General features: G+C 41.3%; 1 protein-coding gene and 1 long non-coding RNA gene across 4 annotated transcripts; both read right to left on the minus strand.

Moving 5' to 3' along the window:
- Positions 1-10,924: 10,924 nt before the first annotated feature.
- Positions 10,925-20,818, minus strand: LOC132648979 (uncharacterized). Its single transcript, XR_009587370.1, has 2 exons — positions 19,747-20,818; positions 10,925-11,686 (listed from the first exon to the last, which is right to left on the minus strand). It is a non-coding gene; the product is annotated as an uncharacterized LOC132648979 (long non-coding RNA).
- A 12,106-nt stretch (positions 20,819-32,924) lies between these two features.
- On the minus strand, positions 32,925-110,630 carry Spred1 (sprouty related EVH1 domain containing 1). 3 transcript variants are annotated; one of them, XM_021645662.2, is made up of 7 exons: positions 110,428-110,630; positions 72,055-72,223; positions 55,331-55,499; positions 53,978-54,027; positions 47,719-47,877; positions 39,915-40,016; positions 32,925-37,984 (listed from the first exon to the last, which is right to left on the minus strand). In XM_021645662.2, the coding sequence occupies exons 1-7, from the start codon at positions 110,457-110,459 to the stop codon at positions 37,337-37,339; spliced, it is 1,329 nt and encodes a 442-aa protein (XP_021501337.1). In that variant the 5' UTR covers positions 110,460-110,630; the 3' UTR covers positions 32,925-37,336. The 3 variants fall into 3 exon arrangements, with proteins under 3 accessions (XP_021501337.1, XP_060227533.1, XP_060227534.1); XM_060371550.1 differs by lacking the exon at positions 110,428-110,630 and adding an exon at positions 102,427-102,815; XM_060371551.1 differs by lacking the exon at positions 110,428-110,630 and adding an exon at positions 91,321-91,338.
- Between the last annotated feature and the right edge of the window lie 25,943 nt (positions 110,631-136,573).

The following is a 136,573-nucleotide window of genomic DNA, read 5'->3' on the forward strand; positions in this document are numbered from 1 at the left end:
AATGTTAGCTATAATTAATTTGCCCAATAATAGTGGCCTGTTCTTTTCTCTTAAGTTAAGAATGCAGCTTCTTTGTAGATACTTTTTCTAGCTCTTCTTAAAACCAGAGTTGGTAAATGATGGGTTTGGTTCGGGAAGGTGTTGGTTTAGGGGCAGTTCATGCATCTCATCTAAATTATTTTAATTAGTTGCCAGCAAAAAGTATAATATCCTCTTGACTTTTTAACTTACGAGTAGGGCTGTGCCCATTTTCCTATTGCTACTGGCATCTATCTTTTTTTTTTGTTCATCTTGCCAAAGAACTGTCTGATTTTTTTGAAGTCACAGTGTTCATTTTTTTAGATGTATTCGTATATACTGGTAGTATTTTCATCTATAAAAGAATAGCATTCTTATATAAATCTATCCCTTTCTTCTTGAAATTATTTTCTTTGAATGTTCCCCCTCTCAAATCAGAAAAAATATTTATCTATTTTTTTAGTTGCCTCTCATTTGTTTTTCATTGTTAATATATTAAAATTTCCAAATAAAAAACAAATATGCATGTATTGAAAAAAATACACCAGATAATTCAGATAATTATCAGATAATTCAGATAAGTGTTGTGGGAAACAAAAAATTCTCTCCTCACCCAATTTCCCCTTTTCTTCTCAATAATCCTAGAACCAGATCCTCTGCTGAAGTTCCAAAATGTCTTTTTTGTGTGGACTGGCACATCTCTGTGTGTCTCCAATAGAAAATATATTTTACCACATTTTGGTTCATATGGTTCTAAACCTTATACACATGTTTGCATGTTACTCATTAGACAGTCGATTGCGAGCATGATTTTGTTCTTCTAAGCTAGATCTTATCAGACTAGAACATGCCTCCCAGACACTTGAGGTTCCTAAGCAAACAGACGCTGTTGTCCTCACTTCACCCTTAGATTTCTTAACCCACTGGGTCAAAGGACGGGCAGCTCTGCAAATTTGCCCTGGTGACAAATCCCTTGCTTGCTGCTGGTTCCAGATCACAGTTTGAGAATCTCAGTCACAGATGAGACAGATACGGAATGCCCCATTCCTGTGCGTTTGACAAAGAGAAGTCGAACTGCAGCCGTTCCCCGATGTGTCGTGAGAACTCAGGAATTCCCTCCGTTCTGACTGTAGCCAGTTCCCTCCCAGCACACACACCACTTTCAAACAGCATCATTGCAGAGAGTCTCCCACATCTTTTCCGATAATACAACCCTGATGTACAATCAAGCGGTGCTGTGTTAGTGAAGAGCCATGAATTGAAGGCACTATTATCTGCAACCATGTGGCCATGTTTCACAGGACTGGCAATTTCTTGTGTTTGCAGAGAAGCAGGTGTGAGGAACCATTCTTTGTGAAGTTTGATCCCGAGGGCTACGGATGTTACTCAGCAACAGGGACAGAGCAAGAATGAGCTTCAGGTTTGAAGCTGTTATCTCCAGTAACACAATGATAACAGAAAGAACAGGAACAAGTGCAGGCAGGCTTCAGCATTACCAGAAACGCCCTCTGACCTGCAGGTCCCTACACCATCACCCTACAACTCAGAAGATTGAAAGTGCGGGCCGTGGGACTGGGGACTTTAAAAAAATCATCCCAGGTAATCATCCTGTCCCCTCGCATTGTGCTACTCTCGGTAGCGAAAACATTGTGAGCAATATTAAAGTTATTTTTATAAACTGTGTTTGTTTCTCAGTTTCTCTCTTAACCCAGCTACCACACAAATAATTGAGCCTCTTTTATATTTGTTTAATAATAAGCTTCACAACATAATAACTGAGCAGTTATTACTGTATTCTTAGACTGATCTGGTTTCCTCTCAGAATATAACCCAGAGATACTTGCATTTTGTACGTTCCTACTTCAATTCCTTCTCCTGATGTCTCTCTCAACCTCTCTCATGGCCGAATCCCCTACTCCTCCTCTAACTCCCTGGCTGGCAGGAAGTCCAGCCCTATTCTCTCCCCTGCTCAGTGATTGGCTATAAGATGCTTTATTGGCATATCAGGAGACAACTGGGGAGGAGTTAGTCCACAAAAATAAAAGAAAAAGAAAAAGAAAGAAGAAAGGAAGGCAGGAAGGAAGGGAGAGAGGGAGAGGAGAGGAGAGGAGAGAGAGAGAGAGAGAGAGAGAGAGAGAGAGAGAGAGAGAGAGAGAGAGAGAGAGAGAGAGAGAGAGAGAGAGAGAAAGAGAAATTGAAATGAAGGTCTGATTACCATTAACAACTCCAGCACCTAAGCAACTCCTGGGTACCTGCTCTCTTTGGATTATTTTATGTATTTCACTCTTACTATTCTCATGAGGTGTTTTTGTTTGTTTGTTTGTTTATGATGGCTGGGGAGATGGCTCAGCAGTTACAGCACTTGATACATAAGCAAGAGGCCCAGTATTTGGATCACCAGAAAGCATCCGCCAGTGGGGGTGGGAACTGCTTGTAATTCCATCCTTTTTGGTGAGCTCTGAGTTTGGTTGCCAGACTCACCCTCCAAGAACAAGGTTGGAAGAGCTGTGGAGGAAGATGTCAGATAACATCACCAAGCCTCCTCACACATGAACACATGGGTGCACCTACGCGCACGTAAGCACAACTGCTCACCCACCCACATACCACAGTCGCACTGAGGGCAGCGAGATTTGAACCCACGTTTGACTGTAGTGCCTCTGCGATTTCCTGGATGATACTCCCTTTCCCGTCCCACCTTGCGCGCGGCTCTTTGGGTGGGCTGTGCTGATGTGGCTGGGACTGCTCGTGCTTGTCTTGACGATATTCCAAACGACAGTGTGAGTCGGAACGGTTAGGTCCCTGCTAAACTGGCGATACGGAGACCCAGCCTGAATAATTCCATCTCAGATGAGGTTTTGAAGGGTGAGATGCCCGACTCAGCTCCTTGGGAAAGCTACATTTCTCAGGGATCAGTGAGTCACCCCTGAGTCACCTTTACAAAAAAAAAAAAAAAAAAAAACAACAAAAAAAAAACGGGGTCTGATTCTGGAAACCCACCATGCCCTGGGAACAGAAGAGCACGTGGAGTCTCCGAAAGCTCAAAACTAACATTACCGAGATCTTCCTTCTGATTTTTAAATCCATGTGTGTGCTTCTTGGAAAATTTAATCCACATGTTTTAAGATCATTTACACTTAACCCATCAAACTGCAGCTTGAAAGAGCCATTTAATGTGTAAGAAGCCTGACATGATTTAAAAACAAAACGAAAAGCTCAGGCTCCGTTTGTTCCTCGCCATCCCGCCCTCCAGCTTCTGCGGCTGGAACTCGTATTTGTCCATAAGAATCAACTGTAGAACCTGAAAACAGGCCACGTGGGCCCTAACCTACAAGCCTGTGAAAAGTGACAGGTTTGAAGTCTGGACAAATAAGTTCTCTCATTTCCCAGAAGAGTCAGCTCGCAGCTGTGGGAAGCGAGCCCACCACGCCGCAGACCCTGCCTCCTCCGCAGACAGCCTTCTGCCTTGGGAGGGGACATGACTTGTGTATTCCAGACCCTTCTGGTTTGCATTTTAATTCAAAGAGCTCGGCCCACTTTTCTCAGGGTAACATTATAGAAGCCAAACCTAGTGATTCACTCTAGTCGAGTCTACAGGGCATCCGACAGGGCTGAGCAGGCTCCCAACTGTGTGTCTGCCTCGCTCCTGGGAAATCTCTCTGGAGAGAGCACCCCGGGCTCTGCCATCACCCGGAGCCTCTTCAAGGACTGTGGAATACCAGGGCTTTGGGAGGATGCCCATAGCCTTTATCCACGCAGGGAAAGAGAACTTACTTCCCAGTCTTGCATGCATTATCTATTTGTGTATTCTGCTCCCCCATTCTGATAGATGGGGCTGCTCTTACTTGCCACTGTTGCTCCTGTGTTTTCAAGTCTTTCAAAATCAGTCTCAAATCCTAGGTAAATCCTGAGTAGCATTTTTAAGCTGACCCACCATACCCCCCCCCAAAAAAAAGTAGTGTGATGGCTCAGGAAGTAGAGGCACTTGCTTCCAAACTTGACAACCTAAGTTTGATTCCTGGAAGCCAAATGGTAGAATGAAAGAACTGACTCCCACAAGTTATCCTCTGACCTCCATTGGCTCACCACAGCATGCGCACCCACCGACACGCACAAGAAATAAATGCAATTAAATACAAGCAGTGTGAGCAGTGTCCCTCAATAAATTAGAATTGCCGTATGCTCCAGCAGTTCTTCTTCTGGACATACACCCTTAAGAATAGAAAGCAGGACCTCAACCAGACACTCACACACCAATATCCAAAGCAGCTTTGCTCGTACTAGCCAGGAGATGGGAGCACCCCACTTGCCTGTTTATAAAATAAATGCATAACCAAATGTGGCTTATGCACACAATTTAAATGCTCCTCATCGTTTAAAAAGTAGGGAATTCTGACACGTGCTGTAACATGAACAGACCTTGAAAGTTTAAGGCTAAGTGAAAGAATGTAGTCTCAAGGGGATAAATACTGTATGGTTCCTTTTGTATAACATGTCTAGAGATATCAACTTCATAAAGACAGAAAATAGGTTGACGGTTGCCAAGGTGTGTGTGTTGGGGGGCGGGGGGAGTTTGGAGTTACTGTGTAACGGTTGGGATTTCAGTTTGCACAGTAAAAACTGCTCTGGAGAGGGTGGGTGGTGACACTTGCCCAGCACTATGAATGCAGTTAATATACACGTTAAAATTAAACATAATTAAGACGTAGAGAAAAAATAATGAGGAAGAAGGTAAATTGCATGTTCCTGTACTTTACAATTTTAAAAAAAGAAATAGAAGAAGAGGATCAAACTCAAGTGGGTAAAAACAGGAACAGGTTACTCTGAAAATTAATATCCCGGCTAGAGGGACAGCTCAGCAGTTGACAGCACTGGTTGCTCTTCTGGAGGACTCGGGTTTGGTTCCTAACACCCACGTGGTGGCTCACAACCATCCTGACTCTGGTTTCAGGGGATTGGAAGCCCTCTTTTGGCCTCTTTCAGTACTGCACGCAAAGGGCTCACAGATACACAGACAAGTAAAGCACTGATGTACATGAAATAAAATGGATAAAAAAAAAAAACACAACATTTTTTAAAATATGAAATTAGTACCCTACTTGGAAATGTTAATTTTGTTTCATCTTACATTCTGGGAAGGTTTTGAGTAGGTAAGAACTGTAAGTTGTCCATGGACTTTACTGCCTCTTTTTTGTTACTGTAGCTGTTCCTTAGCTACCATGTTATTACAGAATTGGTAGAGTCTTCTTGAAAAATGTGCTGGAAGTCATCAGTCATCTAGTCCATGTGCCCCTAAAGCTTGCAGAAGGAAAGCTGGAGGAAGGGGACCTTGTTCTCATACCTTATTGTTCCACCAAAAGCCTCCAACACAGCTAGTAAAAACAAACAAACAAACAACAACAAAAAAAAACCAACCTTGAATCAAAGAATTGAAGGCATATTTTTACTTCATGTGTATTAAGACAATGAAGGGAAATCGACTCTTGACCCCTGGGCTTGGGTTTGGGTTTCAAACCTTCACCCAAGACTTTTGTTTATTTGTTTGTTTTTTTGAGACTTTTGTTTATTTGTTTGGTTTTTGTTCTCCGTGTAGACTTGGCTATCCTGCCTGGACCAGGCTGGCTTAAACTCACATAGATCTGCCTGCCTCTGCCTCCCGGAGTACTGGGATTACAGGTGTGAGCCACAGCATCCATATCAGGATTTTTTGAACGAGGCAAAGGTGTGACTAGCTCTTGTCAAAAGGGAAAGTCATGCACGGGGCTGGCAGAGCGTCCAGTCATTCCCAAACAGAGTATAGGGAAGGATGAACCACAAGGCATGGCAGCTGAAGTGGCTGTACTCAAAGTAAAACATGGTAACAAAAAAAGACGGACGAAGAAAGTAGCCAGCCTGTGTGAAGGAATCCAAGAACTGCTGAAAAGGAGGGGAGCATACAAGAAAATGGTAGGAAGGGTTTTTTTTAAAAGATTTATTTTATTTTTAATTAGGTTTAAATGCATGTGTGGTATGTGTACATGAGTTCAGGTGCCCAAAGAGGCCAGAAGAGGCATATCCCATGGAGCTGGGGTTACAAGCAGTTGTGAGCTGTCCAATACGGTTGGTGGGATTGAACTCATGTCCTCTAGAAGGGCATGACAAGCTTCTGGTCACTACTGAGTCATTGCTCCAATTTACAGAAGAGATTTGTTGTTGTTGTTTTGTTTTTATCAGAAACCGAATGTGAGAAGAAAATCATGCAGAATCGCTGCACTCACCTTGTCTATGTGTTTGGACCACTAAGGCAGAAAGCCGAGCTGCGCTGCAAGGCTCACCAGGGGAAAGCTGGGAAAGGGAGGACCTGGCTCTCCACCATCAGGGAGTTCCCAGAGGATGACTGAAGGGATTCCTGAGTCCTTGTCCGTCACCCACACGGGGAGCACCTCGACTCTCCCACAGCGAGTTCCATGCTGCATACCATGCCCGGAGAGAGGCAAACCACACTCTTCATTTGATTCTTCGCCACAGGCTGACCAAACAGGAAGCTTGTCCTAATGTCTCCAGAATTCAAACTGTTTGTGGAAGGTGGAAGTCTTGCCAGCACGCAATGACTCAGCCACTGTTACCCAGAGGGGAGTGCTGGGCTGACCACTTTGGACAACATTTTGTTTTGGAAGTGGGGATTTCTTCTACAAAATTTGAGCTTGGGAACACAGTGTGCTTTATATAAATCAGAAAGTAAATAAATGATTTCAAGGCATTCCTCTCCCACATGACCAATTCAAAACCCGAAGCCATCAAACCCAAGTACCAAATGGATTCAATGAGCACTCATTTTCTCCAACCTTAAAAATATAATACACATGAAACTATTTTAGAACTTTTTTTTTCCTCCTCCTAAAAATGGAACTCACTGAAATAGAGACACACTGGCCACAATAATTTAGTTTTCATCGAGTGTAGGTTTTCAAATTTCACCAAAAGGGCCCCAGAAAAAAGATACCTTTTTGGTAGAAGGAGCAAGGCATGGCAGTTGTTGTAATGCTGGGGGGAAAGGTCAGGTCTATCTAAAATAATTCTTAACAGCTTACCATATGCTAATAATCCAAATAAAGCTGCCTTTGTATTTTCTTTCTGTTTGCAATGCTGGGGACTGAGCCCAGGGCCTTGTACATGCTAGGTAAGGGCTCTATCCCTGAAGGACAGCCTCAACCAAGTCCCTTGTTTGTAACCTGAGAAGTGATTTTCCATTGTTTCGTGCTTGCTGATACTTATTTGTAGGTGATATTATTCATTGGATAATTATGTGATCAGTTGTCTTCTGATGCCTGCATTTTTCTCCTTCCATAGTAACAAAACTCTTAATTTTTTAACTGACCTTCTGGTTGCATGAACTAAAGATATTTCTTGTTCTCCTTTACAGCTAGGTGGTGTATATGACTGATTCTGACAAATGCAAAGGGAAAATGGTATATGAACCTTCCAAGTGTACTTTTAAAAAGAGAGGACAGATATGGGTATGATGGCACATGCCTTTAATCCCATCACTTGGGAGGTAGAGGCAGTTGATGTAGGATCTCTGAGTTCAAAGCTAGCCTGGTCTACAGAGTGAGTTCCAGGACAGACAGGTCTACACAGAGACATCTTGTAAATAAGGTAAGTAAATAAGTAAAAATTAATAAGTAAATAAGGTCAAGGAAAAACAAATAAAGATATGAAAGACTTTCTAAAATTCAATGAATTCACAACATAACCAAACTTACAGGACACAATGAAAGCAGTGCTAAGAGGAAAGTTCATAGCACTAAGTGTCCTCATAAAGAAACTAGTGAGATCTCATACTAGTGATTTAACTACCTAAAAACTGTAGAAAAAAAAGAAGGAAAACGCACACAAGAGGAGTAGACAGCCGGAAATGATCAAACACGAGGCTGAAATAAATAAAATTGAAACAAAGAGAACAATACAAAGAATCAACGAAATAATTTTCTTTGAGAAAATTAACAAGATAGACAAAACCTCAGCCAAGTTGTTTTTAGAGCAGCACAAAAAATGGTTTTCCCCATCCTTCTATGCTCTTTAGCTGAGCTGTGAACTCAACTGATGAGAGGGAAATTAATAGGAGAAAACCTATATTGAAATATGCATGTATGCATGACAGTGCCGCCAATTATGCAGCTAGAAGGTTGAGGCTTATTTAGTACCTTGAGCTGCAGGAAGGAATAGGGGTTGTGGGCTCCTGGAGTGTGGGGAGAACACAAGTTATGGGAGGGTGAAGAGAGAAAACACGTGGTGAATAAGAACACCCTTGATGAAGTCTTGTGGGCGATTAAAGTTGCCTTTGAGCAGCCTTGAAGAGCCAGTGACTGTGTGGGTAGATCAACGACCTCCCTTGAAACGTCTCTCTCATTAACATTCCAGATGTATGACAATGAGATTCCTTCTGGAGGATCCATATTTTAGCAGATAAAGAAGCTCAGAGAAAGCCTTACCCTGTATCCGCTGTTCCCCAGGTGTGTTCAGTGAAAAGTATTTGTCACACCAAAGTGACACGCTTTAGAATAGCGTTTCCTGAACGCCTCAGGCAGTTTTAGTTAAACAGCGAAACTGTGAGGAAAATGCAGAGAGGCCTCAGGTTCACTCCCCTGATCCCTGCATAGCTTCTCCCATTATCAGCATCCAGCAGAGTGAGTGGTTCCTTTACATAACTGATGAACTCACATTGGTTGTCACCACAGTCCAAGTCTACACTGGGGTTCGTTATTGGGGTTGTGCCTTCCGCGTGTTTGCAGAAGCAAGGAACAAGGCAGCACAGCAGGGCCACTCAGGTGATTTTTCTCCGCTCCATGCATAGCAGAGATGCATTGCATGAGATTAGGGAATGTACGGTACTATCTCTTTCTCACAAGTTTGCTTTAAAATACTCATTTAAACTTAAAAAGAAAGAAAGAAAGAAAGAAAGAAAGAAAGAAAGAAAGAAAGAAAGAAAGAAAGAAAGAAAGAAAGAATGTGCTCTGTGCTCTGCCTTTCAGGCATTTGGTCTTTTTACCGCCTTTTCGAAGTCGCACATTTTCCCCGAATGTCATGTTGCCAGGATCATACGGAGTGTGGTCTCTGAAGAGGTGGCTTCTGCCATTCAGTAGCATGCCCGCAAGTCTCCTCTCTACATCTTTCCCTGACTTCAGGGATCATCTATATCTAGCCTTCATTAATATTCCACTGTGCCAATGCTTCACACTTAACCCATCCACTTCATCTACTTGAAATGCTTCCATGTTTCAGTGACAAGAACCACAGCTAATGAAATAGCCAAGTACAGGAGTTTCTGTGGACATTTGATGGCTCTTTTGGATTGTTCTCTCTCTCTTTCTGTGTATGTGTTTGTGTGTTTAATTTTGTAATAAGCTATCAGACTGCCTTTCTAAGTGGTTATTCTATTGTGTATCCCACTAGCAATGAAAAAAAGAGTTCAGTTGTCCAGGTCCTCACAAGCATCTGTTATCATCACTGGTCTGGATTTTGCCATCCTACCATGTATGTATTGAATCTCTGCGCCATTTGAATTTCCATTGCTCTAATAGCAGATGATGAGCCTTACCGTTGAGCTCCAAGACTCCTTGTTTTTAAAAGGTTTACTTTTATTTTAGGTATATGAGTGTTCGCCTACAGGTATGCATGTGCACCGTGTGTGTACCTGGTGTTTGCAGAGGCCAGAAGAGAGTGGAAATGGAATTACGGAAGGTTGTGATCCAACACATGAGTGCTGGGAATCAAACCTAGGTCTCCGCAAGAGCAGGAAGGCCCAGGTTTCTTTCGTATGTTTTGAATAACAGTTTTCTCTCAGGTATGCGTTCTGCAAACATTTTCTCCAAGTCAGTGGCATCAACTCCTGCTTTTTATTCCAGAGCAGAAGTTTTTGAAATTTAATGAAGTTTGGCTCATCAGTCCCTTCCTTTATTGACCTCAACTTTGGCATTTTATCAAGGGGGAAAAAAAAGTCATAAGCAAACAGAAGATCACCTAACTGCTCTCCCATGATGCTACTTAGGACTTTTATAATTTTGCATGTACCTGCTGAGGCTTATTTGTGGAGCACAATGGGGTTTGTGGTTTTGTGGAGAACAGTGTTTAGGAATGGGTTAAGGTTTTCAGACTTCAGTATTCCATTGATTTGTTGCTTTGCTCCTGTATAATAAAAACGGTTGGATTTGTTCCGTGGGCCTGTTTCTGAACTGTATCTACTGTGTATGTTGTTCTACACAGTCTTGATTACTGTTGCTTTCCCGTCCTTGGGCAATGTCAACCCTACCTCAGTCTGGCATTGTTCTGCTTCAGGGCTCTGTTGCTTGCTTTTAAGTCTTTTCTTTCTCCACACCAACTTTATGACTATTTGTTGATATTACATAATGACTTATTAGGGTTTAATTGAGATCTCACTTACTCAATAAATCAAATTTGGAATCTCTCACATCCTACAATGATTTTTTTTTCTTCCTAGCCATGAAATATCTCTTCATGGATTATGTTTTTATTTAGTTATCTGATTTGTTTCATTTGATTTTAGAGTTTTCCCATATAGAGCTTTTATGTCTTTCATGAGGTACATTTTTTAAAGACAGGGTACCAGTCCAAATGGTATTTTGTTTTTGAATCTCTAATTCCACTTGTTCATTGTTGTAATACAGGAAAATGACAGTCTTTCGTGTGTCACTCTTACATCTTTCAACATTAGTTCTATCAGTTATTGATTCCAGGATGGTTTTTGTTATTGCTGATTATTTTAGATTTTCTACAACTATGTTTTCTCTAAATAGTCATATACAAATTTTAGTTTTCTTGGCCCAGTTGTGGTTGCAACTAGTAAACTATGCTGCTATAGCTGGAGAACAGCCATATGCAATGTGTTCTTTTAAAAAAGAAGCATGCCTTTGTTTCAGGAAAATTTTATTTAACTTTATATTTATTACATTACTATTTTCCATATCCAAGATAATATCCAAGAAGATATTATCTAATATTTCATGATCTTTCTGCTTCTCTCTGGCACAAGGATTCAACATCACAGTGAGTCTTTGCAAAGGATCAGGAGAGTTTCGCACTTGATGCTACTATAGATCTTAGTTAGAGTGCAACGGGCTACAGAGGATCGGGATGTAAAGAACAGAGGGCAGCCAGAAGAAGAATTTTAAAATCAGGTACCATTAAATTGCAGTGCTTTTCTTTTTGTTTGTTTGTTTGTTTGTTTTGCTTTTTTTTTTCCTGGTACTTCCCAAGCTGAACTTAACAAAGGCCTGACCGTTTCCGGACTGGACAGTATGTGACCAGAGAGAGCTCCAGGCAAAGCTGAGCATAGAAGCAGAAAAGGGGCCGCCAACACCCAGACAGGATGCTGTCTCCTGCTTCCTCCCGTTCTCCATTTTCTCACACCTGCAATACGACGACAGCAATTATGGAGGCTCCGAGACCACAGAGTTCAATCTTCTTTTTCAGTCCATGGAGATGGGGTCCTGTCTCAGCAACAGTTGCTGTTGCCGCGAAGAGACACCATGGCCACAGCAACTCTTATAGAGGAAAACATTTAATCAGAGCTTGCTTGCAGTTCACAGGGTTGATCTATTGTCATCATAGCAGGAAGCATAGCAGCCTGCAGGCAGCCGTGGTGCTGGAGAAGGAGCCACAACTTCTACACCTGGATCAGCAGGCATCAGGAAGAGAGAATGACACGGGGCCTGGCGTGAGCATCTGAAACCTCAAAGCCCACCCCAAGTTGCACACTTTCTCCATCAATATCACCCCTACTTCAGTAAGGCCATACCTCCTAATAGCGCCCCTCCCTACGGGGCTGTGAGGGCTATTTTTAGTCAAGTTACCACAGGTCCCCCAAGATGGTGGGATAATCAATACCCCCTCCATCCTTGTCTCTTTCTGCTCCTCGCTGGTCCCATGGCCAGTAGATTCAGGTGACTAAAGCCTCAGCGTCCCCGCAGAGGATAACCTAAGTAGAGTTCAGGAAAATGGCTCCCCGTCCCCACGTTGTGTTTGAACCACCGGAGTTAACTGCCTAGCTGCACGTGCGTGGAGCTGATGGTATCAGCCTTCCAAAGACATGGAGGACTGATGGGGTGGTGTGGCCACCTAGGTTACAGATCCGCCACAAGGTGAGACCCATGCAGGAGAGCCCACAGACTGACTGCAAAGGGATCACAGAAGGGAAGTGGCCAACCACCCGACCATTCTGCCCGCAGACAGAGCGTGCGGACATCCAGTCAGGTCGTAAAACCCTTCAACAAGATGTGCTCCAAAAGTACTCAATATTTTCTGTTTAATCATTCTAAAACAACAAGAAAAAACAAAACAAACAAACAAAAAAAAACAACACAGAATTGCAGTGAGCCAATTTGGGTGTGAGCATCAGAGTGACGCCGGATCACTTAGACAGAAAAACATTTGGTCTGAAGGACTATTGAATGGTTCGGAGTATTTACAAGAACAGCAGAGAACAAGAACCGCGAAGTGATGAAAAGCCCTGGCAAGGACCTCTCACTGGCCTTGTCATCAGGGCCACTCGGTTCCACCAGGGCTGCTCAGCTTTGGTTCCCAGGGTGAGGAGCGGGTGGGTGTTTGGGTTTTCACGGAGACATCCAGAAGGGCTAGGGGACAAGTGAGCACAAACCAGAGAGATGTTCAGTTGTCGACTGTCAGAAAGGAAGTCAAATACGGCCGTCACCCCCTCCCACAGATGAGAAAAGCAGAGTGTAAAACACCTACAACTTGTGTTCCCAACTGCCAAAGAATGGCGGCAAGAAGTTCTTGCCTCCGGGGAGCTTTGTGCAAACCCCAATGCCTTCCTGAAAACAAAAAAGAGAAGGCCTTTGAAGCAGAGGCTCCGATTTCTGCCAGACTCTGCAGTTCAAATGAAAGCTAACTCTTTTTGAAAAGAATAGTTTGGGGTTTATTTTGTCTTGAAAAAAAAAAAAAATATGTGTATAGATGTGTGTGTGTGTGTGTGTGTGTGTGTGTGTGTTTCAGTATATACTGCCTCAGATATATCCCTAGAGAAGCAGGATTTTGATCACATACCCATCAGCAAGAACTTTTGAGGATTGGTCCTTGTGTATTGGCATGTTTTTGTTTTGTTTTGCTTTGTTTTTTAATATGTCTACTACAATATTCAATTATGCGTGTTCTCAGTCACATGTTACAAAGAAAATGTTCCAAAACATTCATACAGCACAAAAATCTCTGTTTATCTTCTTAGCAAACTTTTAATGACTAAGTGGCTGAATGCACTTCAAATATTTAGTCCTACATTCAATTTATTTTTATACTTGATCACAATAGTTGCTATAATTAGAAAAAATTAAAAAAAAGATATGTAAACCCAAATGCACAAGCTTCTTTGCTTGTGTCCATTAAACTACAACTATGGGTCATATCTTTGCAAATCCCAACTACGCGAATGGCAGGGGCATCAGGAGTAGGCCTGTAGTGGAGAACTGAATTAAGTTTCCATTTCTGCTGCTGTTAGGCAATGGAGGAGGTGTTACATTGTTTTATTTTTAGCAAATAGCTTCAAGGTTCCTGTAATTTTTTTTTCCAGCTAGAAAACTTAAATCAATTAGAAAGCTCTAAATCCTACTGTCTAATAGTTGTGCAGATAAGAGATTTCTTAGGAGCTAGCCTGGCATGGGAAAGCTCATAGGAGCTAGCCCAGTACAGGAGGATTTATAGGAGCTAGGTAGGCATGGGGGTGTTTGTAGGCGCTTGCTCAGCATAAGAGGGTCCCATGGAACTAGCCTGGCATGTTTGGAGAAGCTAGCCTGGGAAAGGCCCATCCTGGAAGGTTCCATGGGAGCTAGAGCAGCATCTTCTGCAGCAGTGGAACCATGGAAGGATGGAACTGCTTTCGATGGAATGTCTTTGCAGGTTGGGAGATACCTCAGCAGGGGAAAGTAGTGGCTTCACGAGCATGAGGACCCAGGCTGGAATTCCCAGGATCTGCTTAAAAGCTATGCAGGGTTGTCCCCACATCTGTACCCCAGCACAGGACAGGAAGAGACAGAAAGATTCTAGAGCTCACTGGCTAGACATTCAACCAATGGTAAGCTTCAGCCTCTCACGAAGATCATCTCAAATAAGTAAATAAATAAAGGAGGGGAGAAGACTCAGGAAGAAAAGACATCTTTAATCTTCGGCCTTCATGTATATATGATGTACATCTACATGGGCACAGGAATACACACAGACATGTATACATACATACAACATTTATATATATATATATATATATATATATATACACACACACACACATGCTGCTCCTTTGCAAGTTTCTCTCTCCATTGCACTTATAAAAAATAAATGGCTCCTATCTCTGTTAGACTTCACCTTCACCTTAAAACCGTAGTTCAGCTCAAGAATGTTCTGTACCAATGTACCATCCATACCTATATGGCAGAGAAAACAGCAACAGTAGTAGGCGTATTTGATATTAAATAAAAATGTTCACACTTTATCCTTTCAGTGAAGTTTTCCTTCCAGCTTTGTTGGACTAGGTTGTATCAGAAGTATTTTCCTATGTCACCGTTTAAGGGGAAAAAAAAGCGAAATACATTTCAATCTAAAAGTCTGAGGAAGCTCACTGAGTGCAGGTTGGGGGATCAAGCACTGCAGAAAGACCTGCTTCTCCCTCTAAAAAGAACAGGCGAAAAGGATTAAACAAAATTAAACAAGCCCTCAGCTCTGCTGGCCATCGGCCATCGGCCATCGTACTTGAGACAGTAGAGTCTAGGGGTAAGCCAGTGGCTTAGTTACTGTAATGGTTATTCTTGGTTGTCAACTTGATCACATCTGCAATGAAGTGAAATCCAGGTCATTGGGTACAGATGTGAAGAAATGTTTCTTAATTAAATCATTTGAAATGGGAAGACCTACTTTACTCCAGATGGTTTGAAGTGGACAGATACACCTCTGATCCAGAATTTTTGATATGGGATGGTCCACCTTCAATCTGGGCCACATCTTCTGCTGGAGGCTTATATAGAGGACGTGGAAGAAGGAAGCTCTCTCTCTCTCTCTCTCTCTCTCTCTCTCTCTCTCTCTCTTTGCATGTTTGCTGTTGATCTCACTCTCAATGGCAAGTCCATTCCTCCACCGGCATTGGAGCCTACTTCTTCGGGATTCCAACGCATACTGAAGACCAGTTGAGACATCCGGCCTTGTAGGCTGAACAACTACTGTGTTCTTGGACCTTCTGTTGGATAGATGGCTATAGTTGGATTAGGTGGATACCTGTAAGCCATGCTAATCAACCCCCTATATATACATGGTCATTTATTCTGTAAGTCCAGTTACTTTTGTGTTGGTGTGATAAGATATTTAACAAAGGCAGCTTAAAGAAACAGGGTTTATTTTGGCTCACATAGTGAGGAAGGCATGGTAATGGAGCTCAAAGCCCCTCTCACATCACACCTACAGTCAGGAATCACAGACGGTGACTGTGAGCTGCGGCCCACCTCCCCTTTTTCATCTGTACCATCCAGGACCACAGTGGATGGGTCTTCCTACATCAATTAACTTATTCAATGTATTCCCCCACAGGCCTGTTTTGAGGCTCATCTGCCTAGTGGTTCTCCCTTCCATCACACAGACAAGAATCATCATAGCTGGGTAGGTCTTCTTAATAACTAAAGCCCAGCTCCTAATCTCTTCAATCCCCATTTGAGTCAATGTGACCTCTAACTACTACCCCTCATTGCTTGCACCCCTTCTTAAGCAAAAGGCTACCTTGTTAAAAGAGGAGAACATAAGGCAGAGACTGAGGTCTGTTCAATGTCAGAGTCTCATGGAAGAATTACTGTGCCTTCAAGAACAGAAGATAGGTATAAATGCACAAGGGATCCAGATAATGGGGTTATTAGCTACGAACTTAAAATCCATACGACTAATACACTCAAGTAATTAAAAGACAACTCTGAGAATATTAGCAGAGAATTAGGAGGCATAAAATAATCAGGGCAAACCTCAAGTAAGACTTCAAGGAAGGGACTGAACGTCAAATTAGGCACGGCTTCAAAAACGGTGTAAGCTCGATGTAGATCAGAGGGAAATGTTTAGACTGCAGCTTAAAGAGACAGACAGAGAGTGCTACGGAGAAGGCGAGAGAAGACGGGCAGAAGAAGAAACATCTGTGAACAGAATGACCATTCTCCATGCTGGTACCAGACACAAAGCTTCAAGTTCAAGTTCTTTGACATGGGCTGCCTAAGACATCCTGTGAAGCATAATGTGTATTTAATCAGGCTTCCCTCGTACAAAATTCACCTCACTGATGACAGCTGGTGGCCCTGTATAGATGTGTGCCTCACCCGTCCTTGGAGCAGCCTGGGAGTGATGTGTGGAATGTGCCTCAAACGCAGCACTGTGCTGGCAATTCCAGCAACCTTTCTCTCGTTGTCTGGGTCATAGCAGCCAACCCCTTTCTGAGGCTGCTTTGTGGTCACACAGGTTTCTTTTGACTTTAAAACACTCACTATTGAAATATTATTTCGTCTAAGCAGCTACGCATAAAGATTCACACAAATAGATTTTGTACATGGCATTACTAAAGCATTCCAGAACAAATAATGGATACACTTGCATCTGCTAACTCAGAGAACTCACAGCAAACCTTTCTTTCTTTTTTTTTTCTTTTTGCAAACCTTTCTATAAAATGACAGAGAGTAAATATTTAAGCCTTCTGGGATGCTTTTACTTTCTGTCATACATATAAAGCCATGCCGTCATGGCACAAAGTAACCTCAGACAGCCCATAAGGAAACAGGCACGCATGGCTGCCTCCTAACTAAGCTTTCCCAGGAACAAGTAGAGGGCCAGTTTTACAAACGGGCCACAGTTTACCTGCCCCTGACTGAACCGAATAGCAACTTCCCACTCTACATAATTTGTTCTTTTAAATCTTCACTGCAGTGGTTCATTCTGACGGTCGATCGCATGCGTGTGGAATCACCCAGAGAAGGAGTCTCAGTGACGAGTCATCTGGGTTGGCTTGGCAGCAGGTCTGTGAGGGCTTGTTCTCAACTGGGTTGACTGAAGTGGGAAGGCCCACCCTGAGGGGCACCACTTTGTAAGCCGGGCTCCCGGGTGCTTGAATGGGACAGACTCAGCTGAGGACAGACCAGCAGGCAATCGGTCCATTGCTCGCTGCCCTCGATTGTGGACAGGATGTGACTGGCTGCTTCAAGTTCCTGCCAATTTGACAATAAATATTTTTACTGATGGATTGTAATCTGGAATTGTGAGCCCTTCCTTCCTTGGAGGGGGTGTGTGTGTGTGTCATTTTATCACGGCAACAGAAAGGAAGCTAAGACATTCATATTGCCAGCACTATCTTCTAATATCACAACCCAGATTAGGTCATTGCCACGCCAGTCTCTATGAATCACTTCAGACATTAATGTAGCAAAGGATTGCCAAATGCTAATTTTTGAAATATTCTATTAATAACAAAGCATCTTCTATATACTCTTGGGGCTTAGAGAAATTGAATGTGCTGCTGAATTGACAATTTTAGAATATAAATTCAAACAGCTGGAAAGAATGTAAAGGTTTCTCGTTACGTTTGGATTGCTGGTTTTTATAGCTTAATCATGTTGGCAATATTTGAAATAGCAATGCAGGGTGGAGGCTTACGGAGGATGGAGAAATGAGTTTGAGTCTTTAGTTCTTTGGGTTGATTTTAAGGTACTGCCATAACATTTCGTGAATGAAAACATGGACTCCTATCTTAAACTTCTTTAGAGGAGCCTGCGAACTTCTTTTGCCCATTCCACAAAGGCTTAGTTTTTTTTTAAAGCTGAAGAATACTATTTGTTAGCCTGGTTTATATATGGTAATGTTGCCAATCCTCACTGAACAATAAATAATTGAAACACACAATTTTTCCGATTTTCTATTAAAAACAAAAGTACCAAAATGGTGTGTTATTTTCTTCTCCTCTCCTAGCCAGTCACTGTTTACTGCGTGGATGGTCCACAGTCCTTTAGAGCAACAGTACCTGCTCTTTACAGACAGTCCCTAACTTACATAATTAAAATAGTAATTATGTCCCATATCAATAGCCGTAATCAAGATACCCCCCATCCCCGCCACACACACAGAGGCATGGCAGAGTTCCACCTCGCAGGTAATTTTAGAGTGTCAAGCTAACAACACTTACTATGGAAATGACCATACTGGTTTTCATGTCAACACACATATCTCATGAGATATTCAACGTTTATTCTAAAGCATGCTTTATGTTCGGTACAGTTTGCTGACTCTAGGCTAGCAGAAGTGTTCTGAGTGAGTCGAGGTAGGCTGGTTTACATCACGATGACGTTCATAGGCTGCGTGTATTTTCAACAGCACAGTTTCAGTGTATAATGGATCCATCAGGACATAATCCCATCTAAAGTCAAAGAGCATTTGTAGCAACTGCAAGTTCAAAAGCATTTGGATCTATCCTTGCGAACTCCAGAAGTGATAGGCTAAAGCCCTCTCCAGACCTGGATTACTAGAGAATAATTATTTCTGTGGAATTCTTTTTCTAAAGGAATGTAAAGCCCCTCACTCTCTCCTTTCCTTTTCCTCTCATCTCCTCTGACTCCCCTTCTCCCACCTTTTTTTCCCTGACCTCTCCTAGTTCAATCCAAAGACTTTCAAAGGCTGGGGAACAGGAAGCGGGAAGCGTAAGATGTACCTGGTATCCCTCAGTGCCAGAGGAACGGGTCTGAAAACGATGTCACTGAGAACAGCATGCTAGCGGGCAGAGGGCCAAAGGATGCTGAGTGGAATGGAGGAAGACTGAGCACAGGCCAGTGGGCTATAAACCTCTCTCCGTGAATGAACGGGCATAAACATAGTGGCAGACTGCACAGAATGAGCTTGTTTCAGGTTGGCGAGTGGCTCAGCAGGTAACGGCCCTTGCTGGGCGAGTCAGATGACCTGAGTTCAATTATCAGCCCTCATGGTGCAGAGGGGATGGATTCCAGAAAGCTGTCCTCTGATCTCCACTTGTTCTCTGTGGCATTCACACATCTGTACACACACACACACACACACACACACACACACACACACACACACCACACAACAGTAATAATGAAATGATAAACAAACCTAAATTAAATAAAAAAGAATGAGCTTGTGTTTTGTGTGTGTTTTTAAAAAATTGGTAGACAACTGGATCTTAAGATAGTAGACGGTCAGCCAAACGGAACGACAGACAGACGAGACGGAAGACAGACGTATGAGCACGGTGCGAATGCACGTGTGTACACCTGTCCCTGAGAAGGCAGGGACACACAACCACTGATGGGCCTGTGATGGAAGCTAATGGAATGGGCTCATGCAGACTAAATTTGGGTTAAAAGAACAAACTATGATGGTGGTGATAACAAAGGGTATGTTAAGACCTGGGAGGAACCATGAGTCTACACTTCCAGCATGAAATGATTAGTAAGTGAATACGGAAAGGAGAAGCTTCTGGCTCATAGAATGACGACAAACACACGTAGACAAAAGCATGAAAAGAAGCAGGGGAATGTCTGACGATCGAATGAAGAACTGACAGGACAGCGGTAGCAATCTGGCAGAGATGTCTGGGCAAACCAGACTGTTATCGGCCAACCAAAGGCAGGGTACTGTGAGCATCAGCCAAGCCAATTTGTGGTAGATTTAAAGGCATCAAGTGTGAGTGCATTCACTTACTTGCTTCAAGCTTTGCTAACGGCTTTGGGGAGCTTGTGAGAAATCACCCCACTCGTTGGAGGTTGTCACCCAAAGGAGAGGAGTCAAGTGCTTCACAGAGATTTGAACTCTCCCATTGTAGAACACTTTCCTGGAGCTAGGAAACAGCTCAGTCGGCAGAGCATTCACTTTGCACACGTTGGGCCCTGGTTTGGATCTTCAGGACTACATAACAACTGACTTTCAGGGTGTAAGCCTATAATTCTAGCACTTGGAAAGTGGAGGCTGGGTGACGGAGTGTCCTTCACAGTTTCACACAAGGTGGTCTGCAGTGCCTCCAGGCAACAGTGGCCTTGGAGGACTAGGCTCCCTGATGCCAACTCCTCAGATGTGGAGAGCTGTAGAAAGGATGACAGGGACACCCGCAGGGAAGCCTGGGACAGCCCGAGAGAGAATGCATGAGCTGGTCCTCCAAGGGAAATGGTACAATGGCAAAAGGAAAGTTACAGCCACTAGGAGGGGTGTTAGACTCACCATGGCCTCACAGAAATGAGTGGGTGGAAAGTCCTGTTTCCAGTAAATGCTTCCAGTGTGGCTCATTGTCTGTCTTAGAACTGTACTATACTTTTGGCCCCCAAAGCGACTGAGACACAGTGACCGCACACTGTCCTGCTTCCATTCACAAATCCTCCACACCCTCAGGATGCTAACTAACCTCTTGTGGTGGCCATTTGCTGCTGCTAGCTACACTGGATCCTGGCCATTTAGAAGCCAAGTGAATGTTTTAGAGGCAAACAGACCTTAGGAGGCTAGTGTTCTGTGGATGAATTTCAAAATGGTGACTGATGTTTTCTCAAAGTACACATATACTTGTTGTATTTAAGTTACTGCTGAGGTGCGCTGGGCAGACTGTCATTTGATGAAGGCAGCCTTGTCACTCACGGTACCGTTCTTGCAGCCCTGGCTTCCACACGCAAGCGCAGATGCATGGCCCTCCCACACATTCCCACGATGCAGGGGTACAGACTTAGAAGAAGACGTTCTCAGACATCGCACGGGGAGTCTGACTTCTCGGCTTCCTCCCTGGTGACTTCCCGACTTGGCTTCTGTAGGAAGAAGATCTGTTTTTCTCCCAGAGGAGGCCAAATGTCATGGCAGAAAAAAAAAAAAAAAAAGGCAGGGGGCTGTGTGCTGCTAGCAACAAGAGGCCCCAACAGAAAGAGCAAGGGGTAGGTTGGACCCAAGATCCTGAATAGATCTTTTTACTGGAATGGAGAGGGAAAAACAAAGGCTGACTCACTCGCCCAAGGCGCTTCTCATTCCAGTACCTCTGGGTGTCTTCCTGGGTTCTGTTCCTCCTCCCTGTGCACCCCCTTGCTGCTAGTTCTGAAAGTCAGTGAGTGATGGGTTAGCGTGGTGCTCGTCCCGTGGTGTCACCTAGCAACGTGCTGTTCATAAATAGCCACAATCATCTCTTCTCCAAAAATGGCTAAAACTTCTTTTAAAGACAGCAGGAAAAATGCTTAGCTCTTTGGAGCTGGTGTGAAATATTCCCCTGTCTCAGCCCTATTCCCAGCCTTCCTCTTCCTCTGCTCAAATTGACCTCCCAGTGAGTTCACTGTTTATACTTCGCCTTTTTTTTAAAAAAATGCATATTTCCTTCCAGGGGTCACATAACAGCTGTTCATGTAAGTTTCCCAGTCCTTTTGCAAAAAGCTCAAAAACAACCCAAAGGCCGAAAACAGTCCTTTCTAATCCCCACCTTTTGTACTTTAGAAGAAATCACACCAAAAGTTACAGAATTAGAATACCGAGAGCTGTTTCTAGGCAAGCTAAAAGTGTAATCAATGTACAGCACTATCAGGTGAGAGATCTACTCTTCCTATTAAAACTTTAAATTGATGAGAACACAAAGGGTCCACTGCCAAGCACAGCAGCACATGCTTGTAGACTCAGGGTTCAGGGGGCTAAGAAAAAAGAATTACACCATTGAGTCTAGCCTGGTCTACAAAGTAGGCCTGCTTAAAAAAAATAGTCATGATGGGTTGCTTTATCAACACATTTTAACTAACTCATAAACCCAATACACCTTTTGGGGTTGCCTACTATTTTGCAAATACTGACCTCTGTACCAATACAAAAACACATGAATCCATGCTGTTGAGAAGTGAGAATTATGTAGAGAAATGTGGGGGATTTCTCATTGCAGCTGTAATGGTACTTGAGACAAATTCTGTTCTTAACAATTACACATTGTCATTATTTCAGCTGGAGAATTGCAGATGAGCTAATGGCATAAAACCTGAGGACCGGGGGGCGGGGGGGACAGTATCATAAAGAAATTGGGTCTTACATTTCTGGCTTGAACAAGGTGGTACACGTGGGTGCTACATATTGCAAAAAGGAGGAATAGGAGGTGGAATGATGGGAGTCTTTGTGCCACACTGGATTTGAGGGTTCCTGGAGATGTCTGTATAAATCAGGATGAGACAGGAAACAGATGTACATGTAACTAGGTAACTGAGCAAAGTGGGCAAGAGAACCACACAGAGTGGCCCTAGGACAAGCCAGAGCAGAGACAGGTCCCACTTCCAGCTCCTAGGGACAATGCACTCGAGGAGGAGTGGGCTGATTTTCTCAAAGTCTGAATAAGTAACTGCTGCTGCTGGGGAGCACTGACCTCAGTCAAGAAAACCATGTCCCCTACCAAAGGGATGCAAAGCCAGTGAGTAGTCTTGATCCTCAACTTCCCATTTCTTAGGTAGGCATTCCAGCAGGCAGGGTTGGGGGTCAGGGGTGGGGATCAGGGTGGTAGGGGGTTTTCATGACAGACAGAAAGGGCTGGGAATGATCTGGAGCTGAAAATGGAAAAGATCAGGACACAGCCAGTGTAGATGGGAGAAGGGGGAGCGGCTTTGGTTAGGCAAGCCTGCAAGTCAAGGGTGAGGTCGAAAGCTCAGAGACCCCAGAATTCTTCAGTTAATGATGGTAAGTAAAAGCCACGTTTCCAGATGAACTCATTCTGAGACAATGAAACCAGCGACACGTGTTAGCCAGCACCTTAGAGAGCATGTGCTAGCAAAGGACGGGCAGGAGGATTGGCCAGTGAGTTTGAACCACCACAGAGCTCCATCCTTCGCGTTAAGAGACTTGCAGAAAGAAAGGATTTGCACCGTTGCCCTGAGTGATGGAGGAGTGAGCACACTGGCTCATCTCCTATCAACGTGATTCAACACAGGTTTATCTGAGAAGAGGAACCTCAGTTGAGAAAATGCCTCGGTCACACCGGCCGACCTGTGGGACCATTTTCTTGAAAGACTGGAGTTTGGATGCTCAGAACCCATGTACAAGTCACACAGTCATGTGACTCACCTGTTAGGCCAGCACATGGGAGGCAAAAACAGTTGATCTGAGGTAAGCTGGCTACCTAGACTATCCAGGGTTGGTCATCTCCATGCACATCCAGAAGCTCTGCCTAAGTAAATAAAATGGACAGCCACTAAGGGGACAATTACTACTAACTTGAGGCCTTTGTATAAAAGTGCACATCCATGTGTACATAGGTACAAACACACACACATACACATGACCAGAGACAAAAATCACATACCTTTAAAAATATGTCTTAATTATCAATCCCTTTCTCACAGTTGTAGTGAGCTTATTTGGCCCAGGCTCATGATTTTTCTAGTCATTCTCAAGTAATTATTCCCTGACTACTTATTTTCTCTCTTTTGGTTTTTACGTATAGGACTCCATGCCAGCCTAATGACTACTGGGAAGATGCCCTGTTTCCAAGCAGGATCTCCAAATAGGTAATGAACATGCAGAAAACCAGCCCCCATTCTGAAGAAGCAGCTGGGTCCTGCAGTCTGGAGGCATGCCCTTTCCTCAACTCTCTCACCCACAATACCATCCATTCCAGTGCCGCTATTGCCTGCTAAGTGGGCACTGCCACTGATGAAAACCAGAAGCTGAGTGACCTGCATATTGGAGAGACTGCCAGTGTCTAGAAGCTTCAGCCATTTCCTGCCTGTCAGGACCTACCTCCGTGGTTTCCTGATCCAGGCCTGAGACCTCAGAAACATAACTATCTCTCCTCCCTCTGCAACGTGATAGAAATACCTCCCACAGGACCTCCCTTAAGCCACTTGCTCAGATGTGTAGCATAGCCTGCGGTCTCAGTTGCGAGCTTCTTGCAAGGCATGATGGTAGTCTCCTCACCTAGAGCTTGTCTGGGCGGAGGATGTTACCAGGGTACAAATGACGACCCAGGGCACCCTCATAGTTTTGGTGCAAATGTGGCCCACGTTGGCAGGCCCTGGTACTAGTCATTCCTTTAAACATATGCATTGAGCTTAGGAACTAGGGGGATAAACCTGAAGTTGGTCTCAGAGCTTAATTTATGACTATGAAGTAGTCACATTCTTTAGTAAGAATCAAGAACACACACAGTGCTGCGTGCAGACATGGTTGCTAGCCGGAGCATCCCGGGAAGGCTTTCGTAGGAAGGTGACGTGGTAACTACCTGAAAGGCTCATGGCAGGTCAGGAACAGCCAGGAGTGGCAGTTGTCAGGCATGGCGAGCTCATGAGCAGTGGCCAGAGGGACAAGGTGTGGGAATGAAGGCCGAGAAGGGCGCTGTGTCCAGGCAGCCCCAACACAAGGTTGTGATTTTGCCCTATGGACAATGAGAAACCACTGGAGCAGATGTGGAGGTCCAGGGAACAGATTAAGGGGGTAGTCCGGGCACCCAGGATGCAGGAGGAACAGACGAATGTGGAAGTCTATCCCTAGCTGAAGTCTCAGACCAGCGGGCGGGGCTGATTGTTCTATTCTTACGCACTCTCTGGAGAGAACATTTTCTCAGTGCTTGTTCTCCTCTTTGAGCAAGCATGGCTACAAAATACTCATTTCTGTTTAGGAAAGAGGGAGCTGTTGAAAACGGTATTTCACTCTTCTATCTAGGCAGGGCTTCACATTCAAAGCATATTCACATCCAGCTTTTCATTCTGTCCTCAACAAGATTTTCATCATTTCTAGTCATCCCGCATTTAAAGATTCTTGCATTCAAAATCTTGATCCAATTGCTATGTGTATTTCTGGGCACATCCTCAAAAACCTGCAGCTGCTAAGCCCATTATGAAACCCTAAACTCTCTGAGGTTTGAGAGAACATTGGCTCTCAGTTTCTAGCAAGGCACTTATTTTGCTGAGGCCGGAAGAGCAAGCTGGAGGGAGAGCCAGGGTTCCAGTCGAGTAAAACAAGCACCAATCCAATAGATACTCAGGCTCCCTAGTAATTACTATATTATTTTCAAGTTTTGTTTTATTTTTTGTTTTTTTTTTTTTTTCAATGCTAGGGATCAAATGCTTGTTTGATCTAGAAAGTTCTATTCCACTAACTTTATCTCAAGCCTCCGAAAGGACTATTTATTATTATTATGTGTGTGTGTGAGGCTAGTACCACAAATACAAGTGGAGGTCAGCAATCAACTTCTATCTTTGCATGGGTTTCAGGGATCAAACTCAGGATGCGACACTTGCACGTCAAGTGTTTTGACCCAGTAAGCCATCCTGTCAGCCCTCATTAAAAAAAAAAAAAAATGTTAAATGACAATTGTGTGTAGTACATGTATGCATGTGTGTGTGAACGCATGTGAAGAGACCAGAAAAAGTCTGCAGGGTGTACTCCTCGATCGCTCCCGAGAGTCTCTCCCTGAACTTGGAGCTCAGTAGGTTTTTGTTTCGGTTTTGTGCTTTGGTTGCGTCACCCAGGACCCCACAGAGGTACACATGGCTACCCCTGGCCTTTTATACCGGGGCTGAGTATCCACTCTCGGGTCCTTACCTTACGCTTACGGCCGATGCTGAGCTCTATCCGCAGCCCCCGAATGGCCATATGAAGGCTTGCCGAACGCTGTTGCTCAGCGTGTCCCCACTGTGCTAACGTGACAGTCTGGTTCTGCAGACAAGCACATCACCTCAACCTCAGAGGCCCCTTGGCTCAAGGAAAACGTGCAAGGACAGTTTCACGATGAAAATGGCCCAGTCCCCTCATGCTCCCTCTCCAAGAGGGAACGAAGCCACACCAGGCACCCTCCTCAGCTGCCCTCCCTCCACACTCAATTCTGGGCATTGAAACCGAAAGGGGTGGAGTGAGAGGTTGAGTCAGAAATGTCTACTCTAGCAGGGACCCAGGGCAGCTCTTCAGAGAGGGACTAGAAAGTTGCACATTGAGCTACTGCCTGGAATTTAACAAATACCAGAAGTTCAACAGAGAGAAGATGGTGGGCTGTGCTACTCAGACGAGCATGCCAAACTTGACTCCATGTCACCCCGGTCTGCTCAGTTCCTAAGCTGTGCAGGTTAACAGCAGAACACTCCTTTAAAAATCTGCACTGGGGAACAGGAACAGATTACTGGAGGTGGATTCTGGAAGCTCCCTGGCCAGGAAGCCTACCAGGATCTCTGAGCTTCAGGGTCACCGAATGATCCTGTCTAAACAAACAAATAAATGCAGAAATGAATATATAAAAAAAAAGACACATGTCAACTCTGAGCATGTACATGCATACCCCCCCCCAAGGAACATATATTACACACACACACACACACACAACTTTAAAATGAAATCTCTAAAAGTCCGGAGAGTGCTTCGTGGGCTGTAGAGCGTCTGTGATTTACACCCAGTACTACTCCACGGTGAATGCCTAATTCAACACATCCAGTCAACACAATCGCACATCCGGCAATGCCAGCTCTGAATGAAGTGAAATTTCATTCAAAAAGGCAACGAAATTTGAATTTTAAGTCCTTTTCACATCACAAACTCATTGTTGCCAACCACAATAAAACATAGAAACCTTAGACTGCAGGTAGAACGAGAGTGGAAGAGTTAGCCTTGGTTGTAGGGAAAGGGGGATGGTCTGGTTGTCTGCTGGGAACTGGAAACTGGGTCTGTGCTCATGAAAGATGTGAGCCACCACTGCAAAGATGGCGTCACCTACGTTCAGTGGGTGGGTGAAACTCCCCAACCCACTGGCCTTCCCTGCAGAGAGGCGCTTGTGTGAACAGGGACCTAGGTTTGACCTTCATATTCCATGGATCTGTTGTTTATTAAGTGTGTGCTGGAATGTCTTTTTCCATGGTAACCTGCGTAGCCTACCTGTCCTGTTCCAGATGGGAGACCTTGTCCCCTCCCCCAAAAAATTTTTTGGATGATTGGAAGCACCTCATATGAGCATGTGTTCATAGGCAATGTATGTCAATGTGCCCAGCCCATCTGCTTTCTCCTCTGGTTCTCAATCTCCTTGTCTGTGCTTACTTTCTCTGGTCTCCACCCCGCCCCCTTAATAAGCCTCCCACCTTTGCATTGTTTCCAATTATTTGTAGAAAGGTGTGAAATCTGAAAAAAGCACACCCTTTTCTCTTCCATTCATTCACACAAAAACTGTAAGAACTTTTACCAGTGAAATCTTGTTATTTACATATGCAATGGTTTTATTGCATGTTAAAGTTTCTTAGCATAAGCAACAGCCATGTCCTGGAAATGGACCGTGTGGAGAAAGAGACAAGAAACTGGACCCTGTGGACCATTATTTGCAAACAGGATGTCTGCACACAAAGGCAAAGTCAGTTTCTCTATTGACAGCACTAAATAGATGTCTAGAAGGCCCAGTCTCCCACACTGCAAATGTGAAAAATAAAAAGGACAGGACTACTTCTAGGTATGGTGGAGAAGGTTTATTGTACATAGGAGAGAATGAACAGCCAGGGGGAGAGAGAGATCTGGAAAAGTCCAGAGTGGACATGACTAGTAGATTGGGTCAGGCCATGTGAGGAGAGCTGGGAGGGCGGGGACTGGATTGAGAGGCAGGAGGCAAGAGGCCTAAAAGGCCCAAAGACCAGCACAGCCAAAATGTTTGGATTGTATAGGGAAGTGCACCTGGATGAGGGTAGCCTGACCCCTTCGTGAAGAAGTGCAGGGTCAGGAGCTGGGCATACCAGCCAGGAGCACCCTTAATAGGTAGGGACTGAGGGATGCTGGGAGAACATGGCAGCCAGAGTTGCTTTGGTATGCTAATAAGTACCTCAGCCATTTGTCCCAGGTTGAGACCTAACACATTGTATGCTTATTTTCCAGCTTACTAGAGCCCAATCTTACGTTCTCATATGTTAAAGGTCTTTTTAACATTTAAAAGTACGGCTTAAGTACTGTTTTTACTGTATCTAACATGTTTTGGTATTTGGTGTTTTATTAGTTATTCTGGCTTCCTCTTGGATCCTTTAAAAAAATCTTACTGTTGTGTTCGTGTGCATGTGTCTATATGTATGTAGGCGCACGTGCTATGGTGTGTACGTGGAGGTCAGAGACAACCTTGTCCTACCATGTGGGTCACGGGTGCAGAACTCAGATCCTTGGGCTTGGTGGCAATTTAGCTAATCCTTTATCCTTTAACTCCTGAGCCATCTCCCCAGCCCTAATCTTCATTTTTCTGATTATCGATCTTATTATAATTGGCTAATAAAAATTGTTTTGGAATGTTCCTAATGTTTCTTCTGTGTGTGCCTATGTCTTCCTGTGTGGATGCACAAGCAACACCGAGTGAGAACGGAGGTCACAGGACAACCTGAAGTATCTGATCAGATCCACTTTCTACCTTGTTTGAAACAGGATCTCGCTCTCTCTCTTTCCATTGTGTATGCAAGGCTAGCTGGCTCATGAGCTTCCGGGGAGTCCCCTGCCACAGCAGGCCACTCTCCTGCAGGAGTCCTGGAATTATAGGCATATGCTACCATGCCCAGCTTTACAGAGGAAGTGAGTCAGCACCCCGAAGCCCTTTAATGTTTCTTAAATATTTAGCTTCAGAGGGAGAATTATCACCAAGCCTTTTGAAATGTATTTTATTTCCCAACATAGTCATTTTAACAAATTTTTATGTATCAAAATAAAGTATGTTTTGCATTTTTAAAGATTTTTTTTCTTACGTTTTGCCTGCTTATGTAAATATGCGCACGTGTGTGTACAGTGTCTGCAAAGACCAAAACAGGGCGTCGGATCCCCTAAAACAAGTCACAGGCAGTTGTGAGCTGCCAAGGGGGTACTGGGATCTGATCCCAAGTCCTGTGGCCTGTTTTGTAATTTTGATATGCAGTGTGTACTCATTAATGCCAGGTTTATTTTGGCTCAAGAGTTCAAGCATATAGTTCGTCTTGGTGGGGCAGTCACAGCAAGAGCATGTGGCAGCTGACTGAACTTTCTCTGCATCAGGAAGTAGAGGGAGATGAATAAACGCTGGTGCTTAGCTAGCTCTTCCCTTTTATGCAATCTGGGACCCTGGACTATGGCCTGGGGTCTACCACTAGGGTAGGTCTTCCTGTCTCAGTTACTCTAATCTAGGTAATTCTTCACAGATATTTCTGAGGCTTGTTTCCATGGAGACTCCAGATCCTTGTAATCTAGCCGGTAAAACTGACAATCAAGATTAACCATCAGGCAGAGGACAAATTAAAAGCTGAAGAAAAGAGCCATTCACTAGAGGAAAAGGGCTTCAGACATTCAGGAGATACTTCTAAGATAACGCTCGGATAAGACAGCCGGCCGGACCAGGAGACAGATTGCTGGAGTGCCTGCCTATTGTGCCCGGAACAGTGAGCTCATTCTCAGAAACACAAACTTTAACAACCTTCTCCTTCCAAGGGAAATGACTTTAATTGATCACAGCTCAAATTGCAGGAAGTAATGGATGGCTGCCCGTATTTACTAAACACAATAAACTTGAGGCTGCACTATGACCAGGAAGCAAATAGAGTCCTCTTTGTTAGGACCAAAGGAATTGCACAAACATGGCAGAGGCTCAGCCCGTCTTTCTACGGTCACCTTCTAAACATTCAGAGCGTAATTCTTTTAGTGTCATTAATACCCGAGTCAGAATTTAATTTTGTGTATGTGCCTGCATGAATTGATGTGCACCGTGTGTGTGCAGATGCCCAAGAAAGTCTGAAGAGTGTGTCAGATTTTCCGGAACTGGAGTTAGAGCTGTGTGTAGCCTGGTGTGGGTGCTGGGAAACAAACCTAGACTATTTAGTGCACTTAGTGCTCTCAGCTTGAGCCATCTCTCCAGCCCTGCAGACTTCCTTTTGAAACCTTAATATTACTTCAATGTTATTGTGGGAAAGGCAGGAGTGAAGGATGGAAGCAAGAAGCACTTACACAAGTGGAGGGAAAAAAAAAAAAAAGAAATCAAACAACAAACAAGGAAAAACCAAACCAAACCACCTGAACCTTGAAATCGATGGGAACGGTACACACCAGAGGCTGTCCTGATGGGAGCTGGGCACACCTGAGCCTTGTTCTGAGATGGGAGCTGTGGATACCTGAGCCTTACACCACTCCCATCTCAGTGCAAGGCTCAGGGTGATGACTAGGCCAATTGGATGGGTAGTGGTGCAGCGGTCCATCGAGGCAGAGAAGAGCAAGGACAAAGGTCTGAGAGATGAGGGCAACCACTGAGAACTGGAGCATCCTGAACTTTCTGGAAGAGATACACTTGGGCAGTTAAGCATCACGCAGGTTGTTATGATGCAAGTCAACGGCCTTGCACAAAAGGAGCCTCATAGTCCTGTAATCCGAGTGAACCCAATGACTTCCTCAGCATCTCATTAAGTAACTGGTCTGAAAACCCCATTTCTTTCTTGCAAAAAGAACAGCACCTCATTTGTAAGTATGTTGCTTTCATACTTTAACAAGATCTAACTAGCAGGAAGCTCATTAATTTCACTGTTTTTGAATTTTCAAGCAGAGTAAAAACACTGGCTTCCACAAAAAGCCTTCTTGGTATGAACTGACATTCCCTGAAAAGGCCACATCTCTGTTACACATCGACAAACTGACCAGAACTTTGTCATTATGGAGATTTGCAAGGCTGCAGACCAGGAATCAGAATGATCTCGGGCTGTCTTGAATTCCTTTAGTAACTGTTTATCACACCTCCACCACATCTGACACCCTTTTGCCAATCAGGTAACACCTTTGGAATGTACTTAGGAGATCGGATCATTATTGTACCCTAAAGCCAACAAAGCCATCAGGGTAGCATCTGATTTGGCAACGGCTTTCTCCCACTATAACCCATCTGCCTAAGGCCCCACCAGTGTATGAGGAGACTGCATTTATGACTGACTTGTTCTGAGACCATAAAAGCTTATGCCATAACCTTTATGGCAGTATGTGTCATTCAGGGTAACCTGAATCCATGTTCCCAGGTCACATTCCCTAAGATTTGACGAAGAATAAATTTCTCATCTTTCTTTTGGCACAAGAGCTGTTGTGTTTTGCGTTGTTATGGCCTGTCTTAGAAGAACGGGAGGTGTGTGTGTATGTGTGTGTATATATAATCTTCCACTAAGATTCCTTTTTATGAATTCTTCCGCCACAGATTAAGTCGAAGAAGTATTTTTCGAGCAGGGAAGAAAGTATGGAGGACACAAAGACAACAAACCTTTCAAAAAAAAAAAAATCAGATTGATGGCTCCAATCTGACAATGAGTTAAGGAGTGACGGAAAGATTACACAAATCTTCAATTGGTTCCGTCCTTGATTCCAACTCATACATAGCCTCTTAGCTATTAAAAATGATTTCCTTAGTACAACCGGTAACTTTGAGGAAAAAGGGACAGTAATTTTGCCGTGTTTAAGGAGCCCCCACTATAAACAGCTCTGGTTCCAAGGACATGCGACTCAGTTGAGATCACTGCTTTTCTCTGTCTGCCAACTGCTTTAGTTACAAAGAACCTCTCCAGGGAAATGTCACCACTAGACTATGCCTAGCCTTTTACAGTGAGGGTCCAGGCAAAGATGCTAGGCCTCAAGGATGTCCCAAAGCTCCACTGCAACTCACTGCTCCCAGTTTTAAGAGGCTCTCTATGCCTTGTTAAGTTGGCTGAATAGAGATCCACACATGAAGTAAAGAAAAACAAGTTACCACCTTAGAATCTTACTGTAGGGTAAACACCTGGTTTACCGTGACTGTTCTGATCCCGAAGCCGTCGCACACAGCCAAAACTGGAGCAGAACTGTAGGGTCAGATGAAATGTGGTGCAGCCCAGGGTGTTCTCTCACGGGACCTCAGGAGCACTGCTCAGCCTTCCAAGTCTAAACTTCCTTCTCAGGAAAGCAAGGAGCCACACATTCCAGTTAGGTAAGTGGACACTAAAACAAAGTTCTAGCTGTGTGTGTTAGACTCAATACTACAAATGGATTTTGAGTGATCACCTATTTCAAGGATCTAAAATTTCAAATCTCAGAGCAGTTCATTTAAAAGCAACTCACTCCATCTACCATATTCTCAGATTTTTTAAATTATTTATGTGCATTCATGTGCCTGCATGAATGTATGCAGTCCGTGTGTGTGTGTGTGTGTGTGTGTGTGTGTGTCCCCTAAATAACCAGGGAGTCTATCAGATCCTCTGGAATTGAAATTACATGTCATTGTGAGCAGCCTGACATGGGTGCTGGGAACCACTCAGGTCGCCTGGAAGAGTTAGCAAGCGCCCTTAACCATCTCTCCTAACATCTACTTCCTTAGGGAATGTTGCTGCTTATGTCACCATATTGATGACATCACAGAAACCCAATTCAACTTTCCTGCCACAAAACTGTTCTTCAGCTTGGTACTGACTTAATGTGAACAACATAGACAACTTTTTAAAAGCCTGTGAATGAGTACGATTACATGCCATACATGATCAGGGTATAGCTCTTTCTTCAAATGACGACAACTGTAACACAGTAATCTAAGGCCATTACTTTGGTGTCAAGATGTTATCACAATTGACTCTGCCCTAACAGTTCCCCTTGTTTTCGGTGTTATCACAAAGGCCAAGTGGCTAGGGTCCCAAACATGCACACAAAGTTTGCCGTTTGTTAAACATTTGTCAAGACACTTTTAAGGTGGTTAATTCCAGCTGCGGCATGGCATGGGTGCAAACTAGTCATTATGTAAATGAGCAACTAACAATGATCTGGAATCAAGGGTGAGGTCATGAAGTCAAACTGTAGGTGAACTTTCAGTTAGAGAATACACGGCTCTGAGGAATGAAACCACATTTCAGACGAAAGCACCCAGCTCCCCTGCTTTCCTCTCCGGTGATTACGGTCTTAGGAAGCATGTGCTCTGAAGAAGTAAGAGAAAGCCCTTTTAAATTTCATGATTGGTTTAATCAGGTAATTCCAGGGGAGGGGCAATCTCTGAAACAAACTGTCTACCCTCTGGTGCATCCAATTACATGGCATGGTGGAACAAAAGCAGTTACAAACTCATATCTGCATATTTACACTGTATACTCACAACTCTCAAGTTAGTTCACTCTATGTGGGGAGACGCATGAGCAGAGGAGTTGAGCAGGCTTCCAATGCTCACTAGGAAGAATGCAGTCAGGATCCTAGTGGGGTAATACACAAGTGAGGCACTTCTGAGGTCAGGAGAACAGAAAGCAAAACGGACTACACACTGTAAATGTTCACACAAAAACTTGCGCATCTTCAATACAAAGGCTTTCGACTAGATTACTCTTGAAATTTTTCAACAAATTAACAACCTTTGCAATTTTAGCTTTTGGGGTAACAATGGATAACATTACTGCATCAAAGCAACTGAAAGGTTTCTAGTTGCCCAGCTGCTGGGCAACCGGCACTGTAAAGCCCCCTTGTAATTCTCCTTCCCTCCCTGCCTATATTTTGGGTTGTATAAATCACCTCTGCTTGTCTGTGTGAGCATGTTTTAAACTTTTTTTTTTTTAGTTTGACTCACCATAAAACACCCATGGCTCCATTATAATTTATAACAACTTTCTAGTGTTTCCTGTAATATTCAGAAATGTAATTCTGGAAGTAAAATCAAGAGTAAGAGCAACATTTAGTGATGAATTGGTTTTATCGGTTAACTCAAGATCTCCCGAGTTATTTTTTTTAGAAAAAGGTTACACTTGCTCAATGCACTGTTGGATTACAGTTAAAATTACTTTAAAACACATTAATCCGAGTTACATATTGCAAATATGATCAGACGTTCGATGTCAACACAAGAAAGAGCCATACAGTTCCCCACATTGCCCATTTAAAGGAAAGTGCATGTTTTCTGCAATCTGAAGACTGACGTGGCAGTAAGAAACACCTGTGTGCCACTCAGTTAAGGGAGAGGAAAAGCAAGACTCGCCCAAAGAATTAGATGGCACTATACACATCAAAGTGCATTTGTATTATTTCAGAAGCTCATTTTAGGCACTGCTGAATAACCAATGAAAATAGGTAGTTTCAAGTTTTTCCCTTTAAATTTTAAAGCCCTGCCTCATCATCAACATCTACTCAGGAACACACACTCTCTGGAGTTGTCATGATAAAATACAGAAAATTATGTTTATTTTTTTTAAAAAATTCTCCCTGACTAGCACTGGGAAGAAGACAGGAATACCATTTTGGTAATGGCTTCTGAGTTAAAGGAACTGGTTGCACAAATGCTTCAGTACTTATGTAAGTTTGACTGCCAGTTCCGAGTTTCAATAAATATTTTAAAACAGAATAAGTAAGGAAAAAAGTGCTTAAAAATCTTTCAGCAATCAAAAACTGCATTTGAGGAAAGATTTCTTTACATTCCTTTGAGCTGTTCCTTACTGGTTTCTCTGGTGGGCAGTGGCCACCCCTGGACAGCCCTTCCTCAACTGTTAATGGCAGACACCCTCTTCATCTCTCAGCGCGGGTCTAAAATCATCCAGCAGGTGGCACTGGAACTCCACACGCATTCCTGCTCAAGAAAGCAAAGGCTGCTTCTTCCCCTTAAGCCAAGAGGGCCACTTGAGAACTAGAGATTCTGAGCAAACAAGCCCATCAGGCAGAGAATTCTTTTTGGTGGTGCATTCAAATGATTTCGTTTTCAGTATTTACTTTTACTTTACCAGTTTTGTTGAGCCATCTGCTTAAACTTTAGACAAAAGAGAAGGTTTAAAGAAAACCCATCATGGCAGTACCAGATCTATACAGTGAACAAGAAATCTTTCCTGAATCCACCTGCACACACTTGGGGATCAGATTAAACTGTCCACATGATTCACAAAGGGACTCGATAACATTACACCCTCAGATACTTCTCTGGACCGGTTTGAATTCATGTGTGCTAATTACAAAGATCCAAGGTGGAGAAAAAAAAAATAAAAAGAAAATAAAAATAATTTCATTACCATAGTTTTTAATGAAGAGAAATGTTTAAAGTTGTAAAGGAAAAAATGGGAATGGGATGGCAAAATCTTAGCAGCAAAGTGGTTAAACAAACTGAAAATATTAATGCACAAACATTAAAATATTAAAGCATATATACTGCGTATAAAATACAGTACAGAACCAGGAGATGCACTGTAGTGACTAGTGCTTAACAGAAAAGAATGATTAAACTTGTTCCTCCCAGAAGTATATACACAGTTCATTTCCACGGCATTTCCTATGTAGCCAGCAAGTTATTTTCTTCAGTTATTCACACCTTGCTCCAACCTGAATTATAAACCCAGAACTTACAAATATGAATAATCATTCACAAGGAAAACCAGTATTTCTATTTCAACAATAAAAAGGAATTTTGAAAGTTAACAGTCTGCTCTAGGAAACCAAGTTTATCTGAGAACGTCAGGGGTGAAGATCATCTGTGTAGCAGCCTCCAAATATAGAAACAGTAAAAATAAGACTTAAAATTGCTGCTACAGTGTCCGGTTTTGGATTTAGTTCATCCAATTGATTTTTAGTACAAAACTAGAAATAGCCTCTTCTTCATAACATCTATAGTTATCAATATATTTTTCTTCTTTTCAATGTGAAATAATACTTCAAGATGATCTATATACATAATGTTGTCAGTTCAAGCTGTCATATAAATATAAATGCTTTCTTAAAAAAAAAAGTATTTTACAGACAGATAGTGTTATATATATACATTGTTCAGTTTGACCTGGGGCAAAAGAAGAAAGCTAACACAAGCTTAAGTGTGACACACAGAATGAACGCTACAGAAATGACACTGAAAACCTGTAGAATGAATTTCAAATGGTAGTGTGATTTTCATTTTCTATCACATCAGAAACTTTAAGCCGTTTAGAAAAATAAACAAACAAACAACAACAAAAACCCGGCACACTGCTTAACTTTCCTCCCTAAAGAAGTATTTTTGAAAGAATCCCTCACATGTTAGTTTTACTGTAACATTTTTTAAAAAAAAGGCAATTTGACCCCAAAGGACTTTAAAACTGTTTGTTGGAACATATCATGCCACTTTGTAAATCAAACACCTCATAATGCAAATGCTTTGTGACAGGAATGTGGTACACAAGATCTTCCATTCACAATGGCAGATTAAATACTTTCCTGGGAGAGTTCTGCATACGTTTTCACGTAAAGTAACTTTGCTCCTGGCTAGCTGAAAGGACATAAAATGCAACTGAGAAGTGTTATATTGTTATGTGAGTAACAAGCACGGAGGATTAAGCTCAGAGAAATCAGTGAGACAGCTGTGCACATTCTGGCTTAGCAGAATGGGAAACCGAGATCTCAAGAGGAAACTGTCCCACACTAACTATCCAGTTAACGCTTCTGCCTTGTAAAACGTTTATAAATGCAGTTAAGTTTTTTTGAAGGAGGAAACTCTGAAAGAAAACAACTTGCTGGTTGAATACCACAAAACAAAACAACTAAACCCCCTCTCTTTCTTCTATGTTTACTCAGTCTCTTCATATAAAAATAAGTGTTACGTTTCCATCAGAACATTAGACAATTACATCTGTGCTTTAAAAAAAAAAAAAAGGTTGGTCACTCAAGGCTATTATAGAGTATTTTAAGGATTTTTAGATTTCCAGAATGTACAGATATAACTCAATATAAACTGCAGCCAAAGAGAAATGAGGATGAACTTACCAAATCTTTCACATGGATACAAATGTTATTAACTAGATGAGTTAAATACTCAAAATATATGGAATGTGGCGGTAGATATGTGCACATCTACCTTAGAACTAGAAGGGCAAGAAAAGTTTAATATGTCATAGTTCGTACCTTACATTTAGTTAAATATAAACATTTGTTATTTATACATAAAACTGCTTTCAAAAAAACAACTAATGATTTAGTTGCACTTGTTTTATCTCTTTTAGTTTCCCAAGTATTAACTTTTCTGTACTGAAATCACTGTCCTTTAGTGCACTTTTTAGTTAATGTCCTAAAGAATTCAAATCTTTAAAAAGTCCCATCACCTAGTGCATAAATATAAAAATGCCAAAATTAATCCCTTTTAGTTGGATCATATTCTATGTTGACCTTTTGTAGTCAATAACCAGAAATGACTTCCCTCTGTAAATGCTCTATGATCTGTCGCAGAACATGCCATGCACTCAGGGAAGACATCAGGCATGGCTAGCATCTGTAAATCTCAACAACTGACGAGTTCTGCTTCCTCCACGCGTGGCCCCAGTGATACCAGGCAAGATTCCATACTGCTTGCCCACAGCTTCTGCAAATCCAAGTTAGCTAACTCCTGGAGATGAAGATTTTAAGCTCATGCCAGCCCTGCACGGCTTCACCCAGCAGCCTTATGCTTCCCACCGCAGCACCCGCACGCCTCACCACAGCGATGGCACATTCTCAAAGGGACGTAGCAGCACATACATGGTACAATGAAGGACAGAGCTACCAGGGCTAACCACCTTAGGCAGAACTTGTCATCGCTAGTGTCACATGAGCAAGGGTCAGAGAAGTCTCCCTCTGAGTCTGACATACAATGATACAGCATGCTCTCGGCACAGAGCATGCAACTAACTTGATATATGCATCTTTTGACAGGATCTGGGGCATCCTGGCATTTTCCCCTGCCATTTTCTTCATGATTAAACCTTTCCTGGCAGTACACGCAGCGAGAACGTTCCCCATCCTCTTTTCTTCGTTTTGACTTAAATTTTAATGAGGGAGGCTGTGTCTTAAATACCACAGAGTCTTTCAGGGAACTTAACTTAGTCTCATCTCCACAGTGGTAGAGATAGTCTGATTTTTTACAGTCTTGTTTAGAAAATGGAACACTGGAGTCAGTATCCTCTCTCTCCAAGTCATTTTTCCACATGTCTGGATGTCTGTAGTCTGCATACCGACGTATCAAGATATCTCGAGGATTTATTCTGACAATCTCATCCTCATCTTGAAAGCTGACATGTCTGATTGACTTCAAGGGGACCTAGACAAGATAAAAATTGCCGTTAAGGACTACGGTGGTTAATTTTATGTCAATTTGGTGGAGCGATCCTACCTAGGGATCCATTCAAGGAGCTCCTTGACAAAGTTTTGAATGAGAGCAACCCGACAGCTGGCAGATCACATCCAATCAGATGACACCTATAACAAAAACTATTATCTCCCTATGGCAAGATGAAGTTCCGCCAGCAGGGTGCCTTTGGATTCAGGCTCCAGTTTTTCCCTTATTTCCATCCTAATATCTTATCCTGCATATTTCAGACTTTTATTTCTCTCCAGTACTGGAGATTAAACCTAGAACCTTGTGCCTGCTAGGCAAACAGTAAGCTACACTAGCTGTTAGAAAGTTAGCTACACTAACTAGCTCTCTTTGCACTTTGTATTTTGAATACGAGCTCACTGTGCTGTCTAGGCTGGTCTTGTTCTTTCATTCCTCTTGTCTCAGCCTCTTGAGTAGCTGTACTTATAGGTCTGTGCCACAGGACCGGGACCAGATTTTGGATCTGTATCCCATTACTACTACAGAGCCAGTTCCTTAAAACAGAAGCTCTATCTACTTATTCCACTGGCTCTGCTTCATAGATTTTAGTGTCAAGAAACTAGGTGCCATTGTAACATCTTTTAAAATGTATAAATGGGATTTTTGACAAAAAAAAAAAAGTGTTTTATGAGAAATTACTGGTAGAAATATGGCCTATTAGCTCCTCCTGGTAAGGACTCAGACTAAAACAAGAACACACTACTGGACACTGGAAGAAAGAAAATACAAGTGACAAGATCAATCATGTTTGGTACACTTGGAAGATAGAACTTGGAATGCAATGATATTCAGCAGAAGTGCTAAAAGTGTGGCACAGTTTTCTTCTGGCTTATAATACTGTGTGTGTGTGTGTGTGTGTGTGTGTGTGTACATGTACACACATACATAAACTGAAGGGCTAGCTAAGCAAAGTGAAACTAGAAGATCTGGATAATTCCCAGTGTAATTTACTGCCAACAATGGAGAAGTGGAGAGGCTACCAGGCTTAGGGATGGATAAGGCAAAATGCCAACATCCACTAAAGCAGGCAGGGCAGGATGGAGACAAAAGGCTGGCTCTCTGGGTCTCTTCAAAATATGCCAAGAGCACTGTGTGGCTACAGGCACGCCCCCAATCCCCCCAGTAATGAAGCCTGACTCTAAAGCTAGGGCTGAGAGGTCTTCCTGCAGCATTTTAGGAGGGAAGGCTAATCTCTTTCAGCAGACTATGCTGTGGTATTCTAAGACTTGGATGGCAGTGACGTCACATAGGGGTGAAGTAGAAGCATGGAAGAGCGCCAACACAAGAGAACCAAAGGGCCAAATACAAAACCGAAGGTGATTAATTCCACGTCCCAGAACCGAAGGAAATCCTTACTAGGTTCTGCTCTTCCTTAGGACGAACTAGAACATTTCAGTCTCTCACTGCAACGGGACTGTCTGTCTCTACTCCACGCTTTCCTAATGTTGTATTCTGGGAGCTATCTTCTGTCTGCTTCCAGATGTTCCCAGCTACAGAGGAATTTTGTCTCAAGATGAACCCTTCCTCAGGGGTCACCCACACTTTGGTGAGAGGACAGCTCAAGACTTGGGGCTCAGAGTAGATGTTGGAGTGGGACAAGCCTCTGGGACTCCTGGAGGCAGGTACATGTTTTATGAGAACTCTGCGTGTGAGAAGGGCATGTGCAGGCTCGAGGGTAGGGGAAGGACGCATGCACTAAATTAAAACCTGCAGTTTCTGTTTTTTCCTATCTGATGATGCAGATTCAACGGCCACTCAGATTTAATGGAGCTGAGGTATCCAGGTGCAGCAGACACATACTGAATGAGTCTCATGAACATTTCATCCGCAGGGATGCTGAACGAGGACGAGGAGATAAATGAACATTGCTTACCCTATTTTGGGACTTCAGGCTCCCACATTCCTTGGATATTTGCCGCTGAACATATTCCATACTTCGGCTCTGAATGTCTAGGCCTTGCTGACTGAATGGTATCTAAAATTCCAATTTCTTTATTAGGTGACAGCAGTATACATTTCTTACTTTTAACAAAACTAAGTACAACATACATTTCAAGCCTTTGCACCTCATAGGTTTAAAGTTATGTCTAAGCCCCCCACGCCCCCTCCACACATAAATACCAAAGAGCCCTCTTTTAATAAAAGGAGAGCAGGTCAGGGGCTAAGAGAGATGGCTCAGTGGTTAAGGGCACTTGCTATAAGAGTAGCAAGGGTTTGGTTCCTAGCACCCACATGATGGCTCACAACCACCTGTAATTTAGTTCCAGGGGAACCAAGCCCTTTTCTGGCCTCCACAGGCACCAAACACAATGTGCATATAGGCAAAATATTACACATGTAAAATAAAATAAATCTTAAAAACAAAGAAAGGAAAGCCAAATCACACCCTTTCCATTTTACTCATGGAAAGAAGAAATTTGTTGGTGTGGTGGTTGTAAAAATGCTTTTTTTTTTGGGGGGGAAGGGGGAGGTTTCATGACAGGGTTTCTCTGTATAGCCCTGGCTGTCCTAGACTCACTTTGTAGACGAGGCTGTCCTCGAACTCACAGAGCTTCAGGTGACTCTGCCTCCCCAACTGCTAGGATTACAGGTGCGTGCCACCGTACCCAGCTGTCAAAATGCAGTTAAAATCCAATTTAGCAAGTAACACCTTCCAACAAACAAGGGAGAAGCTGGGTATGGTGGCCATATCTGTAACTCCGGCACTTTGGAGGCTACAGAAGGAGGACCCCTGGAACTTCAGGACAACCTGGCCTACAAATGAAAGTTCTAGCCTTGTCTGGGCTTCAAAGTAAAAATCCGGAGAAAACAACAAAAAGGGGGTGGGGTGTAACACAAGCATCTGTCAGCTGCTGACTGTATATACACAACACAGCAATCCAGGAGAAGATCTGTGTGGTGAGTGCTCCTCAGCAGCAAATGTCACAACAGTGGCTGTGAAGGGTGAAGGAGCTGAGAGCGGGATAATAATCCTGACGGTTATCTGGAGTGATGGACATGCTCTGGAAATGTGTAGTGGTGTTGTACAATCTTGTAAATATATTAAAACACTGAAAGTTAAATACCTTAAAAAGAGTAATTTTTCTGGTATATGAATTATTATTATTATTATTTTTTAAATCCTAAGGGCAGTCAATGTCCTGATAGATTTCTTAGCTTGAGTTGTGAAGAACATGTGAGAACAGAAACAGACTATGGTTAAATCTTAATCAGTTTACTTTTTATAATTTTATAGTAAAAATTAAATATACAAAAAAGTAAAGAACATAATGAATTCCCCTATCAATATTTCAGTCACTCTGTTTTCTTTTTACATTCTGATCCAAACCCTGCTATTCTTAATGAAAGTGTAATTTGAAAACTGAACAAAAACTAAAACAACAATAAACAGGGAAGCACTAGAAGGAAGTAAGAGGGAAACTTTTTGGCTTAGTAAAATGGTCTAAAGGTAAACAGTGAGTGTACACTGTTAATGGCTAGGGATACAACTCTGGGATAAAGTATTTGGTTAGCACATACAAAGTGCTGGTTTCAATCCACAGTGCTAGAAGAAAACAAAACCTCAAACTTCCTGTAATATTTATTTTTTTCTATGAATAGACTTTAAAAAGTAAAAATGTCCATTTTCACGTATTATCCTTATTTGACTGTCTCAAAAGTCCCATATACACAGCCCATATAAACACATAAACACTCTATCCAAGTTAATGGATCAATAAAACAGATACTCTTCTCTCATGCTATCTGTAAGTGAAAAGACAAATGAACAAGGTTGGTCTTAAACTCACTTAACAATGGTATTACAGGATACACTCAATTAAGTGCTACTTTTGAAAACACTGGAAATTACATACTATTTCCATAATCTTTAGGATAATTATCAGCTGCAAAAAAGAGAAGATGCTTTTTCAAAGTTAATGACAAGTGAGCCTTCAAAATAATTCCACTCATGATGGCCAACAAAATGCCCAGGGAGTAAATCCAACATACAGTCTCTTTTCGTGAAGAAAACGTAAAGAAAAACATAGGAAGAACTATATATAAGGATTATCACATTCATGAATTGGATCAAAGTCTCCCTAAGCTAATGCACAGAGTCAAAAAGATTCAAATATAAACCACAGAGGCTTTTTTAAAATTAAACTTATCAAACTACTAAGTTAGAACTGTTGTAAGAAATCAACATTTCTTACAGAGACAGGATTCTAAAATAAAGATGACAATGGTACAGGTGAAGGGATAGACAAAGGGGGAAGAGATCACATCACATCAGAGACACTAGAAACAGACCCAGACATACTGGGAAAGTTGGTATGTGACAGATAGAGCCCTGTGCACCAGTTCTCCGTAGGGAATAAGGACAACGGGAGCTCCACTACAGAAGAAAAGCTGTGTTATGGGACCAAAGAAAAGAGAAAAAGAAAACCACGAAACTTTCACAACAGGGAATAAAATGTTGAGTTAAGCACAGAGAGGAATATCTTAATTAATACCAGCAAAAGCAACTCAGGTATTGCATTAAAACTTAACATTCTTATTTATTAAAACACCACAGAGAAAGAGAAAGAGAGAGAGAAGGGAGGGAGGGAAGGAGGAAGGGGGAGAGAGAGAGTCTAGGAACCACACATAAACCTTAGAAGGCTCAGCATTCAGAGCACATAGCGAAACAACACTTAGGTTTATTACTCAGTATGAGGTTTGACCTGATAGCATGTACTTAAATAATTTATCAGCAATAACAGCTATTTCCAATTACTGGAACTTGTATTGACCAATCTACATTCCCTGGGCATAAGGCATGCATCACTTACATAATCTAACTACATCTTCTTTAAACTGAAGTGACCTGATGAGGTCACATATCTGAATGTGAATTTTGCAAGAATAAATAAATAAAATAAAAAAGGTAACAGCTGGAGGTTTGTTTCTGAGGATACAACCAGACCAAAACTCTGGCAGCACCTGCCCTCGTGACCACCTCACTGTTGTCCTGAGTCTAGATACACACTAGCCAACTCTGCATGGTACATGCCTTCGAACCACACACCACCAAGGAACACTGCCTGAAACACTCTGGCTGGGATCCAAGGCTACTATGTGCTATGAATGGCAGTCTTTTTACTGCACACGAAAAGCTCTCTGCATTTACAGAACTGTGATGGTGTAAAATGGGCTTTATTATTCTCGTGCTATCGCCCTCAGCATGTACCAGCAGTCTATCTTTAGACTGTACTGTTAGAATATCTTATTTCAAAAGTTTCTCACAAGTTTCAAAAAAAAAAAAAAAGTTAAATTTTGGTGAAGGGGTAGGATATTTACCTGCAAATTTCTGAAATGGCTCTAAACATGTACTTGTGAGAAGTGGCATTCTCAGCATTGACAGTTACGAATCAAAATATGGAGCAATTCACAAACATTTTAAAAAGATACTCAATGCCCTGTAGTATTAAATACCCAGGCAGGATTTCTTATGTTTATGCATCAGGTATGTGCCTGTTGCCTGTAGAGTCTAGACTGGCACACTGCAGTCACTGGAACTGGAGTTAAAAGCTGTGGGTCCCTACATGGGTTCTGAGACTAGAACCAGGGTCCTCTAGAAGAGCAACCAGTTCTCTTAACCACAGATCATTGGTTTACTTACGTAAAACTGAATAAGTCTTATTACTGCACTGTCTCTAGTAAATGGTAAACTTAAATGTTGCCAAGGAGCTGTTTAAAATAAACTTACAAACTATCGCTTGTATGCCTATTTTATATCCTCATATGCTCATGGTCACACAAAAAGTTCAAGGACTGGACCAACTTGTCACTGAGTCTTTTACAGCACATCAGTCTCAAACACCCACCCATGCACTCCCGGAGAAACTCACACATGCAAATAGCTGGAGAAAAGAACTGTCAGCAATAACAAAAACCTGGCAGAAGAAAAAGAGCAAGTATAGGGGGAAAAAAAAAGGCAGAACACTAAGCACCTAAAAAGCAACATAACACAGGGTAAAGGCAAAGGTCAGGCTGAGATGCTCCTGAATTGTGTGGCGGTTTCTTTGGTGCTCTGTAATTAACATTTCGCAAACCTCTGACCATGCCTCAACCCAAAGACACTATCTTGTTCATGGTGAAATGACTATGCCATGAACTTCAAAGTAAGAAGAGCAGCTATAATGACTTGCATGTCAGTAGGCTCAACTAAGCCCCATTACTACTTTGAAACAATGTACATATCTACACAAACCACTTAAATAGCCCACAGAAGACTAAATGCCAAAGAAAAACAAGGACAGTGTCTGTAAGCATTTCTGGAGGGATGTCTCTGAACTAGCATCAGGGACATTTCTCCACAGGTCTCATTTTTACAACTGTGATCGGCATGTGTACTGCTCACCTTACTTCAGACCTTTTCAAGGACATCTACACAGTGAATCCTCTGAGAGATATAACGTTCTCTCTCTGAGGCAGGCTCGTTTAGTGCCCAGAGAAAGGAATAGGGAAGGAACAGTCAAGCCTGTTACAGTCTTGACTTCCTGAAGCTGAAGGTTCTGTTTTAATTTTTAGAATTTCATATAAACTCCTATACAGATATAGATTGCTTTCTCCTCCCTTCTTCCAAATCCTTCTGTGTCCTCTGCTACCCCTATGAAATTCATGGTCTCTTATTCTTTAATTATTATTTTTACATATTCCATTTAAACTTATGACTACAACCTGCTGAGTCCCTTTTTATATTTATATTTATATTCTTGGGATTAGATAACCCACCAGGGGCTCATTTTTGAATTCTCCTTCTCAGTACTGATTTGATTGCCCACAGCTCGTCAGCTAGGTGCGAGCCCTTGTGAGAACTCCCCTATGCATGCCACCATGCTGATTGGTGTTCAGTTTTCCGGTCTTGCTTAGGCAGACATATTGCTGAGATTTCATAGGTGCAGCACCGTCCTCATATGTAGAAGACCCTCTCACAGTAGGTACCCTGGTTCTCTGGCTCGTTAATCTTTCTTCCATGTTTCCTGAGCCTTAATTATATGGGTTATGTTTGTACTGTAGACGTATCAACTGGAGCTAGGCACCCTATGGTCCAACTGTTCCCACATTTTACCCAGTTGTGGTTTTCTGTCTTGGTCTCTGTCTGCCGCAAAAAGAAGCTTGTTTGAGAAGGGCTGAGAGAGCTACGCTATCTGCGGGTATAAGGGCATTTAGAATTGTTAGAAATTAAACTGATTTAGGACAGTGGCGACTGTTGGATGGCCTCTAGTGTCTATGACCTTAACAGCTACAGGCAGTTGGCTAGGTTTAAAGTACTAGGCACGAATTCTCTCACCTTCATTGGGCCCAATGTCCAACTAGAAAGCTGATGGTTACGCACTGAATGTAAGCACCATTATTGCATCTTTCAGAATATTCTGGTAACTGAGGGTATGTTTCAGCTGGGTAGGTCTACTGGTTGAGCACCATTATTGCATCTTTCAGAATATTCTGGTAATTGTGGGTATGTTTCAGCTGGGTAGATCTACTGGTTGAGCAGCATTATTGCATCTTTCAGAATATTCTGGTAATTGAGGGTATGTTTCAGCTGGGTAGGTCTACTGGTTACTTTTCTCCCTTGGCAGCGTGCACAGCTCCTCTAGATACTATGAAAGCTAGCGCTCATGGAGGAGGAAGCTTTACATCTGTACATCTAACTGGAGAGAGGAAGCGCTCTGAACATTTTCCTGAGCAAACACCAACCTGGCTTTAGAGAATAAGGCAACCAACATGAAAATGAAGCTCAGGCTATTATACTGAAAAATAAGGCTCTTTGTGTGGACAAACAATCTTGTATTATTTGGAGGACTGTACAAACATGGAAGCTAAATTTGGTAACTACAAGTAAGTTAACACTTTAGATTTTATAGTTCAGCCAGGTAATTGTCCAATCCTTTTTAAAAGGTAGCTAAGCTTCTCTGTACAGAAAAGGATCCATTCAGCTAACTCTGTTGCAGACAACTAAATATTCAGAGCTATTAATTCCCCTGTTGAGCATTTTTTACTCACACCAAGAAGTTTTTGGTGGGGGCCCAGTTCATGATTTATTGTATGCAGAATATGTGCTAAGACGAGAATCACTGGTTCTATGATCTTCTTGGTTTAAATTTTGCATTCTGGTTTTTATGTATCATCTCTTTAAAACTCAAGTAGTTGAATCTTGGAAAAGGGACTTTAGTTTTAGTTATTTTAAAAAGCAAAACGAGGCACCTGCTTGCAAACTAAGGGTCAGATATGTGGGAAATTTTCCATGGTGCCTTCCAGATTATATTCAACTATAAATGGTATGGAATCCTAACACCATTATGCTGAATACAAGAGTGTTTTATGTGTATAAACACATCATCACCAAACCATAATTTTGTATATTAAGCCCTAGACAAACACAATAGCCTTAAAGGAAACAAACTCTTAAATGTAGTATCTATTAACTGAGAACTGTCTGTGTTCACTGAGACCTGTCTCAGTTGTCTAAAATCTTGGAGATCAGGAAAACATTGCCGTTTTAAGAGTCTAGAAATAATTTACAGACTACAACACTGAACTATGAAGAGGTTGTAAGGCATTTACCTAACAGAGGGCTTGGTTCCAAAATAATGCAATGAATATTCCTGCAAATCAGTAAGAAAAGGCCAAACAACTGTACATGAGATGCTCTGGGTTCTTTATAATAGAATTCCTAAATGGTGAATAAACACAGGAAAACAGTTTGCTCAACACACTAGCAATCAGGGAAATAAAACTTAAAATCACAATAAAATATTATATATTTCTACCTACTGACTACTTCAGGATAAAAGAAAAGAGATGGACTAATACCAAGCGTTCCAGGGAATGTCAACTACCTGTGGGAATGCAAACTTTGAAGTGTTGTTTCTGAGTAAAACTGGCAATCCTTGTATAACCCAGCACACAAGCGTGTACCCAGGTTTGTGAAGAACACACTAGATAAGACGCCAAGGTGTTTTCCACAGTACAAAATAATGTTATGATCTGGTGCGGTCTCTAGATCTTTTCCTTTGTGTTTAGTCCGTGTGATTTTCTGCCGGATCATAGACACCTTTGCTCACGGTGCTCTCTGTAATGGAAACTGCATGTCTTTTCCTAAAACCAACTGTGTGAGCTCTGGCTTCCCTCTGTTGAATGGTTTTCTGGAAATAGCCTCCGGCTGCTGGGAGAACAGAGCTCCTGATCTGATAGAATTAGTGCACTTGGTGGTTCCCCAACCAAATGGGAACATGGCAAGAAGGCAGCCACTGGCCAAATAGGAAAAAAAGGCCCTTACACAGCCAGCCTCACTCCCTGTAACTCTGGCTTCTAGTGGATAGAGCCTAAGACAAAGCAGGCAAGCAGCCCTGCCGCTTGAGCTGCCAGCTGTGGTGTCTCGTCCGAGCAGCCTGAGCTAAGACCCCTTCCCTGTCCGCAGCGTTCATCCTCCACGTCGCCATGTTCTTTTACCGAGTATCACACTAACTTGTCTGTGGCCGGATCACCCCAGCACACCCAATCTCAACCGTAAATCACATTTTCTTGCTTTAATAGCCTTTCTGGGTTTTGATTGTTTTTAACATAGTAAAGAGCCAAGGGTCTTAGTGGTCTTCTGCGGCACACCTGTTTCTCTACGTGTGCTATACATGTGCACGTATGCATTTTCTCACCTGGCTGACTTGGCTTTGCAAGTAGACTCTTCTGGCATTCAGATCTTCAAAAGGTAACGGTCTCATGTCGGAGCTTCTGTAAGGCTCACTGGTAACAACCGTCTCTTGCTGGAAAAGGTGATCTTTCACTAGGGAACGGGAAGTGTCCTCCTCCGTTGTCTGGTGAGAACAACATCCACAAAGAAAGATGCTTCAGCACAATTAGCAACTCTACGCATTACCCCCACCACGAAAGGCAATTCCCTGAACTCAAAGTACGTGATAAGAAGGATTTAGAACACAAAGTTTATGAACAAAACGGATCTTCAAATTAAAAATAACTCAGAAAAAAAAATGAAAGGCTACTGCTCTGTAGAACTCTAATGATGAAACCTTTAATTATGCTGAAAGTAATGAAAATATATGAAAGATGAATAAATCAGCAGGAAAATGCAAACAAATATAACAACTTACTAATTAAAAATTTTTAAAAAAAAGTACACAGTGATCTATGATCACGCTGAATGGAATATGAGCATGAAGTTGCTGATGGCTTACAGACATTTAAACAATCAATCACCACAAGCTTAGGTAGGGGAATACACTCCATGAGTCATTTAAGACATCATTTCAAAATGTCACAAACAAAAAAGAAGTGAATGAATGTTACATAAGTGAAAGGCAAATCCTAGGTTTTCCCATTTCTTTTCAGTGTGGATTATACTACTTGCTATTGTTTCCACTGGTGTGTGACTACTTGAGAAGAGAATCTGACAGTCAAGTAGAAATAAATGAGTACTTTCACTGGCCCAAAGTATTACCCAAATTATTCTAAATACTAGCAAATTTAAAGGTTCAACATGTAGACTTCATTTCTTAAGTAAGTTTTAAAGAGTGTGTTAACGCTACTTCTAAAATAAATAATTTCAAAAACTAACTAGGATCTTTTAATTTTAGAAATAAATTCTACCTTTTCCTTTGTATCCACACAATCTCCATTAATTTCTCCAGAACTCACTTTTCTGAATTACAAAATAACTGTACTATTGAGTGATGCCATTGAAGTAAAAAGTAGTTATCACAACAGGAATCAAGCAATTAAAGTCTACAACATACAGAAGGACCTACTGCCAAGTAAAGCCAACTACGTCAAAACCAGTTAACTCATATCGAAACCTAATTTTCCTAACAGTTATCCCAAAATATTAAGACAATTAATGCTAAATTGTTGAAAGGAAGTTGGCTAAACACTGTTACTCCATAAATATTTTTTTAAAAAGGGGAAAACAAAAAGGAAAAACAGAAAAGGAGGCATGTTTATCTGTTGGAGACCTTCAAAAATACACCACACAGATCCCCACAAACTGAATATAAGACAAAGTAAAAAACAAATGGTTAACAGAAAGGACCTCAGAGATTCTGATTCACTCTTTAAGAGTATGTAAAATTATACAGTATATAAAATTTACATGATCAACTTTTTACTATAAATTTGTTATAGTATCAACCTTAGATCTAGTTGGGATACTTAGAAGATAAAAAATTGAAATAAGCATGAGTTGTAGCAGCAATAGTAATAAGGTAACTATATCTTTCCTAACAATTTATTTGATTAGGTTGTATTTTACTAAGGTATAGCCTAACGGAGACGTCATATAGGAATTCTACATTGAAGTTGGGTGGGTAGCTCAGGGTACTATCACTTGTATAGCTCAGGTAACACCCTGGGTTCCAACCCCAGCACTGCAAGGAAACATCAAAACATTTCATCCAAAACAATAAGCCTGACTTAAAACGGGCATCTGAGCAAACACAAAATGGTTATATAAACCCATTATTACTGTGATGACTTGGGTAGAATTCTGTATTTCTGTTCTGTGAGTTGAACAATTTTAAGTATACTCTTAAATGGGCCTCAGCCAGTTTATAAATAAATGAATGAATGTGAATGAATGAATGAAGTATCGCTTGGACATAAGAAATGACCAAACAAGTGTTTGAAAAGTGCTATGTATGCAATGTATAATAAAGCACATATTATTTATATGCTATGTAAATCAAACTAACATTTTGGACAATTCTGAACCAGAAGGAAAGTTTGATTATTTTTATGTTGTTAATTTCTTTCTTAAAAAAATGGAAAAAAAAAATGGGATTATGCTTTCCCCTTAGTTTTGACTTATCATCATGTTTAAAAATATAATATGAACATACTCTAAGTGAACCAGTCGCTTTTTACAAAGCGTAATGAGTCGTTTCCCTTTCACCTGACATAATGTACTGCAATACTGTACCGCCGTGGCCTGAGAGTTCCCAACTGAAGCAGAGTAACTCTTTAAGTCTATAAAATGACTCTCTCGACCCGTAAACCTTCCCAGCCACTTTCCAGTCTACTTCCTCATCTCAATATCCACTGTGTGACTGAAAGCACCCTGCATACCTATCTTACTTTACTGTGATTCAAACTGGTCTTACTGCAGACTCTGACCCACCAGTTCTCATGAAGACTTTTTGGTTTCTATCTCAAAGTCCTACTTATAGTTCCAACTACCAAGGCTGTAAGAGACAGGCACACAATAGTGAGAAGAGGGTGAGGAACAGAATCCCCAAAACACCCTGCTAAGGGAAGCAACTGCCGCTCCACAGAAATGCACTGGGGAGGGAGGGGGGAATCAACTGTTCAACAAGGTTCGACTTTATCTTAGACACAAAAGAAATATACTGCACTGTACTTGATTAAGAATTTCACCCTTTAAGTTATCACAAATCAGTTTTAAATGTGTGGCTAGATGTTATCCAACAAAACAAAACCTTAACTTTAAATATATATATATATAACTATATATTATATACGTCATATAGTAGTTAAAAAATCATGTGCTCAGATTTCGTCACCTTATAAAGTACAAAAAATATTGCATAATTCTTTCATCCTGACATAATCACAAACATTCTTGTATAGTGTTTCTAGGTCCAGTTCACTTTAGATTCTTCCACCACAATCAAGTATTCTGGTCAACAGATCTCCTCGGGTGTTTTTTATGATTAAGAATAAACTAATTCCCTCACATACCTCTCGCACCCCACCCCCAATTCCTTTTCTTTTTCCTTTAGACAGGGTCTCACTAAATATGTAGCCCTGGATGTTCTGAAACTCACTATGTCATCTAGGCTAGCCTTAAACTCACGAAGACCTGTCAGCCTCTTGCTGTGTAGGACTCATGTTAAAGGCGCGAGCCACCATGTTTCCCTTAGGTTTTGACTTCTGTACCTTCCTAAGAGTTTTGTTTAGAAGCACCACTGGTATACAGTATTATACTTAAGCAACCTCAAGAAGGTAATTTGGATGAAAGAATAAGGAGGAAACATAAAAATGTCAAGACAGAGTATCTGGCAAAGAAATAGCAGTACAGAAAAATCTGGCTTACATAACAGAACATTCCAATGAAAAGTTAATTTGGCTTAAAGCTACTTTTAAATTTGTAGAGATTACTGGTTATGGACCTATTTTTGAGACATTAAGCAATAACTACACAGTTCTTGCTGGCTACATAACTCTTCATATGACCCTTGTTAAAAAATATTTATTTTATTGGTTGTCTGTTTGTTTGTTTTTACAATTTATTCACATATCCCGATTACAGCCCCCTCCCTCCCTCATCTCCTCCTGGTAAACCTATTTCTAAGATTCTAGCACAAGATTACACTTCACTTTGATCTGATTGAACAAAGGCTGAGAAACTACTCAGCAGTCGAGAGCATGGTTGCTCCCCCGGGTTCAATTCCAGCAACCGGTTCTATGGCAGTTCACAACTATCTGTAAGTACAGTTGTAGCTAAGTCCTCACACACGTGTACGTTCAGGTACACCAATTCACAGGAACAAACCGATCAATCTTGAAAAAAAAAGAACAAAAAACCTTGAACAAAAATGTATGTGAACTATGAATAATAAAATGCAACCTAAAAAGCTTTGGAGAACTTTTAGAGCCCTGTGGCGGCAGTTCTAAACGACGGTGATGGCTGTGTGCAGTGTGTGGAGACACTTCACAGAACTAAAGGCCATACACTCACCGAACTCTCAGAAACAAGAGCCTTATTAAAAGTAAAATCTTTCTAAATCAGTGCATCAACAATTCATCTATCTTCCACAGTCTGAAGATTATTTTAGACTTAAAAAAAAAGAAAAGATTACACTGAGCACTGAGTGCTTCTCAACGGTGAAAAGAGCACTTAAGACTTTTCATTTCTGACCGGCTGGACCTTTTTTCTGCCCAGAAACAAGCCACCTAAAACCTTTTCTTTGTACAATCTCAAGCCTGTTATGAGGCACATTTTGTGGTTATCTCAACTAAGGCTATCTTAATTCAAACTGCCAACGTTCCATCTTATCTGGATTAAAAGGCATTACAACTGACACTGAAACAAATACAAACCGGAAATAAAAAACAAAACAAAAACAAAGCCCCACAAAAACCTTAATTGTTTTACCAGCAAAATCTAAGAAAAGAAACCAAGTAAAAGGATGCAGTGGCTAATTTTTTTTTAAAGTCCCAACTTTAAATTTAGCATCTTTCTTTAAAAATCCTGAAGTAACAACTTTGCTTGTAATCAGGACTGTAATGGACACCAGAAGTAAAACATGAGTAAGATAGGATTTTAAACATGATGAGCCTGTTCTAGAACCATTCAAAGATGGGTGAAAAGAAAGGTAAGTTCTTCCTGGTGCTTCCCAGCAACTGTAAAGACAGCGAACTGCTAAGACAGGAAGCAAACCATCCTGTATCTAACAATAATGGCAGAGATCTTAATATCTGTTGAATAAATTAATTAATATTCAACATGGAGATTTCTGCTCTGACATTTAATCCTTTTAAGAGTTCATTTAAATCTGAGAAGTCTTTACTTCTACTAGGCTGAAGGAATTAAATAACGGGATCTACGTTATGCTTTTAAACTATGCTCTAGTTGTCCTTACAAATCATGGTCCAGAAACAACTTGTAAAAAAAAAGTAAGTAGTGCGTGGGCCAGTAGGACGACGGCTCAGTGGGCAAAGCACTTTCCACCAGGCCTGATGACAAGAGTTCTAGAGTTCAACCCCTGGAATGCACACGGTGGAAGAACTGACTGACTCCCAAAAACTGTCTCCGACTTCTACTTGTGTGCTGTCACACATGTTCCCTCTTGCACACACACCCCTCCCCCAAATCATTCACTCTCTAAAACTCCGGCACATCAGAGATAAAATGTTCAACGTTAGGGTATTTAAGAATTCTCTTTTGCAGTTTTAATCCTGGACACTGACACTTAAAATAAAGCTTTCTTGGGCCTGGCTCAGAGGTTCAGTGGTTCAAAGCACTGATACTGTCTGTCATTCTTCTAGAGGACCTGGTGTGAGGGCACCTTTTCCAAGCACTTACATGGAGGCTCACAACCACCATCTGTGATCCCTCTTCTCCGGCTTCCTCAAGCACGGCATGGATGTGTTGCGCAGACACAGGCTAACACCCACACACATGAACTACAAAGAAGGCCTCCCTTTCTACTCATCTTAAGGAAGCTACCTTCACTGTTCACTATGTAAGAGACCTCCACAGAACTCAGCAGCTCAGAACAGCTTTCATGCCATAAACTGAGTTAGAAATTTGGGGACAACATAGATGTACAAAAGTAATTTCTACAAACTTAGAACCATTAAGCCAAATTAATTTTTCACTGGAATGTTCTTCCACTGCACAAGCCAGGGCTGTGGACTTCCTGGAGTGATGGTATATGGCTACCACCCTACCATCTATGTGCTACTAACAATCTGCAATTCCTTTTTTTCTGTAGACTTTCTTACCTGGGAAGTAGTGTACGTGTGTATAAGGTTAATTTTGTCCATTTCCCAAGTTACATATGGTGTGTGGTTGTTTTAGTTAAACACCATCGAAACACTGCCACAAATTATGCTTTGGACATGACTGCATTTAAATCAATATGCAGTAAGTAAAGGAGATTTCCCTTGGTCACAGAGATAATGTCCTGAAGAGAAAGGATGAGGGGTCTGGAAATCCAGCACAACGCTGCGGCATGGATTTGTCCCAGCTTCCAGCCTGCCCACCTGTCCACTTTATGGATGGATATCAGATTTGCAACCTCCATACAAAACAGTGGTTCCATTTATCTGGAGGACCAAGGTAAATACAGAATCTTTGAATTTGTGAATTATATTTATAAATTCTAATGCCCTCCAGCAGAAATTAATGTTCTGAAACTCCTTTCAAGCCTAACTACTTACTTGTAAATCATCTTCTCCTCCTTCAGCCTCATTTTTTGATGCTGGGCACCCTAAGAAAAGAGGTCAAAGTTAATTAAACAAAGCATTTATACGTTTTTCCATTATACATTAGTATTAACAGTTGACTATGTCATTACAAAGATCAGAGATTGACTTCCTGATTGCCTGACAACATATTCAAATACCAGACACTTGCATTTGTTCCTCTGTTAGAATAAAAAGGTATCTCCATCATTTCACAAATTTCTGCCTACTTTCTTTTAGAGCTAAACAGACTAGCTACACTATACTTCTCTGGTTGTTTAAGTGATATGAAAATAAGATTAATTCAACTTTTCTAAATTGTCTGACCCAGAAAACAACTGTTCAGAATAAGCATTTCAGTCACTCAAGTAAAAAAGAAGTCAGCCTTAATTTACTACGGTCAGTCAAGACCCAAGCTTGTGAATACCAATGTCTGTACAAGCTTTTATGGTGTTGAAGAGTATCTTCAGTTACAATAAATTAATGCAAAATGATGTGTGATGGTAGAATACACTGCATTTATACTCTACACATAGCCAGCATGAAGCAGCATGAGGTGAAAAGAAATGTGACCTTTATAAAAAGTTCAGTTTATTCTGTGAGATTAAAAAAAAAAAAAAAAAACCTAAGTGACAGAAATGCAGTAGGTCCACAGAAAGAGAGCACCAACGATGACGGTATTCAGTGTTTAACAAGACGGGCAGAAGACGACGACAGGAACCTGGGGAGGCATGTACACACTTCCTCCTTCAACATAAACTGGCACAACACTGTGAGCCCGGTTTACTGCACCTCAGAAAAAGAAGTCTCCTCTTACAAGGGCGTAAAAATATGGGCTTAAAAACCAATTCAAAATTTGAAATATATCACTTTAATTTTAGTGGCTATGAATAATAATTCCCTCTTTAGAATCAACTGGGGAGCGTTAAAAAGCATGCCCAAGTTAATCAGCTTCAGTTTCTAAAGAAACATACGTAGCACTGAGCATTTCCATGCTCACATCTGGTTTTCTTATAAGAAGTTTATTCCTTCAACTTTTCCTAAAATGTTACCTTGTATCCCCTAGTTTTTGCCTGCTTGCTCCTTTACATACTGTCTTGCTTAAATAGCCCAGATCTCGATCTCTCAATGCCCCTGCTTCAGTCCCTGAGCACTGGGCTCACAGGTATGTTTGATCACTCTGAGGGTCATCAAGTTTGATTTAGTTATTCTTGGAAAGTGTGTTCTGACCTTTTAAGGGACAGCAACTGTTTTTAGTCCAAGTTTAAGAAAGAGAATATCTACATTTATACAATATATGAATATTCAGAAAATAATCAAAAAGCCTACCTTGAGAAATATCCTCTATAGCTCTTCGAATGCCTCGATCAAAAGCCCTGGCATCCGCAGGACTCTGAAAGGTAAGGCCAAACTTCTTGTCGTCAATCTTCCAGTGGTGAAACGTGGGAGTGACCTTATTATAGATGAGGTCTTTTTTAAGCATACATTCCAAAACCACCTGCAAAAAGTCAGGTGCCAAAGTTAATGAACATAAAAAAATACCTCTACTGTAGCTCTTACACAAACACTGAGGACTATAAATATAAAGAATAGTTTTAAATAAATCGAGGTCTTGACTGTCATCTTCACAAAGTCATCTTGATAAAGGGACTAAGAGGTAATCAAAAAGACCTACAAGCTGTAAAAAGAATGGGGGCTATACTACAATCTAAAAGGGTAAACCAAGTGCTGCAGAGAATTTCCAGAATATGCTTCTTTTGAGAAGGCCCGGGGAATAGACACGAGAGAGGTTACAGTGACAATTTAACCCCCGCCCCTTTTCCGTGTGGTTATGGCGCTCTAACCAAGCACCTTACGCCTGCTGGACAAGTACTCTACCATTAATTACGTTTTCCGGCCCTTCCCTTCCTAATTTCCTAAGACTCACTGGAGAAGCAGATCGGGTGTCCACCTGTCATTTTAGTAGCTGGGTCATAAAACTTTTTTTTTCCTTAGAGATGAGATCTCACCTGGTAGGTAGGCTCTGACTGTCCTGAAACTTCCTACGTAGACAAGGATGGTCTCACAGACCCTGCCTCCTAAATTCTGGGATTAAAGGCATGTGCCACCATGCAGGGCTCTGGTTATCTAACATTTCAAAGCTCTGGCTTCCTCATTTGGAAAATGCAATAGTAATATTAAACCCATCCTATAATGAATGGATAGTAGTTTCATGTAATTTGTGGGACAATACAGCTTTGCTTCATTTTTTTTTTTTAACCCCCTGAAGTAGTTTCAGGGAAGTAAAAATAATAGGTAAAAGTCCCTTCTCCCTTTTACTTAAGTTATCTATTTTTGACGTCCTCTCTATACATTCTAATGTATACAACTTTTGTCTTATTTCATCTGTTGATCTATTATTGCAGTGCTACGAATTGCATTTATGGCCTCACGTGCTATGCAAGAAGTCTACCGCTGAGCTACATTCCTAGGCAACATTTTTGTTTATTTTGTTCTGAACTGTACCAAGGAGGTTATTATTTAATGTCTCTTTAATACTTTCTGGAGGCAATACTGTTCTATGTAACATCGTAATCAAATTAGATAATAACTGTAATCAGACTCGGTTTTTCATTCTTCCTGTTTTCAAACAATCCAGTTCAATTACACTAAAAAAAAAAAAAAAAAAAAAAAAAACACTCAAAACTCACCCTTTCTGATTTTGCTTCACTTCATGTCATGTGTGTTCTCAGGGCAGTCCTTGCCCTGCCCTGCCTGTCTAAATGTTGGAGATTGCACAAGGGGCACTATTCCTCACTTTTTTCATATATTATATTCAAAGACACTGTTTTGACTGAAATCAGATGAGGCAGAAGTATGCAAATGTTATTAATCATTGCCTCTGTCCCATCATGAAAAGAAATTATTAAATCTTTATCATCAAACCAGGAATAAAATTAGCTCTAGGTTTCTGCTTCTGATGACTATCTTTATGAAAAAGAATGGACATCTTTCTAGGAATGTTTTTGTTTTTTAATTTAGTCCTTTGCTAAAGGTATTCTATGCTAATTTACTATTTGTTATACAACTTTTTTCTTTTTCTTTTTTGGTCAGAAATAGAAAAAGAACCAAATTAAGTTCTAAAACTCAAGAAGACACTACTGGTGATAATTACTACAATACTTGTACTGTAATTTATTCATAAACTTAGGAAATGCAGTATTTTAGAAAATGTTGAACTGGATTATTTGAAAACAGGAAGAACAAAAAACAGAATTTGATTACAGTTATTATCTAACATGTCGCTAAATCTTCATTTTAATGTCTGAAAATACTACTGAAACAGCTCTTCTGTTAAGTGCTCTAAAATTAGTGCTTTCCAATTATTTCCTTTCAGGTAAAATTACAGTGTAATCTATATTACTGTCCACCACTAGTTTTCAAACGGTATCTTTTCAGAGATTCACAAAAAAAGAAAAAGTTTTAAAGATGAACTTGAAAGTATACTGAAGAATGGAATGGATAATAATGATGCAGTTTTTGAACTCACATAAAATGCTTATAGAAGAGAGTCTACCCAGAGCCACGCAACCACTGAGTTCATGTAATATACCAACGGGTAAAAAGGCAACATACCAACTGATTATCAATCAGAACTCAATTTGTTTTTTGTTAATGTTTAGCTGCATATTAGAAATTAACTTGCTGATACCGCACAGAAAGCTACCCTTTAGAAAAGGGCTATTATTGCGGTAGCTAATGGGAGTTTAAGAGCAGTCAATGGATGGAAAAGTTACTCATTTACTACCACTGCCACCCACCAAAAACTCCACTGATAATCTTCACTGTAGGCCCTGAGGTCATTTTTTTTTTTAATCAAACAACAGTTACAAAAGTCTCAGACTCCATGTCTGAATTACAACAAATTTATTCCCATTTAAATGACATTATAAATTACAAAGATGCTTTATATTTACTCAAAGTAACTAACAGAGAGAGAAGAGGTGGGAGAAAGGAAGACGGGGAGAACTCACAATTATTCCTTTCTTTGTAAGAGAAGACTGTATACGGTTTAAAAAAAAAAACTATCCTAGACACAACTGCCACACATCATTAAAAATATATTTTTAAAACCATAAATAGTGCAATTTGCTTATCAATTTGCCAATCAAAAATGTAGGTATAGCTTGAAATGCAGGGCCAGGAGGTGGTTCAGTTGGTAAACACGTTTATGGCACAAGTGAGGACGTGAGTTGAGTATCTCCGGAACCCGTGTAAGATGAGCATGGCAGTGCACATCTGGACCCTAATGCACCTACTGTGAGCTAGGACCCAGGGGCAAGAGAATACCTGTACGCTCTCAGGCCTGCAAGCAGAATCTATTTAATGGCGAAACTATTCAGAGAACTTGTCCAAACAAGATCAAAGTACAAGAGTGTTGTCTGACCTCTACAATAGGTCTTGAGATGTGTGCCTGCACACATACACACACACACACACACACCACAGACAGAGTCACAGGCACAGACAGACAGAAACCATATGCTTCAAATGTAACTCTACCTGCTTTGAATTAAAAACCCATTTTTTTTTCTCGGATTAAGTAGTTTGGGAAGATGGGTGAACTTCAACAGCTCTCCACATCTTCACGAACATCAATGAGTTAGTGAGACAGCAACACAGCCATACAGTCACACCCCCAAAAAACTACTTTGCACACACACACACACACACACACACACACACACACACATACATATATATATAATACATGTGTGACTGACCTATTTAGAATATGTCTGGTTAACAAAGAATAAATCAAAATGCCTCGTTTTAAAATCACATTACTGTTTTTTTGAACTCTTGATCATTAGCAAGAATACTTCATGTTAGAAAATTAAAATGTATTATTACTATTCTTCTGTTAAAGTTAAAGAGATGTTAATTGTTAAAACTATTGAACTCTGGAATAAAGAATATCCTACTACCATTAATTTATTAAAATTCAATATTAAAGGAAAAGAGGAAAAACAAGGTCTCTGTGTTATCACGCAGAGTTAGAAGAAAGTGGGGAAAGGATGTCATATTAGCTAACTTTGTTGTTGTGACAAAAATGCCTGAAAAAGTTAACTGAAAAGGGGGGGTGGGCTACTCAGTCTGAGGAATAAGGCACAACATAGCAGGAAAGGCAGGGTGAGAGCAGCATGAGGCAGCTGGTCATACATACTGATTCCACAGCCAGGAAGGAAATAAAAATGAATACTGGAGCTATGTGATCCTTTCGTATTCAGTATAGGTCCATAGCCTACAGGATGGTTTAGCACGCATTCTGGGTTTACTTTTCCTGCTCCTCAATTAAATTCATCGTAAGTACAATTCCTCAAAGTCCCAGAAGTGTGTTTCCTTGTGACTCCAAACCAGGTTGACAAAGGTGATTATTCATCACATAAAGTTAATGAGCATGATTTTTTTTGTAAAGTGTCCAAAGTAACAATGTTGAGTTGTAAAAAACAACAACAAAACAAACAAACAAACAAACAAACAGAACAAACCAGAAGCATAACATTCACACATCCAAAGACAAAAAAGATAGTGAGGAAGAATTTTGGTACAGTATCTTGTTAGGCTGGTGGGCCTTGTACTCAAAACCAGTTGGGTCCCATTCCATTTCTACCACTTACTGTCCAGCTGACTTTGAGGTACTGAGATAACACAAAAGAAATCAGAGTAGTACTAAGTTAGTGTTAACTGTCCATTTTATAGAATATAGAGTCACATGGGAAACAGGCCCTGAGCATGCTTGTGGAGAATTTTATTTATTTATTTTTCCCCAGAGTCTCTAGCAAGCACTCTACAGCACTCTACCACTAAGCTAAATCCCCAGCCCTGTGAAGAATTTTCCTGATGACAGTAATTGTGTGAGATCTATTCCAACTGTGGATGGGGCCATGCTCTAGGCAGGGATCTTGGATCATATTAAAATGGATAAAGTGAGCAGAGAACTAGGAAGCATTCACTGATTTCTGTTTCTTAAACTGTGAGAAAATAGATTCACAGTAGGAATGGTAAAGTCAATTTGGACAAGACCATTAAGGTTTCATCTGCAACCTACACATGGAAATGAATGCATGAAAGATGGTCTTTAAGATGTATGACATTTCAATAGATTTACTCACAACAAAAAATACATCTGACAAGAATCATACAGACTGCACTCTCAAGAAAATAACCCAGTTCTTTAGTGAATTAAACACCTATTTCTACATGCTTAATGAATCAAGAAAATCATGAGAATCAGACAACTTTAAGAGTCAAAAAGGAAATAGCTACACATAAGAGTGTAGGGCAGTGCACAAGGGAATTCATGTTCTGCATACAAAGAGGCCTAGCTTTCAGGAAAACGAAAGTGGGGGCGGGGAGCCTATGGAGGGCAACCAAGGCAGAGTTTTTAAAATGTGTAACATAAAAATTTTGCAGATAAGGAAATCAGAAAACAAAAGAACTTAATGTCAAATGTACAAAATAAATAAAGCTTTTTTTTAATTTTAAGATTTTAGAGATGTAAACAGAGATTAGATGATTCATCGTAAGTACAATTCCTGTCAAGGTCCCTGTAAGGCTTCATGGAGACAGGCAAGAGCAGCACTTAGAATTTACAGCAAAGGAAAAGGCTATAGGACCTACAGTCATCTTGAAAAGAGAAGACAAGAGTGGAAGGACTCCCTGTTCTACGTGTTTATGCACAGTGCAGTCGTGTGGGACACTCCACTGACAGCATCTGCAGGAAGACTGGCAGAGCAGGAGAACCTGGGCAAATCACTTACCTCACCGTAAAGAAAGACAGGAAGGAGGGAGCAACAAATGCTACAGGGAAAAACAAACAACCATAGTCTCAAATGTACTGCCCCAAGTCAGAGAATCTTGATTCAAGCATCACATTAACTAAAGTTTAGTCTAAAATGGACCACGGATTTAAATATAAACTACAAAACTGTAACACTTGTAGAACAAATTACAGGATATAGTCTCAGAATCCAGACAGAGAAGAGTTTGTGGATTTGACACTGAAACCACAGTCCATTAGAAGAAGAGGAGGAGGAGGAGGAGAAATTGAACTTTATCAAAATATAAAGCTCTACAAGAGACTGTTAAAGAATAAAAAGGGTAAAACGTGCACATATTCCCACAAAGAACTAATATGTAGATTACAGAATCAACACTGAAGATTCAATAGAAAAAAAACAATCTACTGAGGAAATGGGCATAAGTCAAGACACCTCACCAAGAAAGGACACTATTAGCTGCTGCAAAAATGCAAATTAAACCTACAATGACTTTTCACTAGAAACCTAAGTTACCTAAATTAACAGGCGAGTCCATGAAATGCTGACAAGGATGCTGAGAATATTTAGGTACCTTTTGAGCAAATTTAATACAGCATGGCCACTTTCAACGTAAGTTTGGCAGCTTCTTACACCATTAAACACATGACTAGCACATAAGCTAGCAAATGCACTTTTGATCATGTATCCTAGAAAAAGTAACTTTATGTTCACAAATAAATAAATGTACAGTAAAATGAATACAAACGCTCATAGTAGCCTTATCTATGAAATGGCCCGAGCTAGAAACAACCCAGTTGTCCCACCTTTACTAGTCAATGTTGGGGGAGGGGGAACGACAAACAACAAAACACCTTATTACTTATAGATTACAAAATACTAAAAACAGAAAGGACAAACTCCTAAGATGAGTTATGCTGAATCAAAAACAAACAATCCTGAAAGGTTGCATAGTCCACTTTTATAATACCTTGGAAATTCGAGAAACCATAGAAATGACCCAGAGAACAAAGTGGTGCTTGTCAGGCTAAGAGGAAAATGTATATGGCTATAAAATATCAGCAGGAAGGAGGAGTCGCTGAAATGTTTTGCGTATTGCCTGTGAATGTTAATTATGTTTAAACTCTATGGATCTAAATACAATAAAAACAACTAAGGATAAAACAGAAATCTGAAGGTGGTTTTCTGTATGAATATTCTAGCAAAATATAATAATACAGTTTAGAAAATGTTTATCACTGGGAAAACTAGGAAGAGGATACACACAGGATCTCTTTACATTATTTAATAATCTAGATTTACTTCAAAAAATTAAAATATCTATGAGCACATTCTAAATCAGACTTCATAAAAAGTTGTTATCAAGTTCTGGATGCAGGTAAGAAATACAGAAGAGCTATGTCCACAGTAAAGGATAAATACCTCCAGGTTAACACCCAACATCATACTTCTATGTATGAGGAAGTCTAGACATTCACAAAGAAAACAAGGATCCTTAATCACCAACAGCATCTATTGTTATTCAGAAAGTTCTACTAAGAAAAAAAAATTGCAGAACGAACTTTTTAAAAGGCTCCAGGAATGGTAAAAAGCTCATAATTGTAACAGACATAAGAACAAAATTGAATAAATATACCCTTATGGCTTAAAGATAAACCATTTACAGTTCTCAAAGAATGAGCAAAAACACATTTGAGAAGAAAATAATAACTAATGAGGACAAGTGCCAGAAAATTCTAAATTCTTTATATAGTTATAAGAAAATATATTTGCCTAGAAATATCTACCAACCAAGAGTTAGGCAGGAAGCTGGATGGAAATAAGCTCAGTCCCTGCCAATTCCCATGCTGCACCTCTAACCTTCAATGTGCCCCTCTTTGAAGATGGGGCTATGAGGAAGTGACAAATGTCAAATGAGGCCTAACTTAAAATGAAGCAAGTGCCCTTGCCATGAAAGAGGTACCAATACCCCTCTCTCTAGGCTAGAGGATTTGGTGAATGGAATCTGCCATCCAGGAAGCGTCCTTACCAGAAACAGAAGCAGGCAACACTCCTGATCTCTGACTCTGTGATATCCAGAACTGCAAAAGCATATATTTTTGTTGCGGAAGCCATCAGTCAATATTTGTATTGTGGCAGCCTGAGCAGGAAGCCCAGCACAGAGAAAGGCTCTAACAGTAAATGATTAAATACAGACAAAAGTGATATTAAAAGTTTGGGTAGTCAGCCAACTAAAAGTTTGGGTAGTCAGGTTATAATTTAGCATCTAATGAAAGTAGTGGAGAAAGCAGCATGAAGCATCAATAATTTCAGTTGAAGGTTTGGACTTTAATTCAGTAGTTAAGAAGGCTACAGAATTTTAATAGCCTGGGCAGAAGTATACCTCAGTGGTAAAATTTTTGTCTAATAAAAAGAAGGTCTTGGATCCCCAGCACCACAGAAAATAAAAGAAGAAACAGCCGATAGTCCAAAGGAGAATAGAACAACAGAGCAGGAAACCTAGTATCAAACACCAGCGTTGGGCACTAGAAAGATGGCATCGACACAGCTGACCAGTGTCACACACAGTACCAGTATACATCAGTGCGATACAGCAGAATCCATTTAGTAACTAATGAACCAACTGATGGTCTTCACTTAAAACAGACAAGTGAAAACTTCAGAAATGTGATGTGTGGGTTACAGAAAGGTCAAAGTATAAAAGGTGAGGTTGTCTGAAAGAGGAAATGGAGGGTAACTTTCAAGAACCAGGCACCACAGGGCTCCAAAGAGCAGCAAACAGTAATGTTATCAGGCAGGGTTCTTCCTCCCCACACAATATTGGCTGTGTTAAAGAATTAATTGCTATAAAACTACTGCTGAAAGAAAGCCACAAAACTTCTAAGTTTAGTCCAGAAAGATACCAAAGGTGTAATTTATTTCCGTATCTGTGAGTCAACGCTGAAATGCACAGGTAACTACGGACTGGTTGAACACTGCTGGCATTTGTCCCAATTTCAATTATTCACAGGAAAGCTGATTTTCAAAAAGTATTCACACAATTCTATTTTTGGCTTGTGGCAACAGAATGGAAATCTGTTCTCTATCATTACTTGGGAACAAGTGAGCATCTATTTACAGTCTTGTTTCTACCAAATTTTTTTAAATTAAACTTTTTAAAGATTTATTTGTGTGTATGAGTGTTTGCCTGCATGTATGTCTATGTACTTTGTGCATGCCTGGTGCACAAGGTCAAAAAGGGGCACCAGGTCCCCAGGAACTGGGATTACATATGGCCGAGAGCTGCCATGTAAGTTCCCAGAATCAAATCTGGATCCTCTGAAAAAGCAGTCGGTGCTCTGAACCCCAGAGGCATCAGTTCCACACTGGTAAGAGGATGCGTCTTCGTAAGTTTAATATATACAGCTCTAGCTGATCCATGAGTACTCAGACAACAACATAATGGCCTATCCTTGAGAAAAAGGCAGTTAGATGAAGACAAAGATGGGCAAGACCAGGTCATTTTCTGGGCTGATGTAAGAAAATAAGATTCTCTGTAGAAAAATCATTGGTAAACACTAGAGAATTATTAGCTCCAACTTTAGAGAGTTTACAATGGTAAACAATAAAGATGCTACAAAGAAGAAGGTAAAACTGGGCAATGAAAAAAATTAGAGAAGGATCCAAGACCATCGACCATGCAGGGTATCTGAACAGCAGCCCAGCACCATCTGCCGCTCTGACCCTGCAGCCCTAGGCCACTAGCCCAAACTCACCAGCTGTGGATATATTCCTGGGACCCGCAATGGTGGCGCGGGGAGGGGGGACTCCTACTCTTAGACCACTGGCCCAAACCCACCAGGACAGAGGTGGCGGCAGCAGCTCGCTCGGCTCTGACCCCGCAGCCCTAGGCCACACATAGGAACCCACCATCAGTGGATATATTCCTGGGACCTGCACCCAGCATGTGGGGCTCCTTCCCTACAGCCTTAGGCCACCCTCCCGCCCAAATACACCATCTGTGGATGTCCCAGAGGACAGGCAGTGTCAGGACATGCCTGGTTCTGACCCCACAGCCTTGGGCCACGCATGCCCAAGACCACTTTCTGTGGATATCTTCCTGGAACCACAGCAGGGCAGCTCTGACCTTGGGCGCTCACTCTCACTGCTGGTGGAGTGAGTATTTTCCTGTCCTGTGGGTGAGACTCCAAACCTGGGCGCCCACTTTCACAGTCCTGCAGACACCTCTGGGTACTAGAGGCTCCTGTTTCCAAACCCGGGAGACCACACTCTACATCCTGCGGACACCTTCCTGGTCGCAGTGGCTAGCGGCACTCATTCTCACCGCCCAGTGGAGGGGGTATATTCTGGTACTGTGGGGGAAGCCCTGCTCCATTCTGCCTACTCCCCTCCTGCCTGGCTCACCTAGGTCAGAATCAGCCAGCACAGCGCAGACAATGAACATAGCAGAACTGAGGTAGGCTTGGTTTACAGGTTCCATTCCCCGCCATCCCTATGAGACACTGGAGCAGCTCTAGGCAAAGAGATCTATGCTCCAGTGCCCCAGCAGTCTGGCTCATATAGGCCAGAATCAGCGAGACCAGCACAGACAGAGAACCCAATGGAGCTGAGCTAGGCACCAGACCCAAGTTCCACTGTTCTCCTCTCCAAGGAGGCCTGTGGGGCACTGTGGGGCCCAGAGATCTTTCTGCCTGTTCCTCAGCATCCTAGCCCACCTGGGTTGGAAACAATGCCACCAGCACAGCCAGTGAGCCCAGCGGAGCTGAGCCAGGCCTGGGACCCAAATCCTGTCCTCCACCATCTTAAGGAAGCCTGTGGGACACTGGAGCAGCTCTAGACCCCAGAGACCTTTCCGCCTGTGCCCCAGCTACCTGGGTCACAATGACCCAGCAGAGATAGTGAATCCAGGGGAGACTACTCAAGACTCCTGAGACTGGTGGATCCAGTCTGCAGTACAGGCTCCAAGAAAAAAAATCAGTCAAGGCTACAGACAACCAGAAGGCTAGAGGCCGCCACAAAAATACAGGCAACAGAAACCAGGACATCATGGCTTCACCAGAATCTCCAAAAATCAACGGATATTCTACTGCAGCTGATACACAGGTAAATGATCTTAAATCTATAATTATGCAGTTATTCGAGGCACATAAAGAGGAAATGAACAAAAAAAGAGGCCATCATAGACAGACAGGAATCCACACTCAAACAGATGAAAGATATGGTGCAAGATATGAAAACAGAATTAGAATCAATACAGAAAGCACAAGCAGAGAAAACCCTGGAGTTGGAAAACTTAGAGAAGAGATCAGGAACCACAAAGGTAAGCATCACCAACAGAATATGAGATATGGAAGAGATAATCTCAGGTGCCAAAGATACAACTGCAGAAACTGATACATCTCTCAAAGAAAAAAATAAAACAGGAAAGTTGCAAACACAAAACAATCACGAAATCAAGGATACCATGGAAAGATGAAATCTAAGAATAATAGGAATAGACGAAAAAGAAGATTCCAGATTCTAAGGCCCAGAAAATATTTGAGAAGATCATAGAAGAAAATTTCCCCAACCTTAAGAAATAGATATACATCAAGAAGCCTACAGAACACCAAATACACTTGACCAGAAAAGAAATTCCTCCTGCCACATGATAATCAAAACACTGAATCTACAGAACAAATAAAAAGTGGCAAGGGAAAAAGGACAAGTAACATACAGGCAAACATATAAAAATCACACTAGACTTCTCAACAGAGACTATGAAAGCCAGAAGGGTCTGGACAGTTATCATACAGAAGCTTAGAGATCAAGCCAGATGCCAAGCCAGACTACTATATCCAGCACAGTTTTCAATCAACACAGATGGAGAAATCAAAATACTCCATGGATTTATTAACTAAATTTAAACATATACGCAGCAATCCAGCCCTATAGAAGAAACTAGAAGGAAAACTTCAACCCAATGAGATCAACTACACCCAAGAAAGCATGGGATAAAAACCCTGTCACACTGAAAAAAATTAGAAGGCAACATAAAAGATACAGAGGAAGACGACAAAAAGGAAAAAAGAATAAAAACCTGGTTGAGCAAGTAGTGATTGGAGTTGATCCCAAGGTTAATGATCACTTCGGTTAACAAATATTTCGATTCCACTTACCAAATCCAAAAAAAGTCCACGATTTTAAGGAATATACTACCAAAACTACTAGCATAAGTGCACCCTACTTTAAGACTGCTCAAGCTATGGGAACCTAAATTTACAAACTAAAATATAAATTGTCTTCACACAAACATTACCTGACCTTCTCAGCCAGGTTGTCATTAGAGGCTATGAGTATGTCCAAACTTCCTCACACACACAAAATAACCCCCAAACCATTTCTTCCAACATTACCTAACGTGTTGCTTATTTTAATGTTTACTTATATTTCATTAGACTGTACATACCCTGAGAACCAAGATTTCCTAATTCATTTATATAATCCCAGTTCATCTAACTGGATTTAACATAAGCAGCTACTGACAAATTAACTGTTACATGGCTGAAAGGAAAGGCTCACCTTTAAAAACTTAATTATTAAGACAAGTAATATCATATGGGCTCAACAGGTTGTATTTAGGAACATGTATATATGTGTATGTGTGTGTGTGTGTATACACACACAAATACATATATGCACGTGACAGCGACTGCTGAAAAAAGAGATTATGAATTAGAAGCAGAGTCAGGAGAGGCATATGGGAGGGTTTGGAGAAAGAAAAGGGAAGAAATATAATTCAAATATAATCTAAAAGTAAAAACTTTTCTAAGCTAAAACTAATACATTATTAACAGGACATACTGTATAAAATTTTACAGTGAGGTAAAATTTCAAATTATTTCCTAATACAGAATAGATGAGAAAATAATTTACAAGATAGAAAAAACCAAAAGGGAACCAGTGTTGATAAATATTAATAAAAAATACTTAAGACAGAGGAATTTAGTGAGCTTAGGAGAAAATCAGAGGCAAAGTAATTGAATAGGCATGAAATTTAAGTGTAAAGAGGAATGACAGGAAATTGTAGAGTCCCAAGTGGAACAAACGGTCCTGACAAACAACTGTACCAAGAAAGAGAATCAGCTGGAAAGAAGACAAGAAGGTCAAGAGAGCAAAGAGGCCTCAGGAAGAATGATAAGGCCCAGAGGCGGAAGAGCTGCTATGGGGATAAACTGTGAAGGTCAGAGTCGAAAGTGAAATCCAAAGGCAAGGTACAGCATCAGCAGAGGGGCTCATGTATGTGGGCAGGATACAGAAATAGCCACGTCACCTCTACTCCCACTCCTCCCCCTCCCTAACTGTGATCACAGCTCACACAACAGTGTCTTTCAGGAGACAGGACTACCAAGAGAGCCGAACCCTAAGTAAAAGCTAGTGAGGTCACTTACACTGCCACCTAACAGGGTACCAGTTCAGAGGTATCATGGGAAAGCTCAGCAGGAAACTCTGTACTTCTGCCCACGGTAGAAAGACACTTCCCTTGGTGTTTAAAGATTTCTCTAATACAGAAAGGGGCCGACTATCATTTTTTAAAAAGCGACTGATATTGTTAATTATCTTATCTTCTTCCCAGGAAGTACTTCAATTTTGTCTTGGTCTCCAATAGGTAGCAAAAAGCCCCATTTTAAAAATACTGCTGTTGTTTTTTTTAAACAGAATGATAATATTTTAATGAAACTTTATATAAATTTTGCTTATCTACAATCTAATTACTTATTAATTCTAAAACTAATTCCTTGATCTCCTCAGCAATTTCCTACACTGGAAACATGTGTCTTTTTTTTTTTTTTTTTCATTTCAAAATTACCTTTGTCAATCAATGTTTACATTGGTAGCTATTTTATAACCTTGCCTGTTCTTGTTTGCAAAGCAACTTAAGCAATCCCATGTTTTAGGAAGGTCTCTATCTTACTCTTGCCACTGTGTATTCTTTGAGAAGCATAACAAGTAATTACAAATCAAAGGCTGGAGAGGTCTTCTGTCAAAGCAACCTTCTGTTCATCACTGAGAACAAACAACAACAACAAATGGCTTTCTTCAAGGGTCTTGTAAGCATCCTTTAATCTCACCCAGTATGTCTCTCAGTCAGCAGTGGCCATGTGCACCATTTCCTACTATTGATTCTCTTAAAGGTCACAAGTTCATTCAGGAGTCTGAAGAGCAAGAGCCTCACTTCTATAATCTATCTAAGGAACTGAGCTCTAAGATGCAGTATACAAACAAATACGTACAGGATAGTTTCCAGCAACTACATAATTATCATGTTGGAACCTATTAAAATACAGTGTTTATATAGTTGAAAAATATTAAAAAGAAAACAATTATTCATTTGGAAATAAACTTTAGGCATTTCTAGAGTTGTGGTCTAAGAACCTTTGAGGAAAAAAACAGAATAGAAGATAGAAGAAGAAGAGGAGGAGGAGGAAGAGGAAGAAGGGAGAAAGAAGAACAAGGAAGAAGGAAGAAGAAGGAGAAAAGACTAAAATAAAACCAATCAACAAAATAAATCACAGAAATAAGACACCGTCATCCTAGAAGGCATATAATCTTTTGATTTCACTGTTCTTGTCTCCTGCCCTGAGATTGCATATTTTGTGATTTTCAGGTTGTACCCAGCAGTCCCTGCCTATACCTTTGTCCTGAAGCCTCCGTAACCTAAAATGCTTCATTACAGCCAACCTCATTCAAACACAACAACCTTCCAACCAGAAGCTGTATCTCCTCAATGTCTACATTTGATCTGCTTACCCCCGCACTGCAAGCAGCCAAAGGTTAGGTGAAATAGTTTATGTTTTGAATCCTGGTCAGAACTACTACCAGCAGAAAACTCTACCTTGTCACTAATCATTCTGGATGGTCCTCTGTTCCAGGAGTAGGTTCTGTGCTTGCATGTGCATCTCCCTCTCTTTCCTTCTCATGCCCTCTCATTTCCTATCACTGAAAATAAGAATGTTCTTTTGAATCTAGGTTCATCTTCTGCAGTTGTATTGTAAAGCCACATACTGAACAATCACTGTCTCCATCAACGTGAGCTTCCTCAGACCAACCTCACTTCAAATTACACTGTTTGGGTTCCTTAATGAAGTAAGTAAATCATCTCCATTAATATATTCAAATTTTTATATTATATCTAGGTCATCTTTTCCTATTGAAAAGCTTACACTAACTTATACTAGCAAATTTTTATTCCATATTTGACTCCTATTTTTTTAATATTTATTATTAAAGGGTCACAAAAAAAACCATCTATAGCTTATTTTTCAACATACTGTTATCAAATTAGAAACATTATACTCTAGGACAGACAACTTATGGCAGCCATCACAGTTGCTACTATGTCTCCAGGCTTCAAAGCATCAGCCCATGCAGACACCATTCCATGTGGGTACAGAACCACCTTTTACACTTTGTAAGGTGATACATTAAGCTTACTCTGTTTTCCTCTGATTTCAACTGGCATATTCCACGAAACCGAACACATTCTAGTTAACAGTGATTCATTGTGCCATGTGTACCATTAAAAAGTAATTATAAACCCACAAAACAGTGGATTTAGAAGGATTTCAAGATGATTTAGGATAATTCTAACCATGGAAGGAATTTGGTCAAAGATTAGTTTAGCAACGTTCTAAGCTATTACAATGATCCATCAGTAATAAACATTTCTATGAAATCCAAATCCCAAACTAAAAGTCGCCCTCAAAATGTTCACACATAAAATAATTGTTTAAATCTGAAAATTTCCTGATAAAACCAACAAAGGCTAAATAGGCTTATGAATCTATCTACAAACATATCTAAAAAGATTCCTAGTTACTTTAAAGGATATTAGGAAATTTCAACACTTTCTATTTTGCTTCTGCGTGTATGCTCTTCCCTTGATACAAGAAAGCACTAATGTCACCCAGTTTCTCATACAAAGTAGTTTTCAGTGCCCAGATAAAATGAGAACAAGCCTTGCAAGCTAGTTTTTGAAAAGGACAACTACCATCAAGCACTAGACAGTTTTACAGTATCTTTACATAAGAAAACATACACAAAGGTAGAAAATAACTGGTTTAAGAATCATACTGGTGAGTGCATAATTTTATGTTCCTAAAAAGGATTTATGGGGGACAAAGAGAAAGAACCTGAGATCCCAAGAGCCTAAGGCAGAAATAAGCAAAGTTTCACTGCAGGAGACCATACATTTAAGGCCTCTATTGCTATTCCTGACCTGTCTTATAGCATGAAAACAGTAATAAACGTTAATGAATGGCTTCAGCTAAGCTCAAAAGACTTGGGTATCGGGCTGGAGAGATGAGACAGCACAGCACTCAGTAGCACGGGCTGCTCTTCCAGAGAACCCTGGGTTTCATTCCCAGTACCCACATGGCAGCTCATAACCAACCATTTCTAACTCTAGTTGAAGGAATCCACCACCCTCTTCTGGCTTCCAAAGGTACCAGATATGCATGCAGTGAACAGACAAATATGCAAGCAAAACATCCATATATATAAATACTAACAATTTTTTTAATTAAAAACTGTATTTATGGATCATAAAGTTTGATTTCACATAATTTTGTGACTCACAAAATTATGATTCTCTGATTTTATCAGTGCTTGTTTATCAACAGTGAGAAAGGTTCTCACTGTGTAGATCAGGGTAACCTAGAACTATGTATTCCAGGCTGACCTCAACTCATCACAATCCTTCTGCCTCAGCATCCCAACAGTTGAGGTTACAGGCATAATCCACCACGACCAGCTTTCAACACTCATTGAATTGTTTTAAACAAATCATCCTCCTGCCCCCAAATCATTCAAACCTCATGGTTTGAATAAAATACAGATAAAAAGAACATGAGGCATGCCTGAATCTGCCCTTCAGAATAGGAGCTGCTGATGTCTGGCCTAAGGAACAAGGAGAAAGTGAGGGGAATGGAGAGCTATTCATGAATATTCCCGAGTTAAACTAAACAGTAAAGCAGCAGCCCCACGCAACATATACATTTTACTATCAGACCTGGTTAGAAAGTCACATATTGCTCTTTAACATAAACATAAAAAAATTCCCAAGAAATAATCACTGAGTCATAGGCAAAATTAACTCTCACCTAAATGATGTACCAGTTAGAATTTTCAACAGATAATTTGTTTTTCAGAAAGGTTCCTAAACCACAATGATGGCTATACCAAAATCATTACCATTTTGTCCCTGAGTCTCTCTCCACGGATAAAAAAGTCCGCACAGCCATTCTCTTCCTGATGAGGGACTCTGAAAACAGTGACGCTGCTCAGTCCGCTCCCTCCGAGGGGCAGCCATCCACCACTTGAGTCATCTCTGGTCATCACCACAGCTCGCACTCGTGCATAACTAAAACAGATGAAAAGATCAGGAATTAGCTCTTCCACAAACAAGAAGCCAAAGGCCGCATTAATTACGATGCAGTAACACTGGTGTGTTTATTACTTTCTTCCTAACAATTCATGGGGGGGGGGGACTGAAAGGGGGAAACACACAAACTAAACGTTAAGTCTTTATTTTGAAGGTTCAGCTCTCAATAAGACTATTGGTCTCCTATTTCAATTCATCCTTTTGGTAGAAAGAGCGTATCTGGATCACCCTGCCCATGTGATCATGAATTCCACAGAGAACATGTCACCTTGCCTATGTATTCATTTGCTACAACATCACAACAAGGACAGATTATTGCTGTATTTATTGTTTCTAAGTTCCCAACTGTTCTGGAATATATTATAAACAAAACGTTGAAACAAACATGCTTGGAAGCCTATTTTTTTTTTAATTTTTCTTCTATCAATGGGGAGCATACACCATTTTTTATAAATAGAGGGATAAATGTCCTGTTTATTTATCAATCAAACATATCTGTGGAAACTTTTTGTGTTGTCAATCTACTCTTGAAGGTGGCTAGTTCCATTCCATAATGCTCTCCCCAAATTTCCTGTTTTTGAGAGGGTCTCATATAACCCACGCTGGCCTAGAACTCACTAGGTAGCTGACAAGGACCTATACAAGTCTTTTAATAACGATTCTTCCACATCTCTTAATTACCTAGACATGCAATTATCAAGTCACAAGGCAGCTGCATGTTAACCATGCAAGAAGTTAACAAACTCTTTTCCTAAGTAGTTGTAATTATACACTTCATCAAAAACGATAACTTCATGGGTTCCACATCCTACTAACGTTTGCTGTTTTCAGTATTTTAAATCCTGCTGTATGTGTACATTACAGTGCCATTTGTCAATTACTGTTTTAATTGTTTCTTTGAGGATTAACGAGAGCTAGCATTCTTCGCTTGGCTATTTGCTTAGCTTCTTTTCCTCTCTCTCGCTCACTCCCTTTTTTTCAAAGGCAGGGTCTCATTGTGTAGCCCTGGCTAGCTCAGACTTACATAGAGCAGGTAGGCTGACCTCAAACTCACAGAGAGCCACCTGCCTCTGCCTCCAGAGTACTGGGATTAGAAGTATGTGCCACCATGCTTAGCCTGCCCATTTTAAAAATTATATTCTTATTTTTATTTTATATATATGTATGTATGTATTCTGGACACAAGTCTTTTGACAAAGAATAATATACCGCCTGTACTGTGGCTAAGAGTCAGGATTTGGTTCACTGTGACGGCACACACCTTTAACACTAGTACTCAGGAGGCAGAGCCAGAGCCAGATGGAACTTGTAGAGTTCCAGCCTAATGTAGTCAACGTATCAAGTTCCATGCCAGACAAGGCTACACAGTAAGACCCTGTTTAAAAAACAAGGAGGGGGGAAGAAAAAAAAAGTGAGAATTCCAGTTAAACTTCATTAACCTGGATCTAGCTCTGAGACCTTTGGAAAGATACCAAAGACAGTAACCACCTTTATTACAAGCAAACAGTGCCTGACACACAGTAAGTGTTGTATTTAAGTAGATGGCAACAAAACATTGAAAACTGAAGTTGCCATTCTGGTTATTCTAAGCCAGGTGGTGATGACTCTGTATTGCCGGAGTCAACAAAAGCCTTTATAAAGAAGCTCCAATGGGACTGGCTTTACGGGGAACCACTACATCTGTACTTTGTAGTATTTAGCTCTTTAGTTCCTTGCCAACCTTCCCCTTATACGTGCTCAAAGACACAGAGGCATAAAGGCTGCATTACTAACAGCTTCTCAAGGCTAGCTTCTTTAAGGTAAGTGAAGGAGCTCTTAAAGGATTTTCTTGGTTTCTTTTTTGTTTTTATTTTAAAAGCAATAACCAACATATAAGGTGCCCAAGCTTATCTCTGCTCTCATTTGAACAACTGTAAAGAACAGCAGAAGCATTAGCAACTACAGTGTAACAAGACTGAGCAATTTCTTGACACAGAAATGGTTTCTCTGTGTAGCCTTGGCTGTATGGACTGTCTTTGTAGACCAGGCTGGCCTCAAACTCACAGAGATCCGCCTGCCTCTGCTTTCCTGAGTGCCGGGATCATGGGCATGTGCCACTGCGCCCGGCTGACAGCAATTTCTAATGACCCGAAATTTTCTCCGGTTCTGGACACCTGAAGTCCTGGATGAAGAAACAGGAAACTTTCTGTCTCCTGAAAGTACAGTTTTGTCTCCAAAATGCTGCCTTAAACCCTGTGATCTCCAGAAAAGGAACCCTGCCCCCCAAGGGTTTATATGTTAAAGGCTGGGTGTTCAGCTGATATCATTCTTAGGAGCTGAAACTTTCTAAGTGATGAGCCTAGCTGGAGGAAGTAAGTCACAGGAGCATGCCCTCAGAGGACATACAAAGACCCTTGCTCCTTTCCCCCTTTGGCTTCCTTGCCCACGAGGGGTTAAGCAATTCTGTTAGGTGGGTTGAGTTCCCTGATACAGTATTATCTATCCTACCACAGACCCAAAATGCGTGAGTCAAGTGATCATCTACTGAGACCTCCGAAAACCTAAGCCAAAAACGATTTCTTCCTTTACAGTTGTTTTTCTCATGTATTTTTCACAGCAATGGGAAAATGACCAGCACAGAAGTTAACTGTTCATGTTATAGTTCTGTGTTTTATCTTATTGTTACTAGTTAATATTTACTGTTAAATAAGCAGCTGGAAAAAGAAGGTACCAAGCATGGTGGCACAACACTGACTCATACAGAACTGTAACTGGCTTGCATTAGTTTCATTTTCGTTTCTGAAATATTGCTGTTGTTCTGCTTCTCTATAAGTGTAGTAAGGGTGTGGTTTACTCAAGATACTAAAGGGGACAAAGGTATGACTAAACTGTTTAGATAGCACACACTGCTCTTATAGGATTCACGTGCAATTCCCACTACCTACCACCTGTTGGGGTTAGAGAGAGAGTCATGAGTAAAGATGCCATCAAGTGTATGACCTGGGTTTCATCCTAAACACCCACGTGGTAGAGATGAACACAGACTCACCTAAGGTTTCCTGTGACCTCCACTCCAATGCCACGGCACAAAACCTCCCCACCAAAAGACATACAATTAACTGTTTTAAATATTTTTTTTAAAACGATGCTGTAAGTTTACTTAATAGCAAAGAGATAGTATCCTAGTGATAGGACTTGAGTATTATATAGAATTTTGCTCTTTAGACCAGAAATTCTTAGTCTCCCATTTTTATAACTTGGAATAGACTATGAATTCCCAAAACTGTTTCTCTGTACTTTTGGGAATTTTTTCCCCAAAAATTATGTGTGTGTATGTACACATCAAGGAGTGTGTGTGCATGGATGCATCTGCGGAGACCAGAAGAGGAAATCATCCCCTGGAGTTGTTGCAAGCCACCTGATATGGGTAGTTGGGTCCTTTGAAATAGTAAGAGCTCCAAGTCACTGAGTCATCTCTTTAGCCTCACTGTTCCCCCCCCAAGACCCCAAACATATACATATACATGTATTGAAACATAAAGCTCTTTAACGGTATATGTATTTTCTTTTACAGAGATAGCATGCAACTTGAACCACAACATTTTCAACTAATATAAGAATCATGGCTACATAAAACAGAATTTCTTACACTGCTCTGGCTTCTCTCAGGTCTAGTTCCTAAGTATTTAACCACATGTCTGTAGTTTATGCTTTGCCTGACTGTCCTTAACATTTGTAAAATATATTCTTTTCCCAATTTTTCTCTCCTCTGCCTCTGACTCTATCCTCTTCTATAATATATCAACTAACATACATCTTGATGTGAGCTTACTAAAAGGTTTATTTAAATTCCTGGCTTCCCAGCAACAATACAACAAATTCTACTGCCTTAAAGACACTAGAGCTGTGGTAATCTGTTCTAGCAGCAACAGGAAATGAATACAAAAGCATGAGAGAAAACCTTCAAGATATGAAATTATCTATACACAGGAGAGGAAAACTACCATTTTCCACCAGCAAAAGATAATTAACTGTCCCTCTTCCCCACAAATTGAAAACTTCTAGAATCCTATGAGGTGTGTCCAGTACAAGAATTAGTTGTCCGTCCCCTCTACCCCACCCATGTGTGCTTACAGATAAAATATTTTGTTTTGTTTTTGAACAGTATTTGTTATGGTGATTTCAGACCCACACTTAACATTCAGACATTAAGGCAGACATTAAGGAAACTACCACATTACAACTCACTCATCTAGTCACTTAACTAGTGAGCACTATTGATATGCCATGCACATACACACAACAGGAAAACTTCACATCTCTCAGGTAAAGACATAACAAACAGATCACTAACATTCCCTTTATGGGGTGGGGAGAGAGGATTACGAAGGGAAGACAGGATCTCACTATACAGGCCAGGTTTGTCTTGGGACCTTCTGCCTAAGTGTCTGGGTGCTGGGATTATAGGCTAGCACCACCACATTTGACTTAACAGTCAATAATTAAGCTTTGTATACTAGGCTCAAGATTATTACTCATTACTGAGATAAAAGAATGAAAAATGCAGTAAGCATGGGAGATTGTGTTTGCTGTACTAATCCTGAGGGTGGTATTTTCCCACTTGAGTAAGAAAATTAAGGACGGAGTTGCAAAGTTTTAAGTCCAAATTACTCTTCTATATTAAAAGGTTTAAAAGTAACAGAAACACTTCCCAGGAAGTGACCATCAACCAAAGGACGACATGGTATTCCGCCCAATACCAAGCCGGGCCTCCTGCCTTTCAAAGTCTATAATAGTGAAGTCACAGGCTAGGAGGGACTCTTCTGTTGTATAGCCCTAAGCACTCGTAGCTAAACTGCCTTCTAAATATGTGTATTTATATGCATAGACTAATGCAGCTCTTGGTTTGGTCAGGGTGATTTTAAAGCAGGGACCCATAACCGCTGAGAATAGATGACTGGTGAATACTCGCCCCAAATGGTGAATGTATGCCCTGCCCACTGAAGCCCAGGAAGCATGGCTGAAGACAGCTGGAAGGACTGTGGGACCTGAAGGATGGGGAGAAATGTGGTGGGGGCCTGTTTTATGCACAACAAGCCAGCAGTAACTTTCTTCTCAGGTAAAGGGAATCAATCTCAATAAGAAAAGACAAGGATGGGTGGGGAAGGGAAGGGAGGAAAGGAAAAGAGAGGGAGGAGAGGAGACTGAGTGTAGGAAGGAGCCAGCAAGAGTAAGAGGGGGAAGATAGCGGGTAGTGGAGAGTAAATGAATGTAATCATGGTGCATTGCAAACAGGCGTGATACTGTTAATTTTCTCAAAAGGTAGAATGAGTAGCACACACTAGAGCCAACTCAACATAGGATGTTTATATGCATGTATCTATATGTCCGTTATGTCTGTGTGCTCTAGTATGGTTTCTGTTGTTATAAAACACTAACCAAAAAGGAAGCTGGGGTAGGAAAAGGGTTTATCTGGTTTATATGTTATAGGTTATAATCTGTCATCAAGGGAAGTCAAGACAAAAGCTCAAGGCCGGAACATGAAGGCAAGAGTAAAGCAGATACCATGAAAGAAAGCTGCTGCTTATACAATCCAGGACTATCCACCCAGGCCTGGTACCTACCCATGGGGAGCTTGGCCTCCCTACCTCATGTATGAATCAAGAAAATGCCCCAAAGCCATGTCCACAGGCCAGTTTTATGGGGCAACTGAAAAACTTTCTTCCCAAGTAACTCTAATTTATTCCCCATTTTTCTTCTATCTGGAATTATACTGAGGTCCTTGATGCATCTGAAGCTGAGTTTTGTACAGGGGGGCAATATGGATCTATTTACATTCTTCACACAGCCATCTAGTTTGACCAGTACTATTTGTTAAAGATGCCTCCCCCCCATCCCCCCAAAGTGTATTTCTGGCTTCTTTGTTGACCAACAGAATTGAAATGTAGACCCAGGTGCCTGATTTTTTTTTTTAACTGTTTCTACATTCTAATTTTTAAAACTGCATTTTTCAATTAAAAAATGTCTGAAGTTTTAAAGTAATGCCACCAGTTAAAAGTGCTAACCTTAGGCTCTTCCTATCCCATTTTCCTGTCCTGAAAAGTAGGATAATGCCTGTTATCACAGCACTGTGAGAAAGAAGTGAAGATATGATGTGAAATGCTTAGCAGTGTTCTGACTCATACTCAGGCGGCTAATTAGCATATCCTGGAAATGTCTCATTTTGTACTTACTATGGATTTGTAGAAGAAACCCAGGAGGCAGTGCCCGTCTCAAAACTTTGAGTAAAGATTAATGACCATAAGATCAATAATCACTTTTCTAAGTCTGCCAGAAATTGTGTACAGAATGGAAACACATGTAGTCATGTCAGACGTCTGGAAAATCCTCAAGAGGAGCAGATTTTTTTTTTTAATCTGAGGGATGAATAGAGGTGTTGAATTACCGACTGACAATACCATCAACTTGGCAGAGTACTTAAAAACTACGACAGCAGGCATATGACGCCCATAATCTCAAATCTTAAGAACACAGCAGAATGACTGTGATCTCAAGGCTATGTGGGCTATAATAATGAGATCCTGTCTCCAAGAGTACATAACAAAACCACGAGAGATAGCTGAATCCACAGAGTACTTGCCGTGAAAGCATGAGGACTTAAGTCTCATGCTTAGGACCCAGGTAAGAAGCTGGGCACAGGAGTGTACCTGTAATCCTAGCACTGTGTAGGTCAGCACAGGAGGGTCCCTGCAGCTTGCTGCCTAGCTGGGTCAGTGGGCCTCAGACTTAAGAAAAGACCTTGTCTCTTAAAACAAGGTGGAGAGTAACTAAGGAAAACAGGTGACACTTATCTCCTGCCTACACACTTAGAATTCTCAAGACCCTGGGTTGATCCAGCATGGAGGGATGAGAGAGGAAGGGAGAGTGAGGTAAAGAGAAGCCAACATTAATACTAGAATTCAGGGTAACGTAAAAACATCATAGAACATTAAAAGGAGATAAATTTGGCCATATTATATATTCCTACATAGCAAAACACCATAAACACCAGAGCAGTAATAAAAAGTAAGCAGCAAACTGATGGGAGCAAAATCCCCCACCCTGCCAGTGCACGTGTGCATGTGGTAATGCTCTCTCTCTCTCTCTCTTTCTCTCTCTCACACACACACACACACACTCTCACACGCACACACACACACACGCACGCACGCACGCACGCACGCACATGCACACACACACATAGCTTTCTACTGTTGCTATTGATATTAAAATAAAAACTGGCAACTGAGTAGTTTAAAACACAAATTTAGAGAGAACCACAGGGGGGATACAAAGTGAATAAAGTGTAATTAATAAAGAAAAAAAATTAAAAAAAAAAACCCACACAAATTTAAACAGCTCTGCAACTTGAAAGTTTATGATTTAACTGGGCAAAAACCAAGGTATTAGCAATGCAGCTTTCCTTTCAAGAGGCTCCAGGAGAGAAACAGCTCCTAGATGCCATTAACATTCTTCAGTTTACAGTCCCTTCTCCCTTCAAAACGATGAGTAGTACTTTTGCATGAATCTTCCTGAAATCACTTCTCTCTAAGCACAGTGTTACAGTTGGGAAATTTTGCCACTTTTAGAAACCTATGGGATTAGACTGCTCTCATTTAAGTAATCCAAGACAAGCTCTCCACATCAATGCTAACTTCACTCACATTTTCAAGGTTGTTAACATAAGTATGACTTTCAGGGTTTACAGTAAGAGCCTTTTGGGGGTAGGGGAGAAATGGAGAACACATTATTTATTCTCTTTGCCTCAATAAATACATGCAAACAAACAAACAAACAAAAAGGCATTCCTTTTAAAAATTCCAAATCTCTATACATGTATGAAATTTTCAAGGAACAAACTTAATTTAAAACAAAAAAAGACAAGAGAAAGGAATTCCAAATATCAGCAAACATAGGAGGAAGTAAACTCAAAGGAAAAAAGAAGTTTATGAATAACAGCCACAGACCATAAAATAATAATCTTAGTTATAATAAAAAGGATGCAAATTAGAGATGATCAAATGCCAACATATTTGCCAGCTCAGAAGACAGTGAGAATATGGAAATATAAATTAGTAGAGTAGGTTTTAAGATAATTTGCAAATATCCATCAAAATTTAAATGTGAATATTCTTTAACTGGGCAAATCCAATTGTTCCTTTTACTCCATGATATCCAAACCTACTGCTCCCTACATAATGCATATACCCTCTGTCAACCTGGAAGAACTGACAGCTCTGTTCCCACCCATTTACTACTTATAATGTCCCACATCTTAGTAACTTGCTCCAATGTAGCCTGGTATTGCAGTCCTTCCCACACTCCTTTCTACGGCACCCAACACGTGGTCCTTCCAAAGGTGCTGGGCTTATCTCAGGAGACACAGTAGCTGTTTTGTGGACACTAAATGGGCAGCTCAAGCAAGGTCCTCCCTGAAGAAATGCTGGTATTCTCCTGTGGGATATGTAAAAGGTAGACATCTCCTAAGAGGAGTTAGGAGGAGATAAGCAGGAGAAGGAATATTTTGTAAATGTTTCCATCAAGTAGGATATGAATTCAAGACTTGGATAATGGACACCCCATGGCTAGCGTGCTTAGTAACACTTAAAGCAAAAAAAAGCAGGTGCTACTCCATTTTTCTAACTTAGGTTAATATAGCTATCTGAGAAATTCTTTATTGCCAGCTACAAAGAATGCACATTAGTCGAGTCTCATTTCTGTTGTCACTAGTCAAAAGTGTATTGCCCAGTCATTATTATATATGTTACCAGAGACCTTGATGACAACTGTGGGTTTATAGGTAGGATGATGTAGCATTTCCCTGACTACGTGGGGCAGTAGCAACCAACAGCATTTGCTGACAGATCACCGTTTAAGGAAATTTGGGGATCGTCCTGAGAAGGGAAGCCCTTTTACTCTCAATAATGGAAGATGGCTTTTGCTAAGATGTCAGCAAAACTTGTTAGATTTAATTTCTAGGATTTCTGAAAACACCGTGAGCCTCTCCAAAGTTCATGTTAACTTCATTTTGCAAAGATGAAAAGCACTTACTTTTCCAAATTCACGTAGGGGCAAATATTTAGCTATATGCATTCTGAGAGTCCACATAACACGTTAGCATTTAATGCAGATAGGTGGAATAAGCTGTCAGCTGCCAGCCTTAAGGGTAACAAATTGGGGATACAAGAAAGATAGGGACTGAGTGGCAGGGACCCAGATTCACCAAAAGACTAAAAAGAAGGAAACAAAGTAAGTTCACACAGGGTATTAAAAACCACCATTTGGGTGCTCTAAACATGGGCAACACCTGAATGTGCATTCAATAAATTCCTAAATACCGGAAGATAAGAGTAACAAAAACAGATAAGGAAGACATAAAAAGTGGCTAATATTTGGTGTGTGGGCACAAGGTCACTTCAACAGCCAGATAAGAATGCAGTCAGAATTTAGCACTCTTCAGTGGTGTTCACACAGTTACATAATGCTCCTAACATTTCATCCACAGAAGGCAGTTTAGAAACTTCCTCTTAAGAGGCCACACTAATCTGGAAATAGAAATTGTGAGACTGTGGGCCCTTTGAAATTTTAAACACTCCTTCCGCCTAAAGGCAATACGTCAATTTTGACGACTGCTCTGCAATTACATGAAAGTAAAAAGATACAATACTGGAAATTTATTTTAAAATGTAAGGGGAGGACTGGAGAGATGTCTGAGCAGTTAAGAGCACTAGCTGTTCTTCCAGAGGACCAGAGTCTGATTCCCAGCAATCACATAACAGTCCACAACCCTCTATAAATCCACTTTCAGGGAATCTGATACCCTTTTCTGGCTTCTGCCACGCTGTACACAAAGTACAGACACACATACACTAAAATGAATATATATATATATATATATTTAAATGGAAGCAGACATTACAGAGAAAGAAGGCATTGCAATGCTCTTTTTAAGAAACTGATGCACTCATAAATAAATAAATATTCTTGCCTTTGTATTTTTTCTTGCAGAATGCTCTTTTTTCCTATATAAAAACACAGAATCTTGCTGCGTCTTGGCTGAGGCTATGAAGGCTTCTCTTGTTTAGGAACTCTAGGCGTTTCACATCTATAGCCTACTATTTTTAAAATTCCTCTGATACCATCTATCTACTCAATGGTTTTCAGCTAAACAATCAAAAACCATCAACCTGAACTGAAGTCTTCACAAAAAATAACAAACAGGTGCTTTTTATCTGTCTGTCTGTCTGTCTGTTTATCTATTTATCTATCTATCTATTTTTTGGTACTTTTAGCTAAGTTGTAGTTTAGTTATGATGAAATGAGTCCCTGTAAGTAGATGCATAAATAGGTAAAAGCTGAGCTCTACAGAGCAACCAAAATATCTGTTTATAATCCCACAGACAGCTTCTGCAAGTCATGACAAGGGAAGAACGGAACGCTGGCTTCCCACCAAGCATAAGTCACCCACAGTCCTCCTAGTCCCATGCTGTTCACCAACAGACAAAATATAACCCAATAACACAGCTGACAACCCATGCAGCCAGAATTAAAATCCACTCAAAGTCATTTTCCACAAAGAATGAATTTGCTTAACTCTTTTAATTGCTATCTGGAACAAAACAGTCACTAGATAAACAAGTACTTCCTTACAAATATACCTCATTAGGTACTTCCTCATTGTTGTTCGCTTTGCTAATATCAGTTTCCAGAATATGGACATTGCCTGATTATACACAGTATTAATGTTAATATCCTGTCCGTGTATGATATATAAACATCAGTAAAAAACAACTAGTCAGTTCTCACATAGATGATTTTTTTTTACTTCAATAGTCATTGATATTTATTGCTATGTTTTCTGTGTATGTCTATGTGAGAGTTTCTGTACCTCTGTGCTTGCCTGGAGAGGAGAGGACAGCCTGCTGGGAACCGTTCTCTCCTTTCACATCAAACGATGTCACCAAGAGTGACAGTAAGTGTTCTTACCCAAGGAGCCATCTTGTCGGGTCCCCTTTTTTCTCATGGTGACTTATAAATCATTGCTGCTTTCAACAAATAAGACATTCTTTAGAAACAAACCATAAAAAGTGGCCCTGAAGGCTGACTGTGTGGATTCCCACACTTGCGTGTTGTGGCTGATCTGGAGCTACTGTGTACTCAAACGTGAAGTGCTTGCTCCCCAAGATCCTTAACTGCTTTATAAGCAAATTCTCACGTGTCCAAAACGTTAACCTTGCCTCCCAAATTATCCCTGACTGGCTAATAAAGTTGCCTGCTGCCAACACTGGGCAGAAGTGGCCAGCGGAGCCAAGGTTCATGGGCCTTGGGGTCGCAGAAGGACCAGGAGGGAGAGAGAAAGAAGAAAGGGCCGCAGGTAGCCATGGGTTAGCCTGAATAGAAGCCCATGGAGGAGAGCAGCTGCTCTGAGGACTGGCATGGTGGAGAAAAGCAGCCCAAACAGAAAACATGTGCACGGATTTAGAAAACATGTGCACGGATTTAGGGGAGTTTTGTCTGGGAAGCAGACAAGATAGCTTAGAGGGTTATTTATTTACATGACAGCAGGTTAAGGAATAACTGCCACCTTAAAATTATAGGAACCAGTACTAAATATTAATAATGTTTTTACACTTAATCAAGAATTCAAGGTCAGCTTTTGCTACCTAGCCAAGTCACAGCATAAGCTACACGTAATCTTGCTTCAAAAAACAAGTCACTGGAAGAGGCAATAATAAGAGCAAGAAAAGGAAATTGTGATAGAATACTCTGAAATAACAGCAAATATGTGTCTCAGGTTTACAAGTAGAGAGAGCAAGCTAGAGTTTTCACTAATTTGGCCAGCTGAGAACTAGGACAGGATAGGTTTTGAGAATGGAAAGCCAGGGCACATACTTCCCTGAATCAAAGCTTTGAAAGACTTAAGTCTGGTGGCTGATCTGTTTTAAAGAAAAGAGATCCTTCGGGTAGCACAATGCAATCTCTTCTGGAAGCATTCCTGAGTAGACTACAATAATGAAGTTCTTCTTACAGTGAGAAGTCCTTAAATTAGCTTTTCTCTTTTCCCATACCTAATTTCACAAATAAGTGTTCCTAAGACAAAGGAAGAGATTCAAACATGTCTCAGAGGTTCAGTGGTAGGATATGTGCTTATCAAGCTGGCAGCCCTGGGTCTCACTGCCCAGCCCACACACAAGAAAGAAAGCACAAAGCTCTGAACTGCCTCTCAGGTCCAATCAAGAAAATGCATTTACACTTACACATAATCTAGCAAAGCACAAAAATAAACCATTTTATCTCATTCTTCAGTTTCAGGCTACTGGATTCCTTTGGTGAAATTACAGAGGACTCTCTTGCACTCACTAACATATATTACAAATGTATAGTACACAAACACACAACTATACATGTGCAGACACAGCATACAAATGCCAGTGAGAAATTTCACACATTCTTTGCAATTGAGGTTCTCAAGTGTAGCAAAAAGGCTTCAACGCAAAGGGACTTGTTCTTAAAATAAACTGAACTTCATTTTAAATTTGGCTCTAAGCCAGGCGTAGTGAATGACACCTGTAATCCCAGCACCGGGGAGGCAGAGGCAGAGGCAGAGAGATCTCTGTTAGCTCAAGGCCAGCCTGGTCTACAAAGTTGAGTCCAGGAGAGACAAGGCTGCACAGAGAAACCCTGTCTTAAAAATCACCAATAGACAGGCAAGACAGATGGATGAATAGATTTGGCTCTAGCTAAGGGTTCTTCACTGACCACCACCTCTTCACAAAATCCTTAAGAGTGCCATTAAAGTTTCTCTTCTTATTGTTCAAAAATCCCAGAACTGAGTTCCACTGCCTATGTAGGTTGTCTGTCTTAGTTTATCTGCTAATTCCTGAACCGAACACATGGTCAGTTAATGAAAAGACCTGAGAGTGAAGAGGGGATGAAACCCTAAGAGAAGGAGGAGGTCACTATAGATTAAGAGTCAAGGTGTGCCCGACAGACTATAAATGGACACTGTGGCAACGTGATGCAAGATATAAAATACATATACACTATCCAAGCATGAGCTCAAAGATTCTAAATAACCAGAAAAATGAGCTCAACTGAGGACTTACTGGTAGATGGCCTTATATATAAAAAATGAAATTATTCTAGGCTTCTATGCTCGGGAATATGATTAAAATCTAAGAATAATTACACTAAAAAATAGAATCAAGAATGCTTGGAATAACCAGAAAGCAAAGATAGAAAGGCAGTTAGGAAGATGCTATTTGAATCCTGATACTATTTTAATACTGAAACTTGGGAATACAGCAGTGTCTTTACAGACAGAGCTACATGGTAAAATTCTAGATCTATTCCTTTCAACAAAACTCAGGCAGAATAAGCATTAAGAAACAAAGGGTGAGACAAAAACTAGAAGAATCAGATAATCTCAAAGACTATAAACCTGTAAGGACTGAGCTCAGCAGGTGCAGAGAGGCTGCTAACCTAGGATAAGCATCTGGCACGGAATTAAGGCTTGGACTGCCACTGTCTCCCAATGGCTATGCACTACAGAGCTTGGTCTCCAGCCTTGGTGTTCTAAGAAATGATACAAACCCTCTCCTATCCTATTCTCTTCCTCCCAGGGGTGAGCAGTTTGTTCCATGACATGGCCCTCTCACTTGAGGCCCAAAGAAACAAAGCCAAGCAGCAAAAGAAAGAAGAGTGACCAGGTGCTAAGAAGGTCCAAAGATAATAATAGACAGCCTGAGTGGCATCCATATAACATGTGCCTATCCATATAACATGCTTGTTTTTTCAACTGGGCAATCAAATTCACTGGCTTTTTAAACATTATTTTTGGGGTTTGTTTGTGTGTTTTTGTTTTGAAGGCTTGTTTGATAAAGTGCTGTAACACACATAAGAAGACCTGAGTTTGGATCCCCAGCAATCTCCTAAGTGGGTGGCCTGTGGGATCACAGTGTGCACCTGTGATCCCAGCACTGGGGAAGCAAACATAGGGGATCACAGTGGCCTGGGGGGCCAGCCAATCTAGTTCAATTACAGTGAGCTCCTAGTTCTGGAAGAGACTGTGTCTCCAACTTTAAAATGAAACCGATCACTGGATACTAATCTCTAGCCTCTCCACACATGTAGGCAAAGATGCACACACGTAAGACAATACATTCAGTATCAAACACCCAAGATAATAATACACAGCCCCATCACAGTACTCACAATACAACTAACTTAATAATATAGGGAGGATAATGTTTATAAATCACCATCAAATTTCTGAGGTGCTTAACTCTGTTGGAATTGTTCTACGTATTTAACCTAGGATCTAGACAAACCTTAAAAACAAAACAAGCAAACAAAAAATAATGTTTAAAAATCAGAAGCTGAACCTGGTGTGGTGGCACACACCTTTGATCCCAGCACTTGAGAGGCAGAGGCAGGTGGATCTCCTTGAGATCCAGGACAGGAAGGACTACACACAGAGAAACCCTGTCTTGGCAGGAAAAAAAATCAGAAGTCTGTGAAAAAGATTGTAAGTTAGGCTAACTTTTGGGAGAAATACTCCTTTTAAAATTAAAAGTGATAGGAGTTATGATGATATTTAATATAGGCGGGTAATTTAAAATGTAATTAAAGTCAAGACAATGTTATCACTTAAAATTCAGAAGTGAGTAATACTATGTTAAAATTTCAATTCAGATGCAATAGTAAACTGGCACAGTAAATGTGAAACATTCATTTCTTCAGTAATAGGGAATAGTGAATTAGGTTATAAAATTCAGATTCTGGTATCCTTTTTATTAATCCAAATCATTTTCCTGTCCTCTTTGTAAAAAGAACCGGCAGCCATGAATAAACATTTGGATTTTCTCGGTGGCTACCCTTTCCCAGGTGTTAACATGAGCAAGGAAAGCAGCTTTGAGCTGGATAACATTTCAGTGCTGGAGGCAGTACTTCACTACAGCTGCTGCCTTACAGGAATGGAGGCTCCGTGTTGGGAAGGCTTCAATCTATTTGGAGAAGCTGGACATTTTCTGCTTCTGTGAAAGCTCCGGGTTTCTCAAATGTTGGCTCACTTAAATGTGAGCCAGTTGCACTCCATATCTTAGGGTAACCAGTAATGATTCTTTAGCATAGTAGAAATATACATGTTCCAGCCATTTTCTCTTTTGCACAAACCTGGCTATAGGTTTGTTTTTGAGACCAGGTCAGATACTGTAGCCCAAGCGGGTCTGGAACTCACTGCATAGGCAGGCTGCCTCAAAACACAGCAACCCGATTCAGCCTCCCAAATGCCAAGATTACAGGCACGAGACATCATATCCAGTTCAATTTTTTTCTAAAACTAGAGAACAATAAAAACTACCTAGCACCCTTCAGAATCTATAGGCAATATAATCAAGAAACTTACCACTCTATCCTAATGACTCAACTAAACTTGGTTCCAATGATTTATGTTTTCATTTCAGTGTTGGGTACGTAACTTTCCCACTTTAAATGGAAACAACATACAGGCCTCAACAACCTCATTAAGAGGGTCTACCTTTCTACCACCAATGCTCCCTCCCTCACTATATATATATATATATACTTCAACCACACAGCTTCTATTCCTTAGACAGCTTTCTTCTAACCAGGGTCTCCACCTGATTATCCTGCCATTGATTCTTCAGTACGACTTCTCCTCCAAAGTAACACTGACATCTCCTTGCCACGCTAATACTTATGACTGAACAAATCTAATTTATTACTATTAATAGTTCTGTCCATCTCCTACGAACATGGTCAATGATCCATGGAAAGCGGTTCCTTCTACCGTATCTCACAGTATTATTTGAGATAGTAGATTTCAATATGCATTCACTGAAAAAAAAAAACTATGAAAAGCCCCAACTTTCACATCAGTTTATTAACATATCAGATCTATGAAGACTGTAAAATATCTTATGGAAGTTTAGTCCTAAGCAAAGAGAAAATTTCAGTATCCAGTATTCATAATACAGTGTTGTAGTATTAACTCAACCTTCATTCCTAAGACAGCAGCTGAAGTGGAGTATTCCTTTTCTAGGTTAACTTTGTTCTGTGGCAGGAAAACCTAAGATTCCAGAAGGACATCTAATGATACAGAGAGGTGCAAGCAGGCACATTCTTATAGGACAAGCAAGTCATTCAATATGGACATTTCTCAGTGTGTGTCATCTCCGATCTTAGAGACTCAAGTCTTCCCAGGAACTAGGTGCTCTGTATCTCAAAGGAGCCAAAGGAAGAGTAGAAGAACATTAACAAGAAGGGGGAAGGGACTTTCCTGAGAAATGACTATCTTAGACAAAGAGCACGTGAAAAATTTTCAGGTGAGAAAACAATGCTGTAAGACACAGACAGACTAGCTCACACAAGATGACCTTTTACTAAGAAAAATACTTTTCAAGCAGGGAAATGTAAAATCTACACTTAGAGAGAGCTGCTGCCTGGCAGATTAAAGTAAAAAGTGGCGACAGAGCCAAGTGAACGAAATACTGCTGAGATATAGTTAGGATAATAACCGGAAAACTTGGTCAGAAAATCAAATGGCAGAAAGGCTACTCTGTGTGCCAGTGTGCTTCTGATGGCTGGGTCTCTACGCTGTACTTACATGCAATTTCAATTGACAGTGCAGGAAAAGTTGTCAGATGCTCTAAGCAAAGAATTAATGGTCTAACCATCTACATGCTACCCTTCACCCGGCGAGGCCTGTTTTAGGACAGCACTAGAGTTATTTACTGTACATCACTGTTACTTTCCCCTGTTCCTCTCACATCAATGCTAGGGACCTCTGCAAGGTACAAACAGATACTTTCTTAGAAGGCCGGCAAATAGGGATGCTTCACTCCAGCAGCTGTTTTGGGAACAGAGACTGAGTTAGTATTACGGCACTGTGCTGATCAGTTTGTAAGCTCGCAAAACCTCTTCAAACTAAGAGTGTCTGGTAGTGAATACTACACAAAAAGATTTAATTTTAATAGGGAATGCTTTTCTTGAGTTTTTACTGTATATGCTACATATATAGTTAAAAAAAAAGAGCAAAGGTAGACACCAGTCTATCAGTAAGCAGGAGCAGAATAAAGATGTAGTATTTAAAATACTGTGGTCCAGATGAAACAGGTTCCTCAACGTACAGTTCATAATATACATGCATAACAATAATCTGATGTGTTTATATGTCATAAATCTCACCCAGGCGTTTGAATACATTTCTCATGCCAACAGCCAATGATAATAGGCTTTGAAACAAAACAGCAAACATAGATGAAGTGAAAACGGCAGGAATGTAGTCTAGAAAATACATAAATGTACTCAAAGTATTTTGTGTAAGATGACAATAAGACATATCAGATCTGCAGGAAACAACATGGCTATTCAATAAATAGTGTTAAGTAAAGAGTACACTTTCTCGTGAAAGAGAGCCTGGTTTAAAATAATATAATTATTATTAGAAATTGTCATAACTCAGGAGTTGGAAGCCGAAAGATCAGCTGAAGGCTAGCACCAGCTACACAGTGTGTTTGAGGCCAACCTGAGATATACAAGACTGTCTCAAAAGGAAAAACAAAATATTAAGAGGACAAACACAGAAAAGGCAATTTACAAGATGAATGTCACAGATGTTCAACCTTACTAAGTAATCAACAAAGAAAAAATTACTATTGAGATGGCTTTCTCACGTACTGAACTAGTTCAGTATAATGACGGTATTAGTGCAATGCATTCGCCTACACAACTTGCGGGAATGCGAACGCCTCCCCTGTGTTTACAGTACAGTCTGGCACACTCCCCCAAGTTTAAAAGCTGTACAGACATGTACCCCTTAGAGACAGAAATGTTACATCTAGACCTTAACTCCTGAAAATCAGAGATACATTCAAGAAAATATGCACAAAGTTACGATGAGTACAGTTTAATAAAGAAGAGAGGGAACTTACTAGAGGCTTGTTAGCAACAGACTTGAAAGTAAATCTTTTGTAACTAAGTATTATTACATAGCAAACTGTACACAAGCTGCCACAGTACATACAAGGAAGAAGACTTCGAAACGGCAGGAAACAGTATGATCTCAGTTTCAGGTAATCTCTGCAAGTGTTTTTGCTCCTAAGGAAGAGTCACAACATGTCATCATGGTCCAAAGACAACAGGTTACTTTCATTTTCTTCCTTTACAACAATAAAAACAATGAAACAAAATAATCTGAGCTCTAAGAATATTAAACTCTCCATTCAGCACTGGAGACTTCAGTAGCCTATGATGCCTGAGAAACTGAGTTCAAGACATGTTTAATTGTGACTATTATTCCACTGACAGGGCTGCACCTTGTGTAAGAGACTGAGCAAGGACTTAAATCCCTGCCTTCCTGGTTCTGCTCTGTGCTTTAAATTAGATGTACCTAGAAAGGAGGCTTCCTTTACGTGAAAGTAATCGTTGACTAGGGCGGATATTCTCTATTACCTGCAACTTACTGGTGTAAGCATAAGTTCATAGCACCTACAGAGAAGAAATTCAATTCCATAATCACGACCCAACCACAAAAAACTCAAAACATGTGACTATACTCCACAATTGCATTTACCTCCGCACTTGCCCTGAACTTCTCATTCACAGTTGCCCTGAGCTTTTCATTAACCCCCGAATGTTCAGCCAAAGGTTCATGGAATAAACTAGATGCTACAAGAAGCTTTGTAACTAGGATCAATTCTAGCTTCAAATCAGCCTCATGATTCCCATATAAAGCAGCAAGAGAAATGTAGTTTAGGATCAAAAAAACATTTAAATCTATCAACTTTTCACTTCTAAGTCTTAATGAGTCAAAGATTACATTAAAGACATACAGAACACATTTTTCCACAGCTACTCATCAATAGACACAGATAATGAATCCCAACTGTTTTCAAGACCCACAAACTCAAACATTCTATTATTGCTTATCCAGTTAGGTCCGCAGCTTTTACATTAAACAAAACCAGAATGAACCAAAGATCCTAATCATGGTTTCTACATCTGGATAAAAAATTTAATTCCTTAGTTGTACTTACTATATTTACCATTAGCATAGATGACATTGTAGAACATTATGAATGTAGCAATGCTGATGCCTACCAGACTGACTATTCAGAAAAATGTCAGGTTGATTTTTTAAATAACTCTGCATAAGAAGAATATGCCGACAGAAAAAAATTGCAGTGAGGATTGAATCCAGGGCCTCTGTATGCTAAGCACGGGCTCTCTTTCTCCAGCCACTGAGTTATTCAAAGAACTGCTTCTTTCTGCCTTACCAATGAATAAATGCTTGTTGCACGAGCCTGCAAACACGAGGAAAGAGTTTGGATTGCAGGCACCCATGTAAATGCTAGGTGGATGTCAGGGGCACATTGGCAATCACAACATATCAGAGGTGTTGACAGAATCCCTGAAACAAACTGGCTAGGCTAACCTCACAAGCCGGTTGAGAGAGAGAGAGAGAGAGAGAGAGAGAGAGAGAGAGAGAGAGAGAGAGAAATCAAGGAAGACACAGGACACTTCAATTTCCAGGGCACATGCAAACAAATGGAGGGAGGGAGAGAGGAAGGGAAGGAGGGAGAGTGGGAGGGAGGGAGAAGGAGAGAGGGAGCAGAAACTGCGAGCAATTTCTGTGGCACAAAGCAAATGCGCATGCTGTTTCTTTGACAAAAACAACTAATGAAGGTCAATAATTTCTTCATTTATCAATCTCAAGCTGTAGAGTATTTCTCTAAAACTAAACATTGCTTCATTTTTATACAAACATACTATTATGAAAGTAAAAACCTGAGGAAACAGAGCAGCATATTAAGTATAGAGGGTTAAAAGCAGGGACCCTGGTGGGCAGTAGTGGCACACACCATTAATCCCAGCACTTGAAAGAGACAGGTGGATCTCTGTGGGTTTGAGGCTAGCCTGGTCTACAGAACAAATGTGAGGACAGCCAGTACAAGAGACCTTAGAAGATCTAGACCAGCTTGACACAAAACCCAGCACTTGATTTTATTTAAAAAAAAAAAAAAAAAAATCAGTCTATCTATCTTCTCTCTCCCTTGGAAACTGATTATCTCCAACTTCCCAAGACAAACTACTCTACCATCAGACAAACTGCATTAGGAACTTAGTTTTGTCTCTATATGTAAAGTCTGCTAACTTTCCTTAAACTTCCATTTGTTCATTCTACTTTTACTCTCAGGAACAGAGTGAGATTTATTCTTACCATGTGGAAAAAAAATAACAAAAAACATGAGGTTCCTATTATTTGGAGCTAGTTCACTGACCAAGTTTTCTCAACGTCTCACCTGACCAGTTCCCTACAATTTGTCTTCATCTATTCTATTTTCTGAATATCGCTGCCAAATTAGATTCATCACAACAGTTGTGTGTGTCTCAAGAAAGAGTAACCAATAACATTTGAGACAAAGATGTTAGGTGGTAAGGCAGGCACACTTCCAAAACAATTCACCACATTCTCTTTGGGACATCATCGTTTTTGTGACTTTTACACTTCCTAAATTAAAGTTAATATAGCTTGTTAGAAGGCCATGGCCAGTGCTTTCCAAAACAATAATTTATCCTTGCAGGGATTATAGGTTCAGATCCATAGATGAATGTAAGTCTACTTCAAATAGGTTTTTGTTGTTTGCTTCTTTCACCAGACAAGACCCTGTCAGAAAAAATTCCAAGGTGATCCAGAAAGAAACTGGCATAGCTCCACCCTTTTAAGTGGCCTAGAGGTGAATTTTACTCCTCACACTACTATATTCTCTGCCAGGGGATGTACTCATCATAGACCTTTGATTATGTGATGCATGAAGGAGACAAACCTCAAAATAGTGTCATAACAAGTCTGTCCTATAGGAGCACACAGGAGTATCTCAAAGCTGAGAGTGTGCTGTCCGAAGAGTCTCAGCAGTATCCTGGCTGCCAGAATGAGCTTTCCCCACTCCTGATAGAGCTTCATCACCAGAGGAACCACTGTTTCTGTTACAAACTCAAAATCCAAGTGCATCCTTCACTTGTAAGACACTAATTTAGCACTGGGTTATTTGAAATCATTTGATTTTGCCAATAACTGTTGAATTATGCAAGAAAATTCAGTTTACAGACTCACTAATCTGGGGGACACACTGCTAAACACCAATCTTAAATAACCCCAGGTGGAAATCATGCAGTCTTACCACTTCCACATCTCTGGAAAAGATATTTGACACCCCAACTCCATTGTAATCACTACCACAAAAACAGTAAGAGATTTAGATAAAAAAGCTGGGACAAAGATGGCAAAAGTAACTCGCTGTATAAGGATATAGGTGCACTTTTGTCTTAAAAAACAAAACACAAAAACATTTCACCTAATGCTTGAATGTTCAACTTCTTGCTGAGATCATGCCAGGCTACTGGGAGCACCTAAACAGTGCTATTTAAAAAAAAAGTTTTTATCATGGACCTATGGCAGGGATTAGCAGAGATCCTGACTAAAACCTATATACCTTTAAGAAAAGGTGGCATCTTTTCCAGAACTGACTACTGGAATCTATGATCCATCTCTAAAAACAAGGAGATGATAATTTCCCCCAAATAAATTAATTTTCCAGTATAGACATTAGGGTCATGATGGGTGATATATTCATGAGAACAGAAGGCAGAAAATGGCTAGGCAGTTTAGGGCAAAAAGCCCCTAAAGAAAAGTGACCGGTTTTTTAGGGGGGGGAGGGGAGGAAGAAACAAAGGTGACATTTTTCAGTGGGGACAATACTGAACTGACAGCAATGAAGACAAACTTTCCACCTAGGCAGACACAATACAACCATAGTAGTTTGAGCTTACAAACCCAGGCTTTAGTACTGTCATTTATTCAAATAAGGTCCTTAAAATGGTTAGTTTTTTGTTTTTTTTTTGTTTGTTTGTTTGTTTTTTTATCAACCTGACACTAGTTAGGGTCATCTGGAGAGAAGGAATCTAAACTGAGAAAATGACCCCATAGGACTAGCCTGCAGGGAAGTCTGCAGGATAGTTTGTTGACAGATGACGGATTTGTGAGGGCCCAGTTCATTGTGTGTGATGCCAACTCTTGGTACATGGTTCTGGGTGCTAAAATAAAGCAAGATGAGCAAGCCATTTAAGCAACACTCCTCCATGACCTCCATGAGCAGTTCCTGCCTCCAGGTTCCTGCTCTGCCTTGAGTTCCTGCCCTGACTTCCTTTAACGATGGACTGTGAAACGGGAAGTGTTACCGAAATAAACCATTTTCCTCAAGTTGCTTATGGTCATGGTGTTTCATAACAGCAACGGAAACCCTAACTGTGACAGTCCTATTAAATAAAAACCTTTTCTCATTCCAAATTTCTTCCTGTCTGTGAAGCAAAGACCTGTAAATTACCCGCCACTGTCCCTACGCATGTTTAACATGTGTCTACAATACGAACTTGCTAGCATTTACTTGTGATGAATTACTGCCGCCTGTAATAATTTCAACAGACAGCTAACATTTTAGTACTTGCTATGTGCAGATACATGCTGTATGACTGGTTCCTTTGGGCTATACTTGATTATTCCAGTTTTGGGTCATAACAGCCATGACCACCTTCTGCAAGACCTCAGGAGACTAGGCTTATCAACATTCACTAAGACAGTGGAAAAACAATAGACACTGTATACATTCACATGCTACTCTCACCGTGAACAAGATTCCCTGAGAGTCTTCAGACCTGTTTTCATTACTACTAGCAATTAAACTTAACCACACAGCTGTACCTTTCCCCACTTCATACAGGTTTTCATTTTAAAATTTACTATCAAGTACTTTTCTGATTTACCACAAGAATACATCTCCTTCTTTTAAAATAGAAGCACAAATGAAAACTTTATGCATACTTTTTGTGTGCACAGACAGACCTCAAAATATCACAGCAACTATGTTCAGAATTGTTCAGCAAGCACGAGCAGCCTACTGCTACAAAAAGTAGCTAAAAACAGTCTTTTTGTAGGTGCTGGCCAGAAGGATACCTTATAAAAATAAAGTTATCATGAGATATTATTTAATGATAAACAACACTGTTCTATGAATCAAGTAAAAGCTGAGAAAGGGTAAAATCAAAAGTGCAAGCCAACATTCAACCTAAGAAGAGATAGTTAGAACCAGTATTTTTCAGTAGATAGTATAAAAATAGATTTAAATGCACCTTCATTTATTGAACTGCTCTATCCTTGACAAATCACTGATATCTATGTCCTAAAACAGAGTACTGACTAGAGGGAGAATTAAACAACAAATATAAAATGCTTACAAACATTTAGAAAGGTTATAATGCCTATGAAAGGACAAGACATTAAATGGAGGCACAGGTAAATGCAAGAATGAAGGGAAATCTAGTACTGTGTGATTCTGTATCATATTGTGTATGTTTGCATATCACATTTACACATTACACGAAGATCCTAAGCCACCTAAGTGCACAGAAAATGAAATAATCACAATCACACCACCCACCTGTGCTTAATTAATTTAAGCACATGCTTAAGAGGAAAATAGTATAGTAAACAAAACATGCTCAGCAGTGTCTCCAGTATGTACATGCACAGTCCACACAGCTTTACTCATAGCAGGTATGTAAATATTTTTAGAACTGCAATGTCTATTTTCTGCTTTAAAAGGCTTTATTATTAGCAAATAAATTTTAATATATTTTAACTATACTGTGTCCAGGAAAGGCAAAATGCAAAATCATAGTAAATGTGAAGCTGAACGTGGTGGCATACATCTTTAACCTCAGCACTCAGGACGACAAGCAGAGCTCTCTGAGTTTGAGACCAGCCTAATCTACACAGTGAGTTCCAGGACAGACAGGGCTTTAAAGAGACTCTGTTTCCAAAAGAAAAAATAGTAAAGTAGGTAAATGTAAGGAAGGAAACTCTTACTACAACTTTATCTGGGTGTTATGAGTAACAATTACCTTCATTTCGGCTTTTTCTCGGTCTGCAGTGTAAGCTAAATACGACTGGGGACTTCACTCCAAAGCTAATGAGCACAGCTGGGAAGTTTTTAAAAACAAATCTCCAATGAAAAGAACCAGTGCTCCTTAGAGAAATGATGACTCCAAAGCCAGGACAAACAAAGTATGCAGTGAGCCTGCTAAGTCTGTGATACCAGGAAGCAAGTACTCAAAAAATGAATACTTGTCCAAGGGACAAAGAAAACCAACATGTTGGTGCTTCCCAGTGGCCGAGTCCAGGGAAACTGGGCACTAAAATGCTGACATTGGGAGAGAAGTCCTATTAATATAAAACATATATCAACATGAGGAGAGCCCTTCTACCACATACCAAATTTTTAAAAGTGAAACCGTGGTTATAGAAAAATCATTTGGTAAACATCACAGTAATTGTTGTAGATAAGAATTATCAACAAATGGGGAAAATGATGAATATATGCCAGAGAACAGTATTTTCCAGGCCTCAGAAATCTCCCACAGCAGCTGCTTATTACAGAAAGAACTTATCAGTTAAGAAACCTGGCAAACATCATAGCCAAATGCTCAGTTCATCTCACCAACCTCCTGAATGAATGTACTACTACCACTCTGGAACACGGTACTGTTGCCAAAAAATGTGCATCTTGAATTTAGGCACAGTCTGCAAATACCTGCCCAGCGCTCTTCAGGCAAAGTGTCAAGATCATAAAAAGAAATTAAAGAGCTATTTCAGATTACAGGAGACTAAGCACATATGACAGCTTACTGCAACATACAATCATGGACTACATCCTGAATTAGGTCAACTGGTGAAACTTGAATAGTATTAGGAGATACTGGCACTGTGAATAGACAATATTTTCTGTGTAACTGTTATATTTGGCTATGCAAGATACTAACATTTTAGGATACTGAGAATGTTATGTGTATTTTTTTTTGTAAATTAATCCCTACTTTTTGAGGTTTATGTTTCAAAAGAGATCTTATTACCCCAACTTCACAGAATTGCTTTGAGGTTCTGGCAAAAAGTGTTGGCAGCTCCCATCACCTGTCTCTGATTCTGATGCTGCAAGAAGCAGACACTTGCTCTTTCTAGTCACCCAAATACACCTTCAAGTCTATAGGAGGAACCTGAACTGTCAACTATAGAATTCTGGGCCTAAGCCAAGGGCACCAAAGAGTATTTGGATCTCTACTTTGAAGAGGAAAAAAAAAATTTTTTTTTAAGAATTAGCTTTGTCATTGAATATTTATAAATACTAAAGTACACAACTTTTATGAAACAAAACATGAGTAGTTATAATTACCAACAGTTCCCTTCTATAAGACAAGTATCAGCCCTTGAGAATATGTGAGTTGCCATAAAAGTAATGACAGGACAGAATATCTGCCTCATTTCTTCACTTTTTCCCAGAAAGTCTTCAGTTTTCAAAATAACTGAATGGGGAGGAAATTAGAGGAGTCTGCTACTCTAACTCTGTTCTTCACCTCAAATAGCCTTTTTTTTTCCTACCAGAAAATGCAGCTTTTTGGACATGACTTTTAGAGCAGCACATTTCATGCTCTTTCGTTAAATGCTGGCCCAATTGGGCCAATTGCCATGTATTGACAATTGTTAAATTACTCAATTCTAAGGAGCACCAGATAGTATGTAAACATATATAATACTGAAGACATCACTCATACAAAATTTCATCCACAACATGTAAATTTAAAGATTAAAAAAAAATGGTGCCTCCACAGTACTCATTTGCTCTTTTGTAAGACACTAAACCTTTAAAAAAGTTATCCTGCCATGTGAACTTCAAGATATATCAGTCAGCAAAGACTGTAGCTACATAAACAGTAAGACTTCAGAACTGTAAAGGTGAGTGCACATAAAAAAATGTATCTTATAAATGATTTTTTTCCTCATTTTGGGGGGAGAATCGTAGTGCTCCTCACAGTTAAAACCTTATCTCCAAGGCCAGCATTACAAAGAACTAGCAATTATTTCTAATAATTGAAGAGAATTCTTGAATGACCCAGGTTCTATTCCTCTTTATCCCTAGTGCTTACTATGTTAACACCTGACAGCATGCCTCACAGAGGTTAGTTCTTTTCCTTCCTCTGGGATTTCATAAATGCCCAACAAATGCTTGCGTATTCACTCATTCAGTGTCAACGCTAACGGCTGTGCCAATCCTAGAAGCAGTGCACAACGTGGGAGATGAACAATATTTGACTAATAAATGCTACAGCATTCTCATTTCCATCTGGTTGCTACTACCAGCCTGCCATTCCAATGCTGTGAATGATTAAGCTCTCTCGATCTACTGCACTGAAACATTTAGTGACCTCTAAGATATGGAAAAGTTACATAATGGCTTTTAATTGAAGGATTATTTCCTTAGTGAAACAGACATAACTTTTTTTACATGACCTGGACACTTTAATGTTACTGACATTTAGATTATCACACACAGCATAGGGATTATCATTTATTATTCGGTCCTAGCATTTTGGCATCCAGCAATAGTTAATTCTAACACCAGCATTATCATTTTGAAATAATTACTTTAAAAAAAAACAAATAAGCAAGAATCTGGTGCTGAAGAGATAGCTCAGTGATTCAGAGCACTTGCTGTTCTTGGAGAAGACTGGTGTTTGGTCACCAGCAAACATAACAACAGGCAGCTAACAATCACCTGTTACACAGCTCCAGGAGAATCCAACACATTCTTCTGGCCTCAGTGGGCACCCATACACAGGCATACAAATAAAGATGGAATCAAATTAGAGAGACAGAGAACAAACAACAATAAAACACAATCTACAATTATCAACTGAACACCTAGATGACCATATAGATGACTGGCTTCATCAAGAACCACCTCAAGAGAACAAGAATGTTAAAGAAATAGTCCAGCTACAGGTGTATTCAGAATGCTTATTTGAAGATTAGTACATTTCAGGTTGGGCTTTGTAATTTTTTAACTAATATAGAACAATGCATGTGTGTGAATTACTATAGGTTTTTAATTTACCTAAATGTTAAGTGCATAAAAGTAATTAACTACAAAAAGAATTATTTAATAGAATAAGTTTTACTCAACTGTTTCACATTTTTACAATAAAAAAAAAAAGGCAAAGCTGAAGGCTGGAGAGATGGCTCAGCACTTAAGAGCACTGGCTGCTCTTCCAGAGGTTTTGAGTTCAATTCCCAGCACCACATGGTGGCTCCCAACCATCTGTAATGGTTGTGCATGAAAACAGAGCATTTGTATACATACAAAATAAATCTTATTTTTAAAAAAAAAGCAAAGTAAATAAGATTATCTTGAATTAACAACGTAATGAATAGAATAAGCAAACTTACAAAGAAATTATCAAAAACACCTTACTCATTCTATCACAGAGGAAACAAATTCTAAAAATGCACTTTCAAAAGAAGACTGCATCAGACAGTGCTTAAGAATATAAAAAGCAGAATGCACAGCCAGCACTCACTATCACGAACACATACAGGAGAGGAACAGAAGCAGGTGAAAAGACAAAGAGGTTAGAAAATCTAAATAGCAAAAATTTGGAGAAAGAAAAAACATCACAGGAAGGAAGCCAGAGCGCACTATCTGACCTAAGCAAGTCTAAATCCCAACTATCGTTTACCAGGCTTCAGTTTCCTCATCTGTATGATTTAACCACACCTGTACCATAGGGTTCTTGTATTAAATGACTTCATCGATTACACAAATTGAGTTATTCACTAACTCAATTCAGTACCTGGTACATGTAGAAGTACCCAAGGACATGTTATCAGAACTCATTATCCGATATTCAAGATACCAGTTAAGACTATAGCAATGTTCAATTTGGGAACCACTTTCTTGAATTAAGGAGTGGAAGTATAAACTGGAGCCGTGGGCAGGCACAATGTTTCTGTTTTTGTTTTTTTTTTTTGGGGGGGGGAATACAGCCTCATAGACTTCGAAATTTACACTCTATCTTAATAACCTAACTATGTTCCTACATATATCCCAAGAGAACACTTAGCACGTATGTCCCAGGAGCACATACGAGCACAAGAACATTCATGACAGCAAACATTTGGAAACAACATAAATAAACCCAGGAAAGAAAATATAGTGTGGTGGCAAAAGGAGCGGCACAGAGCAGTACCACTCGGTTCCAAAGTGCCTAAATATACAGCTGCAGAGACGGCGTGGTGGGCAGCGCTCTTCTGGCATTCAGTTCCCAGCACCCATATCACACAGCTCACTCTGCCTATCCGGTCTATGTGGACTCTGCACACACACACATAATTAAAAAAAATACAATAACACTGGAGTTTTTTTTTTTTTTTTTTTTTTAACTCAAGGCCTGTATCAACATCTAAGCAAACGCTCCTTTAGAAGAGTTCGTAAAGCAATGAAGCTCACTGTGGGATTTTAAATTGTATGAGCATTTTGTCTGCAGGTATACGCAGGTGCTGACACTCGTGGACATCCATGGCTGGCACTGTTTCCCATGGAGTAAGGGATTGTTGTGACCTACTACGTGATTCTGGGAACAGAACCTGGGTCCTCTGCAAGAGCAACAAGTGCACTGAGCTGCTGAGACAGCTCTCCAGCCCCCATGGAAGATATTACTTAGGGACAGAGCAGAGAGCAGAATAGCCTCAAATTTGTGATCCTCCTACTCAGGCTCCTGTGGCTCAGACTACATGGAGTACACTACCTCACTCTGCTCACTTTCCTTATTTTTTAAAGGAGGATGAATAGTAAACACCACTTAAGAGTTATTCCGGGGGGTGGGGGGGACCACAAACCTGGTTTGATTCTCTAAGAGCCAGGTGGTGGTGGCTTGCACAAAGGCAGGCGGATCTCACACCACATTCCAAAGTCTCCAACTTCTGCACTAAGGGCCTCAGCTTTGCAGCATGAACACCTTTCTTCACCAGTTATGGGAAGTTTTACTGCGTAACTTTCCCAAACCTTAGTTTTCCCATTTTTATACAAGCAACAGCAATGACACCTACTTAAAAAGTAGTTACTATGAAGCCTAAATCTCCGCCTCCTTAGGAGGGCACTATTGGAGACTGACCCTCAGCCACCAGGCATAGGAGGCAAGCACACCACCACAGCCTCAGCTCTTCTGTAAACTAATGCTAATAATCCTTCAAACAGTAGCTGTGATTTAAAAGCACTAAAAATTCAAAATGAATATAAGACATTTGGAGGCTGACTTCAGTTAAAAAACAGAAAAAAATATGAGGTTTTATCTTTGACAATTATTACCCTTTTACAAACTTTTAAAAATTAAGAAACTCAGTGATTTTTAAAAATTAAGAAACAGAGTGCTTGCTTTGCAACCATGAAGATATGAGCTCAAATTTCTAGCATTTGCATAAAACCTATCCAGCACTGCAGAGGGCAGAGAGAAGGATCCTCGGTGCTTACTCCTGCCTGACAGGTCCAGGTTCAATGAGAAAATAAGATGGACAGTGCTAGAGCAGAATACTAAACATCCTTCTCTGGAGAGGGGGTTGGGGAAGAGACATGTTGTCCTGGTTTATACTATGCATCCAAAGCTGTCCTGAAATCTGTAACTGTCAATTCAAAATCCTCTTGCCTCAGCCTTCTAAATGCTAGAATTCTAGCTGTACATCAACCATACAATGTTATCTGTAATAGTAAAAGAGCTGGAAACCTAGCATTCATGAAAGAGAAAATAGCTATGTCAGCTTTTGGTACAATATGATGAAATATTACAGTATTAGTCAGAACTATTAAAATATACACATAGCTGGAAAGTGGGAACACAAGCCTTTAATCCCAGCACTCAGAAGACAGAGACAGGCAGATCTCTGAGTTTGAGGCCAGCCTTAATCTACAGAGTGAGTTCCAAGACAATCACCACTAATTCTTCCCCAGAAGACAAAACAAAAAAAAGTCTTTACATTAAGTGTATCAAGTAGGAATGAATAAATAGTTCTACTGCTTTTTGACCTCTTATTAAAATCTAATGTAACAATAACTTTATATTTACACTAAAAAAGCAAAATTATAGCCACATAAAACTTATGTATATGAAAGGTCTGTACTTTTTACAGTTGCATTTTTAATAGATCTTTCTTCAACATTAATTGCTCCTGTCCTCAAAGTCTTATTTAAAAGCATCCATCTTACTTTTTTGGAGACAGGGTCCCAATAAGTAGACCAGACTGGCCACAAACTCAGAGATCCACCACCAATACTCCATCTTGCTCATACTGGTTTCTTTATACTTCGGGATTAGCTAAATTTACGTAAGGCAGGGAAAATGCAAGAATGAGATGATCTGAAGTTAATCAGTAATTACAAGTCAAACTATCCTTTCCTTTGATATGTACTGGTGGACAAACAGCCCATATTACAGAGGTTCAGAGGCAAAGCAATCAGCTCTGTGTCTCATCAGTAAACAAACAAACTAATGCTGTTTGCTCCCTTGTGAAATATCAAGACTCAGAAAAAAACCGCCAAGGAAAACAAAAGTTGGCTAAAGGTTACTGTTTCATCCATCCTCAGCCCTCTTTTTAAAACACAAACTTGAACAATATTCTGGTTTGATGAACTTATTAAGGTTATTTGTTACATGTTCTCAACGTCTACCTAGTTTTTTAAATCAAACAAGATGCACAAGTATGTACATTATTAACATTAATTCATCAATAAACTTCAAATGCACTCCTAAACCAAGGATACAGTTACATATCCAAGACTTATTTCTGAGTTAGCAAATAAGTTATCTCAGAACAGCAGGCGAAATTATCAGGAACTAATGTTAAAACATAATTAATTTTTTTTTGCTACAGTTGTTCATGACCAAAATTGGCAGCCTACATGTAAGTTGACAGCCTACTGGTTGGCCCAGTTAAAATTCTAACAGATTAAACCAAGAACCGTGAACTTCTGGCTAGCAAATCTTTCTCACCAGTAAGAGATCTTAGCTGGATCACAGCTTACAAAACCTTGAACTGTTTACCTTCTGAAATAACTGAAACTGAAAAGGATCACTCCTCCCACAAAAGTGAATTTCTGACCCCTGTATACGGATATATGAAAAATGGCCTTTTCCACTAAACTGAGGGAACAGCATCAAACCCACCAGCACTTACTTCCACAATGCTCAGAAGTGTTAAGACAGATCCTAGATGAGCAGGAGTGGTACAGCCTTTAAGCCATGGCAGCAGGCAGAGTTCGAGGCCAGCCTGGTCTATAGATCGAGTTCTAAGACAGCCAGGGCTACACAGAAAGCCCCTCACCTCAAACCCCACCACAATCAGCAAAACAAAACAAAAAAACAAACAAAAACAGAAAGTAAAAGAAAAATCAGTTCCAAATTCAAATCCAAAGCTAGGCATGATGGACATATCTTTAACAGGTCCCAGAAAAATACTTTTTACAGATAGGTGGTCTGTTTTTATTATTGTTGTTGTTATTATTATTATTATTTTGGTTTTCTTTTTTTTTTATAAAGATTTATTTATTATTTATTCAGTTTTCTGCCTGCATACCAGAAAAGGGTACCAGATCTCATTACAGATGGTTATGAGCCACACCATGTGGTTTGTGGGAATTGAACTCAGGACCTTTGCACTCTCCAGGCCTCCTGGTTTGGTATCCCCGGCTGTCATGGTATCCTGCTCTGTAGACCAGGCTGGCCTCAAACTCAAGAGATCCGCCTGCCTCTGCCTCCTGAGTGCTGGGATTAAAGGCCTGCGCTACTAAGACCACCACCACTGCAGCCACGGCCACAATCCTGCTTGTTTGTTTTCGATGAAGCAAAAATGACACCGACTTAGAGCTTTATCTCGCTGGCCTTCCCAATTGACCAGTTTTGTATCTGCCTACACAGTCTTTGCCCAGAAAGAAAGAAAATGTTTACAATACATTAGCATTACTTTGCTTGTTAGACAGAGGCGGAGGCAGAAGGGTCTTTGTAAATTTCAGGCCAGCAGGGACTATATAATTCTTTTTTTTTCTTTCATTCCAAGTACCACAGATACAAACTTCATAGATCTGATGATTTCAGTTTCAGACTGTTAAGAGTACGGTTATACCAAGATAGTCAGAGGACAATATCCAAATGCTGGAAAATAATACAATACTTTACCTGCGTTAATGTCTGAAACTAAATAAATGTATGTTAGATTAACATGGTTTTGATAAATGACCAAGTAAGAATGACTTTCTGGTGTTCCTGGTCACGAAGTAAAGCTTAGAGAACTGCATGATGTGAGTATGTTCATTATGGAACTCAAGTTGGCATTTAAGGCCAGTAGCTTTCCGTTCGCTTTTCCAACTAATGCTAACGCTAATGGGGTAGGATGATTAGTCCCCTTATAATCTCCAACTGGGGTTAGAAGAGATTATTTAAGCCCAACAAGTCTGAGACGATCTGAGATACACAGTAGGATCTCATTTCAAGTAAGCCCAACTGAAGGAAGTTCCTGAATGTTCAGAAAGGCTGTTTGCCAACTTTACACTTTTTTATTCCAAATTCATGCATTTACGTTTCCATGTTATCAGGCAGCATTTCCTTAAATGTCAAAAACAATATAACTAGTGAGAATCAAGTGATTTCTTGTGTCTGCCACTGATGATAACATTAGAACAAATCATACACTATTAGCATATTAGAAGGGCCCATAATGCTTAGTTCTAACTCCTTCAATTACAGAAGAGCCAGCTTCATTGACCTTGATCACAGAATTACTTACAAGGAAAACATGTCTCCCAATTTCAAGTTTAATGTTCTTCGTATTATAGCACAGTGCATAAAACAGTTAAAAGCTAAATAGTTATGCAAGTGACTTCTGAATGATCACTTTAACTCTATTTATAATGCAGCACTTCAAAATATTCTACATGACCTAAAACTATTTTTGGTTTTTTTGTTTTGTTTTTGGCTAAAAAAAAAAAAAATCATTTCTACTTTACAACCCAACACATTTTTAAGACAGTCTGAATAAGAGTTTCATTCTCTGTAAAACTGTATTATAATTCTCAAAGACAACTAGACAGACATTTCAAAGCCTAAGTCTCATATACTAAGTTTTTCTTTTGTACAAGGTAATTTAATAAGGAAAATTAAGATGTGACGTTCCTAGATTAACTCAATGAAGAAGCAACAACAGACACAGATGAAGAAAAAAATTCAAGGTTAATCTTAATACTGTTCAAAAAAGCCCAGAAGAAACAAAATCCAATAATATGACTGGTAAACATTGATGTATATCATGCATTGGACATACAGTAGTCACTAAAAGTCACATTCTAGAAAGATAATTAACACATAGCCAAATAGTCATGTATTAATCTACTATAACCTCTGCTATGAAACTATTCCACTCAGAGAGACACAGAGAGGGTGGATGTGTGTAAAAACATTAGTTATGTAATTCTTAAATGAAGCATTTTCACAGTGCTTGGCACAATGTGAAAAATCCAATATATGAACATCATCAGCAAAAGCATAGGTAATGGAGCACAGTTACATAACAAAACGAAGTCGTCATTACCTGATGGTAGCACAGCAAATAAACTATTCTCTCTAAACTAGTTTTTGCTCTCACGTAGGTGGGTAAACTACTTCTCGCACGGGCAGTTTCAATCCAAATGCAACTCTTCCTGATGGTTAGAGAGGAAATAGAGACCTCCGTGCATCACCCTTCCCAACGCAGTGAGACCTGTTAGTCAAATCACCCTACGCACAGCTGGCATGTGAGTCTTTCCCTGTGGATGCTTCTCGGTCACAGGCAACAGCGCGCAGTTAGGGAGCGTACAATTTTTACCTTTTCCCCATCAATGAATGTCTTTACTCCTGGCCAGTTTATTATAGTAGACACCATGGAGGTGCAAAATGGAGAAACTTCCAAACCTCTGAGACTGATACAGACAGTGACTACCTTTTTGTTGATACTGCGCACTGCTCAGCAGCCAACACAGCAATTACTCTAGGGGTATCCTGGATAGTTTCTGGTCTCAACTATTACTTCTAGAACTTGAGGAAATAGAACATCAAAAAGGAAGCCAATTTTGGCCTTGGGAAAGAAATGGTAAATCTTCTTTAAAAGATAACATAACTTATTTTCCTGTAAGTTTTCAGCCCATTTTCTAACAAAGCTAAATGATCCCTAATGTATACATACACACACAAAAAAAGTATATACCGAGCACTAAGAAATAAGGGGCAATAATGAGCAAAAAATTAGTAAATGATTGTATTATGATTTTAAAATCTGACTATAAGTTTAGATCAAGAGCCCAATGACATATGAGGACAGAATGTTGGAGAACATGGCGCCATTGAGTCTTCTGGAGAAAAATTATTTCCACAAGTTTTTTTTTTTTAAATTATTCTGAGCATGACAGCATATAGTTTAAAAACATACAATTCAGGACCAGAAAGTTTTGTATCAAAAAGGAGAAATGAAGTTGAAGGTGAGCAAGCATTGAGCGCTCAATTGAATTCTAGGCAAATTTTACAGAAACATACATTCTAACTGCTACATAGCTTCCCAATGTTCTTCCATTCTGTTCTAGAATACTTTCTAATATAAGACAAATGGAAGAAAAATCAATATTTTCATACCCCCACTGTGAGGTATATTTTAAATGAAGCACTAAATGATATAACCACAAAAATTTGCTTTTGAAAGGAGAAATGGTTCTAACCCAGCTTATACTACAGCAAATTTATCTCAATTTTAATTAACCTAGTCTAAAATTACTATAACCTAAAATTATTTCACTCAAAGACTTTGTTCAAACTGGCAAAGGACAGGGAGTGTGCTATTCACTCACCAGGAAATTACAAAGGCCTTTATGCATTACATAATACCTGCTTGTGTCCAAACGGCTAATTCATTATATATAACATGGTACATCTCTATCTACAGGAAACATTTGGAATATCAGTTTCTGCAAAGTAAAATATTATCCTCGAAAATAAAATCATATTGCTAGATCCTTTATTTGTGGCATAAAGCAGTTACTCTTGAGTACATTTACTGGCTGTCTTTTGAAAAGTCAGATTAAAGCACCGTTTTATTAGTGGTTATGTGACTGTCAGATGCACAGGTGCCACATGTGTATGTGGAGGTCAGAGAACGATCTGTGGGAGCAGGTTCCTCCGTGTAAGTCCCAGGAACGGAACTGGGGTCATGAGGCTAGAGGGTGTAAACACAGTGCCTTTACCAGCTGAGCCATCTTCCCTGCCGAAAAAAAATCTTATTTTTAAGCATGAATCTGAAACACATTAATGTTTCATCTTATTCTCATTCACTTTTTCCCTCATTTGACTTGTCATTGTTAAACGCCTTTTACACTTTTACATAATACATTTTCCACTGATTGTTGATAAAATACATAACCACCTCAGTTACCTATTTCTCCACAAAACAAAAAACACTAAGTTCAAATAATGCTTTTCCAGAATAAGGACCCTAAAAGGTCTTATTATATTTTAGCTCAATGGCTATCAATTTTAAAAAGTTAACATGTTCTTCCAAAAAATTGATGATTTCCAACTTCTTTAAAAGGCTCTAAAAAGAAACAATGAAGTGTTAACAAATTCTGCTGTGGTCTATCCCTCTGAACAATCGCTTTAAAAAAAAAAAAGGAAAAAAAGAAATAACACAGGGCCATTCTAAGCCAAAGCTAAGCCCTTTTGTGAGGGCTCAACTATATTTCTTAATATACTATTACAAACAATGAATTGCCATTTCAAAACTTCACCTCCTATGTTAAAAACAAGATATACAAATGACCAGATTAAAAGGGACATTCCAATAAATCTACTTTGTGGTTGAGCTATTAAGGCACAAGAACTCAAGAACTCAGCTCTGGCAGCAGTGATTACCAACTGAACACAATCATTTTCTAACGTTAATTTAAAAGGAAAAAAAAAAAAAAGAAAACCTTCCCATTTTTACCCTATGAAGAGCCTCTCAGAGGGCAACACATGCTGAAATAGATTACTCTTCCTACCCAAACTAACATTGTTACAAGGCTCCTGCGGAACAATGTATTAACAAGGCAGGCCATATTTGTAAAAACGGTTTTAAAAATCTGAATGAATAATTTCCAAATTGCCCACAAGCACATTTAAGATCTGCCACTTCTGTTTCAAGGCGTGTATTTTGAGGATTAAGTCCATCGGAAACACTTTTTCATTTAATGCGACAACAGTTCCATCACTGAGCTCGCTCTCTCACACTCTTGCACTTTCAATTTACCATAGAACCAAAAAAAGGCCCGTTCTGAAACAATCCAATCTACGCCTGCATTAATCTACAGCTACGTTGCTCCACGGCTTTAGCAAGGCAATACACTACTTTCCAACCTATTAAACCGGTAGGACATCTTTCCCCGTCTCTAAAACCAAATCTTAAGATTTTTTTTTTTATCCCAGCTGCTTTCTTGCAAGATACTAATAAAAGTTCCCGTCATTCCTTTCAGCATTTCTGCAGCTTTTCTCCTCGCCCGGCACTATCTGAGACGGGCTTCCTGATCTCGCTCAAAATAGGTCTAGTCTGCGGAAGGCAGTGTCAGTGTGCTGCACTGTGAATGGACAGCCAGGTATTTTATGAATGGAGGCGGTCACGTGATGCCAGCACCTCCCCGAACTGATATTTCCCACATAACTGTGTCAACATTCTGAGAACTGGGGTAGCTGTTTGTGTGTGTGTGTGTGTGTGTGTGTGTGTGTGTGTGTGCGCGCGCGCGTTAGGTCCTCGGACTGAACCTCTCAACTTGAAATCCCCCTCGGCTCCCGAACCCGGAAAAAAATCCACACACACACACACACACACACACACAAAGACAAACGCGCTCCGCACGGGTTTCCTCGGGAACTCCTTTCGAGCTGTCCAAGGTGACGGACGTTTAATTATTATTTTTTCTCCCTTTTTTTTTTTTTTTTATGAATGAAGTGCGCTATGCAAATGAGGGCGATTCACAAAAAGAGAGAACATGGCGGCCGCTTGGGCTCCCCGGCGGCGCCGACTGCGGCCGTCCGCCCCCTTGCACACCCGCTCCTCGCGGTGCGTTTCCAGGAGGGGGACGCGGCTGGGCGTTCTCCCGGCTGTGTCGTGCTGGCCGGGCTCCGGCGCTGACCTTCCCGGCCTTCTCGGGAAGGTCTGGCTCGAGGAATGCACTCTGTTTAGAGGAATGCGTCCTAAGGACGAGTCTTCCCCTCCACAGACAGACACCACTCGGACGCCCATACTCGGCCCCAAATTAACTCTTCTTTTTTTTTTTTTTTTCTTTCCCCCAACGGGAAAACTCTTGGAGCACCATTACTCCTCCAAGAGGCCGCTGCGTGGAAGCAGGGTATTTAAAAGGCAAGGCGCTCCGTTAGGAAAAAACAAAAACAAACCTCAGGGCAGCCCCCAAACAGGCGAAAACTTAAAAAGTCACGGGGGAGGCTCGGATGGAAGTCACCGACGCGTTCTGCAAGCGTACACCCTGCTCTGGCCGCAGACGAAAAGCCACACAATGAAGTCGGCAAAGGTAAAACGAATTAAAGAAATAAAATAAAATAAACACACACACACACACAATAGCCCAACATCGCCCACACTCCAGGTGTCCCTGATCCTACTTAATTCTTAAAATGTACCCCTAACCCTGTTTTTTATTTTTTATTTTTTTTATTTTTTTTAACCTAGCATAGTATAGGTCACAAGTTTAAAAAGTGGGGCGGGGGGCGAGGGCTCCATCGGCATCTCAGAGGCACTGAGTCACCGACTCGGGATTCAGGAGCCGTTTGCGGCAGGAGGGAGGTGACCCCACAACCTTTAGTTTCCGAGAGAAATAGCTGCTAAGGGCCGGACGGCTGGATGTTCGAGGTGGGCTTTTTTTTGGGGGGGGGGGTCGGAGTGAAGGGCAGGCCAAGGGGAGTCTCCCCTCCACTTCGAGGCACCCACCTCCCCCCCGCCCCCCGCCTCGGAGGCGTCCGATGGCTGCGCCGCACTCCATACCCTCGCCCGAGAGAGAAGGCGGCATGCAAGGACGGAGAGGGGTGCTGCCGTGAAAGAGAACGGCCCGAGCGCGGAGGGCATCGATCCCCTGCCGGGCAGGCCGGGCGCGGGCGGGGGGGAGGGGGCCGCCCTCGGGGCTCGCGCAGGGCCGGGGCTCGCTTACTCGTTGTCAGAAGTTGCCGTCTCCTCGCTCATCTTTCCCTCACCGTGATCCGCTCAGGAGATGGAGGAGCAACAGCAGGCGGGGAGGCTGCGGCGGCAGAGGCGGCGGCACCGAGGGGCGGCGGGCGGCGTGCGGGCAGCAGCGGCTCGGGGGCCTCACCATGGTGGACGCCTCACCCGGAGCGGCGCCCCGCGAGCCGGGCGGCCCGGCCACCCCCGCAGGGGGGCGGCGGCGGCGAGCGCGGCCGTGGCGACCCCAGCGGTGCTCCGCGCCCGAGGCCCGGGGAGTGGGGGGAGCGGGGGGGAGGAGGGGGAGGCGACGCCGAGACGGCGCGGGGCGCTGCTCGGGGCGGGAGAGGACGCGGCCGGCGGCTCTCAGGGGCGCGGCGGCGGCGACGGGCGGGCGGCGGGAGCCGGCGCTGGCTGCGGGCGGCGGCGCGGTCCCGCCGAGGGGCCGCGCACCATCTCCCGCCCGGTCGCCGGCTGCCCGCGCGGCGCGCCCGGTCGGCCCTCGGGGAGGAGGAGGAGCGGAGGGGGGGAGGTGGCTCCCTCGGACGGGGTCCGCAGGCCCGAGCGCCCGAGCCCGAGGGCGCGGTGCCGAGCGGCGGCGCGGAGGGCCGAGAGGAACAGCAGCGCGCAGCTCGGCGGCCCGCTGCTCACGCCCGCGAGAGGGGAGCCGCGAGGGGGGCGGCGGAAGCGCTCACGCCGCCCGCTCCTTCCGCCGCGCGAACCGGGGGCGCCCGCGGGAGAGGCAGGCGAAGTAGTCCCTCGCGGCTGGCGGGGCGGCGGAGCTCGCGCGGGAGCGGGCGCACGGCCGTGGGGCGCGGCGGCGAGGAGCGGCTGGCGGCGCGGGCCCCTCCGCCGGGTCGGGAGGGGAGGACCTCCGAGGAGCCGCGGCCCGCAGACGGAACACTGCGGCCCGCGATCGTGGGCAGCATAACAAGTTTCGGAAAAGTAGTTCCCTCCTCCTCCTCCTCCTCGTCCTCCTCCTCCTCCTCCTCGTCCTCCTCCTCCTCCTCCTCCCCTCGCTTCCCAAATCGTCGGGCAGCGGGAGCGGGGCGAGGAGGGTGGCGGAGGGATCTACCGCTGCACCGCGCGCGTCTGCGTGCGCGCGCGCGCGCTCCAAACTCTTGGCACGCCGCGCAAGGGGGCGGGGGTGTGAGCCGGGGAGCAGAGCTGCTCCGGGACCGGCCTTGTGGCGACGCGCGACTCCCCCGTTACCTCGGCCTGGAGTCTCCGGCTCGCCGGGGGACGAAGCGGGAGGCCTTTACACCGTGTGCTCGGGGGGGGAAGAGATCGGGAGGCCACTCCGGGCTGCCTGCTCGGTGCGCGTGCCCGCGCTCGCGTGTGTTGTGTTTTCCTTGCAAAGAATGGAACTGGCATGAGTTCATCTCTAGTTAGTGGGGCGGGAGTGGGGGGTTGTTACAGGCCAGGACTGCAAAGCGAGCTCCTCCTGCTGTCCCTCTGATTGCATTGCTGCAGTCCCCTTGCTGCTTGCACAAGCGTGTGTGTGTGTGTGTGTGTGTGTGTGTGTGTGTGTGTGTGTGTAGGAAGAGTTGGTTTCAGTACCTCGCAGCGCGGTTCTCACTGCGCAAACAGCATGCAATGCGGGGCATTCATCTCTGAGTGGCCGACTGCTTGTTAATGGAGACGGCTTCCATTGAAGCCCGGGGTAGGCGGGTTACATGAATCTGGCGCATCCAGCAGCACAGGAAATAACTCCCGCTGCGAGTGAGGTTGCATAACTATAGCGCAGGAGAGATGCCTGTGTGGCACGAACTTCGCCGAACGGAGGCGGAACGAGTGTTGGATAGGCAGCTGTCTCGTTTGCATTGTCAGAGGACAATGTGTGCAGTCATCCCAAAGGTCTCTCTCTCTCTTTTTTTTTTTTTTTTTTTTGCACGGGGCGGGGGGACCTTCTAAGGTTGAGGCGGGGAGCCTGGGATCTTTGTGGCCGAAGGGCTAGGAACTCCTAGCTCTAGAAATTCCCTTATCTCTTCTCTATCTACGAAGTCAGCACATACATACAAGATGGCCTAGGGGACTGAATCCCAAACGCGCCCAAGTTCCTGTGGCTTCTCCCCAGGCGGTTCTGCGACAGGCTCTTCACTTTGTTCTCAAGTTTACTTGACCTCTAGGGAAGAAAGCTTGCTGCTCCGGCCACCTTGAGGGAGAGAACGAATCCTGGGCAAAGAAGAAATTGAGAGGGTCTCCTAAGGAAATCGACACTCTTCTGCCAAGGGTTTCCAAGAAGCTATTCAGAATTGCTATTCTCATTTTGCAGAGTGCACACTGGTGTGTTAACGGTATTGTGCACTTAGGAGTGCCTGTTTGAGGAAGGAATGAGAATGCTAACCCAGCCAGCCATGCACCGAAAAACCCATACTGTGGATCACTGAGGTTTCTTTATGTAACTGCTTTCCCACCACGTATGCAGGCAGGATTGTTCATTTTCGGAGCAAGTGAGGATGGAAAAAGAGGAGTGAGTGGAGCCCGGGGTGAGATCTCTACCCCTACCGTTTTGAACTTGATCTTATGATGTGAAGAACCTGAAACCCAGAGTGTGGTGGACGGCTAGCCTGTTCTTCAAACACTGCCATTGACTGGCATTGCCCGCTCACGTTTCAATCAACCTGGGCCTGTAATTCCAGCTATCCTGGGTGCTGAGGCAGGATTGCCAGTTCAAGGCCAGCCTGGTTAACCGAGCAAGACCTTGCCTCAAAATAAAAAGATGAAAATCGGAAAGGGGCCAAAGATCTAGCCTTGCAGTGGAAGGCCTGGGGAGTATCCGTGAGGCCCTGGGCTAAATCCGCAATACGAGGTGGGAGGGGAGAGCTTGAATCAAGTCTAATCAGTCGTGGACAGTTCTTAAGCAAGTCACTTAAACTCTGCCTAGGTTTAGGTGGCTAATAGCACCTATTTCACGGAGCTTTCATATGGATTAATGGGATAGCAACACACATAAAGCACTTAGGACAGATTCAGTGCTGATGGTGTGCCCAGTTCTCCCTGTAATTTTGTAAAGCAGAAGTTATAAAGCCCCTGTCAAAGTGATGGCATGTGAAGGTTAATTGCAAAGCGCTCAGCATTGTTCGGTCGTTCAACAAATAGCCATCTGTCATCATCTATGTACCCCAGCAGACACATGACCTGGCCCTTGGTAAGCCATCCGCAGTGATAAACATCATAGTTATGATTAAGGACAAAGTTGGTCGTTTGCAAAGGCAGCCTTCTCTTTTGAGGAAGCACAGCTGTCCGAGGCCCCTGAGCAGCACAGAAATCATCAGGCTATGCTTTTGGGGAAGATGAAAAAACTGTCTTTGTTTATCATATGCCAAGCAGTGTGCTGCCCACTCACAGAGAGAGCTACTCAAACTATGGTCGACAGCCTAAATTAATGCCCTCGATTATTCTGTGCCCTATGAACAAGACACTGTAGGTCAACAAGCCTTCAGCTCCTTTTAGTTAGGGTCCTTCTGTGTCCATTTTAAGAAGACATTTGTAGTTCCTACCACTTACCTGTAGTTGATGATCATACTTACTTTTAATATATAACATATAATATATTAAAATGTTTTTTTTTAACTGTGGAACAGAAATTTTAACTATGGAAAAGAAATAGTCTTAAAAGGATGCTCAGATCCCAGTGTCTGGGCCTCTTGAAGTAGAAGAGACATGGTCAGGGCCCTAGAGGTGGCTCTGATATGGGATTTGTTCCGGAGAGGCTGGAAGGGACAGGTGGCAAGTCCCAGTGATGAGGACTCTGCTGTTACAGGCTCTTAAAGCTTCAGCCAGTACCCCTTGCCCCAGGACACGGATGCCCCATGCAGAGTTTGCTGCTTGCTGAGTGGGGCTGGGAGTAGGTCCACCAGCCTCGGACCCTGCTCTTAGCCCCGGTGGGAGACGTGGGTAAGCCAGCAGAACTCTTTCAGTGGGAGTCCAATTCGGAGCCTGGTCTTTAAACCCGCCAAAGGAATGAGCAGGCCTTCAAGAGGAGCCTCATCTACCTGGTAGCATTTGCAGCCGTTGTCATGTGGCGTTATGCCAAGCAGGAGTCTCCAAAAATGAACACCAGTTGACAACATTACCCCGTCCGTCTGTCCCAAGTTTCTGTCTGAAAATCCATGGGCTTGCCCCATGGGATCATTTTTGAAGACCAGGTGTGGGGCCAGCAGACCCTGCCCCTGAGTTAAACTGCCCCTGACAGTTACTTCAAACTAAGAGACCAAAGAGATTGATCATGCAAGATTGACTACACATATTTTCTTCACTGTTTTTTTATATTGAGGTGTTTCCCCCTCATCTTCTGTGAGTTCTTTTTTTTTTTTTTTTTTTTTACACATCTTTACCAAGTGCTAAGGATCAAACCCGGACTCTATCCCCAGGCCTGTGAGTGGTGAGGCCCTAACCTGGAGACTCTGATCAGCACATTTGTAATTATAGCCAACAACTCCCTTTCTCCAGAAGTACTCCAGGCATGTGGCTCGCATTAGTCCTTCACGGCCTTCCTCCCCTTTCTTTGTATCCTGTCTTCTCAGACATCCCTAACTAAAACCACTGCTCTAGCCAGCACAGAACAGCCTCCTGAGTTCACTGAGAAGCTAAAGACGTCAAAGGTGCACCTAAGTTCCAGCTCCGTGCAGTTGCTACTAGTCAAGGAGCCTAAGGTCAAGTTGAGGTTCTACAAGGGAAGGGAAGTTTGTATATGCTTGGTTTTTGTTGCTGTTGTTGTTTTGTTTATCCTCAGTGGGTAGGGCCGAGGAAGGAAGATGGCCACAGTTGCTGGGTCCCACAGGTGGCTAGTTCTCTGTACTTTGTCTTCAGCTTCTTAAAGTTAGTCACAGCGACAGCCACTTAGCACCAACCACTTAAAGGGTAGTGCAGTGGTCCTCAACCTGCATATAAGATATTTACATAACAGTGGCAAAGTTACAGGTATCAGATACTCTAACAGTAGCAAAATTAGAGTTATGAAGGAGCAACAAAATTTTATGGTTGGGGGTTACCACAACATGAGGAACACAACCACTGAGGTGAAATGAACCCTTTTCTCCCTAAATGGCATTTGGCTATTTTTCTCATAGCAATAGGAAGGAAACTGGAATAAATACAGGTAGTGCCAAGGGCCAAAGAGAGGGGAGCAAAAACACAATTATCGAGTGAGGCCAGGATGGGATCATTTCAGAAAATCTAAGTCACAGGTGGATTCTAAGTTTCAGGCAGGTAAAATAGTCCAAGTTTGGTTAATGAATTGCTTGTTAATTTGACATGGTCTAGAATCACCCAAGAGACATGCCTATGGGTGGTTTTCTACTTGGTTGACTGAGGTAGAAAGACCCTGTGCCATCTGTGAGCAGCACCATCTCACAGGCTGCCGTCCTGAGCGCAATCAAAACAAAAAGCACGCTGAACGCCAGCCAGCACCCATCACTCCCTGCTTCCTGCCTGTAGATGCGATATGTCCAGGTGCCTCAAATTACCTGCCACCATTTGTTCGCCAGCAAGACTGGCATAACACGACACTATAAACTTTGCTTTCTTAAATTGTTTCTCTCAGGGCATTTTTGGTCTTGTTAGTGTGAAAGGCAGCTGATAGAATTAGCAAGAATAGTAAATGATGCTTTGTCCTCTGCCCTCACCAGTCTTCCCACACTGTACTCTAGTAGCCATCTTTCTTAGGAACTTAGATTTTGTCGTCTGAAGTCCTTCCTTCCTTCCTTCCTTCCTTCTTTCCTATCTATCTTTCTTTCTTTTTGCCTTTAATATTTGTACATTATTGTCAATGCATTAATGACCTTCTTCTTTAGTTATCTTTTTATGAATGTATGTTTGATTGCCCGGTTAAACTCTAAGGGACTTGGAAACGGTCTACTTTTCCTATTTAGGGTGTTCTTTTTTCGCAGTGGTTTCAGGTAGCAGAGCTTTTGGGGTAGAAGATTGTGCCAGGGTCTTAAAAATGAAGCTGTGTAGCTTGACTCTGGGCTGAAACCAGAAGTTCCTCCCTCTTCCTACTGTACTCCAATATATGGTGGTTCAGCATTTCACACACACACCATGTCTGGTACTCTTCGCCCTCAGCAGATATCTGTACACTTGGCAAGTCCAAGTGGAGAGAGCCTTGCCAGCACGTGAGGTTCTCTTAGTACTTAAAGGGCAAGTTCCCTTTTATTGCCAAAATCCCCCAACCTTAGCATTGCTCCTTTGTAGCTGTTAGTCATCAGGGTTTAACTAGTTCTTAAAGGACTCTATTTTCATGTTGCAATATGCTTTGTATAATGATTCCCTCTCCACCTCCTTCCCTTTTCTCCTGCCTCTCCCCTCCCTCCCTCCCTCCCTCCCTCCCTCCCTCTCTCCCTTCTGCCCTTCTTCCTTCTCCCCTTCCTTCTTTGATCCCCCTCCCTCCCTTTTTTTCTCTCCCTCTCTCACCTCCCTTGTTCTGTCTTTCTCTCCCCTCTCTCCCTCCTTCTTTCTCCCTTCCGGTAATATAATCAATCTGTTGGCTAATGAGCCCTACTCCTCAGCGGAATTGCTAAACAGTAACCACGTTTCTAAATAGTTCCCTTGCCTCTAGCATGGGTCTCTTCTTCACTGAGTTTCCATGTTCTTCCAAACTAACGTAAAGTATGAAAGGCAAGTGTGCTATTTTCTTTTTCTCCCTAAGGACTGCAATTGTTAGTCGGGTTGTATCCGGTATGTGTGAAGTCAGTTTACATTTAGTGCTATAACTGCCTTTTACAGGAAGTTTCCACAAAATTTGGATGAGTACAAGGGAAATGAGCAGTCTGCGATTTCCTTTATGTTCAGTGTGATCTTAGCAGGGAGGATGCTTAGCAGACCCTTGCTGCTAAATAAAGCACTCCCCTCTGCTACCATCCTCCCAAATGGCTGCAGCATTCCCATTCAGGAAAGGTTGTGTGTGCTAACAACAGACATGAAGGATCTAATATGCATCACAAGAGATTTTTAAGGATATGTGTATGCAATACAGATTTATTAACAGTATTAAGAAAAGATTCTAGGTAGTTCTCAGATTTTTGATTGATAGCATCAGCTTTCCTTTTAGTGAGTGGTAATTAACCTTTGCATAGCATTTTAGTGTCCTGTAGGACCTTAACTTCTTAATGTCTTTGCCCAGTAAGTATCATTACCAACTCCAATTTACAGAGGCTTGGGAGTTGAAGATCAGGGAGGTTTATCTACTTACCAGGGGTTTGTACAGGAGTAAAGGTGCAGTTAGAGCTGCAAATAAAATCATGAACTGCAAAACCACCTACCTCTCTCTTTCTCCATCTCTCCCTCCCTGCCTCCCTCCTTCCTGTCTGTGTGTTTCACTATTTTATAAACTGTTTCAAACACGGGCTCCCTGGTAGGATATGCTTCTATTTTGAGTCATTCTTCTGGATGATGATTTGGCAGGAGAATGCTACCTTTAGCTAAAAGGGTGATTAAATTCCCTGGTTGTTTTCATTGCCTTCTATGGGCCTTGAGTTACTTTTTGCTCCATCAGTTCTCAAGGTAGGGTCCAAAGACTTCTGAGGTCTCTTGTTATAAATTAGTAGTTAAATCAGAGTCTTAGTAGCAAGAATACTTCATTAGAAGGCCAAAGCATCTGGGTGTCTGTCGTGTTTGGGTGACACTAGCAACATTAATGATCATGATGGCTTGTAGCCATGTGTGGCTATTGATTCATAGGTTGTACTAGGGATGTTTCAAGTTCTCAATAGGCACATGTGCTTAGGTGGACAATGTAATAATAGAACATTTCTATTATCACGGGGAGCTTTCTTGGACACTTTAGTGTGTAGATGTGCTGCTATAAGTAATGTAGGGGATTATCTCGTTTTTAAAATGGGCATTTTACAATAATGATGCTTTCAAATGTGCTCCTACCAGCTTGATCCAGGACGCTGAATTCTCCCTTTTGATACCTGATTCCCTATTCACTTTTATCCACTAAAGGTGAAGGAGAGGATTATTTCACAATTAAGGGCTTTGGAAAGTCCACAGAAGGCATCTCTGTTGGGGAGCATAAATTCACTCATTTATTTGTTTTATAAAAATACTTCAAGTGCCCATTCTTGCTAGTCAGAGCTGTGAAGCATCACCTGACGTTGGTTAGGAATATGGTCTCCTAGCCTCTACCCCATCCTTACTGAATCAAAGTTTTTACTTAACAATATTCCCCAGGTAACTCATCTGCACATTGGTGTTTAAGAAGCCCTGGTACAAAAGATAATTCCTGGGTAACAGTGTCCTTCACTAACGTTGACTGGAAACCTTGTATCTCAGACTCATCCAGACAATGACATTATGGAAATGTAAGGTCATCCCTTCACTGATCTGGTTCCCTTTCTAGTCCCTAGAAACAGAGTCTTTGCCCGTGATCCCTTTACCCACTTCCCTCCAGCCTGTACTGTAGAGCCCTTGGCACCTCTGGATGGGTACACTAGTTCCCTGCGGTCCTAGCACTCAGTTTGAGAACTGGGCTTCCCTGTAGTGGTTAATATTGTCAACCCCTGACAGAGTTGGTGACAGCCCTCTGGGGACACCAGTAAGGGCCTTTCTAGATTGGGTTAATGGGTGTGGGAATGACTGCCCTCTTGGTGGACGGCACCATTCCATGGACTGGGGTTCTGGGTTGCACAGAAAGGAGAAAGGTTGCCGAGTGCTAACTTCCTGACTGTGGCTACGATGTGACCAGCTGCTGGCAATGCCTGCTGCCATGCCTTCCCGCCAGGATGGACTGTGAGAACTGTGAGTTCAAATAAACGTTTCCTTCCTCAGGTAGCTGTTGTCCGGCTTCTCTCCCTACCCAGCAATATGTAGCACAGATGATACAGTCCCTTCTTCCTCCATTTCGCTAAAATCTACCTGACTTCCATGAACAAACAAATAAACAATCCATTCTGTTTTGTCCCCTCTAGCTCCCTATGCTATGTTATGTTATGTTATGTTATGTTATGTTATGTTATGTTATGTTATGTTATGTTATGTTAGAATTTAATTTGACCACCCCTTTCTGGGTTTCTGTAAAGCTCTGTGATTCTAACACATTTGCCATTTCTTCCAACTCTTCATTTTGTTGCAATTGCCAAGTTTTCTATGAAACATTTTTTTTTAAAGCTTCAAAACTTTATTTACATGAAACATTGCTATATGTAATAGCTCTTTCTCTGGTAGACAGGGTTGTGTGTGTGTGTGTGTGTGTGTGTGTGTGCGTGCGCACGTGCGTGCACAACTGTCATTCAAATTCAAAATGTAGACATTTGATTGATAGAGATAGAAGAAAAGCTAGAAAAAAATATTAGTATTTGCAGGAAGAATGTCATTTCTTTTAAATAGCTTCTTGAACAGTCTAAATATTTTCCTTTAAATGTTTACTTATTTATGTTTGTTGAGGTGGGGAAAGGACGTGGTGGGTAGAGGACAACTCGTGGGAGTTCTCCCCTTCCACCAGGAGGGTCTCAGGGTTGGAACTCAGATCATCGGGTCCGGACGCTAGCTCCTCTACCCACTGAGCCATTTTGCCTGCCCTTTCAATTTCCTGTGTTTCTATAGTTATACACTGTAAGACCAAAGACCAGAAAAAAAAGCTATTGTAATAGTCTATATGAGCGAGCTAGGTGCAGTGGTGAATTTCTATAGCCTCAGCATCAGAGATACTAGAGCAGAAGGCTGGCCATGTATTTGAGGCCAGCCTGGGCTATATAGTGGATTCCAAGCCACCCTGGGCTACAGACTAAGACCTGGTCGCCCCACCCTCTCCCCCACCCCCACCCCAAAGAAAAGAAAGACTATGCAAGATTAAAAACTGAAACACTGCTCATGGGTCTTGTAGCTAGAGAAAAGAGGGTAGCTGTAGCTGCACTGTGTGACAGGATCCCCAGGGCTGCTGTAACTCCACAAAGGGGTGACAATCTGCAAATGCAAGGCAGACATTTAGTTACTAAAAGATGGACTGTGACTGAATGTCTAGCAAGTAGGAAGTTGACTGTTAGGACATTCTTAAGGTGAAACAAATAAGACATCCCCAAATGTCACATTTGGGGAAATCGATTGTATGTACTTTTAAATATAATAAAAATACTCATACAAGCTGGGAATGGGGATGCACCCCTTTACTCCCAGCACTCAGGAGGCAGAGGCAGGTGGATCTCTGTGAGTTCAAGGCAAAACTGGTCTACACAATGAGTTCCAGAACAGCCAGGGCTACTACATACAGAAACCCTATGTCAAAAGGAAAAAAAAAAAAAAAGAAGAAAACCTCATAAAAACCTGAAAACAAATCGTTAAAATTCTCCAGTTGTAGTGACAACTGTGGCCAGTCATCACCTCACTATAAGGAAGTGTCTTTATTCTCCTGAGGTGGAAAGTCCAAGCACATACTGTCTTTCCTTTCCACTAGAGAGCCACTCCAAGCTCCAAAGCTCTTTATCAAAGGCCCTACAACACTTCACACCCTATTTGCCTCCTGGGTCTTAGCCAATCTTTGTTTATTTCAAGTTTCCTTCCTTTGTTGGGTTGTCCCAGACTTCCTTCTGGGTCCTTTGCCAAGACAGGCCACATCCCTTGAACAGTCTCTTTTTACCTGACTCATTGTGCTTGCATATTTAAATCTCCTGACTGTTTATACAAAATGATTTAGAATTGATTTGGGAAAATAAAATTGCTTTCTGCAAATATTTGACCCAGTCCACATCTTAGTAGTGTGTAGCTATTCTTGTTTTCATCCAATGTACTATTCTTAACTCCATTTGCTCGGTGTCTATATTTACCTATCTGTCCTCATGCTTTTATAAAATTTCAATATTCAAATGTATCAATTTATTGTTATAAGAATTTATAAAGTGAGACACCTGTTAGCTGTTTGTCAGAAGACACTGTGACTGTTGTAATTCATTACCCATCATAGGACAACTTTTAATTTATAACTTTATATTTTGGGAAGGTTCCTATTGACTCAAGTGAAAAGGTGTCAATAGAAAGTCTAACAAGTACCTGGGTGGGGGGAATGCACACCATTAATCCCAGCATTTGGGAGGCAGAAGCAAATGGAGGTCTGAGTTCCAGGCCAGCCAAGGCTACAGAGAGAAACCCTGTCTCAAAAAGCAAGAGGAGGAGAAAGTTTGATACTACATCCAAATTTATAGCAGCTGTACTATGATGATGTAATAAAATTCATTATTAAAACATGAGCATATATGTGTTTGTGTATGAGCACATGCATGTCACAGCACATGTGTGGAAGTGAGAAGACAACTTTATGGAGTTGGTTCTCTCCTTCCACGTTTACATAGGTTCCAAGGATCGAATTCAGCCCATCATGTTTGCACAAATCCAGCTACACACTCAGCCATCTTGATGGTCCCCATTTTCCTTTTTCTTTTCACATATCCAAAATATCACTTGCTTGAAAAATTACTTGCAATAGCGCATTTAGTTGTAGCAACTACCCTGCCTTGGCTCTGCATTTTTTTGAAAATTAATACTGATCTCACATGGTAAGCCCAGAGCACCCATTAAAGAATTTGGAGAGCCTTCTGAAAACATAGCAGCCACCTAAACGTCACTAGTGAGCAACATTTTGGTTTAACTCCCAAAGGACAGGTTTATCTTTATAAACTCACAGATCTCCCTACCAGATGAGCACATTGGTTGAGATATCCATTTTAAATATTCGGTTCATACTGGAGATGAAATAAAAACAGTCCTTGACCTCGAGAAACTTACAGTCTAGTGAAGACATCAACTGGTAAGGACTGTAAGAGAAGAGCTACGAGTGAAGGGTCATGGGAGCAACTGGGCCTTGCTTCACAAAACAAAGACAACATGAAGCATTATTGTGAAACATAAATAAGAACAAGGAAGTGAAAACACATCCTTGAACTTGACTCCGTCCGTGTCTTCACGGAGACTGTGAACAGAAAAGTGCTGACTGCTGTTTGTGTAGATTCAGCTTCCCGAGGGCCAACTGGTGCCGAGAGATCTGACAAGTTTGTGCTTCTCTTTTTTTTCCTGCACTTTGAGACACCAAGTGCACTGAGTGTGAAGCCCTACCAAAATAAGACTATCATGGCACCTCCCTGCTCAGCCTGCCCCAAGGAAATAGTGATAGGTAATGCCTGTCGGGTACCACATAGTGACCTCTAAGTGTGGACCTAGCCAGCTTGTATTTTTTTTTCAGTTGTATTTTCTGCCAGTTGTTTGTCTGATCAGCCCTTTTTGTCTTAGCCCAGCAATCCCTAATCTAGTACCCAAATACCCAGTGATGTAACCTTTTATATAATTAAATATGGTTTTGCTTTGATTCTTGGATCCTAGCTGCCAGTAGTTGTCTTTTGTGTTACTTTTGAATGTTTAAGGCCACCTGCCTGGCCTCTCCTACATCCATCTCAGTGCACTTTGCACTAGGTTTCCTGTTTCTCTTTTCTTCTAAGTGCATGTAAAATTTCTACACAACCTATGTCTTTGTGGGATCTCTATTCGTTTAAAAAAAAAATCTTATGTTTCCAGTGTATGTTCTCAATATCGAATTAAGGACCCAAGAGGCTTAAGGTGGGCATTGTGACCAGTACTTGAAGGTTGAGGCAGCAGGATTGCTGCCAGTTTTTAACCAGCCTTGGTTCCATAGCAAGATCTAATCTAGGTCAGCCTCAGGTGCATGGACACTTGAGACCAGACTGAGACCCTGTTTCACCCCATCCTTCCCCACCCCAAAAAATAATAGAAAGAGACCAGGAAACTTCCATCCTGAAATAGTGTCAGTCTTTTCTAAATATCTAGACTGCTAAATATCTCAACAATATTGTTAGATGGAAACCACGTGTTGTCAACTATAAATCTGAAGGAAATTCATGTGAGCCCAAGATACAACAATAATTAAACACACACACACACACACAATAATATCAAATGGAGAGATATCGATAGCAATCACCTCAACTCAAATTTAGTGGACTTGATGTAGAGTATTCCATCCGGTGATGGTTAGTGTTAATTATCCTCTTGATAAAACTAGACTCACTGAGGGGATAAACCATTGGCACAAAGTGAGGGACTATCTATGTTAGGGTAACCTCAGGGCGTGTCTGTAAAGAATTATCTTGATTAGGTTAATTGAAATGAGAAGGCCCGCCCACCAAGCTTTGGCCTGGAATCCTGGACTGTACAAAACATGAAAATGAACTGAGCACAAGTATTCACCTTTCTCTGCTTGCAAACTACAGATGTGATGGAACCAGATGCCTCAAGCTAGGACTTTCTGGCCATGGTAAATTGGATCCTGGAACTCTGAGGGAAAAGAAGCCCCTTCTCCCTCAAGTTGCTTTTGTCAGGGTCATTTATCACAGAACAGGAAAAGAAATGAAGTTACATCCATCACAGGCAGGAGTCCCAGACAACAAAGAAAATGATACTAAATTGCTTTTAAAATTAAATCAAGTGGTTCTTATAAGCACTAGGAACTCCTTCAGAAATTACTGCAGTCAGAGGATATAAAGTCCACCTGTTTCCAAGGTGGTTCTGCTAGCTGTTGAGACTATGAATTCAAATCCTTTCCTATATGCCCAAATTAATCATGGGCTTGTTTACACCACTATTACATCATGCCATGTGCATGCTTCACAGCAGTGTTTATTCTTTTAAACAGTTACATGGTAGTTTGTGGAGTGATTATACAGGAAGTTACCTGCATCTGTTTCTTGGTCCATTTCTACACCAATCATTGCTTATTAGTAGGTTTTATTTTTGTCAGTCACTTTCATGAACATCCTCTATAATTACTTAAAGCATACTTATACTTTAAAGGTAAAGATTTCTCTCAGAAAAATATTTACATTAGTGGCATTCCTAAGTTAAAGAGGAAGAACACTTTCTTTATTTATTTATTATTATTTTGTATTTTTGTGACAGGCTCTTGCTTGCTGTGTAGCCCATGACTTTTCAGTTCATCTACCTCAGCTTCCTGAATGTAAAATACTTGGCTTGAGAATAAACATTTTAATTAAAGATAGAACTACATGGCCATCCCTTTAAAGCATTCCTGTCTTTAAAAAGGAACAATTATTTTGTTATTACTAATGAAATACAATACCATTTTCTCTCTATTTCCACACATAAAGGATATTGATCTCTCTTAATTTTTATTATTGTAACACCATACCCAAATACTCTTCCTGGTTTTGTTTTGTTTTGTTTTTTACTTCTCCAATTATCAGCTTTAATGTCATCCATATTTCTTCTTCAATGATCTTTATAATTTACCTGCTTCTCACATGTTTCTCTGCCTCAGTTTCCTGAGCTGTATCTCTGGCTTATAATGAAGTAACCCACAGTACATTTGTTATAATGTTGCCCTAGCACAAACCTGCTCCTAGAAGCAGGTACCACAATGTCTTCTTTCCCCGAGCAGTAGTGAGCAGTAACTCTCCAGAGAGACACGGGTGGGTGCTGCTGGACTCTGAAAGTGTGACCCATATTCCGTGCCGATGGAAAGGAAGACAATACAGTAGCTCACCGCCGCCCTGGTTCTCAGTCCCACTTGCTTCATATATGTTCACGTTCGTCTTACCACAGAGAGATACTTTTGTCACCATCCTCACCTCAGTGGGAAGGAAACGAAAGCAGGTGGAGGTTAAGTAAGCTCCAGTAGGTTTCACAACAAGAAAAGTATCAAAGCACCAATTCAAAGTCAGGCCACCTGGTTTCATAACCACAATGCTGGGTCTTCATGTCCAGACCGTAACTAAAACAGTATCAGAGGACATAGAGAAAAGAGAAAAGTGAGGGTCACGGGGGAAAACAGGAGGGGGAGGGAAGCAAATAGTGAGAGTAAATAAAGAAATGGTGAGCGTCTCACTTCACCTTACTGCCGTCCACAGAAACTCCAACAGACCTGAACCCTTTCAAAGAAAGATGTAGACATCGCCTCGTGGCTGCTTTGGGGGGTCTAATGCAAACTTGCTAAATGGTTAGAAAATGTATCCTTGAAAACATCCTGAAAGTGTCACCATAAAACTCAGAATTGAGTTATCAGGTTTTATGCCCAATAGAGAAGATAATAGGGAACCATTTCATCCAAGTGGCCCTAGGCTGAGAGCAAGTCCTCTCTGCCCCCAGCATGCATGCATTCACACACACACACACACACACGGGTGGGATGGGGAGGGGGGAGGACATTTGATTGGAAGTATTTTTAGTTGTCACAGCTCGGGGGTGGGTGGAAGGGAATGTCACTGTCATCTAGTGAGAAGAGTCCGCAGACACTCCTAAGGACAGCCCCTCACCAAAGCAAATTATCTGGCTCAAGATGTTAGCAGCAGCAAGGCTGGAACCCCATTTTCTGACAGTGGTACATAGGCTCCCTCTGACAGGATGGGAATTTGTCTCAAAACAAAGATTACGGGACACATAGAGCTTTTCTTTCTATACATTTTCTATTTTCTTTCCTTTCCACTTCTTCCTGACTGGCTTAAATTTAGACCATTAATTTAAATAATTAATGCAAAATAGAAGTAGTATGAAAAACTTAAGCCAATGTACTTGGGTGCTATTTCTCGCCGGAGGAGTCTCTCTTCGGCTGTGGAATTCTTTGAAGCGTATTTTGTGAATGATATTATTTGATGGCTCTTTATAAAGCCATGGATAAAACAAACAAACAAACAAAAACAGATCAGATGTTGAGATAATAGCAAAATGGAGAAGCTTTCTTCTACTGAAACTATCTGAAGAATATTTTTTACCCTCAAATTAGACTAGAATATTTCTTACCTTAACAAAACTAATTTTACAGATTTGAGTATTTCCTCTTACATATCTATTAATGACAACCAAGACTATTTATATAGGGAATTTTTAAAAAAGGTATTTGGTGGTAGTAACTGGAATTTGTATACATTTAAATTTTTGTTTGCCACATATTCTGTTCAGTCCTGCATGAATTAGATTACATTTAATGTAATCTATTTAATGAAGGTGAAAGTTAAAGACCCAGATGAGGAATTTACCCAAGATTGCATACATGAGTAAAAAGCACAGTAGGACTTGGATTAATGTTCTCTGACTCTGACCAAATCTAAAGTTATTAACACAATCTGATTTTGCCTATCCCAAGCTCATTCAAAAATAAGCCATATTCTCATTGGTAACTTTAAAATAAGTAAATAAAACCAAAATACAAATTCTAAAAATGCATTGCTCTAGTAATACGTTATTTTAATTGTGAAAAGTCTAAAGTAAACGTTTTAAAAACGAATACAAGGAAGAGGAAATGAAATATAAATTCTTGTATTTTTTTTTCCTAAATTTCAATGAATATAGCTCTGTGTGCCTCCTGAGACGATTCTAACCTCTTTAGAAGACCAATGGAGTCATGGGGTCATTTGTTCTTTGCTGCCTGTGTCAAATTCGGACATCTGTGTTTCTTAAGACGCCCCATTAAATGTGTCTTCTTGTCAGAGCAGTGACAGATGCCAATCACAGCTCAGACCAACACATAAAGACAAACGAGCCAGTCAGGAGGCTATGGCTCTCAGCTATCAGAATAGTGCAGGGTGGCAGGCAGGCAGGCCCCCCGACTCTTCAATCACCCATCAGGATGAAAACGCAGGTCCACAGTGCAACATCAAAGGTTTCCCCTCGCTCCGTTACAAAGGCCTTGATCTCAGAGTCCCGAACGAAATTGGCTTCTGGTTCCATTCCAGGGCTGCAGCTACCATACAAATTGTTGAAACAGGTAGTACGCTCACGCGCTGGAAATGCAAACTCTTCTACTATGCAGGGAAGAGAACTCGGGGCATGAATTGTGAGCATGAAGGCAAACTGTAAATATACTGTGTAGTTACTTGCTATAGTTTGGGTTAACGTATTTCTAACGCGTCTATTCTTTGTGCCCCATTTAAACCAAGACCTTTGTTTTGACCTTTCTGTGGGGATGGAACCCTTTGTTTCATGCCTGGGCAAAAGATAGGCCGAATGTCGTATTCACCTCAAGCTCAAGCTGAAGGAGGCAGCTGACAAAAGTTTCCTTTCCATTTTAAAAGTTAAAAGCAAAGCTTAAAGAAAACACACGAAGCCAAATATCAAAATTTGAAATAGTGGCAGGGGGTGCGCCTGCCTTCCGGCTTTCCCAGGAGTGTGGAAATGGGCTTGTTTTCCGCCTGTACTTTCACATTCAGGGAGGATCGTGCTTCCTTTAACTTCCTGGTGTCCTAACTTAAAAGTATATAATTGTGGTCTCCATTCTAGGAACTGTTAGGACACCAGATATTCTCTCCCCTAAGTTAGTGTCAGGTAAATTGTTTCCTGTGACGTGATGTGAAGTGTTCCTGTCTGTCTCCCCTTAAGCTGTCACAAACTTTCCAATCTCCAGCTCCTGGGCTTGAAAGAGATGTGTGAACATCTTGGACATAACCATTTTTAAATCTCAATTAGCAGGTAATTTATTGGCCAAGTGGCTGATTTTAATTTTCTGACTGAGGAGCTTCATATTATCATAAGGATTCTATAGGATCGGGGTTATGTAAAGGCAGAGACACCCCTGCTCCCCAGATTCTGCCTCACTCCTTTATCCAATGACTATGCCCTCCTTCCCTCCTTTTCCTTTCCTTCTTTCCTCTTCCCCCTTCCTCCTCCCCTTCTTCTCTTCTTCCCCCTTTCCTTCTTCCTCCCCTTCTGTCCTTCCTGGCTCTGTTTACCGCTCAGATCAAATTGCTGAAGGTAGCGAGCAACTAAGTTGCAGGTCTGTATGGTCTCAGCTTCAGACACCAGAAAGAGGCCAACAGAACCTTTTTAGCTCCCGTTCTGAAACTCCTTGGGGAAAAAAAACAATTCTCCTACTGGCTTAGCTTGGGACCTGACCAATGTAGTGATAAGTTGTGTGGTCACACTGTAGTTACGTGGACGATGGAGTTGGACAGAGCCAGTTCCTGTGCTAAGCCAGAGCTTGGCAAATACAAGTATCCATACTTGCCAAAGACATCATTTAGTCCTTGTCCTTCGTGTACCAATAATGAAAGAGGCTCAGGGAAGTGGGTTCCCCAAGGCAGTATGAAACCGGAACTGGATCTCAGGTGTCCTGAAGGCCAGGTGCCTGTGTTTTTATTGAGCAGATACCATGAGCATTCACTGAGGATAGCACCTGGTCTCAGGTGGGCAAAGTGGCTGCAGCAGAAAACGGCAGCAGCAGAATTTCTTATCCTGGCTGTATTGCTTCTTAGGTCAAAACAGTGCTCTTCTTATTCCCCTTACTCATAATAGTTCCTTCCTCCATGCTCTGCCCAGCCAGTGATAGGCCCACAAGCCAGCACCTCACACATGCTTAGTTTGTGTAATAGTTCCTAACTTCCCTTCTTGAAAATGTCAGAAAATGCCCTGTCCCCCTACTTCTTTACTGTGTTCCCACAGGCCAACTGGCTCCAACATCAGCTTGGCTAAAATCCCCATAAAGAGTGATGGCTGTCCTGACCAGCACAGCTGTGAGACCCACAGTAAAAGCCTATGACAGGTTTTTGGAAAGATAAGGGCATTTACACCTTGTGAGAGTCACACTGTAGGCAGAGAGGAACAAAATGAACCCTTACTTAATGATTGTTATACCCCATCTAGTACTTTGCCTCAAAGAAAGATATTTACATTTAGAAACTTATATTTAGAGAATTGTTTTGAAGGGCTAGAAGGGAAAGGAAGGAGAGGGCCATATAAGTGATCAACTCTTGGTTTAAGTCCGTTATCATACTATTCATTCTTTAGCTCCTTGGTACCTTAATTTTCTAATTTATAAAATAACAGATACTGGATAAGATGTACTGAAATTGCTTATAGTCCTCACTCTACTGTGTTCTTTCAAGGTTTTCGGAAGCTGTGTGAGGAAAAATTCCATCCCTGTTTCAAAAGAATTCCTTTTTATAACAAATGGTTACACATTGCTTCAGTCCAGGTGAGAACAGCCCACCCTTTATGCCCTGGACCAAATCCTCTAGGACTTCCTTGAAAATGCAGTGGCTTCGTCTCTGAACATAAATATAAAGCTTTGCCCCTATCATATAAGAATGCTAAAACTTATCTTCCATTGGCTTTACATAGGCAAATGCCACCCATCCAAGTGACTTCCCTGCCCCATCTCATGGCTGAGGTATTATTAATACGTGATGAATAAAAGCCAAAGTTCTCCACAAATGGCACATAACAGAAGTTTATGAAAAGGATAAGCTATGTCTCAGTTACTTTTTAATTTCTGTGGGGAAAAAAAATAACACGACTAAAGCAACTTACAAAAGATAGCGTTTAGTTTGGGCTCACAGCTCTAGATGGTTAGTCTGTGGCAATCATGGCAGGCAGTACGGCAGCAGGCAGATAGGCATGGTGCTGGAGCAGTAGCTGAGAGCTTATGTCTTGAGACACAGCGTGAGGCAGAGAGAGCAAACTGGGAATGGTATGGAAAGCCTTCCCCCAGTGGCACACCTCCTCTAACAAGGCCACACCTTCTAATCCTTCCCAAACAGTTCCACCAACTGGGGACCAAGTATTCAAACATATGAACTATGGGGGCCTATGGGGACCATTCTCATTCAAACCATCACAGAAGAAAAGACATGGTTCCCCCTCACTGGATACCTTCTCTGTGCCTGCTTTATTATATTTTCTAGGCTTGCATTAACGTCTTCAAAACCTGGATGTTTATTTAGGTAATTATATTTTTTTTCTGATATCAGAGCATTTTTTTTTATCTGCTATCAGATTTTATTTGAAAAAAAAAAAATCTTGGGCCCCATAATTCGACACTACTGTGTTCTCTCGACTACAGCTACATGCCTTGATGGGTCCGGGAAGATTCAGCATGTGAAATGTGCCAGTTCCCAGAGACAGCCAACCACCCCTGCGGCTCAGTCTGGGTAGACATTCCTGGAAACAACCACTCAGGAGTGCTACTTTTAGAAACAATAGCAGCTAAGATCCAAAGCCGGAGCCAGGCCACGGGGCTTTATCTTCTCTAAGTCTCTTGAATATGCAGCTGTTTGAGGGTGCTTACCGAGCTGATAGCTGAGTGCTAGTCTCCATGCCACACCGCCGTCAGTGTTTTTCCCGTCATAAAAGCGTGGAATGTCCACAGAGCTAATCTTTTGGCACCGCAGGTTGGAAATGAGCATCAAAAGCCTTAAAATGCAAAGGTGTTTTGTTTGTTTGTTTGTTTGTTTGTTTTGTTTTGTTTTGTTTTAAATCTCAGTAATGCTACCTCCTAACAATGCGTCCTGACCACATGAACATGTAGCCAGTACATAGGAAACGGTCAATGAATGCTAATTGTTATTATGAAGGTGGACCATGTATCACGATTTATAATGGTGAAAACATACATGTCCCAGAAATATGTATGTCTATAAGTATCTGTAACATAAATATCTATAAATACATAAAATCTATATAATGATATACTGATAGGTAGCCACTAAGCAGTGCGCCAAGAGTTGCTGGATTTAGGGGTTAATTAGGATTAACGGAAGAACCTGTTGAAGGTAAAATTATCAAGCCCTACCCAAGATATTCCAATTATTGCTGAAAAGATCCATAGTGGAAGAGAGTAGAGATCATATGAATCAGTAAAGAAAACGTTAATTTTGCTTAAAGTGTCATCCTTTAAAGTTAAATAAGTGTTGGCTTCTCAATTCACCATTGAGGAGCTTAATAGTGTGATGCTGGATTAGCCAATGATGGTCTTAGGTTTGAGCCTACATACCACAAAAAGAACAAGATGAAAGAAAGGCAGAGAGGGACTGCCACCCTTCAACAGTTCCTTGTTCAGTCAGCTTTTATCTTCCTAAGAGTCCTGTTTTAAAAGGACATTGTGGATCCTTCAGGTCACTGGAAACAGACTTGACTATTATCTACGTGTTATTCAATAAGGTAGTTTCCCCACCCCATCGGTATCATTATAAAAGTCTCCTTTTTCCTCTGATCGCATCACCCCCTCTCTTTGGATAGTTCTCGCTACTTACTTCTTATCTATCTCTTTATAGAAATTGCTTTAATATACGACTAAAGAAAGTGCCCGTGTGGAACAAGTTTTCACTCTTGGGGCTGTCTTTCAGTTTGCTTTCTCTGGGGTTGTTTTCACAGTGAGGGTATTGAAGGCAGAGGACAGACTGCAGGTGAGCGCTGTGAAAGCATTTCACATTCATCTCTGGAGGTTGCTCTTGCTGTTCTAGCCCCAAGGTAAATAACTGTTTATCCTGTAGGTCTGTTTGCTCTACTCAATGCACAGATTCAGAAGTGACTGGCACGGTATTGATTTTTTTTTTTCCTGATGACACGACGCTCCAAAGAGCGCCATGATCATGCCGTGCCTTGAGAGGGGAGGTTGCAAGGTTTTATTTTTATGTTCCCGCTGTTTACTGTCATTGCCTGAGATCAGGGGGTCAGAGTGATTCAGAGGCAGTGCTCATACTCTGCATTTTAGGAAGTGTGTTGAAGTCCCAGTTTCTTCTACTTCCTCAGGAAACAACTTCTCTAACAACTGAAGCTTGCAGGAACGTAATGCCATGTGTGCCAAGCGAGGATGGCTCTGATCATTTTCCCTTCATATTATCTGCTTCTCTGTAAAGCAGCAGGCACCTGATTTTATTGATTTGTTTTTCCATTTTGTGTGTGGGTACGCGTGCATGCGTGTGTCTGAGTACGTGGAGGGCCTCGGTTGATATCTGGAATCATCCTCCATTGCCCTTCCAGTTTATTCACAGAGGCAGGATCTCAGTCAAAGACAGAGCTCACTGATCTGGCTGTTCTGGCTATCCAGCCGTCCCCATCTTCTGAAGCCACACCTACCTGGTATTTCCATGGGTTCTATTTGCCGGTGGGCACATATGTGGAGGACAGAGTGGGTGTCAGCTGTCTTCCTCAATCCTCCCCCCCACCCCCGATCCCTTACATTTTGAAATAGGGTGTTCATTGATTTGTCCAGTCTTGCTGGACAGTAAGCCCCAAAGGATCCTCTTGTCTTCAACTTCCCCAGTGCCAGGGTTACAGGCATACAGTGACCAGCTCTTTCATTAGTGTACTAGAGATCAAGCTCAGGTCCTCACAGTTGCATGGCAAGCATGGTGCTTACTGAGCCACATCCCCAGCCTCTGTCCCTGTGTTTCTTTCCTTTTTTTTTTTTCCTCCCTGTGTTTCTTAATAGAACAGCTTTTGCAAACCCCCAGCCTTGAGTCAGACTAAGACAAAGATAGCAAGAAATCCATGGAGAGCAGGACAGTGTGGAGAACACCCCGGCTACAAAACAAAAACAGAAATACTGGCTGAGCAGGGAGAAGAATGTTCTAGAGGGAGGAAGTGTGGAGATGACTAAAAACTGCGGACTCTCAAGCTGAGTTGTACTCCCTGGGATCTGCCAAGTTTGACCGTGCTTGAGCAGTCATGGCTGTCCTCACTGAAATGGGGCTCCTGGCCTGGTCTGTCTTATGCTCCATTAGGACTGTTCAAGTAGTTGCAGGCTCCACTGACTGTCCACATCTTTGATTCTGTCTGCGTGTTAACTAAGCTTTTGTGCCTGAGAGCTCTGGGTTGAACTTCAGCTCTGCTACTTATTAGATGGATAACTTTGAATACATCCCTTGCCCTCTCTCCAGTCCCTGATCTGTGCCGTGACACCACGTAGTTTTGTTGTGATAATCGAGTAAGCTAATGTATGCACATCATTAGCATAAGAGTGCAGACAAAGAAATATTAATTATATTGCAGCTGCTGTTATTGGTTTTTTTCTCCCATAATTACCTGTTTATGTAATTTAATAAGAATTTATTGGGCAAGCTATTTAAATGAAACAAATATATTATCAATCGGGGGGGATATATCAAATGAGGTCTATTTTTTCCCAGGGGGTTGAATAATTTTATTTATTTGAGACGGGGTTTTTCTGTATAGAGCTGGCTATCCTGGAACTCACTCTGGCCAGTGAACTCACAGAGATCCGCCTGCCTCTGCCTCCCCAGTGCTGGGACCAAAGGCGTGCGTCACCACTTCTGGGCTTATGTTAACGTCTTAACTTATGTTTCCAATCCAAACCAAAGAGGACAATACAGGAACATGAAAATGAAGTGATACCCTGCCTAGCTTTCACAGTAGCTAGCATAACCAAGTGACACACACACCTTTATGTTTTTTTACATTAGTAGACTATGATATTATTTGGTAAGAGTCTGTTTTTTTCTTTTATTCCTTTTTTTTTTTTTTTTTAAAGCAGGCTCTCACTGAATATCTCTGGCTGACCTGGATCTCACTAGGTAGCCCAGGCTGGCCTCGAACTGTCTCTGCCTCCTGAGTGCTGAGACCAAACAAGTGTGCTGCCAGGCCTGGCTGGCTTTGCTCTTCCCTTTTAAGGTTTACTTTCTACAGGGATAAAATCATTTGTTGCAAATGGAGTGATTCAGTTTAGTTGTGAAGACCAAAGGGGCACGAAAATTCTGTTTCCTGCTCCCCAGCCATGAGTGGCCTAGGAGTGAATTAAGCAAGTAGCTGTCTCTAGGTGACTTAATCACTCCCCTACAGCACAGGGAGCTGAGCACATGAACAGTGTACTTTTCAGGACTGTGACTGTGCTCATATCTGCTTATTAGAGTCGAGGGTCTCGTCAGTCTGTCTTGGCTATAAGATTCATGTATTTTTAAGATTGCTGGTTTACTAGATTAGGCAGATTTTTATCATTCATTTTCCGAATGACAGTCAAACTTTATGGCCTAGAACCAGGAGCCTGGATGAACCATTTGCTAGAACCCTGAAAACTAACTTTCTCTGTTGCCCAGGCAGTTGTTGTAATCAAATTGGCGTCATGCCTAGAGCAGGCTGTGTGACTCAGTGACAGTTGCAGTCAGAGCGTGGAGTTGGAGACAAAGAGGTCATAGATCAGGAAGTCACAGTGAAGATGGCCAGCAGGGGTTGGATGTTTTGATATGAGGGCAGCCGTGTCCTTGTTGTTTAAGAATGATTTATTTTACTATCATCCACTAAACATACTTCATCCTATTTCACCGCCTGAAATTTAAACAATTTTTGGTTCCCCAAACACTCTGTTCAATTCTACAAAGTCATTCTATAGTAATAGCAAACTCCAAACATTGAAATAGGCATTCAGCCCCTCCAACAGCTTTAGATCTGTGGCTTGTAGGTTTAAATACCTACTCTTACTTGAATCACAGGCACTTTTTGAAGTTTCTTTGATTTAATATTCACCCAAGGCTACATTAAATTCTTTATAATTGGGATAACAGAATTGATTTTCAAGAGAAATATTTAAGCAGACTTTTTTTTCATGTTTTAAGGTCCATATTTTACTTTATTAAACAATGAAGCTACATATATATATATATATATATATATATATGTCTTCTAAGTTATAAATATGCATGGCTAAAGGTCATATAAAGTTGCATTGATTAATAGTTATGATCAAATTAAGGGGGAAGTATTCAAAATGCTGAGAAATGTAAATGAGGATAAGTTTGTAAGATTTATAGCTCAGTGTATCACTTTTTATGAGTTCAGTTATTTGGCACTATGAAGTGAAAATGCTTTGATAATAGCAGACATCCTAAATTGTGGTTGAGTAGAACTATTGTAATCCTGGGTATCTTAGTCCATTTGTTTTCAGATACAATTATCCTGAGGCTGAGTAACTTATAAATAGCTCAAAGTTATTTCTCACAGTTCGAAGCTGTAAATTTCAAAATCAAGATGTATTTGGCCTCTGGTTTCTGCTTCCAATTTGCTTGTGGAACATTGTAACTTCACTTGGTGAAAGGTGCCAGAGCAGGAGTTCAGGGTTCTCTTGTTCTTCATTCAGAGATCCTTCATCTTGTTCAGGACCTGATCACCTTCTCCAGGCCTTGTCTCTCAGTGTGTCCCATTGGAGACTGTTTCAACATAAATATTGGAAGGGTACATACATTCAAGCTGAAATACGAGTAAAGACAAGAGTAAACTCGGGACAATAAGAGAGAAGAGTCCAAGATTCTGGAATAATGTCTTCATAGAAGCGGAAAATGTTGGAACTCGGGGAGTCACTATCAGCTGTATGTTAAGACATTGCAGTGAGTTGCCTGACTCAGAATCAATGTGATCAATTGAACACCTGGTTTGGGGTCAGGTGAGACCCTGGTTGGTTCTTATTTCTGTCTCTTCTGTGGTCACAAAGAATTTACTTAACCTTTGGAACCGAGTCTCACGACAATATCTATTTCACCGGGTGGTCACAAACCAGAGATAATGTGTGTGCTTATCATCTGGTCCCTATATACTAAACAGCAGTGGTGTGATTAAGTCGCTACTTCTGTATCTAATCATGGATAAAGGAAGCTTTGCCACACTCCTGCAGCCTCTAACATTTCCCTTTCTCATTAATCAGGTAGCAACTTGATAAGTTGTCCCTAAGGTCGAACGCAGCCAGAGCTAGAGGGGAGAGCAGCACGGAGTCTTGCTTCTGTGTTGTACTTTGCACAACTAAGAGAACGAAGCCCATTTATTTGATTTACACCAGTGCCCTTGGCACCATGGGAAGTCTTCCCCCGGAGGAATCAGACGACAAGCGAACTTCCCAAGGAGAGAACAACAATTAGCTAATTCGCGGACAAAGGCTGTAGCTCCAGAACTGACTCAGTCGGCCGAAGAGAGTCACTTCCCAGCTCACACGCCAGCCAACCAAGGTTCCCAGACCACTGCAGGCAGAGCTGCTTAAGGACCGATCCCACCGTAAATTACGAACTCGAAATTCGGAGAGGTTAGGGATGCAGATGTGTCTGCACAGAAACAGAGCGCCAAGTCTGGAAGGGATTTCACAACTTTCACAGTGCATTTGTTCATACTTAAAAAAAAAAAAAAAATATATATATATATATATATATATATATATGGAAGCTAAAAAGCCAGAGATAGGAAATGCTATAGTTCTCTCTATGTCAGGGAGAAATATTTGTCATTATGATCCTACCTCCATCCCCACCTCCCCACTAGCCAAGGTGCTGGGGCTCAGAGAGGAGCATTATGTATAAGGGTTCTAAAAGCCACCGGCCTCGCTAAATTTAGGTTTGGCTTCTGCTTATGTAATTTTCCTTGTGTTTTCAATTATTTACAGGAATATATTATTTATATACGTCTAGAACTTG

The sequence above is a fragment of the Meriones unguiculatus genome, chromosome 18, assembly GCF_030254825.1.
Source record: "Meriones unguiculatus strain TT.TT164.6M chromosome 18, Bangor_MerUng_6.1, whole genome shotgun sequence".
Classification (NCBI taxonomy): Eukaryota; Metazoa; Chordata; class Mammalia; order Rodentia; family Muridae; genus Meriones; species Meriones unguiculatus.

Coding starts and splice junctions, on each gene's coding strand:
- Spred1 (XM_021645662.2), bottom strand. CDS start 110,459: ATGAGCGAGGAGACGGCAACTTCTGACAACGA. Junction 72,224..110,427: donor ACGGCAACTTCTGACAACGA/GTAAGCGAGCCC, acceptor CATCTGTTTTAG/TTATGCACGAGTGCGAGCTG. Junction 37,985..39,914: donor GCCTGAAGTCCCAAAATAGG/GTAAGCAATGTT, acceptor TATCTTGTCTAG/GTCCCCTTGAAGTCAATCAG.